Below are 144,041 nucleotides of genomic sequence, written 5' to 3'. Positions count from 1 at the left end.
GAGAGAACTGCTAATGATCAAATGGTCTGACAAACGCACTAACAATAGTGTGTATCAACAAGCTAAGATGTCCAGCCTCGAAAGTATGATCGTTAAGAACAGACTTCGTTGGGCTGGACACTTGGTTAGAATGCCAAACTACAGACTACCAAAACAGATTCTGTATGCCGAACTAGAAAATGGGAAGAGGTCACAGGGGGGACAAAGAAAGCGCTATAAAGACTGTCTCAAAGATAGCTTGAAGCGTTGTCACATCAGATGTGAAACCTGGGAATGGAATGCCACGAGAAGAACTGGATGGAGAACTCTAACTCATAAAGGGGTGAAGATACTTGAAAATGAAAAAATGCGTCACAGAGAAGAGCTCAAAGCAGCACGAAAAGTGCGGCTTAGCTCATCTGATACTTTGATGAATGATGACTACCAATGTCCACATTGCAATCGTCAATGCAGAGCAATGATCGGACTACGGAGCCATCTTAAAACACACCAAACACATCAATAAAGCAAGCAGACATCTTACTTTAAAGAGAGGGATTGCATAGAGAGAGAGAGAGTAGCCTGGTATATTGCCAATAGAAAACTCCACTAAGGTAATTAATAAGGTTAGGCTTCTAATGACGGTAAGCCATGACTTTGAGTCTGCATTGTTGTCCAGCTCAGCTGTTCTAATAATAGCTATAGCCGGAAAACCTACAGACGGACTTTGAGAAATATATATATAGATACACAAATACTGTTTTCTCAAATACATCGAGGTAGGCACTCAGTATCTAGTGGTCTGGTTTTGTTGTTTGGCATAAATATTTTCTCTCACAAGAAAAATCTGTTTTTATTTAATTGAAAGAAAAAACTTTTTATAGCACCATAAATAAATGATGACATTTTGATCCGCTTTGTTTTGTTACCTGCTCTGAAAACAGCAAGCATTAGGTTGTGGCTACAAGATAATTCTATGACATAGTCTTCGAAATTCTGTATCCTTAGCTGCAGTTTTTCAGTAATGCCTGCGCTAATAGTATATAGCCAATGAACTCGCATGTTTGACAGTTTTTTGCATTTTCCCTAGATGTATAGAGCGTCGTTAAGGCAATTAGAATGAAATATTTTTGCAACCTTCATAATGAAAAAAGGAGGCAATCAAAACAATAACGAAGACAAACGAGAGCGTAGGCTTTTAGAATTAGTTATTGATGTGAGAGTCCGTGTTCGATAAGTTGTACGAAACCCACGCCAACCTGCTAGACTTCACAATGGTGTGCATTACAATATCTTTTATGAGCTGGCAACAGAAACATCACTTGTGTTTATTTAAAGCTGATTTTTCTGAGATGCACAGAGCGTTTTTAAAACAACTAGAACAATGTATTTTGCAACCTTCATAATGAAAGGAGGCAATCAGGCTTTCAGAATTAGTTATTGATCTGAGAGTCCGTGTTCGATAAGTTGTACAAAACCAATGCCAACCTGCTAGACTTCACAATGGTGTGCATTACAACATCTTTTATTCCCTGGCATCAGAAACATCACTTGTGTTTATTTAAAGCTGATTTTTCTGAGATGCACAGAGCGTTTTTAAAACAACTAGAACAATGTATTTTGCAACCTTCATAATGAAAGGAGGCCATCAGGCTTTCAGAATTAGTTATTGATCTGAGAGTCTGTGTTCAATAAGTTGTACAAAACCAATGCCAACCTGCTAGACTTCACAATGGTGTGCATTACAATATCTTTGATGCGCTGGCACCAGAAACATCACTTGTGTTTATTTAAAGCTAGGTGTTGCTCTGTGGTCTATAGTTGGTTGGTCAGCAGGTATGGCCTTAGTTTCTTTTGTATAGTAATCAATTTTGTGACGCTCAGATCCCAGACTCAATGAAGCCTTTTATCATTTTATTGACTCCAATTTATTGATTCCAACGCTACCCTCTTATATATAACAGTGTTTTCTGGATTGAGTCGTTATAAGGTAGTTATTACTGAGAGCCAGCCCTTAACATACAAATAACTTCTTGGAGAACTTTGGAGTTGTGCTATTAAAAGTGAGTGTTTCCCTCTATTTGTTGGCTCTTTTAACGTTTGTGCATCAAGAAGCAATCACGATAGCAGTATTAAATATTTATAACATAAAACAAAGTTTTTCTCTCAATTTAGTTACAGTTAATAAATTCTTATAAGGTAGCCTTAGTGGCTAACTGTGAGCTCTTGTAAACAGTCAAAAGTATTTAGGATAACCTAAGAATGAACAAATATTCAGTAGATTTAAGGCTATTTTGGTACTCATGAGCTATACCCTTGTGTCAACGTGGCATTTCTATAGAATACATCACATAGTTATATTCCATTAACAAATAAAAGTAGTGCTACGCCATGTGATCCTTACTATTCATAACATGTTTGTTATTATGAGATGTAATAAACAGAGTAATTCATTATGTAGGGTCAGAAAAGCTAAAGCAGCCATGGCTGGACGAAGATCTTATGTGAGAATTGCAAGGGATGCAGAAAGAGACATGGAAAGGCTGCTGGCTTTTAACGTGCTGCCTCGCGATACATGGACAGAATTGTAAATATCATTGTTTACACAAAAGTTGTTGTTAATAATCATTTTTTATATAAAACTTGAAGATTTCTGAGAGGCAGAGAATGTGAGAAAAATGAGGTAGGATTTAAAAAAAGCAAGAAAAAAGGAGAAGAGAGATGAGTGCCAACTTTTAAGGATTTTATTAAAATAACAGATCATAAAACTACACAAGTTTGAGTTTAATGTAGAGTCATGTGACCTATATTCATTATGTCATGTGACATAATGAGTCATGTGACAGAAGAAACACTCAGCAGTTCAAACAGACTTATAGATGATCCTGTTGAAGTATAAAACTATATATTATAAACTAATATAATATCCCTAATCGTGTTTTAGACAGAATGAACTACATGAGGCCTTGCATAGGGCTGATGAGGAATATGCTGCAAGCATGGAGGATGGTCGACCTTTTCCTCACAAAAATGATGCCGACCGTTTAGCTGATGCAGAATTGATATCGCAAGAGTTAACCCCATATGTGCAGCAATTGGAACGTGATGTTCCGCAGATAGCTGACGAACATAACAGACGACTTCAAAAAAAAGAACTAATGTAAGTACTTGTGTATTAGAGCTCAACTTATCCAAAATATTTTAGTTATTCTCTACGTAAAACCTTTGGTAACATTTAGTTTATTAATGTGAAAACTATTTGTGCTGTAGAAATGCGAGAAAGGAGTTGGCCTATGCAAATGCTCATGTTGCATATTATCAAGGTAGACAAGCTTTAGAGCAGCAGAATGCGGAGAACTGAACCACTGATATACGCTGCCAGTTTCTCATCACTATTTAGCAGTTTGTTGCATTTTAAAATCCACACACACATCTTTTCCTCACATATGTTTGATGTACATATATATAATAAATGTTTTCAAATATATATATATGTCAAATAGTAGCTCACAAATCCATAGATTTTGTATATCACTAATTACCTAAAAATAAATAGTTAAGTGAAGTTGTCTCATCATGATTTATTTCTTTGTTATGTGCATCTGATATTTTATGAACTTGAGTATAACTATTATACTGGATTCTCTGAGCAAGCAACTAGTAAATAGACAAGTAATTAACCATCATGAATTGATTTGTGCAGACTACAGAATATAAAAATATTTTCCTACAAGGAATAACAGTCTTCTCTCTAGTTAAGGTATAGAATAATCTAGTATTCCTATCTGAAAAAGATATGAACATGGCACCAAAATAGCAGTGATAACAGCTATGTGATAACAGTGATAACAGTGAAAACAGCCATTGACAGGTAATATCAGTAGAGTAGAATAGTTTTAGGCATCCGGTTATTAAAATGAATAAATAAATAGATTATTAACTTGCTAATTTCCATCGTGTAATCTGTGTAAAGAACATCTACTGATTGCTTAGCGAAGAATTTAATACCTTCCACTCTAGTTTATCTGGCAGGCGTTATTAACTAAATGTAAAACAACTTCATCAAAGATGGCTGGCCAAGCAGAATTAAAGTCTAAAGGAAGTTGTCTTCAAATGCTCCACAGTGCATACACAATTTACAATGTTTCACGCTACCTCAAGATATGCAATGATGCAACGTTTGTCGTTAATTAGCTGTTGAATGTAATATATAAAGTAACTAGCTGTGCTATCCGAGGTTGCCCGGGTAATAAAAAGTCTGGACAGAAAATCGATTTGTATTTAACATATAACAGCATTTCCCATTCTAACTTTCAAACTACATATCCTGCAGAGAAGTGTTTTGTGTAGTTGAAATAAATTAAGACAAAAATAAAAAACAACTGTAAAGGTTTTAAAACTGTCAAACAACTGTAACTTTCAAACTATTAGCCTGGCACATTGCCAATGGAAAATTCCAGTAAGCTTCTAGGCTTCTAATGACGGTACTCCATGATGTTGTGTCAGCATTGTTGTCCAGCTACAGTTATTCTAATAATAGCAATAGCTGGAATGCAGACAGACATGCGGACATACTTTGAGAAAGGTACAATGTATATATAAAGATGCAGAATATTCTGCTCTGCAGCCTACAAAGGTAAATCGTGACCAATAACTCAATATCTAAGGTTTGTATGAACTTACACAAAATTTTAGTAGACTTTATCAGAAAGTATCTGTTTTTCTATCATTTGCTTTTGATGTTTAAGATGATCTGACTGCCAGGATGTATCAAGATTGGCCAAGATTAAAATAGATAAAACTTGATCACAGTTAAAATGCTCAGAACAAGCGAATGTGCGTATATGATGTCTATAGTTGACAGAATAGTCTATGACTAAGAATAGTTATAACTAATGATGTCTATGACTGACAGAATAGAGACACGTAACGCTGAAACTTGAATGCTATAGCTGCTATCAACTATGGTAACCATAGCAACTATTGATGTTTTTCCGCACATGTTTTCCTTCTGGGCGTTTGAATGACAAAAAAATTTTTTTCCATTTCAATCTTAGAGCATCTTTGCAGTCAGATGTCCTCAAACAAACAACAATCGGCGATGATAGAAAATGGATGATACGTTCTGATAAAATCTAATAAAACTTTGTGCATATTCATCGTTAAAAAAGTCAATTTATAGTCTAATAAAGCTCTCACAGCCTTCAGTTTGTCAAGTGTGATCAGCTAGTACAAGTCCTGCATGATTTTATAAAACTAAATAGTTACCCATACTTATTCTCTGCACTTTGATAAGTATTGTTACAATAACACGAGCCGTGTTTGTGCATCTGAGGCCACAGTTAGGGGTTGAAAAAAGGCTTCCATTTTACAGGATTTGAACTCCCTGCAGTAGGCTTCTACAGCGCACTTGGCCAATCATGTACCTTCTAGCATATCAGAATGATTCTGCGCGTTCTTATTCTCTGCACTTTATGAACACAACTGCTGATCTCTCCCGATGCACTAGTCTGCCAGTGTTATGAGTTATAGGTGGCTGGCAGGCTGCCAGTCCCGTGTGCTGAGTGAGATTATTATGTGTAATCGGTATGAACACTTCTATTCAATTCTTTGGCATGGTGACTGCATGACTTAGTGGTCAGAGTAGAGGTGGAACGAGACACGAGACGTCTCGAGTGTCGACCTGTCTCGTATCGATCTCGTCTCGACTTAACTATTGCCAAACTCGAGACAGGAAATAGAACTAAAGCGCCTGCGCACGGTTGTTAAAACATGGCTTCTTGCGGTAGCAACAACTCCATATATTGTAATGGATTGCGGGCAACTGCTTTTAAAGTTATAACCGGTCCGTTACTACTTGTTGCTATTGATTATGTTGGCCCTTGAGTCTAATCATGTAGTCCGAACAACGGCCCTGTTATATTTTAGTTCGGTTCTGTGTCCTTAAAACAGATATCGGGTCGTATCTAATTACTCTTCGGATAATCCAATTTAATAAATAAGACTTTTGCGGGTAAAATGTCTGTGTTTTATCGTATCGTGTCTAAACACCAACTGCCCTTCATAAAATTCGGGCCTCTTTTACGTATATACTACCAACCGCTGGTAAAACTTGCCCGGACACGGAGAAACGAACGAAAGGCCGTGTCGACCATAGTCCGTGTTCGATTAACAATGACATTTTGTTAGCTCAATATAGGTAAGAATATACATGTGCATGTATACAGTAATTAATATAATTTCATGAGTACAATTTAAATATAATTCACTTACTACAGCTAATACACAAACAACACTTAACATTAATGAAACGATAAGAATTAAAGTATTATCGTGTGTTCTTTTAGTTGCGGTATTTCTTTGTAGAGCAACGGCCATCGGTATCATTACGCATTACATTAAAAAGTAAGACCTATTCAATAGATGGTAAAAATATACACGTACAAAGCAATATGTTTATACTAATTATGATCAATCAAGCTAAAAATTCTTAGAATATATAACTTCGGTATTTTAGAGCTGTTTGTGTCACTTTTGTTTACAAAACTACATGCATATCACTATTAAAATGTTGTATTTAAATCGTTTACACCAGGTGAAAATTCAATTTAAAAATAGTTTTATTAATATTATATATACCAAGTAGCTAGTACTTGTGTAGTGAAATCATCACCAAATGCTCATAATTTTACTGTCTCGTGTCTCGAGTCTCGATTTTTTACAAGACAGTGTCTGGAGTCTCGTCTCGAACTTGAAAAACCTGTCTCGTTCTACCTCTAGGTCAGAGTGCCTGTCTGCACAACTTGTATTTTTGAGTTCAATTCCAGTGTGAAGCGGGTTTTTCCTGATGCTCTTATTATAGTAAAGATGAGATGATCAAGTTCTGCAAGTCATTATGATTCTCAGGCTTCTAATATTTCATGTCAAGAACAAGCAAGTCTTTTGCCCTTTAGAAATAATCAAAGACATTCTAATTCTATTATTGTGCTTCTAGATTTATTATACCACTTATAATATTTATATTAAAATAGTTAAATGGAGAAAAGTTGAGATTGTCAATATAGGCTTACATACGCCATCACACAAAACAACAACATATACAATCGGCCCGTTACTCGCTATAAACACTTTTTATAAAAAACATTAAAATAATAGCAGTTCATTTTTAATAAACAATACAAAATCCATAATATATTGCTAGATATTTTGCTACAATATTGCTATAGATAAAGCACGGACATTAGCATTATCACTGCGTGCGAAGTCCTCCGAACTGGTATATATAAGCATGAACACACATTGCTTAAATAGCGGATGATAAGGAAATCATTCCATCCATATCATCTAAGACAAGTAGGACACACAGAACTGTAGGCTGTTGGGGGTTGAGCAATCAGGAGTCACGATGTGCTTCTTCATCAACAGTTAATATAAAATCAAGCAAGAGTGTGTGGATTTGATTGGTCAGTTTTAGCACCTCTGAACTTAGCTCTTCCGTGAAAATATCTGCGGGAGTCCGTGACCCTGTGTGCACTCCTGGCTGCCTCGTAGACGTCTCGTCAACCTGTTTATGAATGACAAATGGCTATAGTCAACCATGGTAATTAATAAATGAGTCTATTTTGACCAGAATTGCAACATTTGACAAAAACCAGCTGTTATAATTCAGATAAACAGACCCATTTACCTCACTTGCAAATAGTTTGCAGTTCATTCAATGCAAACATGTACTTGCTATGCAGTTAGCCAACTTTCTGCGAATGACTTAAAAACGTTGTCATATACTCTCACAGCTGACAGCACTCGGACTCAGTACTAGATGAACTCACAGAAAACCTTTAAAAATTTGTTCAGAAAGTATCAGTATTTTTCTGTCATTTGCGATTGTTTTTGACATTTGAGGTCATCTGACTGCCAGGATGTTTCAAGTTTAAAATCGACAAAACTGGATTGCGAATAAAAACCTCAACAAGCTTTTATTATAATAAGTTAAGCAACATAATCAAGCTTAATTTACTAGCTTAATTTACTAGCTTAAGTTACTATCATATGTTACTAGCTTAAGTTACTAGTTTGATTTACTAGCTTAATTTACTAGCTTAAGTTACGCAAATTGGCCAATTTGATCATTTTACCATTAGAAAACTAGTCAAACTAGAAAACTACATTAATCATCAACGTTTATAAGCTGTTTTTATTATCCATGCAACACCGAGCATTCAGTAGAAACACTATATAAAATGGTACAGTCCAATAATAAAACTAGCACACCACTACTGAGAGATCAGTGTTTAGGTAATCCTGTATTAATTATGTGGTATCAATATGACTAATTTAGTAATTAAACTAGAGCATCCAATGTGAAACTTTAACACTGGTGCTGGGAGAACACTGCTGGTGCTGCCTTTGAATATATATATACATGTACAAGAACAGCTAAGAATTATGAATTGCCAGTATCTGATAAACCCAACCACGCTGAAGCGGTTGATCCTCAACATTTGGAATAACAAAACAAACAAACTATAAATATATAGCTAACAGTGAAACTAAGATTTAACACTATTTAAATCTTTCATCGGGCATCTGAAAGTGTGGCATTTCAAGCAACAAATACAATGCTTTGACTAAATTAGGCATTAATTTTAACTGAGAACTTAGTAATGACAAGAAGGGGTAGAAGGGAAATGTTGGAATATTGGGTGGATATGTTGAGATGGTGGGAGGGAGATGTTGGAATGGTTTGTGGAGGTGTTGGGTCAATACAAATAGCATTGATCAGTCCACAAGGCAGTCTAACATATAGTGCTTATATCTATTTGGTAGTGAAACTCGGAGGGTACTTAGGCAAGTAGAGGAAGAGTAGAAGGTACCCTGAGTTTATTAAGTTGATAAAGGTGAAGGGCGAGTTCATCCTTTGGTGAGTCAGCTATCCTGCTGATGGCATCGAACAGCTTAGTTGGGAACCTTGTACTTTCCAATTCCATAGTAAGCTCTGATTTAGCTGCAAGTAAAGTTTTGAATCAATTATTGAATATAATTGACAATCGGTGTAATGAAAATCTGACCAACTCGCTGGCGTTTAGCAGCATAATGGGAGGTAAAAATAAAAGTTGAAGTGAAACAAACAGCAGCAAAAAGGAAAATTGTGATGATATACATGTAGACAGGTAGATAAGTTGGGTAGATACGTGAGGTAGATATGTGAGGTATATATGTGAGGTAGATATGTGAGGTGGATATGTGAAGTGGATATGTGAGGTACATTAAATGTGTGGTAGATATGTGAGGTAGATATGTGAGGTAGATGTGTGAGGTAGATGTGTGAGGTAAATATGTGAGGTACATATGTGAAGTAGATATGCGAGGTAAATATGTGAGGTAGATATGTGAGGTAAATATGTGAGGTAGGTATGTGAGGTAGATATGTGAGGTAGATATGTGAGGTAAATATGTGAGGTAAATATGTGAGGTAGATATGTGAGGTAAATATGTGAGGTAGATATGTGAAGTAGATATGCGAGGTAGATATGTGAGGTAAATATGTGAGGTAGATATGTGAGGCCAATATGTGAGGTAGATATGTGAGGTAGATACGGGAGGTAGATCTGTGAGGTAGATATGTGAGGTAGGTGAGGATTGAAAATTAAAACTGTTGCAACACTACATGGCTTAAGCGTTTTGGCACAAAGCATCTTATTATTAAACAAATAATTATTATAATCTTACCTAATATGGTAGCAACTATAATCTTACCTACTATGGTAGCAACTATAATCTTACCTACTATGGTAGCAACTATAATCTTACCTACTATGGTAGCAACTATAATCTTACCTACTATGGTAGAAACTATAATCTTACCTACTATGGTAGCAACTATAATCTTACCTACTATGGTAGCAACTATAATCTTACCTACTATGGTAGCAACTATAATCTTACCTACTATGGTAGCAACTATAATCTTACCTACTATATGGTAGCAACTATAATCTTACTTAATATGGTAGCAACTATAATCTTACCTACTATGGTAGCAACTATAATCTTACCTACTATGGTAGGAACTATAATCTTACCTACTATGGTAGCAACTATAATCTTACCTAATATGGTAGCAACTATAATCTTACCTACTATGGTAGCAACTATAATCTTACCTACTATATGGTAGCAACTATAATCTTACCTACTATGGTAGCAACTATAATCTTACCTACTATATGGTAGCAACTATAATCTTACCTACTATGGTAGCAACTATAATCTTACCTACTATGGTAGCAACTATAATCTTACCTAATATGGTAGCAACTATAATCTTACCTACTATGGTAGCAACTATAATCTTACCTACTATGGTAGCAACTATAATCTTACCTACTATATGGTAGCAACTATAATCTTACCTACTATGGTAGCAACTATAATCTTACCTACTATGGTAGCAACTATAATCTTACCTACTATATGGTAGCAACTATAATCTTACCTACTATGGTAGCAACTATAATCTTACCTACTATATGGTAGCAACTATAATCTTACCTACTATGGTAGCAACTATAATCTTACCTACTATATGGTAGCAACTATAATCTTACCTACTATGGTAGCAACTATAATCTTACCTACTATATGGTAGCAACTATAATCTTACCTAATATGGTAGCAACTATAATCTTAACTACTATGGTAGCAACTATAATCTTACCTACTATGGTAGCAACTATAATCTTACCTACTATGGTAGCAACTATAATCTTACCTACTATATGGTAGCAACTATAATCTTACCTACTATGGTAGCAACTATAATCTTACCTACTATATGGTAGCAACTATAATCTTACCTACTATGGTAGCAACTATAATCTTACCTACTATATGGTAGCAACTATAATCTTACCTAATATGGTAGCAACTATAATCTTACCTACTATGGTAGCAACTATAATCTTACCTACTATGGTAGCAACTATAATCTTACCTACTATGGTAGCAACCATAATCTTACCTACTATGGTAGCAACTATAATCTTACCTACTATGGTAGCAACTATAATCTTACCTACTATGGTAGCAACTATAATCTTACCTACTATGGTAGCAACTATAATCTTACCTACTATGGTAGCAACTATAATCTTACCTACTATGGTAGCAACAATAATCTTACCTACTATGGTAGCAACTATAATCTTACCCACTATGGTAGCAACTATAATCTTACCTACTATGGTAGCAACTATAATCTTACCTACTATGGTAGCAACTATAATCTTACCTACTATGGTAGCAACTATAATCTTACCTAATATGGTAGCAACTATAATCTTAACTACTATGGTAGCAACTATAATCTTACCTACTATGGTAGCAATTATAATCTTACCCACTATGGTAGCAACTATAATTTTACCTACTATGGTAGCAACTATAATCTTACCTACTATGGTAACAACTATAATCTTACCTACTATATGGTAGCAACTATAATCTTACCTACTATGGTAGCAACTATAATCTTACCTACTATGGTAGCAACTATAATCTTACCTACTATATGGTAGCAACTATAATCTTACCTACTATGGTAGCAACTATAATCTTACCTACTATGGTAGCAACCATAATCTTACCTACTATGGTAGCAACTATAATCTTACCTACTATGGTAGCAACTATAATCTTACCTACTATATGGTAGCAACTATAATCTTACCTAATATGGTAGCAACTATAATCTTACCTAATATGGTAGCAACTATAATCTTACCTACTATGGTAGCAACTATAATCTTACCTACTATATGGTAGCAACTATAATCTTACCTACTATGGTAGCAACTATAATCTTACCTACTATATGGTAGCAACTATAATCTTACCTACTATGGTAGCAACTATAATCTTACCTAATATGGTAGCAACTATAATCTTACCTACTATGGTAGCAACTATAATCTTACCTACTATGGTAGCAACTATAATCTTACCTACTATATGGTAGCAACTATAATCTTACCTACTATGGTAGCAACTATAATCTTACCTACTATGGTAGCAACTATAATCTTACCTACTATATGGTAGCAACTATAATCTTACCTACTATGGTAGCAACTATAATCTTACCTACTATATGGTAGCAACTATAATCTTACCTACTATGGTAGCAACTATAATCTTACCTACTATATGGTAGCAACTATAATCTTACCTACTATGGTAGCAACTATAATCTTACCTACTATATGGTAGCAACTATAATCTTACCTAATATGGTAGCAACTATAATCTTAACTACTATGGTAGCAACTATAATCTTACCTACTATGGTAGCAACTATAATCTTACCTACTATGGTAGCAACTATAATCTTACCTACTATATGGTAGCAACTATAATCTTACCTACTATGGTAGCAACTATAATCTTACCTACTATATGGTAGCAACTATAATCTTACCTACTATGGTAGCAACTATAATCTTACCTACTATATGGTAGCAACTATAATCTTACCTAATATGGTAGCAACTATAATCTTACCTACTATGGTAGCAACTATAATCTTACCTACTATGGTAGCAACTATAATCTTACCTACTATGGTAGCAACTATAATCTTACCTACTATGGTAGCAACTATAATCTTACCTACTATGGTAGCAACTATAATCTTACCTACTATGGTAGCAACTATAATCTTACCTACTATGGTAGCAACTATAATCTTACCTACTATGGTAGCAACTATAATCTTACCTACTATGGTAGCAACTATAATCTTACCTACTATGGTAGCAACTATAATCTTACCTACTATGGTAGCAACTATAATCTTACCTACTATGGTAGCAACTATAATCTTACCTACTATGGTAGCAACTATAATCTTACCTACTATGGTAGCAACTATAATCTTACCTACTATGGTAGCAACTATAATCTTACCTACTATGGTAGCAACTATAATCTTACCTACTATGGTAGCAACTATAATCTTACCTACTATGGTAGCAACTATAATCTTACCTACTATGGTAGCAACTATAATCTTACCTACTATGGTAGCAACTATAATCTTACCTAATATGGTAGCAACTATAATCTTAACTACTATGGTAGCAACTATAATCTTACCTACTATGGTAGCAACTATAATCTTACCCACTATGGTAGCAACTATAATTTTACCTACTATGGTAGCAACTATAATCTTACCTACTATGGTAACAACTATAATCTTACCTACTATATGGTAGCAACTATAATCTTACCTACTATGGTAGCAACTATAATCTTACCTACTATGGTAGCAACTATAATCTTACCTACTATGGTAGCAACTATAATCTTACCTAATATGGTAGCAACTATAATCTTACCTACTATGGTAGCAACTATAATCTTACCTACTATATGGTAGCAACTATAATCTTACCTACTATGGTAGCAACTATAATCTTACCTACTATGGTAGCAACTATAATCTTACCTACTATGGTAGCAACTATAATCTTACCTACTATGGTAGCAACTATAATCTTACCTACTATATGGTAGCAACTATAATCTTACCTAATATGGTAGCAACTATAATCTTACCTACTATGGTAGCAACTATAATCTTACCTACTATATGGTAGCAACTATAATCTTACCTAATATGGTAGCAACTATAATCTTACCTACTATGGTAGCAACTATAGTCTTACCTACTATGGTAGCAACTATAATCTTACCTACTATGGTAGCAACCATAATCTTACCTACTATGGTAGCAACTATAATCTTACCTACTATGGTAGCAACTATACTCTTACCTACTATGGTAGCAACTATAATCTTACCTACTATGGTAGCAACCATAATCTTACCTACTATGGTAGCAACTATAATCTTACCTACTATGGTAGCAACTATAATCTTACCTACTATGGTAGCAACTATAATCTTACCCACTATGGTAGCAACTATAATTTTACCTACTATGGTAGCAACTATAATCTTACCTACTATGGTAACAACTATAATCTTAACTACTATGGTAGCAACTATAATCTTACCTACTATGGTAGCAACTATAATCTTACCTACTATGGTAGCAACTATAATCTTACCTACTATGGTAACAAAATATATACCAAGTATATACAAAATATATACCAAATATATGCTAAGTATATGCCAAATATATACCAAATATATATTAAATATATACTAAATTTATACCAAGTATACACAAAATATATACCAAATATATGCTAAATATATACCAAATATATACAAAATATATACCAAATATAGGCCAAATATATACCAAATATATATAAAATATATGCTTAATATATACAACATATATACCAAATATATACCAGATATACAAAACATACAAATCCGGTTTTCTCGCCTCTAACCTTGACACTATCAAGCTCTATTACATTCCAGAATATATATTCTATTATATAACATAAATATCGTGGAACATATATTCTATTCTATTTCTATTCCAGTTATATCCAGTTCTGTTATGGGTATTGAATTATTACCAAAAGTAAGGCAACGGGTAGCACTTTTCAATGCAATGCAATGGGTAGCACTTTTCTATGGTGTTTATTAAAAGGTATCCATTGCAAAGTTGGCTATAGTTGATTGGTCAACAGGTATTGCCTTAGTTTCTTTTGTATAGTAATCATTTTTGTGACGCTCAGATCCCAGACTCAATGAAGACTTTTATCATTTGATTCACTCCAACGCTACCCTCTGATATATAACAGTGTTTTCTGGATTGAGTAGTTATAAGGTAGTTACTACTGAGAGCCAGCCCTTAACATAGTGATAACTTCTTGGAGAACTTTGGAGTTGTGCTATTAAAAGTGAGTGTTTCCCTCTATTTGTTGGCTCTTTTAACGTTTGTGCATCAAGAAGCAATCACGATAGCAGTATTAAATAATTATAACATAAAACAAAGTTTTTCTCTCAATTTAGTTACAGTTAATAAATTCTTATAAGGTAGCCTTAGTGGCTAACTGTGAGCTCTTGTAAACAGTCAAAAGTATTTAGGATAACCTAAGAATGAACAAATATTCAGTAGATTTAAGGCTATTTTGGTACTCATGAGCTATACCCTTGTGTCAACGTGGCATTTCTATAGAATACATCACATAGTTATATTCCATTAACAAATAAAAGTAGTGCTACGCCATGTGATCCTTACTATTCATAACATGTTTGTTATTATGAGATGTAATAAACAGAGTAATTCATTATGTAGGGTCAGAAAAGCTAAAGCAGCCATGCCTGGGCGAAGATCTTATGTGAGAATTGCATTGGATACAGAAAGAGACATGACAAGGCTGCTGGCTTTTAAGGTGCTGCCTCGCGATACATGGACAGAATTGTAAATATCATTGTTTACACAAAAGTTGTTGTTAATAATCATTTTTTATATAAAACTTGAAGATTTCTGAGAGGCAGAGAATGTGAGAAAAATGAGGTAGGATTTAAAAAAAGCGAGAAAAAAGGAGAAGAGAGATGAGTGCCAACTTTTAAGGATTTTATTAAAATAACAGATCATAAAACTACACAAGTTTGAGTTTAATGTAGAGTCATGTGACCTATATTCATTATGTTATGTGACATAATGAGTCATGTCACAGAAGAAACACTCAGCAGTTCAAACAGACTTATAGATGATCCTGTTGAAGTATAAAACTATATATTATAAACTAATATAATATCCCTAATCGTGTTTAGACAGAATGAACTACATGAGGCCTTGCATAGGGCTGATGAGGAATATGCTGCAAGCATGGAGAATGGTCGACCTTTTCCTCACAAAAATGATGCCGACCGTTTAGCTGATGCAGAATTGATATCGCAAGAGTTAACCCCATATGTGGAGCAATTGGAACGTGATGTTCCGCAGATAGCTGTCGAACATAACAGACGACTTCAAGAAAAAGAACTAATGTAAGTACTTGTGTATTAGAGCTCAACTTATCCAAAATATTTTAGTTATTCTCTGCGTAAAACCTTTGGTAACATTTAGTTTATTAATGTGAAAACTATTTGTGCTGTAGAAATGTGAGAAAGCAGTTGGCCTATGAAAACGCTAAGATAATATATTATCATGGTTTACAAGCTCTGGCACCGCAGAATCCGGGGAACTGAACCACTGATATACGATGAATACGCTGACAGTTTCTCATCACTATTCAGCAGTTTGTTGCATTTCAAAATTCACACATACATTTCTTCTTTAAATATATTTCATATATATATAATAAATGTTTTCAAATATATATATATATGTCAAATAGTAGCTCACAAATCCATAGATTTTGTATATCACTAATTACCTAGAAATAAATAGTTAAGTGAAGTTGTCTCATCATGATTTATTTCTTTGTTATGTGCATCTGATATTTTATGAACTTGAGTATAACTATTATACTGGATTCTCTGAGCAAGCAACTAGTAAATAGACAAGTAATTAACCATCATGAATTGATTTGTGCAGACTACAGAATATAAAAATATTTTCCTACAAGGAATAACAGTCTTCTCTCTAGTTAAGGTATAGAATAATCTAGTATTCCTATCTGAAAAAGATATGAACATGGCATCAAAATAGCAGTGATAAGAGCCATTGACAGGTAATATCAGTAGAGTATAATAGTTGTAGGCATACGGTTATTGAAATGAATAAATAAATAGATTATTGACTTGCTAATTTCCATCGTGCAATCTGTGTAAAAAACATCTACTGATTGCTTAGCGAAGAATTTAATGCCTTCCACTCTAGTTAATCTGGCAAGCATTAATAACTAAACATTAAACCATAACTGTCACGAACAACTTTTATTGTATTTACTAGGTAAATCAGACACGCTGATTGCGATTTTGTACTCAAAATAAAGATTAGTCCACTAACCTTCAAAGCCATTTAAGCTTTTTTAAAGCGTTTCAATATCCGTTTCGAAAACAACACAATCGGCATTACAAGCTCCGCCCATAAATATGTGACGAAACCTAGCTTTTTCAGAAACGGAAGTTAGGAAAGTTTAGTCCGATTTAGAATAATAGAGATGGGTGTCTTAAAACCCATTATTATCTAAATCCAGCCTGTAAAATAATTTCAGTCTTTTATGAAAGGGATATAAACTATTTAAAATTGCTCGCAGCTTGTTACATGACGTTTAAATGGGCTGGACGCCGAGAAAAATGAGCTCAAAAAGCGCGGTTTTATCACGAGCTAGCGTTGTTATCGCGCTTTTTAAATATGCAGTGCTAAATAGCTTATCTACCTTTCAGAAAAGACTGATATTATTTTTAAAGCTGGATTTAGATATTAATAGATTTTAAAACACCCATCTCTATTATTCTAAATCGGTCTAAACATCTCTACGTAAATTCTGTTCCTAAAAAGCTAGGTTACGTCAAGTATTTAGGGGCGGAGCTTGTTATGCCGATCGTGTTGTTTTCGAGACCGATATTAAAACGCTATAAAGAATCCTTTATTACTCTGAAAGTTAGTGGCCTAATCTTTATTTTGATTACAAAATCGGAATCAGCATGTCTGATTTACCTAGTAAATACGATAAAAGTTGTTCGTGGCAGTTATGGTTTAAACAACTTCATCAAAGATGGCTGGCCAAGCAGAATTAAAGTCTAAAGGAAGTTGTCTTTACATGCTCCACAGTGCATACACAATTTACAATGTTTCACGCTACCTCAAGATATGCAATGATGCAACGTTTGTCATTAATTAGCTGTTGAATGTAATATATAAAGTAACTAGCTGTGTTACCCGGCGTTGCCCGAGTAATAAAAAAGTCTGGACAGAAAATTGATTTGTATTTAACATATAACAACATTAACCATTCTAACTTTCAAACTACATATCATGAGAGAAGTGTTTTCTGTAGTTGAAATAAATTAGGACAAAAATAAAAACAACTGTAAAAATTTTAAAACTGTCAAAAAACTGTAACTTTCAAACTATTAGCCTGGCACATTGCCAATGAAAAATTCCAGTAAGCTTCTAGGCTTCTAATGACGGTACTCCATGATGTTGAGTCAGCATTGTTATCTAGCTACAGTTATTCTAATGATAGCATAGCCGGAATGCAGACAGACATGCGGACATACTTTGAGAACTATATAGATAAAGATGCAGAATATTCTACTCTGCAGCCTACAGAGGTAAATCGTGACCAATAACTCAATATCTAAGGTTTGTATGATGAACTAGCACAATATGTTAGTAGATTTTATCAGAAAGTATCAGTGTTTTTCTATCATTTGCTTTTGATGTTTGAGATGATCTGACTGCCAGGATGTATCAAGATTGGCCAAGATTAAGAGACAAAACTTGATCACAGTTAAAATGCTCAGAACAAGCGAATGTGCGTATATGATGTCTATAGTTGACAGAATAGTCTATGACTAAGAATAGTTATAACTAATGATGTCTATGACTGACAGAATAAAAGTACGTAACGCTGAAACTTGAATGCTATAGCTGCTATCAACTATGGTAACCATAGCAACTATTGATGTCTTTTTGCATGTATTTTTCTTCTGGGCGTTTAAATGACGAAAATTTTTTTTCCATTTCAATCTTAGAGCATCTTTGCAGTCAGATGTCCTCAAACAAACAACAATCGCCGATGATAGAAAATGGATGATACGTTCTGATAAAATCTAATAAAATTTTGTGCATATTCATCGTTAAAAAAGTCAATTTATAGTCTAATAAAGCTCTCACAGCTTTCAGTTTGGTGTAATCAGCTAGTACAAGTCTTGCATGATTTTCTAAAACTAAATAGTTACCCATTCTTATTCTCTGCACTTTGATAATTATTGTTACAATAACACGAGCCGTGTCTGTGCATCTAAGGCCACAGTTAGGGGTTGAAAAAAGGCTTCCATTTTACAGGATTTGAACTCCCTGCAGTAGGCTTCCACAGCGCACTTGGCCAATCATGTACCTTCTAGCATATCAGAATAATTCTGTGCGTTCTTATTCTCTGCACTTTATGAACACAAGTGCTGATCTCTCCCGATGCACTAGTCTGCCAGTGTTATGAGTTATAGATGGCTAGTATGCTGCCAGTCCCGTGTGCCAAGTGAGATTGTCATGTGTAATAAGTAGGTGCACTACTATTCCATTCTTTGGCATGGTGACTGCATGACTTAGTGGTCAGAGTGCCTGTCTGCATCACTGGTATTTTCGAGTTCAATTCTATTACACAGCAATCTATTTTCCTGATGCATCTAGCATGGGTTCGGACAAATGGGCAGACACGGCTCTCATTATAGTAAAGATGAGATGATCAAGTTCTGCAAGTCATTATTATTCTCAGGCTTTATATTTCTTGTCAAGAACAAGCAAGTCTTTTACCCTTTAGAAATAATCAAAGACATTCTATTTCTATTATTGTGCTTCTAGATTTATTATACCACTTATTATATTTATATTAAAATAGTTAAATGGAGAAAAGTTGAGATTGTCAATATAGGCTTACAAATGCCATCACGCAAAACAACAACATATACAATCGGCATGCCCGTTACTCGCTAAAAACACTTTTTTTTTAAAAACATTAAAATAATAGCAGTTCATTTTTAATAAATAATACAAAATCTATAATATATTGCTTATATAGATAAAGCACGGACAGCATTATGACTGCGTGCGAAGTCCTCCGAACTGGTACATTTAAACATGTACACACATTGTTTAAATAGCGGATGATAAGGAAATCATTCCGTATTATCTAAGACAAGTAGAACACATCAGAACTGTAGGCTGTTGGGAGTTGAGCAATCAGGAGTCATGTTGTGCCTCCTCATCAACAGTTAATATAAAATCAAGCAAGAGTGTGTGGATTTGATTGGTCAGTTTTAGCACCTCTGAACTTAGCTCTTCCGTGAAAATATCTGCGGGAGTCTGTGACCCTGTGTGCACTCCTGGCTGCCTCGTAGACGTCTCGTCAACCTGTTTATGAATGACAAATAGCTATAGTCAACCATGGTAACTAATAAATGAGTTTATTTTGACCAGAATTGCAACATTTGACAACAACCAGCTGTTATAATTCATATAAACAGACCCATTTACCTCACTTGCAAATAGTTTGCAGTTCATCCAATGCAAACATGTACTTGCTATGCAGTTAGCCAACTTCCTGCGAATGACTTAAAAACGTTGTCATATACTCTCACAGCTGACAGCACTCGGACTCAGTACTAGATGAACTCACAGAGAACCTTTAAAGATTCGTTCAGAAAGTACCAGTATTTTTCTGTCATTTGCGATTGTTTTTGACATTTGAGGTCATCTGACTGCCAGGATGTTTCAAGTTTAAAATCGACAAAACTGGATTGCAAATAAAAACCTCAACAAGCTTTTATTATAATAAGTTAAGCAACATAATCAAGCTTAATTTACTCGCCTATTTTACTATCTTAATTTACTAGCTTAAGTTACTAACATATGTTACTAGCTTAAGTTACTAGTTTGATTTACTAGCTTAATTTACTAGCTTAAGTTACGCAAATTGGCCACTTTGATCATTTTACCGTTAGAAAACTAGTCAAACTAGAAAACTACATTAATCATCAGCGTTTATAAGCTGTTTTTATTATCCATGCAACACCGAGCATTCAGTAGAAACACTATATAAAATGGTACAGTCCAATAATAAAACTAGCACACCACTACTGAGAGATCAGTGTTTAGGTAATCCTGTATTACTTATGTGGTATCAACAGAGCTGTGCTCAAGCACTTTTTTTCAGTTCAAGTAGAGTAAGCGAGTACTCAAAACAAAATCGAGTACAAGTATACACATGTTTCTGCCTTCCGAGTACAAGTAGAGTATCACCACTTGATTCCGAGTACAAGTAGAGTATCACAACTTGGTTCCGAGTACAAGTAGAGTTATCTCTCAAATTTCAAGTTCAAGTAGAGTGTTCTTTCTGAATTTCAAGTACAAATGTAGAGTACATTAATCAAATATCAAGTACTTTTTATTAAATTAAAGTAAAACGAACAAACAAGTAAACAGGTAGGCCTATATATATAATATGATAATGATTAGGGTATGATAATAATATGATAAAATAATATGATAATATAAAAGTATAATGTCCAACTATCCCCGGGTTCTAGTTTTCTTCATTTATACTAGACCCTGCAGCCTGTTGCATTTGCAGAAAATGAGGTTCTCCAGAACGGCATCGGCATCGCTCATTGAGGCGCGATGTGGCCTCATCAAGATGCCAGACACTTCTCACAGACACTTAACTATCATACCATGTTACTTGCACAACATTTTAGTAGTCTATGTGACCTTGGATTGACATTTCAATAAGAAAAAGCCCTTGTTCCAACATACATTACACACGTACAGAGTACAAACAGAGGAATTGTGGTGCTGAACAAAGCAGGTAGTACACAATACAAATTGGATCACAGTCTAGGTAGAGTAAAGAGAAATATTATGTGTCAACAGGGAGTTGACAACTCCCTGGTGCAAGTAAGAGTAGAGTATATTTGATGTAGAGTAAAGTAGAGTATTTTGATGTAAAGTAGAGTAGAGTATGTTTGATGTAGAGTAAAGTAGAGTAGAGTATTTAAGTTTGCAAGTAGATTCCGAGTACTTTCTTCCCAAGGGAGTACAAGTAGAGTATATTTATCTCATATTATGGCCCCTTCGAGTAGAGTAGAGAGTAGTTGAAATCGGTACTCGAGTAGTACTTGTACTCAAATTTGTACTCGAGTAGCACAGCTATGGGTATCAATATGACTCATTTAGTAATTAGACTAGAGCATCCAATGTGAAACTTTAACACTGGTGCTGGGAGAACACTGCTGGTGCTGCCTTTGAATATATATATAAATGTACAAGAACAGTTAAGAATTATGAATTGCCAGTATCTGATAAACCCAACCACGCTGAAGCGGTTGATCCTCAACATTTGAAATAACAAAAAAAACAAACTATAAATATATAGCTAACAGTAAAACTAAGATTTAATACTATTTAAATCTTTCATCGGGCATCTGAAAGTGTGGCATTTCAAGCAACAAATACAATGCTTTGACTAAATTAGGCATAAATTTTAACTGAGAACTTAGTAATGACAAGAAGGGGTAGAAGGGAAATGCTGGAATAGTGGGAGGATATGTTGAGATGGTGGGAGGGAGATGTTGGAATGGTTTGTGGAGGTGTTGGGTCAATACAAATAGCATTGATCAGTCCACAAGGCAGTCTAACATATAGTGCTTATATCTATTTGGTAGTGAAACTCGGAGGGTACTTAGGCAAGTAGAGGAAGAGTAGAAGGTACCCTGAGTTTATTAAGTTGATAAAGGTGAAGGGCGAGTTCATCCTTTGGTGAGTCAGCTATCCTGCTGATGGCATCGAACAGCTTAGTTGGGAACCTTGTACTTTCCAATTCCATAGTAAGCTCTGATTTAGCTGCAAGTAAAGTTTTGAATCAATTATTGAATATAATTGACAATCGGTGTAATGAAAATCTGACCAACTCGCTGGCGTTTAGCAGCATAATGGGAGGTAAAAATAAAAGTTGAAGTGAAACAAACAGCAGCAAAAAGGAAAATTGTGATGATATACATGTAGACAGGTAGATAAGTTGGGTAGATACGTGAGGTAGATATGTGAGGTATATATGTGAGGTAGATATGTGAGGTGGATATGTGAAGTGGATATGTGAGGTACATTAAATGTGTGGTAGATATGTGAGGTAGATATGTGAGGTAGATGTGTGAGGTAGATGTGTGAGGTAAATATGTGAGGTACATATGTGAAGTAGATATGCGAGGTAAATATGTGAGGTAGATATGTGAGGTAAATATGTGAGGTAGGTATGTGAGGTAGATATGTGAGGTAGATATGTGAGGTAAATATGTGAGGTAAATATGTGAGGTAGATATGTGAGGTAAATATGTGAGGTAGATATGTGAAGTAGATATGCGAGGTAGATATGTGAGGTAAATATGTGAGGTAGATATGTGAGGCCAATATGTGAGGTAGATATGTGAGGTAGATACGGGAGGTAGATCTGTGAGGTAGATATGTGAGGTAGGTGAGGATTGAAAATTAAAACTGTTGCAACACTACATGGCTTAAGCGTTTTGGCACAAAGCATCTTATTATTAAACAAATAATTATTATAATCTTACCTAATATGGTAGCAACTATAATCTTACCTACTATGGTAGCAACTATAATCTTACCTACTATGGTAGCAACTATAATCTTACCTACTATGGTAGCAACTATAATCTTACCTACTATGGTAGAAACTATAATCTTACCTACTATGGTAGCAACTATAATCTTACCTACTATGGTAGCAACTATAATCTTACCTACTATGGTAGCAACTATAATCTTACCTACTATGGTAGCAACTATAATCTTACCTACTATGGTAGCAACTATAATCTTACCTACTATGGTAGCAACTATAATCTTACCTACTATATGGTAGCAACTATAATCTTACTTAATATGGTAGCAACTATAATCTTACCTACTATGGTAGCAACTATAATCTTACCTACTATGGTAGGAACTATAATCTTACCTACTATGGTAGCAACTATAATCTTACCTAATATGGTAGCAACTATAATCTTACCTACTATGGTAGCAACTATAATCTTACCTACTATATGGTAGCAACTATAATCTTACCTACTATGGTAGCAACTATAATCTTACCTACTATATGGTAGCAACTATAATCTTACCTACTATGGTAGCAACTATAATCTTACCTACTATGGTAGCAACTATAATCTTACCTAATATGGTAGCAACTATAATCTTACCTACTATGGTAGCAACTATAATCTTACCTACTATGGTAGCAACTATAATCTTACCTACTATATGGTAGCAACTATAATCTTACCTACTATGGTAGCAACTATAATCTTACCTACTATGGTAGCAACTATAATCTTACCTACTATATGGTAGCAACTATAATCTTACCTACTATGGTAGCAACTATAATCTTACCTACTATATGGTAGCAACTATAATCTTACCTACTATGGTAGCAACTATAATCTTACCTACTATATGGTAGCAACTATAATCTTACCTACTATGGTAGCAACTATAATCTTACCTACTATGGTAGCAACTATAATCTTACCCACTATGGTAGCAACTATAATTTTACCTACTATGGTAGCAACTATAATCTTACCTACTATGGTAACAACTATAATCTTAACTACTATGGTAGCAACTATAATCTTACCTACTATGGTAGCAACTATAATCTTACCTACTATGGTAGCAACTATAATCTTACCTACTATGGTAACAAAATATATACCAAGTATATACAAAATATATACCAAATATATGCTAAGTATATGCCAAATATATACCAAATATATATTAAATATATACTAAATTTATACCAAGTATACACAAAATATATACCAAATATATGCTAAATATATACCAAATATATACAAAATATATACCAAATATAGGCCAAATATATACCAAATATATATAAAATATATGCTTAATATATACAACATATATACCAAATATATACCAGATATACAAAACATACAAATCCGGTTTTCTCGCCTCTAACCTTGACACTATCAAGCTCTATTACATTCCAGAATATATATTCTATTATATAACATAAATATCGTGGAACATATATTCTATTCTATTTCTATTCCAGTTATATCCAGTTCTGTTATGGGTATTGAATTATTACCAAAAGTAAGGCAACGGGTAGCACTTTTCAATGCAATGCAATGGGTAGCACTTTTCTATGGTGTTTATTAAAAGGTATCCATTGCAAAGTTGGCTATAGTTGATTGGTCAACAGGTATTGCCTTAGTTTCTTTTGTATAGTAATCATTTTTGTGACGCTCAGATCCCAGACTCAATGAAGACTTTTATCATTTGATTCACTCCAACGCTACCCTCTGATATATAACAGTGTTTTCTGGATTGAGTAGTTATAAGGTAGTTACTACTGAGAGCCAGCCCTTAACATAGTGATAACTTCTTGGAGAACTTTGGAGTTGTGCTATTAAAAGTGAGTGTTTCCCTCTATTTGTTGGCTCTTTTAACGTTTGTGCATCAAGAAGCAATCACGATAGCAGTATTAAATAATTATAACATAAAACAAAGTTTTTCTCTCAATTTAGTTACAGTTAATAAATTCTTATAAGGTAGCCTTAGTGGCTAACTGTGAGCTCTTGTAAACAGTCAAAAGTATTTAGGATAACCTAAGAATGAACAAATATTCAGTAGATTTAAGGCTATTTTGGTACTCATGAGCTATACCCTTGTGTCAACGTGGCATTTCTATAGAATACATCACATAGTTATATTCCATTAACAAATAAAAGTAGTGCTACGCCATGTGATCCTTACTATTCATAACATGTTTGTTATTATGAGATGTAATAAACAGAGTAATTCATTATGTAGGGTCAGAAAAGCTAAAGCAGCCATGCCTGGGCGAAGATCTTATGTGAGAATTGCATTGGATACAGAAAGAGACATGACAAGGCTGCTGGCTTTTAAGGTGCTGCCTCGCGATACATGGACAGAATTGTAAATATCATTGTTTACACAAAAGTTGTTGTTAATAATCATTTTTTATATAAAACTTGAAGATTTCTGAGAGGCAGAGAATGTGAGAAAAATGAGGTAGGATTTAAAAAAAGCGAGAAAAAAGGAGAAGAGAGATGAGTGCCAACTTTTAAGGATTTTATTAAAATAACAGATCATAAAACTACACAAGTTTGAGTTTAATGTAGAGTCATGTGACCTATATTCATTATGTTATGTGACATAATGAGTCATGTCACAGAAGAAACACTCAGCAGTTCAAACAGACTTATAGATGATCCTGTTGAAGTATAAAACTATATATTATAAACTAATATAATATCCCTAATCGTGTTTAGACAGAATGAACTACATGAGGCCTTGCATAGGGCTGATGAGGAATATGCTGCAAGCATGGAGAATGGTCGACCTTTTCCTCACAAAAATGATGCCGACCGTTTAGCTGATGCAGAATTGATATCGCAAGAGTTAACCCCATATGTGGAGCAATTGGAACGTGATGTTCCGCAGATAGCTGTCGAACATAACAGACGACTTCAAGAAAAAGAACTAATGTAAGTACTTGTGTATTAGAGCTCAACTTATCCAAAATATTTTAGTTATTCTCTGCGTAAAACCTTTGGTAACATTTAGTTTATTAATGTGAAAACTATTTGTGCTGTAGAAATGTGAGAAAGCAGTTGGCCTATGAAAACGCTAAGATAATATATTATCATGGTTTACAAGCTCTGGCACCGCAGAATCCGGGGAACTGAACCACTGATATACGATGAATACGCTGACAGTTTCTCATCACTATTCAGCAGTTTGTTGCATTTCAAAATTCACACATACATTTCTTCTTTAAATATATTTCATATATATATAATAAATGTTTTCAAATATATATATATATGTCAAATAGTAGCTCACAAATCCATAGATTTTGTATATCACTAATTACCTAGAAATAAATAGTTAAGTGAAGTTGTCTCATCATGATTTATTTCTTTGTTATGTGCATCTGATATTTTATGAACTTGAGTATAACTATTATACTGGATTCTCTGAGCAAGCAACTAGTAAATAGACAAGTAATTAACCATCATGAATTGATTTGTGCAGACTACAGAATATAAAAATATTTTCCTACAAGGAATAACAGTCTTCTCTCTAGTTAAGGTATAGAATAATCTAGTATTCCTATCTGAAAAAGATATGAACATGGCATCAAAATAGCAGTGATAAGAGCCATTGACAGGTAATATCAGTAGAGTATAATAGTTGTAGGCATACGGTTATTGAAATGAATAAATAAATAGATTATTGACTTGCTAATTTCCATCGTGCAATCTGTGTAAAAAACATCTACTGATTGCTTAGCGAAGAATTTAATGCCTTCCACTCTAGTTAATCTGGCAAGCATTAATAACTAAACATTAAACCATAACTGTCACGAACAACTTTTATTGTATTTACTAGGTAAATCAGACACGCTGATTGCGATTTTGTACTCAAAATAAAGATTAGTCCACTAACCTTCAAAGCCATTTAAGCTTTTTTAAAGCGTTTCAATATCCGTTTCGAAAACAACACAATCGGCATTACAAGCTCCGCCCATAAATATGTGACGAAACCTAGCTTTTTCAGAAACGGAAGTTAGGAAAGTTTAGTCCGATTTAGAATAATAGAGATGGGTGTCTTAAAACCCATTATTATCTAAATCCAGCCTGTAAAATAATTTCAGTCTTTTATGAAAGGGATATAAACTATTTAAAATTGCTCGCAGCTTGTTACATGACGTTTAAATGGGCTGGACGCCGAGAAAAATGAGCTCAAAAAGCGCGGTTTTATCACGAGCTAGCGTTGTTATCGCGCTTTTTAAATATGCAGTGCTAAATAGCTTATCTACCTTTCAGAAAAGACTGATATTATTTTTAAAGCTGGATTTAGATATTAATAGATTTTAAAACACCCATCTCTATTATTCTAAATCGGTCTAAACATCTCTACGTAAATTCTGTTCCTAAAAAGCTAGGTTACGTCAAGTATTTAGGGGCGGAGCTTGTTATGCCGATCGTGTTGTTTTCGAGACCGATATTAAAACGCTATAAAGAATCCTTTATTACTCTGAAAGTTAGTGGCCTAATCTTTATTTTGATTACAAAATCGGAATCAGCATGTCTGATTTACCTAGTAAATACGATAAAAGTTGTTCGTGGCAGTTATGGTTTAAACAACTTCATCAAAGATGGCTGGCCAAGCAGAATTAAAGTCTAAAGGAAGTTGTCTTTACATGCTCCACAGTGCATACACAATTTACAATGTTTCACGCTACCTCAAGATATGCAATGATGCAACGTTTGTCATTAATTAGCTGTTGAATGTAATATATAAAGTAACTAGCTGTGTTACCCGGCGTTGCCCGAGTAATAAAAAAGTCTGGACAGAAAATTGATTTGTATTTAACATATAACAACATTAACCATTCTAACTTTCAAACTACATATCATGAGAGAAGTGTTTTCTGTAGTTGAAATAAATTAGGACAAAAATAAAAACAACTGTAAAAATTTTAAAACTGTCAAAAAACTGTAACTTTCAAACTATTAGCCTGGCACATTGCCAATGAAAAATTCCAGTAAGCTTCTAGGCTTCTAATGACGGTACTCCATGATGTTGAGTCAGCATTGTTATCTAGCTACAGTTATTCTAATGATAGCATAGCCGGAATGCAGACAGACATGCGGACATACTTTGAGAACTATATAGATAAAGATGCAGAATATTCTACTCTGCAGCCTACAGAGGTAAATCGTGACCAATAACTCAATATCTAAGGTTTGTATGATGAACTAGCACAATATGTTAGTAGATTTTATCAGAAAGTATCAGTGTTTTTCTATCATTTGCTTTTGATGTTTGAGATGATCTGACTGCCAGGATGTATCAAGATTGGCCAAGATTAAGAGACAAAACTTGATCACAGTTAAAATGCTCAGAACAAGCGAATGTGCGTATATGATGTCTATAGTTGACAGAATAGTCTATGACTAAGAATAGTTATAACTAATGATGTCTATGACTGACAGAATAAAAGTACGTAACGCTGAAACTTGAATGCTATAGCTGCTATCAACTATGGTAACCATAGCAACTATTGATGTCTTTTTGCATGTATTTTTCTTCTGGGCGTTTAAATGACGAAAATTTTTTTTCCATTTCAATCTTAGAGCATCTTTGCAGTCAGATGTCCTCAAACAAACAACAATCGCCGATGATAGAAAATGGATGATACGTTCTGATAAAATCTAATAAAATTTTGTGCATATTCATCGTTAAAAAAGTCAATTTATAGTCTAATAAAGCTCTCACAGCTTTCAGTTTGGTGTAATCAGCTAGTACAAGTCTTGCATGATTTTCTAAAACTAAATAGTTACCCATTCTTATTCTCTGCACTTTGATAATTATTGTTACAATAACACGAGCCGTGTCTGTGCATCTAAGGCCACAGTTAGGGGTTGAAAAAAGGCTTCCATTTTACAGGATTTGAACTCCCTGCAGTAGGCTTCCACAGCGCACTTGGCCAATCATGTACCTTCTAGCATATCAGAATAATTCTGTGCGTTCTTATTCTCTGCACTTTATGAACACAAGTGCTGATCTCTCCCGATGCACTAGTCTGCCAGTGTTATGAGTTATAGATGGCTAGTATGCTGCCAGTCCCGTGTGCCAAGTGAGATTGTCATGTGTAATAAGTAGGTGCACTACTATTCCATTCTTTGGCATGGTGACTGCATGACTTAGTGGTCAGAGTGCCTGTCTGCATCACTGGTATTTTCGAGTTCAATTCTATTACACAGCAATCTATTTTCCTGATGCATCTAGCATGGGTTCGGACAAATGGGCAGACACGGCTCTCATTATAGTAAAGATGAGATGATCAAGTTCTGCAAGTCATTATTATTCTCAGGCTTTATATTTCTTGTCAAGAACAAGCAAGTCTTTTACCCTTTAGAAATAATCAAAGACATTCTATTTCTATTATTGTGCTTCTAGATTTATTATACCACTTATTATATTTATATTAAAATAGTTAAATGGAGAAAAGTTGAGATTGTCAATATAGGCTTACAAATGCCATCACGCAAAACAACAACATATACAATCGGCATGCCCGTTACTCGCTAAAAACACTTTTTTTTTAAAAACATTAAAATAATAGCAGTTCATTTTTAATAAATAATACAAAATCTATAATATATTGCTTATATAGATAAAGCACGGACAGCATTATGACTGCGTGCGAAGTCCTCCGAACTGGTACATTTAAACATGTACACACATTGTTTAAATAGCGGATGATAAGGAAATCATTCCGTATTATCTAAGACAAGTAGAACACATCAGAACTGTAGGCTGTTGGGAGTTGAGCAATCAGGAGTCATGTTGTGCCTCCTCATCAACAGTTAATATAAAATCAAGCAAGAGTGTGTGGATTTGATTGGTCAGTTTTAGCACCTCTGAACTTAGCTCTTCCGTGAAAATATCTGCGGGAGTCTGTGACCCTGTGTGCACTCCTGGCTGCCTCGTAGACGTCTCGTCAACCTGTTTATGAATGACAAATAGCTATAGTCAACCATGGTAACTAATAAATGAGTTTATTTTGACCAGAATTGCAACATTTGACAACAACCAGCTGTTATAATTCATATAAACAGACCCATTTACCTCACTTGCAAATAGTTTGCAGTTCATCCAATGCAAACATGTACTTGCTATGCAGTTAGCCAACTTCCTGCGAATGACTTAAAAACGTTGTCATATACTCTCACAGCTGACAGCACTCGGACTCAGTACTAGATGAACTCACAGAGAACCTTTAAAGATTCGTTCAGAAAGTACCAGTATTTTTCTGTCATTTGCGATTGTTTTTGACATTTGAGGTCATCTGACTGCCAGGATGTTTCAAGTTTAAAATCGACAAAACTGGATTGCAAATAAAAACCTCAACAAGCTTTTATTATAATAAGTTAAGCAACATAATCAAGCTTAATTTACTCGCCTATTTTACTATCTTAATTTACTAGCTTAAGTTACTAACATATGTTACTAGCTTAAGTTACTAGTTTGATTTACTAGCTTAATTTACTAGCTTAAGTTACGCAAATTGGCCACTTTGATCATTTTACCGTTAGAAAACTAGTCAAACTAGAAAACTACATTAATCATCAGCGTTTATAAGCTGTTTTTATTATCCATGCAACACCGAGCATTCAGTAGAAACACTATATAAAATGGTACAGTCCAATAATAAAACTAGCACACCACTACTGAGAGATCAGTGTTTAGGTAATCCTGTATTACTTATGTGGTATCAACAGAGCTGTGCTCAAGCACTTTTTTTCAGTTCAAGTAGAGTAAGCGAGTACTCAAAACAAAATCGAGTACAAGTATACACATGTTTCTGCCTTCCGAGTACAAGTAGAGTATCACCACTTGATTCCGAGTACAAGTAGAGTATCACAACTTGGTTCCGAGTACAAGTAGAGTTATCTCTCAAATTTCAAGTTCAAGTAGAGTGTTCTTTCTGAATTTCAAGTACAAATGTAGAGTACATTAATCAAATATCAAGTACTTTTTATTAAATTAAAGTAAAACGAACAAACAAGTAAACAGGTAGGCCTATATATATAATATGATAATGATTAGGGTATGATAATAATATGATAAAATAATATGATAATATAAAAGTATAATGTCCAACTATCCCCGGGTTCTAGTTTTCTTCATTTATACTAGACCCTGCAGCCTGTTGCATTTGCAGAAAATGAGGTTCTCCAGAACGGCATCGGCATCGCTCATTGAGGCGCGATGTGGCCTCATCAAGATGCCAGACACTTCTCACAGACACTTAACTATCATACCATGTTACTTGCACAACATTTTAGTAGTCTATGTGACCTTGGATTGACATTTCAATAAGAAAAAGCCCTTGTTCCAACATACATTACACACGTACAGAGTACAAACAGAGGAATTGTGGTGCTGAACAAAGCAGGTAGTACACAATACAAATTGGATCACAGTCTAGGTAGAGTAAAGAGAAATATTATGTGTCAACAGGGAGTTGACAACTCCCTGGTGCAAGTAAGAGTAGAGTATATTTGATGTAGAGTAAAGTAGAGTATTTTGATGTAAAGTAGAGTAGAGTATGTTTGATGTAGAGTAAAGTAGAGTAGAGTATTTAAGTTTGCAAGTAGATTCCGAGTACTTTCTTCCCAAGGGAGTACAAGTAGAGTATATTTATCTCATATTATGGCCCCTTCGAGTAGAGTAGAGAGTAGTTGAAATCGGTACTCGAGTAGTACTTGTACTCAAATTTGTACTCGAGTAGCACAGCTATGGGTATCAATATGACTCATTTAGTAATTAGACTAGAGCATCCAATGTGAAACTTTAACACTGGTGCTGAGAGAACACTGCTGGTGCTGCCTTTGAATATATATATAAATGTACAAGAACAGTTAAGAATTATGAATTGCCAGTATCTGATAAACCCAACCACGCTGAAGCGGTTGATCCTCAACATTTGAAATAACAAAAAAAACAAACTATAAATATATAGCTAACAGTAAAACTAAGATTTAATACTATTTAAATCTTTCATCGGGCATCTGAAAGTGTGGCATTTCAAGCAACAAATACAATGCTTTGACTAAATTAGGCATAAATTTTAACTGAGAACTTAGTAATGACAAGAAGGGGTAGAAGGGAAATGCTGGAATAGTGGGAGGATATGTTGAGATGGTGGGAGGGAGATGTTGGAATGGTTTGTGGAGGTGTTGGGTCAATACAAATAGCATTGATCAGTCCACAAGGCAGTCTAACATATAGTGCTTATATCTATTTGGTAGTGAAACTCGGAGGGTACTTAGGCAAGTAGAGGAAGAGTAGAAGGTACCCTGAGTTTATTAAGTTGATAAAGGTGAAGGGCGAGTTCATCCTTTGGTGAGTCAGCTATCCTGCTGATGGCATCGAACAGCTTAGTTGGGAACCTTGTACTTTCCAATTCCATAGTAAGCTCTGATTTAGCTGCAAGTAAAGTTTTGAATCAATTATTGAATATAATTGACAATCGGTGTAATGAAAATCTGACCAACTCGCTGGCGTTTAGCAGCATAATGGGAGGTAAAAATAAAAGTTGAAGTGAAACAAACAGCAGCAAAAAGGAAAATTGTGATGATATACATGTAGACAGGTAGATAAGTTGGGTAGATACGTGAGGTAGATATGTGAGGTATATATGTGAGGTAGATATGTGAGGTGGATATGTGAAGTGGATATGTGAGGTACATTAAATGTGTGGTAGATATGTGAGGTAGATATGTGAGGTAGATGTGTGAGGTAGATGTGTGAGGTAAATATGTGAGGTACATATGTGAAGTAGATATGCGAGGTAAATATGTGAGGTAGATATGTGAGGTAAATATGTGAGGTAGGTATGTGAGGTAGATATGTGAGGTAGATATGTGAGGTAAATATGTGAGGTAAATATGTGAGGTAGATATGTGAGGTAAATATGTGAGGTAGATATGTGAAGTAGATATGCGAGGTAGATATGTGAGGTAAATATGTGAGGTAGATATGTGAGGCCAATATGTGAGGTAGATATGTGAGGTAGATACGGGAGGTAGATCTGTGAGGTAGATATGTGAGGTAGGTGAGGATTGAAAATTAAAACTGTTGCAACACTACATGGCTTAAGCGTTTTGGCACAAAGCATCTTATTATTAAACAAATAATTATTATAATCTTACCTAATATGGTAGCAACTATAATCTTACCTACTATGGTAGCAACTATAATCTTACCTACTATGGTAGCAACTATAATCTTACCTACTATGGTAGCAACTATAATCTTACCTACTATGGTAGAAACTATAATCTTACCTACTATGGTAGCAACTATAATCTTACCTACTATGGTAGCAACTATAATCTTACCTACTATGGTAGCAACTATAATCTTACCTACTATGGTAGCAACTATAATCTTACCTACTATGGTAGCAACTATAATCTTACCTACTATGGTAGCAACTATAATCTTACCTACTATATGGTAGCAACTATAATCTTACTTAATATGGTAGCAACTATAATCTTACCTACTATGGTAGCAACTATAATCTTACCTACTATGGTAGGAACTATAATCTTACCTACTATGGTAGCAACTATAATCTTACCTAATATGGTAGCAACTATAATCTTACCTACTATGGTAGCAACTATAATCTTACCTACTATATGGTAGCAACTATAATCTTACCTACTATGGTAGCAACTATAATCTTACCTACTATATGGTAGCAACTATAATCTTACCTACTATGGTAGCAACTATAATCTTACCTACTATGGTAGCAACTATAATCTTACCTAATATGGTAGCAACTATAATCTTACCTACTATGGTAGCAACTATAATCTTACCTACTATGGTAGCAACTATAATCTTACCTACTATATGGTAGCAACTATAATCTTACCTACTATGGTAGCAACTATAATCTTACCTACTATGGTAGCAACTATAATCTTACCTACTATATGGTAGCAACTATAATCTTACCTACTATGGTAGCAACTATAATCTTACCTACTATATGGTAGCAACTATAATCTTACCTACTATGGTAGCAACTATAATCTTACCTACTATATGGTAGCAACTATAATCTTACCTACTATGGTAGCAACTATAATCTTACCTACTATGGTAGCAACTATAATCTTACCCACTATGGTAGCAACTATAATTTTACCTACTATGGTAGCAACTATAATCTTACCTACTATGGTAACAACTATAATCTTAACTACTATGGTAGCAACTATAATCTTACCTACTATGGTAGCAACTATAATCTTACCTACTATGGTAGCAACTATAATCTTACCTACTATGGTAACAAAATATATACCAAGTATATACAAAATATATACCAAATATATGCTAAGTATATGCCAAATATATACCAAATATATATTAAATATATACTAAATTTATACCAAGTATACACAAAATATATACCAAATATATGCTAAATATATACCAAATATATACAAAATATATACCAAATATAGGCCAAATATATACCAAATATATATAAAATATATGCTTAATATATACAACATATATACCAAATATATACCAGATATACAAAACATACAAATCCGGTTTTCTCGCCTCTAACCTTGACACTATCAAGCTCTATTACATTCCAGAATATATATTCTATTATATAACATAAATATCGTGGAACATATATTCTATTCTATTTCTATTCCAGTTATATCCAGTTCTGTTATGGGTATTGAATTATTACCAAAAGTAAGGCAACGGGTAGCACTTTTCAATGCAATGCAATGGGTAGCACTTTTCTATGGTGTTTATTAAAAGGTATCCATTGCAAAGTTGGCTATAGTTGATTGGTCAACAGGTATTGCCTTAGTTTCTTTTGTATAGTAATCATTTTTGTGACGCTCAGATCCCAGACTCAATGAAGACTTTTATCATTTGATTCACTCCAACGCTACCCTCTGATATATAACAGTGTTTTCTGGATTGAGTAGTTATAAGGTAGTTACTACTGAGAGCCAGCCCTTAACATAGTGATAACTTCTTGGAGAACTTTGGAGTTGTGCTATTAAAAGTGAGTGTTTCCCTCTATTTGTTGGCTCTTTTAACGTTTGTGCATCAAGAAGCAATCACGATAGCAGTATTAAATAATTATAACATAAAACAAAGTTTTTCTCTCAATTTAGTTACAGTTAATAAATTCTTATAAGGTAGCCTTAGTGGCTAACTGTGAGCTCTTGTAAACAGTCAAAAGTATTTAGGATAACCTAAGAATGAACAAATATTCAGTAGATTTAAGGCTATTTTGGTACTCATGAGCTATACCCTTGTGTCAACGTGGCATTTCTATAGAATACATCACATAGTTATATTCCATTAACAAATAAAAGTAGTGCTACGCCATGTGATCCTTACTATTCATAACATGTTTGTTATTATGAGATGTAATAAACAGAGTAATTCATTATGTAGGGTCAGAAAAGCTAAAGCAGCCATGCCTGGGCGAAGATCTTATGTGAGAATTGCATTGGATACAGAAAGAGACATGACAAGGCTGCTGGCTTTTAAGGTGCTGCCTCGCGATACATGGACAGAATTGTAAATATCATTGTTTACACAAAAGTTGTTGTTAATAATCATTTTTTATATAAAACTTGAAGATTTCTGAGAGGCAGAGAATGTGAGAAAAATGAGGTAGGATTTAAAAAAAGCGAGAAAAAAGGAGAAGAGAGATGAGTGCCAACTTTTAAGGATTTTATTAAAATAACAGATCATAAAACTACACAAGTTTGAGTTTAATGTAGAGTCATGTGACCTATATTCATTATGTTATGTGACATAATGAGTCATGTCACAGAAGAAACACTCAGCAGTTCAAACAGACTTATAGATGATCCTGTTGAAGTATAAAACTATATATTATAAACTAATATAATATCCCTAATCGTGTTTAGACAGAATGAACTACATGAGGCCTTGCATAGGGCTGATGAGGAATATGCTGCAAGCATGGAGAATGGTCGACCTTTTCCTCACAAAAATGATGCCGACCGTTTAGCTGATGCAGAATTGATATCGCAAGAGTTAACCCCATATGTGGAGCAATTGGAACGTGATGTTCCGCAGATAGCTGTCGAACATAACAGACGACTTCAAGAAAAAGAACTAATGTAAGTACTTGTGTATTAGAGCTCAACTTATCCAAAATATTTTAGTTATTCTCTGCGTAAAACCTTTGGTAACATTTAGTTTATTAATGTGAAAACTATTTGTGCTGTAGAAATGTGAGAAAGCAGTTGGCCTATGAAAACGCTAAGATAATATATTATCATGGTTTACAAGCTCTGGCACCGCAGAATCCGGGGAACTGAACCACTGATATACGATGAATACGCTGACAGTTTCTCATCACTATTCAGCAGTTTGTTGCATTTCAAAATTCACACATACATTTCTTCTTTAAATATATTTCATATATATATAATAAATGTTTTCAAATATATATATATATGTCAAATAGTAGCTCACAAATCCATAGATTTTGTATATCACTAATTACCTAGAAATAAATAGTTAAGTGAAGTTGTCTCATCATGATTTATTTCTTTGTTATGTGCATCTGATATTTTATGAACTTGAGTATAACTATTATACTGGATTCTCTGAGCAAGCAACTAGTAAATAGACAAGTAATTAACCATCATGAATTGATTTGTGCAGACTACAGAATATAAAAATATTTTCCTACAAGGAATAACAGTCTTCTCTCTAGTTAAGGTATAGAATAATCTAGTATTCCTATCTGAAAAAGATATGAACATGGCATCAAAATAGCAGTGATAAGAGCCATTGACAGGTAATATCAGTAGAGTATAATAGTTGTAGGCATACGGTTATTGAAATGAATAAATAAATAGATTATTGACTTGCTAATTTCCATCGTGCAATCTGTGTAAAAAACATCTACTGATTGCTTAGCGAAGAATTTAATGCCTTCCACTCTAGTTAATCTGGCAAGCATTAATAACTAAACATTAAACCATAACTGTCACGAACAACTTTTATTGTATTTACTAGGTAAATCAGACACGCTGATTGCGATTTTGTACTCAAAATAAAGATTAGTCCACTAACCTTCAAAGCCATTTAAGCTTTTTTAAAGCGTTTCAATATCCGTTTCGAAAACAACACAATCGGCATTACAAGCTCCGCCCATAAATATGTGACGAAACCTAGCTTTTTCAGAAACGGAAGTTAGGAAAGTTTAGTCCGATTTAGAATAATAGAGATGGGTGTCTTAAAACCCATTATTATCTAAATCCAGCCTGTAAAATAATTTCAGTCTTTTATGAAAGGGATATAAACTATTTAAAATTGCTCGCAGCTTGTTACATGACGTTTAAATGGGCTGGACGCCGAGAAAAATGAGCTCAAAAAGCGCGGTTTTATCACGAGCTAGCGTTGTTATCGCGCTTTTTAAATATGCAGTGCTAAATAGCTTATCTACCTTTCAGAAAAGACTGATATTATTTTTAAAGCTGGATTTAGATATTAATAGATTTTAAAACACCCATCTCTATTATTCTAAATCGGTCTAAACATCTCTACGTAAATTCTGTTCCTAAAAAGCTAGGTTACGTCAAGTATTTAGGGGCGGAGCTTGTTATGCCGATCGTGTTGTTTTCGAGACCGATATTAAAACGCTATAAAGAATCCTTTATTACTCTGAAAGTTAGTGGCCTAATCTTTATTTTGATTACAAAATCGGAATCAGCATGTCTGATTTACCTAGTAAATACGATAAAAGTTGTTCGTGGCAGTTATGGTTTAAACAACTTCATCAAAGATGGCTGGCCAAGCAGAATTAAAGTCTAAAGGAAGTTGTCTTTACATGCTCCACAGTGCATACACAATTTACAATGTTTCACGCTACCTCAAGATATGCAATGATGCAACGTTTGTCATTAATTAGCTGTTGAATGTAATATATAAAGTAACTAGCTGTGTTACCCGGCGTTGCCCGAGTAATAAAAAAGTCTGGACAGAAAATTGATTTGTATTTAACATATAACAACATTAACCATTCTAACTTTCAAACTACATATCATGAGAGAAGTGTTTTCTGTAGTTGAAATAAATTAGGACAAAAATAAAAACAACTGTAAAAATTTTAAAACTGTCAAAAAACTGTAACTTTCAAACTATTAGCCTGGCACATTGCCAATGAAAAATTCCAGTAAGCTTCTAGGCTTCTAATGACGGTACTCCATGATGTTGAGTCAGCATTGTTATCTAGCTACAGTTATTCTAATGATAGCATAGCCGGAATGCAGACAGACATGCGGACATACTTTGAGAACTATATAGATAAAGATGCAGAATATTCTACTCTGCAGCCTACAGAGGTAAATCGTGACCAATAACTCAATATCTAAGGTTTGTATGATGAACTAGCACAATATGTTAGTAGATTTTATCAGAAAGTATCAGTGTTTTTCTATCATTTGCTTTTGATGTTTGAGATGATCTGACTGCCAGGATGTATCAAGATTGGCCAAGATTAAGAGACAAAACTTGATCACAGTTAAAATGCTCAGAACAAGCGAATGTGCGTATATGATGTCTATAGTTGACAGAATAGTCTATGACTAAGAATAGTTATAACTAATGATGTCTATGACTGACAGAATAAAAGTACGTAACGCTGAAACTTGAATGCTATAGCTGCTATCAACTATGGTAACCATAGCAACTATTGATGTCTTTTTGCATGTATTTTTCTTCTGGGCGTTTAAATGACGAAAATTTTTTTTCCATTTCAATCTTAGAGCATCTTTGCAGTCAGATGTCCTCAAACAAACAACAATCGCCGATGATAGAAAATGGATGATACGTTCTGATAAAATCTAATAAAATTTTGTGCATATTCATCGTTAAAAAAGTCAATTTATAGTCTAATAAAGCTCTCACAGCTTTCAGTTTGGTGTAATCAGCTAGTACAAGTCTTGCATGATTTTCTAAAACTAAATAGTTACCCATTCTTATTCTCTGCACTTTGATAATTATTGTTACAATAACACGAGCCGTGTCTGTGCATCTAAGGCCACAGTTAGGGGTTGAAAAAAGGCTTCCATTTTACAGGATTTGAACTCCCTGCAGTAGGCTTCCACAGCGCACTTGGCCAATCATGTACCTTCTAGCATATCAGAATAATTCTGTGCGTTCTTATTCTCTGCACTTTATGAACACAAGTGCTGATCTCTCCCGATGCACTAGTCTGCCAGTGTTATGAGTTATAGATGGCTAGTATGCTGCCAGTCCCGTGTGCCAAGTGAGATTGTCATGTGTAATAAGTAGGTGCACTACTATTCCATTCTTTGGCATGGTGACTGCATGACTTAGTGGTCAGAGTGCCTGTCTGCATCACTGGTATTTTCGAGTTCAATTCTATTACACAGCAATCTATTTTCCTGATGCATCTAGCATGGGTTCGGACAAATGGGCAGACACGGCTCTCATTATAGTAAAGATGAGATGATCAAGTTCTGCAAGTCATTATTATTCTCAGGCTTTATATTTCTTGTCAAGAACAAGCAAGTCTTTTACCCTTTAGAAATAATCAAAGACATTCTATTTCTATTATTGTGCTTCTAGATTTATTATACCACTTATTATATTTATATTAAAATAGTTAAATGGAGAAAAGTTGAGATTGTCAATATAGGCTTACAAATGCCATCACGCAAAACAACAACATATACAATCGGCATGCCCGTTACTCGCTAAAAACACTTTTTTTTTAAAAACATTAAAATAATAGCAGTTCATTTTTAATAAATAATACAAAATCTATAATATATTGCTTATATAGATAAAGCACGGACAGCATTATGACTGCGTGCGAAGTCCTCCGAACTGGTACATTTAAACATGTACACACATTGTTTAAATAGCGGATGATAAGGAAATCATTCCGTATTATCTAAGACAAGTAGAACACATCAGAACTGTAGGCTGTTGGGAGTTGAGCAATCAGGAGTCATGTTGTGCCTCCTCATCAACAGTTAATATAAAATCAAGCAAGAGTGTGTGGATTTGATTGGTCAGTTTTAGCACCTCTGAACTTAGCTCTTCCGTGAAAATATCTGCGGGAGTCTGTGACCCTGTGTGCACTCCTGGCTGCCTCGTAGACGTCTCGTCAACCTGTTTATGAATGACAAATAGCTATAGTCAACCATGGTAACTAATAAATGAGTTTATTTTGACCAGAATTGCAACATTTGACAACAACCAGCTGTTATAATTCATATAAACAGACCCATTTACCTCACTTGCAAATAGTTTGCAGTTCATCCAATGCAAACATGTACTTGCTATGCAGTTAGCCAACTTCCTGCGAATGACTTAAAAACGTTGTCATATACTCTCACAGCTGACAGCACTCGGACTCAGTACTAGATGAACTCACAGAGAACCTTTAAAGATTCGTTCAGAAAGTACCAGTATTTTTCTGTCATTTGCGATTGTTTTTGACATTTGAGGTCATCTGACTGCCAGGATGTTTCAAGTTTAAAATCGACAAAACTGGATTGCAAATAAAAACCTCAACAAGCTTTTATTATAATAAGTTAAGCAACATAATCAAGCTTAATTTACTCGCCTATTTTACTATCTTAATTTACTAGCTTAAGTTACTAACATATGTTACTAGCTTAAGTTACTAGTTTGATTTACTAGCTTAATTTACTAGCTTAAGTTACGCAAATTGGCCACTTTGATCATTTTACCGTTAGAAAACTAGTCAAACTAGAAAACTACATTAATCATCAGCGTTTATAAGCTGTTTTTATTATCCATGCAACACCGAGCATTCAGTAGAAACACTATATAAAATGGTACAGTCCAATAATAAAACTAGCACACCACTACTGAGAGATCAGTGTTTAGGTAATCCTGTATTACTTATGTGGTATCAACAGAGCTGTGCTCAAGCACTTTTTTTCAGTTCAAGTAGAGTAAGCGAGTACTCAAAACAAAATCGAGTACAAGTATACACATGTTTCTGCCTTCCGAGTACAAGTAGAGTATCACCACTTGATTCCGAGTACAAGTAGAGTATCACAACTTGGTTCCGAGTACAAGTAGAGTTATCTCTCAAATTTCAAGTTCAAGTAGAGTGTTCTTTCTGAATTTCAAGTACAAATGTAGAGTACATTAATCAAATATCAAGTACTTTTTATTAAATTAAAGTAAAACGAACAAACAAGTAAACAGGTAGGCCTATATATATAATATGATAATGATTAGGGTATGATAATAATATGATAAAATAATATGATAATATAAAAGTATAATGTCCAACTATCCCCGGGTTCTAGTTTTCTTCATTTATACTAGACCCTGCAGCCTGTTGCATTTGCAGAAAATGAGGTTCTCCAGAACGGCATCGGCATCGCTCATTGAGGCGCGATGTGGCCTCATCAAGATGCCAGACACTTCTCACAGACACTTAACTATCATACCATGTTACTTGCACAACATTTTAGTAGTCTATGTGACCTTGGATTGACATTTCAATAAGAAAAAGCCCTTGTTCCAACATACATTACACACGTACAGAGTACAAACAGAGGAATTGTGGTGCTGAACAAAGCAGGTAGTACACAATACAAATTGGATCACAGTCTAGGTAGAGTAAAGAGAAATATTATGTGTCAACAGGGAGTTGACAACTCCCTGGTGCAAGTAAGAGTAGAGTATATTTGATGTAGAGTAAAGTAGAGTATTTTGATGTAAAGTAGAGTAGAGTATGTTTGATGTAGAGTAAAGTAGAGTAGAGTATTTAAGTTTGCAAGTAGATTCCGAGTACTTTCTTCCCAAGGGAGTACAAGTAGAGTATATTTATCTCATATTATGGCCCCTTCGAGTAGAGTAGAGAGTAGTTGAAATCGGTACTCGAGTAGTACTTGTACTCAAATTTGTACTCGAGTAGCACAGCTATGGGTATCAATATGACTCATTTAGTAATTAGACTAGAGCATCCAATGTGAAACTTTAACACTGGTGCTGGGAGAACACTGCTGGTGCTGCCTTTGAATATATATATAAATGTACAAGAACAGTTAAGAATTATGAATTGCCAGTATCTGATAAACCCAACCACGCTGAAGCGGTTGATCCTCAACATTTGAAATAACAAAAAAAACAAACTATAAATATATAGCTAACAGTAAAACTAAGATTTAATACTATTTAAATCTTTCATCGGGCATCTGAAAGTGTGGCATTTCAAGCAACAAATACAATGCTTTGACTAAATTAGGCATAAATTTTAACTGAGAACTTAGTAATGACAAGAAGGGGTAGAAGGGAAATGCTGGAATAGTGGGAGGATATGTTGAGATGGTGGGAGGGAGATGTTGGAATGGTTTGTGGAGGTGTTGGGTCAATACAAATAGCATTGATCAGTCCACAAGGCAGTCTAACATATAGTGCTTATATCTATTTGGTAGTGAAACTCGGAGGGTACTTAGGCAAGTAGAGGAAGAGTAGAAGGTACCCTGAGTTTATTAAGTTGATAAAGGTGAAGGGCGAGTTCATCCTTTGGTGAGTCAGCTATCCTGCTGATGGCATCGAACAGCTTAGTTGGGAACCTTGTACTTTCCAATTCCATAGTAAGCTCTGATTTAGCTGCAAGTAAAGTTTTGAATCAATTATTGAATATAATTGACAATCGGTGTAATGAAAATCTGACCAACTCGCTGGCGTTTAGCAGCATAATGGGAGGTAAAAATAAAAGTTGAAGTGAAACAAACAGCAGCAAAAAGGAAAATTGTGATGATATACATGTAGACAGGTAGATAAGTTGGGTAGATACGTGAGGTAGATATGTGAGGTATATATGTGAGGTAGATATGTGAGGTGGATATGTGAAGTGGATATGTGAGGTACATTAAATGTGTGGTAGATATGTGAGGTAGATATGTGAGGTAGATGTGTGAGGTAGATGTGTGAGGTAAATATGTGAGGTACATATGTGAAGTAGATATGCGAGGTAAATATGTGAGGTAGATATGTGAGGTAAATATGTGAGGTAGGTATGTGAGGTAGATATGTGAGGTAGATATGTGAGGTAAATATGTGAGGTAAATATGTGAGGTAGATATGTGAGGTAAATATGTGAGGTAGATATGTGAAGTAGATATGCGAGGTAGATATGTGAGGTAAATATGTGAGGTAGATATGTGAGGCCAATATGTGAGGTAGATATGTGAGGTAGATACGGGAGGTAGATCTGTGAGGTAGATATGTGAGGTAGGTGAGGATTGAAAATTAAAACTGTTGCAACACTACATGGCTTAAGCGTTTTGGCACAAAGCATCTTATTATTAAACAAATAATTATTATAATCTTACCTAATATGGTAGCAACTATAATCTTACCTACTATGGTAGCAACTATAATCTTACCTACTATGGTAGCAACTATAATCTTACCTACTATGGTAGCAACTATAATCTTACCTACTATGGTAGAAACTATAATCTTACCTACTATGGTAGCAACTATAATCTTACCTACTATGGTAGCAACTATAATCTTACCTACTATGGTAGCAACTATAATCTTACCTACTATGGTAGCAACTATAATCTTACCTACTATGGTAGCAACTATAATCTTACCTACTATGGTAGCAACTATAATCTTACCTACTATATGGTAGCAACTATAATCTTACTTAATATGGTAGCAACTATAATCTTACCTACTATGGTAGCAACTATAATCTTACCTACTATGGTAGGAACTATAATCTTACCTACTATGGTAGCAACTATAATCTTACCTAATATGGTAGCAACTATAATCTTACCTACTATGGTAGCAACTATAATCTTACCTACTATATGGTAGCAACTATAATCTTACCTACTATGGTAGCAACTATAATCTTACCTACTATATGGTAGCAACTATAATCTTACCTACTATGGTAGCAACTATAATCTTACCTACTATGGTAGCAACTATAATCTTACCTAATATGGTAGCAACTATAATCTTACCTACTATGGTAGCAACTATAATCTTACCTACTATGGTAGCAACTATAATCTTACCTACTATATGGTAGCAACTATAATCTTACCTACTATGGTAGCAACTATAATCTTACCTACTATGGTAGCAACTATAATCTTACCTACTATATGGTAGCAACTATAATCTTACCTACTATGGTAGCAACTATAATCTTACCTACTATATGGTAGCAACTATAATCTTACCTACTATGGTAGCAACTATAATCTTACCTACTATATGGTAGCAACTATAATCTTACCTACTATGGTAGCAACTATAATCTTACCTACTATGGTAGCAACTATAATCTTACCCACTATGGTAGCAACTATAATTTTACCTACTATGGTAGCAACTATAATCTTACCTACTATGGTAACAACTATAATCTTAACTACTATGGTAGCAACTATAATCTTACCTACTATGGTAGCAACTATAATCTTACCTACTATGGTAGCAACTATAATCTTACCTACTATGGTAACAAAATATATACCAAGTATATACAAAATATATACCAAATATATGCTAAGTATATGCCAAATATATACCAAATATATATTAAATATATACTAAATTTATACCAAGTATACACAAAATATATACCAAATATATGCTAAATATATACCAAATATATACAAAATATATACCAAATATAGGCCAAATATATACCAAATATATATAAAATATATGCTTAATATATACAACATATATACCAAATATATACCAGATATACAAAACATACAAATCCGGTTTTCTCGCCTCTAACCTTGACACTATCAAGCTCTATTACATTCCAGAATATATATTCTATTATATAACATAAATATCGTGGAACATATATTCTATTCTATTTCTATTCCAGTTATATCCAGTTCTGTTATGGGTATTGAATTATTACCAAAAGTAAGGCAACGGGTAGCACTTTTCAATGCAATGCAATGGGTAGCACTTTTCTATGGTGTTTATTAAAAGGTATCCATTGCAAAGTTGGCTATAGTTGATTGGTCAACAGGTATTGCCTTAGTTTCTTTTGTATAGTAATCATTTTTGTGACGCTCAGATCCCAGACTCAATGAAGACTTTTATCATTTGATTCACTCCAACGCTACCCTCTGATATATAACAGTGTTTTCTGGATTGAGTAGTTATAAGGTAGTTACTACTGAGAGCCAGCCCTTAACATAGTGATAACTTCTTGGAGAACTTTGGAGTTGTGCTATTAAAAGTGAGTGTTTCCCTCTATTTGTTGGCTCTTTTAACGTTTGTGCATCAAGAAGCAATCACGATAGCAGTATTAAATAATTATAACATAAAACAAAGTTTTTCTCTCAATTTAGTTACAGTTAATAAATTCTTATAAGGTAGCCTTAGTGGCTAACTGTGAGCTCTTGTAAACAGTCAAAAGTATTTAGGATAACCTAAGAATGAACAAATATTCAGTAGATTTAAGGCTATTTTGGTACTCATGAGCTATACCCTTGTGTCAACGTGGCATTTCTATAGAATACATCACATAGTTATATTCCATTAACAAATAAAAGTAGTGCTACGCCATGTGATCCTTACTATTCATAACATGTTTGTTATTATGAGATGTAATAAACAGAGTAATTCATTATGTAGGGTCAGAAAAGCTAAAGCAGCCATGCCTGGGCGAAGATCTTATGTGAGAATTGCATTGGATACAGAAAGAGACATGACAAGGCTGCTGGCTTTTAAGGTGCTGCCTCGCGATACATGGACAGAATTGTAAATATCATTGTTTACACAAAAGTTGTTGTTAATAATCATTTTTTATATAAAACTTGAAGATTTCTGAGAGGCAGAGAATGTGAGAAAAATGAGGTAGGATTTAAAAAAAGCGAGAAAAAAGGAGAAGAGAGATGAGTGCCAACTTTTAAGGATTTTATTAAAATAACAGATCATAAAACTACACAAGTTTGAGTTTAATGTAGAGTCATGTGACCTATATTCATTATGTTATGTGACATAATGAGTCATGTCACAGAAGAAACACTCAGCAGTTCAAACAGACTTATAGATGATCCTGTTGAAGTATAAAACTATATATTATAAACTAATATAATATCCCTAATCGTGTTTAGACAGAATGAACTACATGAGGCCTTGCATAGGGCTGATGAGGAATATGCTGCAAGCATGGAGAATGGTCGACCTTTTCCTCACAAAAATGATGCCGACCGTTTAGCTGATGCAGAATTGATATCGCAAGAGTTAACCCCATATGTGGAGCAATTGGAACGTGATGTTCCGCAGATAGCTGTCGAACATAACAGACGACTTCAAGAAAAAGAACTAATGTAAGTACTTGTGTATTAGAGCTCAACTTATCCAAAATATTTTAGTTATTCTCTGCGTAAAACCTTTGGTAACATTTAGTTTATTAATGTGAAAACTATTTGTGCTGTAGAAATGTGAGAAAGCAGTTGGCCTATGAAAACGCTAAGATAATATATTATCATGGTTTACAAGCTCTGGCACCGCAGAATCCGGGGAACTGAACCACTGATATACGATGAATACGCTGACAGTTTCTCATCACTATTCAGCAGTTTGTTGCATTTCAAAATTCACACATACATTTCTTCTTTAAATATATTTCATATATATATAATAAATGTTTTCAAATATATATATATATGTCAAATAGTAGCTCACAAATCCATAGATTTTGTATATCACTAATTACCTAGAAATAAATAGTTAAGTGAAGTTGTCTCATCATGATTTATTTCTTTGTTATGTGCATCTGATATTTTATGAACTTGAGTATAACTATTATACTGGATTCTCTGAGCAAGCAACTAGTAAATAGACAAGTAATTAACCATCATGAATTGATTTGTGCAGACTACAGAATATAAAAATATTTTCCTACAAGGAATAACAGTCTTCTCTCTAGTTAAGGTATAGAATAATCTAGTATTCCTATCTGAAAAAGATATGAACATGGCATCAAAATAGCAGTGATAAGAGCCATTGACAGGTAATATCAGTAGAGTATAATAGTTGTAGGCATACGGTTATTGAAATGAATAAATAAATAGATTATTGACTTGCTAATTTCCATCGTGCAATCTGTGTAAAAAACATCTACTGATTGCTTAGCGAAGAATTTAATGCCTTCCACTCTAGTTAATCTGGCAAGCATTAATAACTAAACATTAAACCATAACTGTCACGAACAACTTTTATTGTATTTACTAGGTAAATCAGACACGCTGATTGCGATTTTGTACTCAAAATAAAGATTAGTCCACTAACCTTCAAAGCCATTTAAGCTTTTTTAAAGCGTTTCAATATCCGTTTCGAAAACAACACAATCGGCATTACAAGCTCCGCCCATAAATATGTGACGAAACCTAGCTTTTTCAGAAACGGAAGTTAGGAAAGTTTAGTCCGATTTAGAATAATAGAGATGGGTGTCTTAAAACCCATTATTATCTAAATCCAGCCTGTAAAATAATTTCAGTCTTTTATGAAAGGGATATAAACTATTTAAAATTGCTCGCAGCTTGTTACATGACGTTTAAATGGGCTGGACGCCGAGAAAAATGAGCTCAAAAAGCGCGGTTTTATCACGAGCTAGCGTTGTTATCGCGCTTTTTAAATATGCAGTGCTAAATAGCTTATCTACCTTTCAGAAAAGACTGATATTATTTTTAAAGCTGGATTTAGATATTAATAGATTTTAAAACACCCATCTCTATTATTCTAAATCGGTCTAAACATCTCTACGTAAATTCTGTTCCTAAAAAGCTAGGTTACGTCAAGTATTTAGGGGCGGAGCTTGTTATGCCGATCGTGTTGTTTTCGAGACCGATATTAAAACGCTATAAAGAATCCTTTATTACTCTGAAAGTTAGTGGCCTAATCTTTATTTTGATTACAAAATCGGAATCAGCATGTCTGATTTACCTAGTAAATACGATAAAAGTTGTTCGTGGCAGTTATGGTTTAAACAACTTCATCAAAGATGGCTGGCCAAGCAGAATTAAAGTCTAAAGGAAGTTGTCTTTACATGCTCCACAGTGCATACACAATTTACAATGTTTCACGCTACCTCAAGATATGCAATGATGCAACGTTTGTCATTAATTAGCTGTTGAATGTAATATATAAAGTAACTAGCTGTGTTACCCGGCGTTGCCCGAGTAATAAAAAAGTCTGGACAGAAAATTGATTTGTATTTAACATATAACAACATTAACCATTCTAACTTTCAAACTACATATCATGAGAGAAGTGTTTTCTGTAGTTGAAATAAATTAGGACAAAAATAAAAACAACTGTAAAAATTTTAAAACTGTCAAAAAACTGTAACTTTCAAACTATTAGCCTGGCACATTGCCAATGAAAAATTCCAGTAAGCTTCTAGGCTTCTAATGACGGTACTCCATGATGTTGAGTCAGCATTGTTATCTAGCTACAGTTATTCTAATGATAGCATAGCCGGAATGCAGACAGACATGCGGACATACTTTGAGAACTATATAGATAAAGATGCAGAATATTCTACTCTGCAGCCTACAGAGGTAAATCGTGACCAATAACTCAATATCTAAGGTTTGTATGATGAACTAGCACAATATGTTAGTAGATTTTATCAGAAAGTATCAGTGTTTTTCTATCATTTGCTTTTGATGTTTGAGATGATCTGACTGCCAGGATGTATCAAGATTGGCCAAGATTAAGAGACAAAACTTGATCACAGTTAAAATGCTCAGAACAAGCGAATGTGCGTATATGATGTCTATAGTTGACAGAATAGTCTATGACTAAGAATAGTTATAACTAATGATGTCTATGACTGACAGAATAAAAGTACGTAACGCTGAAACTTGAATGCTATAGCTGCTATCAACTATGGTAACCATAGCGACTATTGATGTCTTTCCGCACATATTTTTCTTCTGGCGTTTGAATGACGAAAATTTTTTTTCCATTTCAATCTTAGAGCATCTTTGCAGTCAGATGTCCTGAAACAAACAACAATCGCCGATGATAGAAAATGGATGATACGTTCTGATAAAATCTAATAAAACTTTGTGCATATTCATCGTTAAAAAAGTCTATTTATAGTCTAATGTAGCCCTCACAGCTTTCAGTTTGTCAGGTGTGATCAGCTAGTACAAGCTCTGCATGAAGTTCTAAAACTAAATAGTTACCCATTCTTATTCTCTGCACTTTGATAATTATTGTTACAATAACACGAGCCGTGTCTGTGCATCTGAGGCCACAGTTAGGGGTTGAAAAAAGGCTTCCATTTTACAGGATTTGAACTCCCTGCAGTAGGCTTCTACAGCGCACTTGGCCAATCATGTACCTTCTAGCATATCAGAATAATTCTGCGCGTTCTTATTCTCTGCACTTTATGGACACAACTGCTGATCTCTCCCGATGCACTAGTTTGCCAGTGTTATGAGTTATAGGTGGCTGGCAGGCTGCCAGTCCCGTGTGCCAAGTGAGATTATCATGTGTAATCGGTATGAACACTTCTATTCAATTCTTTGGCATGGTGACTGCATGACTTAGTGGTCAGAGTAGAGGTGGAACGAGACACGAGACGTCTCGAGTGTCGACCTGTCTCGTATCGGTCTCGTCTTAACTATTGCCAAACTCGAGACAGGAAATAGAACTAAAGCGCCTGCGCACGGTTGTTAAAACATGGCTTCTTGCGGTAGCAACAACTCCATATATTGTAATGGATTGCGGGCAACTGCTTTTAAAGTTATACCCGGTCCGTTACTACTTGTTGCTATTGATTATGTTGGCCCTTGAGTCTAATCATGTAGTCCGGACAACGGCCCTGTTATATTTTAGTTCGGTTCTGTGTCCTTAAAACAGATATCGGGTCGTATCTAATTACTCTTCGGATAATCCAATTTAATAAATAAGACTTTTGCGGGTAAAATGTCTGTGTTTTATCGTATCGTGTCTAAACACCAACTGCCCTTCATAAAATTTGGGCCTCTTTTACGCATATACTACCAACCGCTGGTAAAACTTGCCCGGACACGGAGAAACGAACGAAAGGCCGTGTCGACCATTGTCCGTGTTCAATTAACAATGACATTTTGTTAGCTCAATATAGGTAAGAATATACATGTGCATGTATACAGTAATTAATATAATTTCATGAGCACAATTTAAATATAATTCACTTACTACAGCTAATACACAAACAACACTTAACATTAATGAAACGATAAGAATTAAAGTATTATCGTGTGTTCTTTTAGTTGCGGTATTTCTTTGTAGAGCAACGGCCATCGGTATCATTACGCATCACATTAAAAAGTAAGACCTATTCAATAGATGGTAAAAATATACACGTACAAAGCAATATGTTTATACTAATTATGATCAATCAAGCTAAAAATTCTTAGAATATATAACTTCGGTATTTTAGAGCTGTTTGTGTCACTTTTGTTTACAAAAACTACATGCATATCACTATTAAAATGTTGTATTTAAATCGTTTACACCAGGTGAAAATTCAATTTAAAAATAGTTTTATTAATATTATATATACCAAGTAGCTAGTACTTGTGTAGTGAAATCATCACCAAATGCTCATAATTTTACTGTCTCGTGTCTCGAGTCTCGATTTTTTACAAGACAGTGTCTGGAGTCTCGTCTCGAACTTGAAAAACCTGTCTCGTTCTACCTCTAGGTCAGAGTGCCTGTCTGCACAACTTGTATTTTTGAGTTCAATTCCAGTGTAAAGCGGGTTTTTCCTGATGCTCTTATTATAGTAAAGATTGGATGATCAAGTTCTGCAAGTCATTATGATTCTCAGGCTTCTAATATTTCATGTCAAGAACAAGCAAGTCTTTTGCCCTTTAGAAATAATCAAAGACATTCTATTTCTATTATTGTGCTTCTAGATTTATTATACCACTTATTATATTTATATTAAAATAGTTAAATGGAGAAAAGTTGAGATTGTCAATATAGGCTTACATATGCCATCACACAAAACAACAACATATACAATCGGCCCGTTACTCGCTATAAACACTTTTTATAAAAAACATTAAAATAATAGCAGTTCATTTTTAATAAATAATACAAAATCCATAATATATTGCTAGATATTTTGCTACTATATTGCTATAGATAAAGCACGGACATTAGCATTATCACTGCGTGCGAAGTCCTCCGAACTGGTACATATAAGCATGCACACACATTGTCTAAATAGCGGATGATAAGGAAATCATTCCATATCATCTAAGACAAGTAGGACACACAGAACTGTAGGCTGTTGGGGGTTGAGCAATCAGGAGTCACGATGTGCTTCTTCATCAACAGTTAATATAAAATCAAGCAAGAGTGTGTGGATTTGATTGGTCAGTTTTAGCACTTCTGAACTTAGCTCTTCCGTGAAAATATCTGCGGGAGTCCGTGACCCTGTGTGCACTCCTGGCTGCCTCGTAGACGTCTCGTCAACCTGTTTATGAATGACAAATGGCTATAGTCAACCATGGTAATTAATAAATGAGTCTATTTTGACCAGAATTGCAACATTTGACAAAAACCAGCTGTTATAATTCATATAAACAGACCCATTTACCTCACTTGCAAATAGTTTGCAGTTCATTCAATGCAAACATGTACTTGCTATGCAGTTAGCCAACTTCCTGCGAATGACTTAAAAACGTTGTCATATACTCTCACAGCTGACAGCACTCGGACTCGGTACTAGATGAACTCACAGAAAACCTTTAAAAATTTGTTCAGAAAGTATCAGTATTTTTCTGTCATTTGCGATTGTTTTTGACATTTGAGGTCATCTGACTGCCAGGATGTTTCAAGTTTAAAATCGACAAAATTGGATTGCGAATAAAAACCTCAACAAGCTTTTATTATAATAAGTTAAGCAACATAATCAAGCTTAATTTACTAGCTTAATTTACTAGCTTAAGTTACTATCATATGTTACTAGCTTACGTTACTAGTTTGATTTACTAGCTTAATTTACTAGCTTAAGTTACGCAAATTGGCCAATTTGATCATTTTACCATTAGAAAACTAGTCAAACTAGAAAACTACATTAATCATCAACGTTTATAAGCTGTTTTTATTATCCATGCAACACCGAGCATTCAGTAGAAACACTATATAAAATGGTACAGTCCAATAATAAAACTAGCACACCACTACTGAGAGATCAGTGTTTAGGTAATCCTGTATTAATTATGTGGTATCAATATGACTCATTTAGTAATTAAACTAGAGCATCCAATGTGAAACTTTAACACTGGGCTGGGAGAACACTGCTGGTGCTGCCTTTGAATATATATATAAATGTACAAGAACAGTTGAGAATTATGAATTGCCAGTATCTGTTAAACCCAACCACGCTGAAGCGGTTGATCCTCAACATTTGGAATAACAAAACAAACAAACTATAAATATATAGCTAACAGTAAAACTAAGATTTAATACTATTTAAATCTTTCATCGGGCATCTGAAAGTGTGGCATTTCAAGCAACAAATACAATGCTTTGACTAAATTAGGCATTAATTTTAACTGAAAACTTAGTAATGACAAGAAGGGGTAGAAGGGAAATGCTGGAATAGTGGGAGGATATGTTGGAATATTGGGTGGATATGTTGAGATGGTGGGAGGGAGATGTTGGAATGGTTTGTGGAGGTGTTGGGTCAATACAAATAGCATTGATCAGTCCACAAGGCAGTCTAACATATAGTGCTTATATCTATTTGGTAGTGAAACTCGGAGGGTATTTAGGCAAGTAGAGGAAGAGTAGAAGGTACCCTGAGTTTATTAAGTTGATAAAGGTGAAGGGCGAGTTCATCCTTTGGTGAGTCAGCTATCCTGCTGATGGCATCGAACAGCTTAGTTGGGAACCTTGTACTTTCCAACTCCATAGTAAGCTCTGATTTAGCTGCAAGTAAAGTTTTGAATCAATTATTGAATATAACTGATAATTGGTGTAATGAAAATCTGACAAACTCGCTGGCGTTTGGCAGCATAATGGGAGGTAAAAATGAAAGTTGAAGTGAAACAAACAGTAACAACAAGGAAAATTGTGATGATATACATGTAGATAGCGGTAGATATGTGAGGTAGATACATGAGGTAGATATGAGAGGTAGATATGTGAGGTAGATATGTGAGGTAATATGTGAGGTGATATGTGAGGTAGATATGCGAGGGAGATATGTGAGGTAATATGTGAGGTAGATATGTGAGGTAGATATGTGAGGTAGATATGTGAGGTGGATATGTGAAGTGGATATGTGAGGTACATTAAATGTGAGGTAGACGTGTGAGGTAGATATGTGAGGTAGATATGTGAGGTAAATATGTGAGGTAGATATGTGAGGTAGATATGTGAGGTAGATATGTGAGGTAGATATGTGAGGTGGATATGTGAAGTGGATATGTGAGGTACATTAAATGTGTGGTAGATATGTGAGGTAGATATGTGAGGTAGATATGTGAGGTAGATATGTGAGGTAGATATGTGAGGTAAATATGTGAGGTAGATATGTGAAGTAGATATGTGAGGTAGATATGTGATACTTTAATCGCGATCAAGTTTTGTCGATTAGAATAATGAAACATTCTGACAGTCAGATTACCTCAAACTTTAAAACTAATTCCAAATAATAGAAAAATACTGACACTTTCTGATAAAATCTACTAAAGCTTTGTGTAAGTTTATATATAAGGCATCTTACCTACTATGGTAGCAACTATAATCTTAACTACTATAGTAGCAACTATAATCTTACCTACTATGGTAGCAACTATAATCTTAACTACTATGGTAGCAACTATAATCTTAACTATTATGGTAGCAACTATAATCTTACCTACTATGGTAGCAACTATAATCTTACCTACTATGGTAGCAACTATAATCTTAACTACTATGGTAGCAACTATAATCTTAACTACTATGGTAGCAACTATAATCCTACCTACTATGGTAGCAACTATAATCTTAACTACTACGGTAGCAACTATAATCTTAACTACTATGGTAGCAACTATAATCTTAACTACTACGGTAGCAACTATAATCTTAACTACTACGGTAGCAACTATAATCTTAACTACTATGGTAGCAACTATAATCTTAACTACTATGGTAGCAACTATAATCTTAACTACTATGGTAGCAACTATAATCTTAACTACTACGGTAGCAACTATAATCTTAACTACTATGGTAGCAACTATAATCTTAACTACTATGGTAGCAACTATAATCCTACCTACTATGGTAGCAACTATAATCTTAACTACTACGGTAGCAACTATAATCTTAACTACTATGGTAGCAACTATAATCTTAACTACTACGGTAGCAACTATAATCTTAACTACTATGGTAGCAACTATAATCTTAACTACTATGGTAGCATCTATAATCTTACCCACTGTGGTAGCAACTATAATCTTACCTACTATGGTAGCAACTATAATCTTACCTACTATGGTAGCAACTATAATCTTACCTACTATGGTAGCAACTATAATCTTAACTACTATGGTAGCAGCTATAATCTTAACTACTATGGTAGCAACTATAATCTTAACTACTATGGTAGCAACTATAATCTTACCTACTATGGTAGCAACCATAATCTTACCTACTATGGTAGCAACTATAATCTTAACTACTATGGTAGCAACTATAATCTTACCTACTATGGTAGCAACTATAATCATACCTACTATGGTAGCAACTATAATCTTACCTACTATGGTAGCAACTATAATCTTAACTACTATGGTAGCAACTATAATCTTAACTACTATGGTAGCAACTATAATCTTACCTACTATGGTAGCAACCATAATCTTACCTACTATGGTAGCAACTATAATCTTAACTACTATGGTAGCAACTATAATCTTACCTACTATGGTAGCAACTATAATCTTACCTACTATGGTAGCAACTATAATCTTACCTACTATGGTAGCAACTATAATCTTACCTACTATGGTAGCAACTATAATCTTACCTACTATGGTAGCAACTATAATCTTACCTACTATGGTAGCAACTATAATCTTAACTACTACGGTAGCAACTGTAATCTTAACTACTATGGTAGCATCTATAATCTTACCTACTATGGTAGCAACTATAATCTTACCTACTATGGTAGCAACTATAATCTTACCTACTATGGTAGCAACTATAATTTTACCTACTATGGTAGCAACTATAATCTTACCTACTATGGTAGCAACTATAATCTTAACTACTATGGTAGCATCTATAATCTTACCTACTATGGTAGCAACTATAATCTTACCTACTATGGTAGCAACTATAATCTTACCTACTATGGTAGCAACTATAATCTTACCTACTATGGTAGCAACTATAATCTTAACTACTATGGTAGCAGCTATAATCTTAACTACTATGGTAGCAACTATAATCTTAACTACTATGGTAGCAACTATAATCTTACCTACTATGGTAGCAGCTATAATCTTAACTACTATGGTAGCAACTATAATCTTAACTACTATGGTAGCAACTATAATCTTAACTACTATGGTAGCAACTATAATCCTACCTACTATGGTAGCAACTATAATCTTAACTACTACGGTAGCAACTATAATCTTAACTACTACGGTAGCAACTATAATCTTAACTACTACGGTAGCAACTATAATCTTAACTACTATGGTAGCAACTATAATCTTAACTATTATGGTAGCAACTATAATCTTACCTACTATGGTAGCAACTATAATCTTACCTACTATGGTAGCAACTATAATCTTAACTACTATGGTAGCAACTATAATCTTAACTACTATGGTAGCAACTATAATCCTACCTACTATGGTAGCAACTATAATCTTAACTACTACGGTAGCAACTATAATCTTAACTACTATGGTAGCAACTATAATCTTAACTACTATGGTAGCAACTATAATCTTAACTATTATGGTAGCAACTATAATCTTACCTACTATGGTAGCAACTATAATCTTACCTACTATGGTAGCAACTATAATCTTAACTACTATGGTAGCAACTATAATCTTAACTACTATGGTAGCAACTATAATCCTACCTACTATGGTAGCAACTATAATCTTAACTATTATGGTAGCAACTATAATCTTACCTACTATGGTAGCAACTATAATCTTACCTACTATGGTAGCAACTATAATCTTAACTACTATGGTAGCATCTATAATCTTACCTACTATGGTAGCAACTATAATCTTACCTACTATGGTAGCAACTATAATCTTACCTACTATGGTAGCAACTATAATTTTACCTACTATGGTAGCAACTATAATCTTACCTACTATGGTAGCAACTATAATCTTAACTACTATGGTAGCATCTATAATCTTACCTACTATGGTAGCAACTATAATCTTACCTACTATGGTAGCAACTATAATCTTACCTACTATGGTAGCAACTATAATCTTACCTACTATGGTAGCAACTATAATCTTAACTACTATGGTAGCAGCTATAATCTTAACTACTACGGTAGCAACTATAATCTTAACTACTATGGTAGCAACTATAATCTTAACTACTACGGTAGCAACTATAATCTTAACTACTACGGTAGCAACTATAATCTTAACTACTATGGTAGCAACTATAATCTTAACTACTATGGTAGCAACTATAATCTTAACTACTATGGTAGCAACTATAATCTTAACTACTATGGTAGCAACTATAATCTTAACTACTATGGTAGCAACTATAATCTTAACTATTATGGTAGCAACTATAATCTTAACTACTATGGTAGCAACTATAATCTTAACTACTACGGTAGCAACTATAATCTTAACTACTATGGTAGCAACTATAATCTTAACTACTATGGTAGCAACTATAATCCTACCTACTATGGTAGCAACTATAATCTTAACTACTACGGTAGCAACTATAATCTTAACTACTATGGTAGCAACTATAATCTTAACTACTACGGTAGCAACTGTAATCTTAACTACTATGGTAGCATCTATAATCTTACCTACTATGGTAGCAACTATAATCTTACCTACTATGGTAGCAACTATAATCTTACCTACTATGGTAGCAACTATAATTTTACCTACTATGGTAGCAACTATAATCTTACCTACTATGGTAGCAACTATAATCTTAACTACTATGGTAGCATCTATAATCTTACCTACTATGGTAGCAACTATAATCTTACCTACTATGGTAGCAACTATAATCTTACCTACTATGGTAGCAACTATAATCTTACCTACTATGGTAGCAACTATAATCTTAACTACTATGGTAGCAGCTATAATCTTAACTACTATGGTAGCAACTATAATCTTAACTACTATGGTAGCAACTATAATCTTACCTACTATGGTAGCAGCTATAATCTTAACTACTATGGTAGCAACTATAATCTTAACTACTATGGTAGCAACTATAATCTTAACTACTATGGTAGCAACTATAATCCTACCTACTATGGTAGCAACTATAATCTTAACTACTACGGTAGCAACTATAATCTTAACTACTACGGTAGCAACTATAATCTTAACTACTACGGTAGCAACTATAATCTTAACTACTATGGTAGCAACTATAATCTTAACTACTATGGTAGCAACTATAATCCTACCTACTATGGTAGCAACTATAACCTTAACTACTACGGTAGCAACTATAATCTTAACTACTATGGTAGCAACTATAATCTTAACTACTACGGTAGCAACTATAATCTTAACTACTATGGTAGCAACTATAATCTTAACTACTATGGTAGCAACTATAATCCTACCTACTATGGTAGCAACTATAATCTTAACTACTACGGTAGCAACTATAATCTTAACTACTATGGTAGCAACTATAATCTTAACTACTACGGTAGCAACTATAATCTTAACTACTATGGTAGCAACTATAATCTTAACTACTATGGTAGCATCTATAATCTTACCCACTGTGGTAGCAACTATAATCTTACCTACTATGGTAGCAACTATAATCTTACCTACTATGGTAGCAACTATAATCTTACCTACTATGGTAGCAACTATAATCTTAACTACTATGGTAGCAGCTATAATCTTAACTACTATGGTAGCAACTATAATCTTAACTACTATGGTAGCAACTATAATCTTACCTACTATGGTAGCAACCATAATCTTACCTACTATGGTAGCAACTATAATCTTAACTACTATGGTAGCAACTATAATCTTACCTACTATGGTAGCAACTATAATCATACCTACTATGGTAGCAACTATAATCTTACCTACTATGGTAGCAACTATAATCTTACCTACTATGGTAGCAACTATAATCTTACCTACTATGGTAGCAACTATAATCTTACCTACTATGGTAGCAACTATAATCTTACCTACTATGGTAGCAACCATAATCTTGCGTATAACTTCACAGGAAATGTAACACGCCCACTCGTAGCCCACAGAGCTGCCTAACAGATGCTGAGCAGTTTGTAGATCAGCTGCTGATTGTCTTAGCCAGACTTGCGCTGCCTCTATGTCTCCCATTTTCTGAAGGATAGATTATATCACAAGCAACATTCATATAAAGCATTCTCAATGAATGCATATAAAAATTTACAATAGATGAAAAAAATGAAAATAATATTTAAAAGATAAAATTGAAGTATAGATTAAGATAAAATTACTAAGACAACATTGAAGTACCCATATAGAATATGTGACAAGCTTGTACAATAGAGGTACTCTACAAAAGTATATAAGACCATAATACAGGTATATAATAGAGGTACTCTACAGAAGTATACAAGAACATAATACAGGTATATAATAGAGGTACTCTACAAAAGTATATAAGACCATAATACAGGTATATAATAGAGGTACTCTACAGAAGTATAAAAGTATATAATACAGGTATATAATAGAGGTACTCTACAAAAGTATATAAGACCATAATACAGGTATATAATAGAGGTACTCTACAAAAGTATATAAGATCATAATACAGGTATATAATAGAGGTACTCTAAAGAAGTATAAAAGTACATAATACAGGTATATAATAGAGGTACTCTACAAAAGTATATAAGATCATAATACAGGTATATAATAGAGGTACTCTACAAAAATATATAAGTACATAATACAGGTATATAATAGAGGTACTCTACAAAAGTATATAAGAACATAATACAGGTATATAATAGAGGTACTCTACAGAAGTATATAAGCACATAATACAGGTATATAATAGAGGTACTCCACAGAAGTATATAAGTACATAATACAGGTATATAATAGAGGTAGTCTATAGAAGTATATAAGTACATAGTACAGGTATATAATAGAGGTACTCTACAAAAGTATATAAGTACATAGTACAGGTACATAATAGAGGTACTCTATAGAAGTATATAAGTACATAATACAGGTATATAATAGAGGTACTCTACAAAAGTATATAAGTACATAATACAGGTATATAATAGAGGTACTCTACAGAAGTATAAAAGTACATAATACAGGTATATAATAGAGGTACTCTACAAAAGTATATAAGTACATAATACAGGTATATAATAGAGGTACTCTACAAAAGTATATAAGATCATAATACAGGTATATAATAGAGGTACTCTACAAAAGTATATAAGTACATAATACAGGTATATAATAGAGGTACTCTACAAAAGTATATAAGAACATAATACAGGTATATAATAGAGGTACTCTACAGAAGTATATAAGCACATAATACAGGTATATAATAAAGGTACTCCACAGAAGTATATAAGTACATAATACAGGTATATAATAGAGGTAGTCTATAGAAGTATATAAGTACATAGTACAGGTATATAATAGAGGTACTCTACAAAAGTATATAAGTACATAGTACAGGTACATAATAGAGGTACTCTATAGAAGTATATAAGTACATAATACAGGTATATAATAGAGGTACTCTACAAAAGTATATAAGTACATAATACAGGTATATAATAGAGGTACTCTACAGAAGTATAAAAGTACATAATACAGGTATATGATAGAGGTACTCTACAAAAGTATATAAGATCATAATACAGGTATATAATAGAGGTACTCTACAAAAGTATATAAGATCATAATACAGGTATATAATAGAGGTACTCTACAAAAGTATATAAGTACATAATACAGGTATATAATAGAGGTACTCTACAAAAGTATATAAGAACATAATACAGGTATATAATAGAGGTACTCTACAGAAGTATATAAGCACATAATACAGGTATATAATAGAGGTACTCCACAGAAGTATATAAGTACATAATACAGGTATATAATAGAGGTAGTCTATAGAAGTATATAAGTACATAGTACAGGTATATAATAGAGGTACTCTACAAAAGTATATAAGTACATAGTACAGGTACATAATAGAGGTACTCTATAGAAGTATATAAGTACATAATACAGGTATATAATAGAGGTACTCTACAAAAGTATATAAGTACATAATACAGGTATATAATAGAGGTACTCTACAGAAGTATAAAAGTACATAATACAGGTATATGATAGAGGTACTCTACAAAAGTATATAAGATCATAATACAGGTATATAATAGAGGTACTCTACAAAAGTATATAAGTACATAATACAGGTATATAATAGAGGTACTCCACAGAAGTATATAAGTACATAATACAGGTATATAATAGAGGTAGTCTATAAAAGTATATAAGTACATAGTACAGGTATATAATAGAGGTACTCTACGGAAAATATATAAGTACATAGTACAGGTATACAATAGAGGTACTCTACGGAAGTATATAAGTACATAGTACAGGTATATAATAGAGGTACTCTACAAAAGTGTATAAGTACATAGTACAGGTACATAATAGAGGTACTCTATAGAAGTATATAAGTACATAATACAGGTATATAATAGAGGTACTCCACAGAAGTACATGTGAATAAACAGTAGAGTTTGACGTACTCTGACAGACTCATGAGGTTTCTCTTGTTTTGTGTTATTCTGAGGGCTCCCTCCTTGCTCTTCTTCCTCCCATTCATAGATTTCCTCTTCCTCACCTTCTTCCTCATCATCGGATAGGCTGTATTTAGACCCCACCCTATCTATCTCACTGCATAAAGTAAAACTTGTTGTAACAAAAATATTTTCCTTACAAAAAACATTTTCAATTAACACTTAAATATTTATATCATTAAATTTGATCAGAAAGTATGTTTTTCTATTGTTAGAGATTTTGTTTGTTAATTTTGGTGATCTGACTGCCAGGATGCTTCAAGATTAAAATCGGCACACTTGATCGCGGTGAAAACACCCAAAAGAGAAAGACCTCTCCAAAACTGACATCAGTCGTCACGCTCTCTGTTTGACCTTCTGATTAAGCTATTGGCTATTACGGTCAAGTTGCAGCGTTACGGGTCTCTATTGACATACATTTGGTTTTCTATTTGCTCATGATTGTTGTAATAAAACTGCAAATTAAGCCTCAGACACATTGCTTTAGAATTCAGGGGTAGGGAACCTATGGCTCTCGAGCCATATGTGGCTCTTTTGATGATTGCATCTGGCTCTGATAAATCAGTAGAGAAATAATCCATAAATTGGCTGTTAATTTAATCAACATAATAATACAAATAATGCTGAAACTACAGTAATAATAAACAAAATGAAAAATAACATCCATTTAATAAAGATATATTTTCGTTTTCAACTTTTGATGTGATGCAGCAGTTTCTAGTTATGAGAGTTTCTAGTGCTCTCCGTACTCCGCTCTGTGCAGGCCGCACAGAGACTGCACTAGTCATTTTTAGATCACAAGGTAAACCCTTCAAACCAAAAGATGGCTAAAAGAAACATTATTGTTTGAACATTTTTGTTCTAATTAAATCCAGTTTTCTTGTACTCTAAAATTGCTCAAACATACTAAATTTGTTGTTCTTCCTTTTCAATTTTGTTTTCGAGATTTGAAATATAAAGCTCTCTAAGAATTAATTTTGAAACATGTGGGTTTTTTTGGCTCTCTCAGTCAAAAAGGTTCCTGACCCCTGCTCTAGATGGTTCAAATGATTTAAAGACACAGTGGTTAAAAATTGTACCTTTGTATTCCTCTAAATGCTGTGTAAACATACAGGTCCCAGACACTGATAAGGTAATATATTTATCACTTATAAACAGTTCACACAACTACTGATATCTTTTCTTAGAGAAGTCTGGAATACGATTTTTCTTTTGCGGATTTTAATCTAAAAAATCCTAGCAGTTGGATCACCAAAGTAACAAGCAAAATGTCAAATAAAAGAAAAATATCTATATTCAGTAATAAAGTTTTTCAAATTTGATGGTGACCTTTTAAGTCTAAAATTGTGAATGGTGCGCAAAACAAAGGTAAACAAGAAAGTGAATCAGGAACAAACGATACTTATAGACTGTGTTTGATACAAAGCCTTACTATTGTTACACATAATGCATATAGAAATGATAACTAGCAGATCTGAGGCCAGTTCTTCTATGTAGAAAAGCCCACATGTTACGGAGCTATACTTGCGCCTTATCTCTTTGCGTAGTGCGGCTCGGCAAAGAGTTTGAGTATGACCAAAAGAGTCGCATGGGGCAGCTTCAGTAGGCTTCATACAAAGCGTGTCTGATTAGTGGGTAGTCAAGTAATCAACTTATCATGTATGCACTTAGACAAAAGGAAACAATCATCTGTCAGCGCTGAGTCAATAAAAGCTAAATTTACAGCCCACCCTGAGTGTAGCTTCACTTTACGAACACTTTTATTATCGCTATTTCTTCTTCGCAATGATGAGCCGCATGCGACACAGATCAACAGACTTTTGATGATTCTTTATTGAGTAATTATTTTTAATATTCATAATTTTATTTTACCATTAATAACAATGCCATAAGCTATAATAATATTGATAACTCGTCCAACTTGGAACATGCAAACGGTAGTAGTAAAATGGCCCAACTTCTGCAACCCAATTGCAGCCTTTTTATAGCAAGAACTGATGTAAAACTTTATGCGGACTAATTTGGTATCAAAGTACTTTTTCAGATGATGTGGTTCAGATGTTACGACAATTTATATGGTGTTAGTTATATATATGTAAATACAGTCAAACATGGATAACTCGTCCACGGATAGCTCGAACACATGGTTAATTCGAACATTTCCTTTGGTCCGTTCCCACGTAATGATAAATTGCTATAGATAACTCGAACTCAACACTGTTAATTCGAACTGTTTTTTTGCCCAACGGCTACCGAAACGGTTGTTATCGCTTTAGAAAATCACTTTATTCAAAGCCATAGAGGTAAACTTCATCTTTTCGTAATTCATAAGCGTCGTTATTACCACCATCGGCAAAATATTTTTGTCAACGACTTTTCTAAAAGTTTGGTGAAAATTGATTTATACTGCGATACGATGAATAGCACGGGCTAGCCGGGTCACGCGCGCAAGGATTTTCGCCACGCACATACAAAACAAAAATCGCATGTTGTTTTGTAGGTGCGTGGCGAAAATCCTTGAGTGCGTGACCCGGCTAGCCCGTGATGAATAGTTTTCCGACGTTGATTCCGTGTTGAATCAACGTCGGAATGTTGAATGTTTAAAACGTCTTAAAATTGGTGTAATTAAACGTATACGTTGTCTGAGCTACAAAAAACTATTCATCGTTTGACCTAAACACAGAATACGTGTGTACATTCAATAAGTATCTATTGAAAAAGCGTGAGTGATATAGACTGTACCGTAAAACCTCGTAAAACTTCTAATTGAACTGCCTCGGAGTGTTGCTCTTAACGAATCCCAGGTAAAGTAAGGTAATCTGCATAAACTTCAAGAAGAAACGGCAAAATTGATCGTGGGTAAAACCCCAAAAGAAAAAAATGTCTTTTCTTTTGAGCATTTAAAAAACGATCAAGTTTTGCCAATGTCAATCTGAAAAACGTCCTGGCAATAACATCACCTCAAACAACAAACCAATCTCAAGTGATAGAAAAATCTCTATACTTTTTCATGAAAACGTTTTAAACTTTACATTAGAAGCATTTAATTTGAAACAAGCCATTTGTGCTTTTGATTTATATTATAGTTTGTATATGTACATGTATCTACTAATAAATAAGTAAATATATGGACTTGTGACAGTGCTCTGATAACTTGAACGCTCTGATAATTCGAACACTTTTGCTCGGTCCCTTGAAGTTCGAGTTATCCATGTTTGACTGTATATATAGTTATATTGTATAGGTGCTCCTGTCAAATATTAAGTCTTCCTGAATTATTATATGCCGCAAGGAGAGTAATTTGGTAGCAATTTCTTAAAACTTAAGAAATTCCTCCAGATATGCAGACTAATGCAAGAAACCGTTCTAATGCCTGCCCTAACACCAAATCTGGAATATGTTTTCAGACCGGAGCGTAGAAGCCTTTGATACACAAAACAAAAATATAGCAATTTTAATGAGAAAACTTTAACAAAAGATTCCAGATGTGAGTACATCTTTACCTCTTGAGGTGCTTGAAGACCTCGGTAGCCAAGGTCAGGTTGGCAGCTTTGTCTGGATGCCATTTGAGCAGCAGCATTTTCTTTATCTTGCTACGCTCCCTCCAGAGAGTCGGCTCTGAGTAGACCTGCAAGAAAAAATATTAACATTGTAAGAACCCAAGGCTAACTCTAATATGGCTCTGTACGTACAACATACCACATTTCTATTAATCGCATTACAAAACCTTTGAACGTTTTGCTTAATCCCAAATTTGCTCATTTCTGCGGTTGTGTTGCAGGTTTCAAAATCCGGCATAAACTATGGCCAGAATATTTATACTTATCCTTCCACGCGTATGACAGATATAGTTATATATTATGTGACACCAACATACTACATCCACTGTCGTCTGCTTCAGTTTATGAACTTTCTATAACTACAATCTACAATTCACCATCCCAACTCCTCCACAATACTTTTGGGTTACCCACATCTAAAACGCGTTTGTTCAACTCGCTCAACTACTAAAAGTCGGAAAGCTGCCCCCAGCGGCTCTCTGACTTTGCAAAGCTCACTTGATTGTCGGATGGCAACAATAGTAGCTAAATAATTTTTTTAGCTGTGTTCTTCACACAATTCTCTACAAAGTACACTCTATTTGAAATCTTATATCAGCAAATCAAGGGGTTTTATTATTTTTCCTAAATTGGCACTAAAACGAAGGCTAAATTGCCAGAGCAAGAGTATTAGGTTTAATTTTTCATATTGCTATGAAATGAGTGAAACAGTCGACATGAATTCTGTTATAGGAAATCTCCAGGAACTTCTAATTGTGCTGCAACCAATCAAAAGTGTTTTAGCAAAGTTTTTAATCAACTGATCTAACTGGTAAGTTACCCTTACCCAACTATCGTTTTATACAGGCGCTTTTGATTTCGAAAGTTTATCAGTAAGTATTCGGTTTAGAAACAAATTTTTTTAAATCGATAAAAAATATCCCAAGACAACACAATTATTCTGTATAAACTGTAAAACTGTGTACGTAAGTAACAAATTAACAAGACCTCTTCAAGGAGCTTGGTGACAGCCCTCTTTGCTTCAGCGATTATCACACTGTCATTTCCAAGATGACTCTGCTGATTCCTTTCGCTGACCACAAGTTGCTGACACTGATCCAAACTCTGTCTCCGGGACTCCTTGAACATATCTGTAGCGCTTGCTTGCACTGGATAACCTCGACCCGTGTCAAGGTCATAAACTCGAAGCAGAGCTTTCATTTCTCGCCCCTCTGTCTGGTCCGTCTCTCTTATTATTTCTGAAAATACATAACCACGTGACATGCAATTTTAACAAAGCCTTAACAAGAGAACATCGTTTATGAGAAGATAACTCTTTATAGGCAATCATCTGCTCGTTATTCAAGAAATTTTAACACAATGTGAGCTCAGAATAGCACTACCATATAGCATACAAATGAATCCAAGGTTTACTTGAGCACAGAAGAAATAAAATCAGAGGAATAACTTACCTTAAAACCTCTATTTAAACACCACCTCTAATAAAACGCCGCTATAAAGGAAAGGTTAACAAAATGCAGCTACATGGCATTCAAATAGAGGTTTTATAGTATATGGACTAAATATCGACACTGACAATAGGCACAGATTGAAAATTTTGATGACATAAGAGGCATTGATTAAAGAAATAGCACAGACAATAGACATAGATGGCTGACTCACTAGCATAGACCATATCATCATTCTTGAGCACAAAGCCAACATATTCTTTAGGCTGGAAGAGTGTATCCGGGTCATAGAGGAAACATTCTCGTGCGCCCTCCGATATCATTGTACCTGGTTTTGGTCTTGACATGTCATCCTCTCGACTGTTCAAACCTGCAAACACATCCCTAAGATTACACTGCTATCAACTGTTTAAACAGTGTCTATACACGTAACCCCCTTACCTTTTAACTTAGTAATCGCAATACGCCTTTTTATATGGTACAACCATAGCACATGTAATAAATTTTAAGCAAGGAAGCAGGTTAATTTGTTCTGATATGGAGAAACAAAAACACAAAAAATCCTGTTACTTATTATCAATACTAAAATGCAATGACACAAAATAGCAGATTAATTCTTTCTGGTACTGAGATGCAGTGCCACAAGAAAACAGGTTAATTCCTTCAGATACTGAGATGCAACGACACAAAAAACAGGTTAATCCCTTCAGATACTGAGATGCAGTAACACAAAAAACAGGTTAATTCCTTCAGATAATGAGATGCAGTGACACAAGAAAACAGGTTAATTCCTTCAGATAATGAGATACAGTGACACAAAAAAACAGGTTAATTCCTTCAAATACTGAGATACAGTGACACAAGAAAACAGGTTAATTCCTTCAGATAATGAGATGCAGTGACACAAGAAAACAGTTTAATTCCTTCACATACTGAGATACAGTGACACAAGAAAACAGGTTAATTCCTTCAGATAATGAGATACAGTGACACAAAAAACACAGGTTAATTCCTTCAAATACTGAGATACAGTGACACAAGAAAACAGGTTAATCCCTTCAGATACTAAGATGCAGTAACACAAAAAACAGGTTAATTCCTTCAGATAATGAGATGCAGTGCCACAAGAAAACAGGTTAATTCTTTCAGATACTGAGATGCAGTGACACAAGAAAACAGGTTAATTCCTTCAGATAATGAGATACAGTGACACAAAAAAACAGGTTAATTCCTTCAAATACTGAGATACAGTGACACAAGAAAACAGGTTAATTCCTTCAGATAATGAGATGCAGTGACACAAGAAAACAGGTTAATTCCTTCAGATACTGAGATGCGTTGACACAAGAAAACAGGTTAATTCCTTCAGATACTGAGATGCGTTGACACAAGAAAACAGGTTAATTCCTTCAGATACTGAGATGCGATGACACAAGAAAACAGTTTAATTCCTTCAGATACTGAGATGCAGTGACACAAGAAAACAGGTTAATTCCTTCAGATACTGAGATACAGTAACACAAGAAAACAGGTTAATTCCTTCAGATACTGAGATACAGTAACACAAGAAAACAGGTTAATTCCTTCAGATACTGAGATGTAGTGACACAAGAAAACAGGTTAATTCCTTCAGATACTGAGATGCAGTGACACAAGAAAACAGGTTAATTCCTTCAGATACTGAGATGTAGTGACACAAGAAAACAGGTTAATTCCTTCAGATACTGAGATGCAGTGACACAAGAAAACAGGTTAATTCCCTCAGATACTGAGATGCAATGACGCAAGAAAACAGGTTAATTCCTTCAGATACTGAGATGTAGTGACACAAGAAAACAGGTTAATTCCTTCAGATACTGAGATGCAGTGACACAAGAAAACAGGTTAATTCCTTCAGATACTGAGATACAGTAACACAAGAAAACAGGTTAATTCCTTCAGATACTGAGATGTAGTGACACAAGAAAACAGGTTAATTCCTTCAGATACTGAGATGCAGTGACACAAGAAAACAGGTTAATTCCTTCAGATACTGAGATGTAGTGACACAAGAAAACAGGTTAATTCCTTCAGATACTGAGATGCAGTGACACAAGAAAACAGGTTAATTCCTTCAGATACTGAGATACAGTAACACAAGAAAACAGGTTAATTCCTTCAGATACTGAGATGTAGTGACACAAGAAAACAGGTTAATTCCTTCAGATACTGAGATGCAGTGACACAAGAAAACAGGTTAATTCCTTCAGATACTGAGATGTAGTGGCACAAGAAAACAGGTTAATTCCTTCAGATACTGAGATGCAGTGACACAAGAAAACAGGTTAATTCCTTCAGATACTGAGATACAGTAACACAAGAAAACAGGTTAATTCCTTCAGATACTGAGATGCAATGACAAAAATGCAATTGCTAAAATGTGTGCAGCTGAAATGTTTATTCTGTAAATATCCTGAAAACCGAATCACTATTTCAATAACTCTGCAGTTGGGCTCTGTTCTGCTGCTGATAGTAGTAAAAAAATCTAGAAAGAAGGCGTTGTGCACCCAGTTAGCGACAATCATGAACGAATGAGTGTGAGATAATCTCTACTAGGTAAATGCCAGGCTTTGTACGTGTAGTAAGTTTTGTAGTAAAAGGTTTTTACATAATTTTTTTTATTTTTAAATGGCTATTTTTAATTTTCTTTACCCAATGAATTTGAGTAACTTAAGCTAGTCTAAATCTTAACCATAAGATTACATCATGATCTCTCATGCAATCATGATATTCAAGCGCATTAGCTGAAACGTGCTATTTCAACCAATCGGCATTAAAGATTGGCAGTTGTAATAAGATTGTGCACAGTTATTCCATAGAATGGGAAGTAGGCCATGTGATGTACTGAATAGACATGCATGCCTGCAAAACCAGAATTACTAGTTGAATATTAATATGAATCAGTCAAACATTCTTAAAAATTTATAACTGGACATGCAAACGATAGATACTCACATTTATATATATACTAAGTGTGCAACCCGGCATTGCCCGGGTAATAATAAAGTATTTGAACAGAAAATTGATTTGTATTCAACATATAACAACATTTGCCATTTTAACTTTCAAACTACATATCATGAGAAAAGTGTTTTGTGTAAGTGAAATAAATTAAGAGATAAAATAAAAACAACAGTAAAGGTTTTCAAACTTTGTCAAACAACTTTTAAACTTCATATCACGAGAAAGATGTTTCATTCAGGTCAAATAAATTAAAAAAAATAGCGCGACTATAAAAAGGTTTAGATGTAAATGTGAAATAATTAGCAAGTAATAGCTAAATTAAGTTGGTTTTGCTACGATTACAATAAAAGATCATTCGATAATGATACAATTAATACGAAATGAGAAAACAAAATAAAAATCCTGAATATGTGGAATTAATAATAATAAATCTTGCATAGAAGTGCGTGGGTATAAAAAAGTTACTGTTCCACCGGAAGCTATCCATCAAAACTTTGAATACGACGATGCTGGTGCCTCTCGATACCGGTACAAATGTAAAAATGAGATATCGTACTGTCTTTGTCTGACCGAACGGAGAGATAATGTCGAGGCTCTTCCCACGGAGACAAAATAATTGTCTGCGTGAGAAGAATAGGCATTAACCCCAGATATAGTAATTGAACCTTATGAAAAATATTTCTTAACAGGGGCATCGTAACGCGTGGCAGCATCGGTAAAATAACCAGCGTGCGCTATTATAGCTATAGCCGGAATGACACACATATCCACACATATACTTTGAGAAATATATATCTAAACTGCGAAATTAAAAATCAGCTTATAAACAATGAGAGGTAATGTAGGTGCCTGCCGCTTGCTATTAGCCTGGCAGATTGTCAAGGGCTAACTTGAGTAAGCTTACTAATAAGAGCTAACTGCTTGCTCTCACGATTGAGCACGCATAAAATTACGCTACCACTCTCCATGATGTTGCACCATCAGGTTGCCCCGTAACAGAGAGCGGTAGCATACTTGCACCCATATAACGACATGGGCTGTCATTATGTGGGTGCGTTATATATGTCATTACATGGACGACGTGTGGCTTAATTGGATTGGGATTGGATAGGCAAACAGGAGGGTCTGAGATCAAATCTTCTGTGATACGGATTCTTTATTCCAAATTTTTTAAATAGCTAGAGCTGGACATACGCCCAAACTTTGAACAATATATATATATATAGATAGACTTGCCAAATTTCCGGGGTCACAAGGGTATTACAAAACAGCTTATAAACAGTGGCAGGTAAGGTCGTTGCTAGCCATTAGCCTGGTGCATTGCCAATGACTAATTTGAGTAAGTTTCTACTACCTGTATTGCTAAAGTTACTAATAAGAGCCATGAGAGCAAGCTTTAGTGACGTTGTTGCGTAACGAAGAGTGCCAAGCTTATTTTAACCAACATAATGACTCATATCCTTTAATGAATTCATTTCATCTTGCGTAGCTTAATTGGTTAAGTTATCACCTGATAAACGGGAGGTTCCGCGATCAAATTCAAGACAAAGCGTTTTTTTCCTAGATTTTAATAGCTATAGCTGAACACACTGATGTATAAAGATATAGCTTGAAATATTTATTTTTATACCAGAGTTTTGGCGTCAACTTTATCTGAATTCCACCATTTGGAGAACTAATCCTAGATAGTCAATAAATCTGCAGATGACAGACAAACAAAAGTGTTCGTACTTTCTATTTTATAAACACAAAAATCAAGCAGAGCTATTCACCTTTCTCAATGAGATATTGATCTATGTCAGCTTCAGTCTCACACTGTAGAATATCAACAATGGCTCCCGTGTCTATGAAGTAGTTTTCATTGTAGCATATCACAGACCTCACTGCTGCAGCAACCTCATTCACAAGAGCTAGAAAAAAGAAATCCTGAACACCTGTGCCAGCATTACTGGCCTCAACATGGCAGCAGACATTATCAACAACTCTGGTGCTTTCAGACTCTTTATGTGTAAAACTTGATTAGATTCCAGCCTCTTATAATCACAGAATTATGTTAGTTTTTTGTGTGTTTATTTTTTTCCCGTGTATGCCTTTATAGGCTGGTTCACAGTATATCCCCGTTTGTCAGCGTTTTCCTTTCGGCATTCATCGTCGATTATGTGAACCATGAATGGATGGCATCGACGAAGCAATGCAGCCATGTCAGGAAAGTTTGCAGCTGTCAAACTTCCCCCATATTTTGTGAGCATTGATGATTGCCCTTCAGATGTGAACCATTTCCACAATGGTAACTCGCAGTCACAGATAGCGTGATTTATTTACCGTACCTTTCGGACTATTAGCCGCTACTTTTTTCTGATGATTTGAGCCATGCGGCTTATATAAGGATGCGGCTAATCTGTGGCTTTTCTTTCCCCGCTAGGGCGCATTAACGGGAATCTCCTATTAGTGCTCTTCTAACGGTGAAAGAAAATACGAAACAATGCCTCACGGTACTGTTCTGTTAGGCACAAAGTTAAAAAGCGTCGGATAATACGAAACTGCCGTTCGGCACTGTTTCGTTTTAAACAGCAAAGTTGCTGCCGCGTGTTGAAAAGCACAGTCCTGAGTTCTGCGGCCTATACAAAGGTGCGGCTTATGTATTGTTTTATTATCGTTTTTTGGAAAATAAAGCAGATGCGGCTTATATAAGGTTGCGGTTTATAGTCCGGAAAGTACGGTATATCCGTTAATGATAGTCACTGCGGGACTAGTATTTGATTCCAGCCAGCGAAAACAAAGAGGTTTCTTCACGGAAATTTAAAACGAGAAATGGGAACACTAAGTCACCGAGTATTTACTGATGCAAATGGAATAGACTTGTGATAGTGTGAACATCGTTATCATCGACGATCACCAAAATATTGTCGCATCGACACCAAGATACGGCGAAATAGTGTGAACCAGCCTTATGGAACGTTACGGAAAATACAGCCTAAGGTCCTTATCAATAGTTAACAGCTAAGCTAGACAAAGTTTTCTCTGCAGGGGTTACTGAGCGTGACACAGCAGCTGCGTGGGAGTTTTACGCAAGAGATAAAGTGTTTATAATGAGCAGAAAACCTTTAGGCATTAGAATCTACTCTGGTTATCGTGATAAAGTGATTAATTATAAAATATGTTAGTGTGAGGACCAGAGACTAATAACATGCTATTGCTGAAATCATTGATAACAATTCAACTTTATGATCATCTCACTTTAGAGAGTATGCCATAGCTATAGTAAAATATGGCAATAGTTCAATATGGCAATAGTTCACTATGGTTAATAGTTCACTATAGCCATAGTGAACTATAGCTATAGTGAACTATGGCTATAGTGAACTATAGCTATAGTGAACTATGGCTATAGTGAGCTATAGCTCGAAATAGCCATGACCCAAAATATAGTATAACTATATTTTGGGTCATGAATTAAACAAGTTTCAGTGTATTCTTATAGGAGTATTTACTCCTACATACGACAGTTTTAACTTAAAAAGCAAATATTGGAAAGAATTAATTTCATTCAAAGAGGTATGACTTGACCAGCACCAGTTAAACAGACTAACTGTAGCTAAGAGAGGCAAAGCCAAGAATTTTGTTCTTTTTCCATACAAACTCATTCATGGTTCAGAATACGAACTGCTCTGATGTGTTAAGAGTTCACGGTGTGAAAATAGGAGACAATTACCTGCGGACCCAGGATATATTGTCTCATGTTGTATGTAGAGGCGAGCTGAGGCTATCGTACTATCTAAGTGACAAATTCTCTCTACTCTGCTGTCCTCGAGGGTCCTCCCGTTCTCACTTAGATAACCATAAAGCACATGAAAACAAATAACCTCTATAAGCTTGAGACGTCCAAGGTCATTCGAAAATTGTGAACGATTCTCCTCAGGAACACGGGCTATCAGCCAAACTGCCTGAAAGAAGAAGTATAACTTTCCTCAACAACAATTCATAAATACCAGTTATATTTGAGAAGGAGAGTAGACATAGAAACCAGCCTGCAATCAATCCTATGACTCTTAGGCTATAGAAACCAAGTACTATAAGTAACTAGTGATACAAGTACTATAAACTAACTAGTGACATAAGTACTATAACTAACTAGTGATACAAGTACTATAACCAGCTAGTGATACAAGTACTATAACTAACTAGTGATACAAGTACTATAACTAACTAATGATACAAGTACTATAACTAACTAGTAATACAAGCACTATAACTAACTAGTGATACAAGTACTATAACTAACTAGTGATACAAGTACTATAACTAACTAGTAATACAAGTACTATAACTAACTAGTGACATAAGTACTATAACTAACTAGTGATACAAGTACTATAACTAACTAGTGATACAAGTACTATAACTAACTAGTGACATAAGTACTATAACTAATTAGAGACATAAGTACTATAACTAACTAGTAATGCAAGTACTATAACTAACTGGTGAAACATTTTCTGACTCGTGTATTAAAAGGCGACTTGCTTTGTTCCCCTGCTCTAAGATCTCCAGCGGCCAACTCACCTGATGGAACCTTTCACTACGCAATCTCGTGCAGTAGGCATCATAAAACGGGCAGTCTAAGTTGAGTGAACAGGGAGTGTCCACGATAACTTTCTCTGTGACAAGCTGAGAGAGAAGCCTCGGGCGAACGGACTCTGGGAGATAACAGATGAGCTCCTTTGCAGGCTTAGAGATATTACAGCTGGAGAGTGAGCACATGTAATGGTATCCTCTATCTACGCAATACAGCATTACAAATAAATTACAAATAAATTACAGTTGTCTTACCATGCAGAAGAAATTAAAACTTGAAACATTCTTGAATGAAATACTAAAAATATTTATGTATTGAACTTTCTCGTGAACAGGTACAGATAAACTTCTACTTACAAATTTTGAAATAAAAATTAATTTCCAAAATTTTGTGGAACTGGTTGGCTAGTACAATAGCTGGTAGAATTAACAAACCAGGAAAATAATAATTGTATAAATTAATTTCATTTACATTCTTTCTAGTGTAAGTGAGAATAAGTTTAATTAAATTTATCTAGTGTAAGTCACAGTAGGTTCACTTACATTGTATGTAATGTAGGTTGGAGTAAGTTCATTTACGCTCTATTTATTGTAGGTCAGAGTGAGTCCACTTACACTCTATCTAGTGTAGATCACTGTATGTTATGACACAGATGTCTATCACTTATCTACTATTGAACCTAAGCTAGCAGTATACACTATGTTCTTGTGTCTTGTGGGTAGAATAATAATAAAAAAACGATAATACTATTTATTACTTTATTGATTTAGTTCAAGTAGATAATTTAAGTTATTAAATTGAGCTTCTTACATAGTTTTATATAATGCATTTGTGTAAAAGAAACTCGTGACACGAAATTTATTGAACTTGAACTTTTCATTGCCTTTTTTGCGCTGAAATAAATTATACAAAAATGTTACGTATTCTCATGAGAATATTTTCCCCAATATATTATATTAAGGTACATATTCTCCTCAATAATTAAGGTGAATATTTTCGTCAATATATTATATTTAGATAAATATTCTAATATTCTCTCAGATTTAATCCTTAGTCATACATTATATGTTTAAGTATTAACTATGGTACGCCAAGGTTTTGATTATATCACCAAATAAATCCGTTTTGCTGTTAGAAGCATCAATTTAAGGCGAGCGAGATAAGCTGTATGCAATCGTTTCTACAGGCAAACATGTTTTGAGAAAAAGGGGTGCAAAACTGAACATATTAAGGCTTCAAGTCGAGCCTTACACACGCAAGTACCCTAAGCCTAGACCGTATTACCAACTTTCAATCTACTGTGGAAACACTTGGGAGAGCACAACTCCTGTTGAACTGAATATCATATTGAAGCTCAAAATGATATATGATATCATTTTGAGCTTCAATATGATGTTAAAGAGGTAACTAAAGAAGCCTACTGATTGCAATACAATAAATCAGACAGAATCTGTATATTTGTTATGAATATTCAAAACAAATAACTTTAGTGTAAAGATCTTGTTGCTGAAGAGAAGAAGCTTTCTAGCTTTGTCTATTTCTGAATCTTAAGAATTTCAATCAGTATGTCATTAGAAACTACTGTTCTGTCTGTAGCCATTTTTCATTTGTTGGTCAGTTAGAAATGCGCATGGTATTCCGACGATATCTCAAGAACTAATAGGTCAACCGGCTTGAAACCTCTGGGTTATATTGAAAATAAATACCGCACAAAGGGACCAATACTTCGTAATCCTACTTAAACCGAAAGTGTGAAAAATGAAGCGAAACTACAAACTGAGTTTACTCGGGATGTAGGATCAAGTGGGGAAAAATTTCCCCGAATTGTCTTAGACCTAAGCTTCAGTGTTAACTAATATGTTCATATGGGTGTCACCTCTATGAGTGTTACCTCTATGGGTGTTACCTCTATGAGTGTTACCTCTATGGGTGTTACTTCTATGAGTGTTACCTCTATGGGTGTTACCTCTATAGGTGTTACCTCTATGGGTGTCACCTCTATGAGTGTTACCTCTATGGGTGTCACCTTTAAAGGTGTTTTCAATAATAGTGCAACTGTTAGCTTTTTCTTGGAATTGCGTTTTCTCACATCATTTTAAAACACGATGATTGGGGTGTATAATCGGTCTCATTTTATCTCCTGTTCAGTATGTGACAATGAGAGATAGCAACTATATTACTGGCGGAAGTTTAAATTAGAGCAGTTGAGAAACCATCACTGTCACGTCTTAATTGCAGTATCATTTGCTTTTTGATAAACCACTAAACTAAGAACCATGGCAGTAGCCCAGATCCTCGCTATCAATGAGGAGGTAATGAACAGCCTCCCTGATAACAATAACGATGGGCTAATATTAGAAAGGCTGCTACTTTTGGATCGCAATGTGCTAAACCTTTTCATTTTTGACCCCACACAAATGTGGCCCATCCTTTCCTTTTCCCTTACGTGATTACCATTGGACGATGTGCAAAGTGAAATTAACATACAAGGGCAAACAACGCCTGAGAAATGCCTATACAAACAAGATGAATAGGTTTCTATACCTCTTTAGTTTAATGATTTTGAAAACTTTCACGGTTTCTCAAAATTTAGTCAAAGCTTCCCAAACAAAAAATTCAAAAATGCAATAAATATTTGGATTTAGCAACCAATAAAAGACCGAACGAAAAGTGACATACACGGACATGTATATAAAATCAGAATTAGCAATCACAGGAACAAACGGTGCATTTACTAGAAGCTATCTAGAAGCTTCCACCGAGACATGAACTTCGACCAATAAAGCCAACCTTTTATAGTTTTAGCTAGAGATTCGCTGTCCGCTACAACCAGTTCTGTCGAGAGAGACATCAATGCTTTGTCTGTCGGTAGACAGAGAGGTCGAGTTGTCAACCTTTGACCTGTTGAGACGTAACATGATAAATAGTTAACCAAGATGGTAGTGCTACAGACAGAGTAATAACTATGTGCAAGATGTGGATGGCCATGGCATACAGTGTAAGCATACAACCATACCTTGACATACGAGTGCCCGAACATACGAGCAATTTGAGATTCGAACATTGAGCCAGTTTGTGACACGAGAGACATATATTGTGATACGAGCAGATGAGACGGCTCTCGATGCAACCGGTAGGTAAACGAGTAAACGAAAAGCAGCTTACAAGAACAGCAAAGCTCGGTTGTTCTCGTCAGATCAGTTCAGAATTATTTTAAAAGGCTGGCTAATTGTGAGAGTGAGACAAAAAGAGCCAAACCAGAAGATAATAAAAAAATTAAAACGAAGACAAAATTAGAATTATTTGGTGTAGGATTAAAATTTATTTTTTCAAGTGTGCGTTTAGTGAACTAAATTCATTAAAATTTAAATTTAAAGTTTATGTTCTGTTACGTAGTGTCACAAAACGTGTTGCCATCAAATCACACCGTTAGCCACTACCGCTGTCTTGAAGGTAAGAACTTCAAACAGTAATGTACTTAATAATGTTACATTTTATTGCAGATCATAACCACTAAATAGGTATTTGTTACTTTGTGAGTGTAGGTGGTGCTTTAGAACCATGAAAACACATTTTTCCAGCATAATATCCTGTTTTTAAGTACTTTTTTCAGGGAGGAAACAGATTAATCTGTATTTAGTTATTTAATATAAGAAATATCGCTTTAAGATACGACAGATTTGACATACGAACTCAGTCTCAGAAAACATTAGTCATATGCCGAAGTATTAATATTCAAGTATTCAAGTATTTAAGTAGTCAGCACTCATCAGAACAGAGCAACTGTGAACTCAGAGACAGCCGATGCCATGTCAGCGCGAGTTCCTAAAATAATGCAGACAGGAAAAAACTCACTGTATATTGCTTGTTGAAATATGATGAGAAAGAAACAGAAATACAAAAAAAACACTTTCGAATTGTAACAAAATACGAGTTTCTATAAGCATCCAAATTACTATACTAAAACGCGATGGCTAGTCAACAAATTTTCAAATCTTTTGTGACAATAACAAAATTAGTTTACGTTATATTTGCAAATGAAAACACTGCTTTTCCCCAAGAATATATATGCTATAGATATAGCAAGTATTACTCGAGGAGAACATGATTACCTTGAAGTGAGAGAGTGAAGCAGAGTAATAAGTAGGGGAGGTGAACCTTAACCCTTAACCTTTAACCCTTTAACCTCTCTCACTCTGCTGGGTGAGGGAGGTACAGAGACCAGTACTACAGGGTGAGAGTGGGAAAGTAAAATACCTTGCTGTGTCAGCGAGGTGAAGAGGCCATAAACAGCGAGGCTAGCAGTTTGTTTATCGTTCGTCTGCAGAGGTAAAGCGCTACCAAAGTCTAGCCACAGGGAGTGAAGAATCTCAGCGTATAAGTCGGGGCCCGCAGTGGCCGCTGCTCCTATATGCCGCAGCAGGTCGTCGTACTTGGCCATGTCACTGGGTCGTCCAAAGACATATGGATATAACACATCGGCATCCACATCACTCGGCATTTGGAGTACGACCTGAATACAAAATTGTGAGAATTTGATGAAACCTTTTGAGATAGAATCAGAACAAGGATAAACGAAGTAATTCGTTTGACCGACAACTAAGCGCTTGTTTTCAAAAGGGCATCAGGTCGAAAAGAGTCCCTAAGCAGCGTGCCTAAGAACCTAAAATAGAACAAGGCTATAAGAGAGCCCTTTTAGTGTATATCTATGTTAGCCGAACATGCAAAAAGTAGATGTACCTGTTATATGCATCACCAGTGATTCGATCTCAAAACCTATCTAAAAATTATCTTTGGTATTTCTGGGTATTCTGACACTGAGAGGTGTTTCATCAAACGTAATCAATGCTTAGCAAATTCTACCGAACTACTTGGAAAATTTTGAGACTTCCGTAACATCTGAGAATATTTACTACAATAAAAGTAGCGTCTGTCTGCATGTAGCCGCAGTTGGTGGTTGAAAAAAGATTGCATCATATAGGATTCGAACTCACAACATTAAGCTTGCTAGACCGACACTAACAACTGCGCTAATTTGATGGATTCCAGCTTTTTGGCATAATTGTACAGATATTCATTCGCTGTGCTTAACCAGCGCACCTGCTGATCTCTCAAAGCAAACTGGACCCCCAGCATCCCAGTACATGTATCTATAAAATGTAGTTTGCCTTTCCTTTAAAAACGATAGTGACAGTAGCCTACAATGAGAAGGATAGCCAAACCAGGCCTAGAAATATCACACTAGTATCATATTGTATATGAGAAGCGAAACCATCAGTAATTTAGAAAAATGCCATAAACTCTCGAAAGGCCATAAACGCTCGTTTATGGCTTTTCGTAAGCCATAAACGCTCCCCATCTGATAATAATTACATTTATCATAACACTGCAAGAGTGCTAACACAGCTGTTTCCCTTGAAATGCTGGGAAATATAGTAATAATTGGAGAAATAACAGAAAACCAGAGCTACGCGACAGATCTGATGTTCTGAACAATAAATAATTTGTAGCACACTAACTAATCTTTTGTTAAGGTACGGCCACACGTGACGATTTTAGCGTTAGTTCTGACCAAAATCTCGAAATGAATGAAAAACAGAATTATTTGGCCGAAATTCTCAGAATTGTCAGAGCTGTGCATGCACACCGAAATCGTCGGTAAAACGCTTTTAATTGGCTAAACAAATTATTAGCGTGCACGATTCTTGAAACTTTCGCATTTTATATAGTCCAAGACACATAACGTGACATGCAAGAAAAATACTAACCCGATTTGCGATAATAAATACGATGCAACTGATTTGATTGGGCTAAAGATGGCAACTCAATTTACAATGGCACTTTTGCCGCTAAAAAGAAATTGTTATTATTAAAAAAGAAACGATTTGTAGTCATGCTGTCCAAACGATAAAAAACCAACAATAGCGCAATTTAGGCAGTTGCATCGTATGTACTATGTTAAGTTGCGCTGGTACTTTTATTGTGTGTCGTAATAAATGTCTTGGACTATATAAATCGCGAAAGCTGCTAGAATCATGCTCGCTAATAATTTGTTTAGCCAATTAAAAGCGTTTCGATGACGATTTCAGTGTGCATGCACAGTTCTGACAATTCCTTGAATTTCGACCGAGTAATTCTGTGTTTTTCGTTCATTTTGTGATTCCGGTCAGAACCGATAATAAAATTGTCAAACCCTAAATACATTTAGAAAATCACAGGCTAAATCAAAATCTAGTACCTCAATTAAATATAACCCAACATATTGGCATATCAAGACACTGCTTGAGGATTTACCATGGAACACAATAAGGCGATGGTTACATGAGATAGTGCAGTATCGACTAACCCCAAGATGATCTGCTGACCTTTTGACTTATTAACAGAGAGCAGCAAGGTCATAGGCAACAAGTCAGCTATACATGTTACCTGGGTTGGTTTCACCCGTATCTGCCTCCCCTTTACACAGATGAATGGTACGTCTCTCATAGACCTCAGGACAGCACAATCCTCACACTTTCTCTTTAAGCATTTACATGGGTTCTGCATGAAGTCGAGGCAGTAGGATATCACCTGCCAAACATGTCAAAACAGTTTCAATGTTTTGACACTGTAAAACTTTTGCCACTGACACCTTTGACAGAGACAAGTGTCGAAAATGTCAGTTCTTGAAATCGTAAATTGCATTTCAAAACCGGCGGGGACACTAACATAGTAATATGAGGGAGTTTTATATAACATCCTTGAACTCGTAACGTCGTTCAGTTCTCTTTTTTCTGCAGACATCAAGCATCTTGCCAAATGAGCATCAAGTGTTACATGCTTGATACATACACTAGTGTTACATGCTACGAAGTTTGTCTTATTTTTCATCTTCGTAGCATGTAAATGATTCAAAATGTATAACCTTTAAATCTTTGAAACGATTCAAACCTTCATTTCAAGGGGAGCAGTTTTGAAAACATCGTATCAACAAAGAAGTACTGCGTATCATGTAAACATCAATATTTGTATTATTGCACAAATCATTGCGATCGGAGGTTGGATTTCATCGTTTTCTTTAGTGACGTCCTTACAGCATCTCTGGTTTTAATACACGTTTTTAAAAATATTATCTTTGAAATAAAAAATATTAATTTCTAAATTTACAGAAAAATTTCTTACACGCTTTGACATTGACGTTTGACCTTAGACGCATTTTAAGAGTGCCAGCCGAGACATAAATTATGCGCCCCGTTGTAGACAAAAGCGCAACAGACTAATATAGAAAACGCGGAGTTGTATGACAATTTCTTAGTAGCTCGTAAACTCATCAGCTACGAATAATTGCGAGTTGTGCGACCACTCCTGCGTATCATGTAAATTCGTCCTCCTCATTCCTATGATCAAAGCCACAACTTTGAAGCTCAAAAATCCGTAGCATGTAAAACTGGATGAGATACGTGATACTGATTAATTGAAAACTGAGCTTATGATACTCTTAATTTAAGTAAAAACAATATGAACTAGTGATGGCTCTTTGAGATAAGGGATCACTAGCCATAGACTTAAATCACAAACCTAGTGAAATGCCAAAACTTCTGCTAACAAAATACTCAATGACCTTGTACCTTTAAAGCAGCACAAAACTGTGTGTTTCCTTTACAAGTATGAGCAAGATGACTTAATTGGACCCATTATCTTTAAACCATTAACTGTAACGTACAGCTTTTATCTAAGTATATATTCTAAGTATGTACATTGTAAGTAAATCAGACACGCTGATTCTGATTTTGTACTCAAAATAAAGATTGGTCCACTAACTTTCAGAGTAATGAAGGCTTTTTACAGCGTTTTAATATCGGTCTCGAAAACAACACAATCGGCACAACAAGCTCCGCCCATAAATATGTGACGTAACCTAGCTTTTTCAGGGATGGAAGTTATGGATGTTTAGTCCGATTTAGAATAATAGAGATGAGTGTCTTAAAACCCATTATTAACTAAATCCAGCCTGTAAAATAATCTGTCTTTTCTGAGAGGTAAATAAGCTATTTAACATTGCATATTTAAAACTGAGCTCAAAAAAGCGCGATAACAATGCTAGCTTGTGATAAAATCGCGCCTTTTTGAGCTAAATTTTCTCGGTGTTCAGCCCGTTTAAACATCATGTAACAAGCTACAAGCAATTTTAAATAGTTTATATACCTTTCATAGAAGACCGAGATTATTTTACAGGCTGGATTTAGATAACAATGGGTTTTAAGAAACTCATTTCTATTATTCTAAATCGGACTAAACATCCTTAACTTCCGTTCTTGAAAAAGCTAGGTTTCGTCACATATTTATGGGCGGAGCTTGTTATGCCGATTGTGTTGTTTTCGAGACCGATATTAAAATGCTGTAAAAAAGCCTTCAATACTGTGAAAGTTAGTGGACCAATCTTTATTTTGAGTACAAAATCGGAATCAGCGTGTCTGATTTACTTAAAAATTACGATAAAAGTTGTACGTGACAGTTATGGTTTAAATAGACAGGAGGGATAGGAGATCAACTTGAGGTCAACTCATAGTACCCTAGGACACTTATGTATTCGCGGCATCTAACATTCGCGTTTTCGCGGTGTCATCCTCTCACGAAAATTTAATGAGCGAAACTAAACTATCATAACGAACGAGCGAAAACGCAAAGTTAAATAGCTTTGTTCATTGATATCCACAATAAAATCGTAATATTAGAAATGCAGGCAATTTTCGTCTGTGGTTGGGATAAATGGGAAATTTCTGGCAAACTCATTATAGCTAATACACAGACTGAGCAGCATGGCAAAGCAAATTAAGATTATATCAGTTTAGTCAACGAATTTGTAACTGATGAGGATGAAAGTCTGGTAGGTGAAGTCATAAAATTGAAGAATAATTATTGTAGTGATGAATTTTATTACCATCCAAAAACAATATCAATCCTCATCAGGTCCAACCGCATTATCTCTTTCACTGCCAACCATGAACAAATTCGTTACCGGCCTAGTGCCAGCCATTTTACCGAAATTGCCGATATTGCTTCATGATATGTATACAGTATTTTTTCAAGTTCTACTTTAATTATCTGTATAATCACGAAAATCTAAATTGGCTATTATGTCATCAACAACAAATTACCTCTTTTATGACTCGCGCGGGGTAGTTAATGAACTCACAGAAAAATGTTCGTTTTTAGATTAGAAATTCTCAAACAAAAGTTTAAAATTGCTTCGTTGTTTTATGCTGATTTTATAGAGAAATCTTCGGACAACACAGTCAATTTCATAAAACTCTTAAAGACCGTGGGTTATGTGGTCAACAAATAATAAAATCAGGTTACCACACAATTGCTGAGAAAGTCCAAAAATGCGTCTATGGCAGTGGCCCCTAAAAAACGCATAAATGCGTTTATGGCAGCGTAAGGGTTATACAGTTTTGGTTGTGAAGTTGGTTGTTACCTATCTATTTTTTTCTTCTTGGGATTCGAGTGTGAAAGTCACGGCGGGAGGGACCTAGACGTCATTGATAGTCTAAGAAACAAATGGCAGCAAGTGATCAAATTGAATTGTCGATCTCACCCACACATTTCAACCTGTGGTTTACAAATACGAACTATTCCCAAATTGAATTTTTTTCTTATTAGTGAACTGGACCTGAGGAATGTAATGTTTTTTCCACTGCATTTATTTTCACATCACTATATTTTCGCACTCATCAGAGCCGCGAAATTAAGTTGCAGCAAAATTTTACTCTGTGTGCTACTCACGAAACTAAATACTAGCGAAATATAAGTGTCCTAGGATATAGGAGATAAACTAAATGCATTACGTGAGAACTCACCATGTTGACTAGGTACAAACAAACAAATGGATAATGAACAAGGGACTGTAATTAATTTATGGTTGCTTAACAACCACTAAGTGTGGTTGTTAAGCAACCACTCTTATCTAACCATAGTGATACGGCGAGCCCGCCGTATATATATATATATATATATATATATATATATATATATATATATGTGAAATGACATCACTAGTTGCTAGCATTGCTATAGGAAATTGCTTTCAAGTTGTAGTACTATGCATCTCTATTCTGTCAGTGTCTTTGCAACTATAGACGTTATAATCGCACTTTCACTTGATCTGTGCGGTTTAATCGCGATCAAGTTTTATCAATTTCAATCTTGAAACATCCTGGCAGTCAAATCACCACAAACATCAGAAAACGATCGCAAATAATATAAAATACAGATACTTTTTGATAAAATCTACTAAAATTTTGTGTAAGTTCATCTTCAAGTGGTTGTTGGTGATTGGGCACTTAAGAATATTGTCTAGCTGTATGTTTGTGAAGTCTGGAGTCCTTCTGCAGAATGAGCGTGGTGTCCGAAAAGGACAAAGAAAGTGTACCGTGAGCTACAATGCCGACTGTTCAATCTCTGCCAAGATAGAATTCATGGACATAAAACAATTTCACAATTCTTACGAGGTGTTAGCCACAACTTACGAGGTGGGCAACCAAACATTTAATATCTGTATTAATATTAACGCTCGATAATATTTTATATATCTTACACTTGTTAAAATTTTTCATACATTTGAACTTACGCAAATAAAAAAAATTTGCTTGAAAAAGTGTTTTTATTGTCATATTGAAAAAATTATTTATATCAGCTGAAACGTCCTAGGTATAAAAAATATGTAGCTGAAACATCCGCAGCCGAAATGACCAGGCCGAAACGTCCACAGCCGAAACATCCGGCTACCGTTTGTGATTAGGTACTTAGAAACTGCAAAGAAAAACCACTATAATGAGTTCCAAGATTCACCCAATGCACTACAGCAAGAAACTAGGACAATTCAGGGCCCCAACACCTTACAAAACATTTCATTGCATCTTCTTAGACTGGGTTTTCAATTTAACGGAGCTCGAGTTCGCCTGAGGAAATTCGTGCAACGATTCCTCAAACACTTAATATATCAACTTTTAGAACATTAATTTAAACAAGATAGAAAACAATAAAATGCAACTGAAGTTGTCTGCACTTTTTCTATTTGCAATAATCAAAGAGACGACAATTCTAAGTCTCCATTTTCGTAAGCCATAACCTCCTAGCCTGTTAGTTACACTGTAGTTGGCATACCTTGCGGAATGACTTGAGGGTGGCGATTGACACTTTATCTGGTAGATTTGAGCAAAGGCTCTTCACATGTTGACAAACATCAGTCACTGAAGGACTCCCACGTATCCCTGCAAGCTATAGAAATCTCTTACAATATCACGTTATCTGTTTTAGAAAAAAGACTTGGAATAAATTATTGTGCAATCTGTACCATATACATGTAGTTGAATCATCAAAAGATAATTTTAAGGTTAATTAATTAAGATAAAATCAACTGCTTATTCAACTCGATAATATGTAAAAGAACAACTTGAACAAACAACACTCATTTTAAGATTTCCTTATTATTTAAATTATTTGAAAATTAAAATTATTTATTCGAAAAATTTATACCATATAAATTTATATAATATATATAGAATTATATTTTAATTATATAATTAATTATATATAATTATTTAATTGATCTCAAACAATTATTTTTATAAACTCATTATATATTAATTATATAATTAATATATTAATGAATTTATAAAAATAATTATTTAAGATCAATAAAACAGTCAACAGAATGAGTAGTTCAATCACTTGATGGTTATGCATAATTTATGTCAGCTCACAGCGCCTCCTAAATGTACAAACAAAAAGGCTCTTGACGCGGTTAAGGAAGTAATTGTTAAGTTTTAAAATACAAAACGTATAATGATAATAAAGTAAAATAGTTCAAAGCGTTTCATGAAAGTGTCACAGAGGAACTTCATTCCTTCTGCATGACATCACTTATAGAAACACTGATTTACCTCTTATTGAGGATACATAGTGATATACCATCTGTTGTGACATGACCCTGCAGTTGCTCAAATTAAGTAGGTGAGCCCGTGAAACGATCTTACCCGCCATAGCTAAGGAATGAAAGAATGAAATGTCTTTTCAAGAAGGAAAGAGACCTCTTAGTTTGCGCAAAACCAAATTTGATGTTACTACTAAGGACTAGTATCATGTTAATAAACAGCGAAAGTTATGTGATAAAGACGAGTCAGGAAGACAACTCCAAAAACCAAGCATAAATAAAGCATGATTTGCATTTGACATTATCAGGAAAGGGAAAGGTACAACCCAATACAAGTTTGTATGGTAACCAAACCTATGTCGTACATATACATGTGTCAAGCATGTACACATTTGCTTTGATATTTTAATGGGACAAACACTAGTTTTTTCTCCAAATTACAAAAATAGCTCCAAATCTATAAATACTTCTTGATAGTCTGTTCAATATTCTACTAACAACGACTAGTTTTACAAGCGCTGCCATAACGCTGACCCCTTCACAACTCTGTCAGCAACATTGATAACAAAAAACTAACTACTATGTAAAAGCATTTTCAAATTTGGGCAGGTGAAATCGAATGAATACCTTTGCATTACCCGTTTAACTAAGCATCTGGGAAAATAATCTTCGTTAATAAACAGGCTTCTCAAATATGCGAAGCACCACTACCCAGAATTCAATAACTATTACAGTAGTATTTTACTATATTACAGTAATCTCTCACTTTTCGTGGTTAATAAGTGGCAGCCAACCTAATGAACCAACCTATGTGGAAACTAATGAACTCATCTATTTATATATATCTCAGTGTTTGCCAGTCATCTCCAGTTATAGCAATAAAGCTTTAGGAACAAAAAAAACTGCTTCATACAGTATTTGAACTCAGAATGTACAGGTCTGCAAACAGATGTGCTAAACCAGTTGGCCAGGCAGTCACATTGCCATGCAACAAAATAGCACGTCATACTTATTACACCTGCCAGTCCTTAATGCCGATTGGTTAAAATACTCACGCTTCATCTAGAGCCCTTAAAGAACATGAAGCTATCTTTTTCCTAATGCTGGCTTAAGTTATAATAACGAATCTTATTAAGAGTTTCGGTTACACAAAGTTAAACTTAGCCAATTAAAAACAAAGTTTCTATCCATAAACCGATTTTATTACTTGTACAACGGCAGGCATTCGTCTAGCATCTAATAAAGTCACCCCATTACTTGTAAGCATTTTCCTATTTTTCTAAGGTTCATTCATTAAACACTTTCAAGGGTTGAGAGGGTTTAAGAGGCATGATGAAGGGTGTCACAAGTACTTTGCAGTTTATACCATAGAAAGCAACAGGAGAAACAGCGAACCACGACAAGTGCTATCACAGGGATTTACCAGACAAGAGTATGAGAGAGATCTATTTATTCTAGTTTATACTTTCATCTATTTTTAACTATTCAATAAATATTTTATACTCGGTGAAGTACTGAAGCTGCTAAAGCTGCATCATGGAACAGCAAAAGAGTACAAGTCTGAAGAAAAAATTGTAGACATACTTGTACCTTTTCAACAAAAAAATGAAACACTGAAAATCTGGGTCTTGTATGTTTACATAGTGTACACTCATTGCAACCATCCGCTTAGCTCCAGCATCTGTTATACTTCTTTAAGTACTGTAAAACCTCTATTTGAATGGCTACGTGAGGCTATATTTGAGGTGGCGTTCAATAAGAGGGTGGCGCTGTATCTTTCAACTAGCTCGTCAGAATTTTGGAAAGGAAAATTGAACTCCTTTATGGGCGAAGCGATGCTAATGTCACCAACATTTTGCACTCTCCTTTGGGCAGAGCAATGATGTCGTCACTCAAAATGCAATGCAGTCAGTCTCAGCAGTTTGCTAATCAGTTTTCGATATACGTCGAGGTATTAAACCAAGTTAAACAAGAAGCTACTTTGAGTTGTTACTAAAAGCAGCTACTTTGAGTAACAACACAACCTTTCGACACAACCTGTTTCTTATGTCAAATTAGGGACTAAACACACCCTTTTCCAGAAGGAACGTACAAAGATTTCTACACTTTCAACTCAGCACAACATAAAAAAAACAGACAAAAATGGCTTTAGAAATGCTTTCGAGCTTACCTCGCGGAGACCTTGAGAAACCTCGACCCACTTAGGAAGAACTGGGCGTGTAGTCCAGCAGAGAATACAATGCCTGAATATGTGCCTGTCCTTGTCATTCTCATAAACTAGAGATCCTTCGAGACTCATGTACTCGGAAGAGGGAATGATCGGAGGAGACGATTTCAAAAGACACTCATTGACAGGCACAGAATCTTGAGGAAGAAATCTACAGAATAAAATAATACACTCAAAAATAGGGAAATAAAATTTGTTTTTAAATCAGGATAGAGATTGGTCTATAGGAGAACAAGAAATAGCCTGCTGTACCTAATCTTTGTGAGTTGCACTAGGGTATCCTCTTGAAAGTTGCCACTAGATGCTGCATCGAGAACTAACTTAGCCTTCTTCTCCGAAAATTGCGCGGTTGTGAGAGAGGTGACGACCCGTGCACACTCCAATAGTTCTTCATCTGTGACATCAGTTTTTAGTCCAGCCTGAAAAGATTGTAAACAGCTTAGCTTTGGCAGAAACGATATGAACCAGGGAGGCTCCTTGAGATAAGGGAGCACAAACCATCGACTTGAATCACAAACTTTATGAAAAGCCAAAACTTCTGCTAACAAAATACTTAATGACAACCATGAAAGCAGTACAAAACTGTGCGTTTCCTTTATTAGCATGAGCAAGATGACTCAGTTGAACTGTTATATCTCTAAATAGACGGAAGGGATGAGGTCACCTCAAGGTCATCTCAAGATTAATCATTCCAAGAAACAAAATTTATCACTTTATTAAAACTGCTCAGCAGTGAGCTTCAGAGTTATTTTTGCTTAAACCTGAGGCTATTGACTCTGAGGCTATTGACTTTCAAGCTACCGAACCGAAGGCTTCTGACTTGGAAACTGCTGACCCTGAGGCTATTGAGGCTGAGGCTACTGACCTGAAGGCAACTCGCTGAAACCACTGTCAATAAGAATGCGCATGTATTGACTCTATCTTTAAGCGCTGATGGTTATTTAGAGCAGTTCCGCGTCACTATTTGCTGTGAATAACGCTTCCATATTGAAACTATTGAAAAAGTCTCTTGTGTTGATCAGTGATATTTACTATAAATATATTGTTACTAGATTATCAGCCTCCATTTAAATTAAAGCACATTCATTTTCTATGATTCAGGATTTCAGAACGACGAAACATGGATTCAAGTCATTGATGGCATTCTGCCAACTAGGACCCTTGATAGTCCCTCGCACCATGAAGGATCGTAATAAGTAATCAGTATATGCATAATTAATTCACACAGTGGCAAGGTAGTTGAGTGGTGGAGTGGTTAGTGTACTGGTCTGTAATTCGGGATATGCGAGTTCAATTCCTAGGTGAGGCAATTATTTTAATGTTGTCCGCGTGGCTGCGGACAGAAAGGCAGACACTGCTCTTATTCATCATTTTTTTTGGATGCTATCAAGTCGTTTGCAAATGCGCTCGTTCACGAAAAAGCCGCCATATTTGTAAAAAACGATTGTTTTTCTTTTATTTAATAATACTTTTAGGTGTTGTTTTGATACTATAATAAAAGAAATTGCAAACAAAAGCATCATTTTTAAAAATTCATTGCAAAAGCTTCATGTTTTAACGATAAAATTGTCTATAAAGATGGCCGACAACGATAAAACGACGTCACGAAAAACGAAGTACACTAAACAAACAGCATATGATCAAAGATTGCCTAGACAAATCAGTGTTATTTGGATAATGTGAAGTGTCCTTGACCTATTATGAGAGAACAATCTTCCCGCAGACTTGTCTAAGATTCATTTGTAAAAATATAAAGTTAATATAAACCTCTGACATTAACCATATGTTGAAATACATGACAGGGGACAAGGACGATTCCAAAAACAACTGCATTGTATTTGCTTTTACAATTTATTGTGACAAGTTTTTTGCAAATTACAACAATAGCCCCAAATCTAAATACTTCTTATATGTATATCTATATACAGAGCCGTATAGTTTCACAGAGTCCCGTGACCAAAAGCCGGAAACAAAAACGCTTGATTCCAAACAAACCCGATCGACATACTGATCTCTAATGGAATATTCTTACCTCGCTCTCAACATCTCACTCTTTTGCATTTACTTTATTTTATTACAAAAAATCATTTGTCGTTTCTTGTAGGAAAATTTGTCTTCTTTCAAATGGTGTATAATACAATAATCAATTTCAGAGTGACTGCCAATGGAAGTAATTTTTGTTGGTTAGTGTTGCGGCATCTCCATTTTAACTTATATAAAACAATAGTGGGCGCGACTTGTTGGTTTGGAGCCGTGCGAGCTCCGATATACGCATCCGTTAGCAGCGAAACTCTGTGAAATTATACAGCTCTGTACTGTCAGAGTCATATAGCTTTAAAAAGCCTTGCGACCAAAACCGGAAACAAAAACGTCCGATTCCAAACAAACCTGATCGACATACTGATCTCTAATGGAATATTCATACCTCGCTGTCAATAACGCTCTTTTTTGCATTTACTTTACGTTTTTACAAAAACGTTATTAGCAGCTTTTTGTAGGAAACTTTGTTTTCTTTCAAGTGGTTCATAATACAACAATCAATTTTAAAGTGACTGCTAATGGGAGTAGTTTTTGTTGATTAATGTTGCGGCTTCTCCATTATAACTTATATAAAAATAGTAGGCGTGGCCTGTTTGTTTGGAATCGAGCGAGCTCCCGTATACGCTTCTGTTGGTCGCGGGACTCTGTGAAACTATACGACACTGTTTATATATATAAATTTCACAGTTTGTCATCTGTATGTATGTGAGTGGTTCGGTAAATCCGGTTATATCTATTAAAATCTTTGAATTAAAATTTCACATAAGGCTGGATTTGAACTCACTAAAATTGCAACCACAAGTTTGAATTCCAATTGTCTAACCACGAGTCTACAAAGGCTCTTACCTTTTTCAGCTCTTTTACTATATACTGTATACATCCTTTTTCGATTGCACACGCTAAATGACGTATTAATTGAAACTCTATGAACTTTAATAACTCTATGAAACACGATAGAGTTTCTTGAGTTATTTTCATCCTCGCCTTACTAGGGCTAATTTGGCTAATTAAAATTTGGCGATTGTATCTCAGTTCAGCATCATCTGTTATGGTAAAAATGGGTTCTCAAACAGATAAGTGATAAAACTTTGGTTAAAAGTTTACTAAAATGCATACTAAATCTTCCTTCAAGTATGTTTTTGGTAAGCTAAATTCATATGTTAGATTCAGCGTTCATGTTACGTGTCTGTCTCAAAGGTAAGAACTCTTTACACTGTAATGTTACATTTTCTTGCAGATCATAACCACAAGATGCACTAAAGTTATTGTAGGTACCTATAGTTACTAAGGTTAACATATTGTTTTGTTACTATTTTTTAATGATGATGATTTTGATGATTTTTACCAAAATGTGTTTGCATTAGACAATTACTATGGGTTTCTATACCACTCAATGCGTCTATATGTCTATTCAATATTTTTGCCTCATGATGTCAACGCTGAAACGAACTAAAATCATATAATCGTATACGCAATAATTTTTCATTGTAATCGTAGCAAAACATACTATATTGAGCCATTACTCACTATGATTTCACATTTACATTTAAACACCTTTACTGTTTTATGTTTTCTCCGAATTTGTTTCAACAACACTTCTCTCATGATATGAAGTTTAAAAGTTAGAATGGGAAATGTTATATGTTAAATAAGAATTAATTTTCTGTCCAAAGACTTTTTTATTACCCGGGTATACCCTTAGTATATCTATATAATCCTTTTTGTTAAAAGTCTGTGTAATATCCTACTAACAACAAATAGTTTTATAAGCACTGCCATGATGCTGACCACCACACAACCCTGTCAGCAAACTTGATAATGCTAATAATCGGCATCCACAAGAGGCTAATGTCGCTAGAAACCTGGCATACCTGCCGCAGAAAAGGCAGCCAGTCGTCATCTGTGAAAGCAAGCGGAAGTGACTGCAGTCCTGGCAGCAGAGTGAGAAGCTCTACCTCAGGATCCCGGAAGGAGCTGATTTGCCAGAGTTTTGAGCCAAGAGAAATACATGGTAGCGTTCTGAGACGAGCCCAGAAGCTCTCCTACATCAGATAATAATGTTAGATTAACAACACCTCTATACAGATCATCTATTGGTGGTCAGCGTAAACTTATGAGGGATTGCAACTCCAAAAAGTGCACCACATGTGTTCACCACCAGTGATCTCCAGCACAGTCTGCATCAGGGCAATCTGTTCTGTTTTATCCAGTGTATTCATAGAGGGCATGAATACACTGGATAAAACCAGTAATCCTATCTATTGATGGGATTACTGGTTGTCTGGATTACTACAGACAAACAGTAATCTTATCAATAGATTATCACGTCTGCCAGTAGGCAGTCTCTACACAGACTAGTTACCACTACCAATAGAATATCACATCTGCCAGTAGTCAGTGTCTATAACTGACCCAAAATTCCTATCAATAGAATATCATGTCTGCCAGTAGTCAGTGTCTATAACTGAACAGTTACCACTATCCATAGAGTGTCACCTTTGCTAGTAGTCGGTGTGTATATAACTGACCCACTAATGCCCATCAATAGCATATGTTATTACAGCGATATTGAATTTCAATGAATGAATGCAAATCTACAACAAAAACAAAGTTTTAGTAATAGTTGTCCTCCCTTTAGTAGACACAACTCACAACAACATCGCCTATTCAACATCTTAAATCATGACAAGTTTTATTGCATCTTTGGTATAACCATAGGTACACAGGACAGGTTTTAAAGGAATCGGAGAAGATGGGGTTTGCTCAAACCGTTTCAGCCTTGGTTACCTCCCATTGGCTAATGCATTAGTTGAATTTTCAACATTTTAGAAGTAATAAAATTGTAACTAAGAGAACCACTCAGGCAACTAAATATGAAGATCAGTAACAATAGCCTTAGACCTTGATCTCACTAGATTATGTAACACCAGTAGAGGCTTATTAGAAAAATATTGAATCCATTTAAACTATTTCACACAAAAAACCTCTATGTTCATGATTGAAGCACCTAACTCAAGGTCAACGCCATAAAACACCGACTTGTGCGGCCATGGCTAAGATCTAGTGTATTTTTGCCAGCATCAGGCAACCTTTTTCAAGAGTTCATGGAAGGTTGGTAGCAAGAACACTCAAGGTCAATGCCATAAAACACCGACTTGTGCGGCCATGGCTAAGATCTAGTGTATTGTTGCCAGCAACATGCAGCCTTTTTCAAGAGTTCATGGGAGGTTAGTAGCAAGAACACCAAAACCTTAAAAACTGGATTTTAAGCACTGAACATGAGACAGATACACTGGGCACTGACTGATATGTGACATCTCACCTGCACATTGCTGTCAGCATACGCCTTGAGCAAAGGTATGACAGATGTTCGGATGCCAGAGAGATGTGACATGCGTAGATCAGAATCGAATGTTGCAAAATTAGGGAATATATCATCAAGATAGACGTCTATGGCGTTCTTTTTCTCCTGCAAAAAATGAGTGGTCATCCTTGAACTTGGTGTGACATAAATGTGCTAAAACTTGAATAGTTAAGACGTTTACATTAAAAACCTGCATTAAAAAGGAATTCAACATAAAATTTTACACACTTTATACAACAATCATAACCTTTTCCTAATTGTAGTTACTTTAAAACAAAATTTTTATGTATATTTGATGAGATTGTTCGTTGGAATGCTGCCAACAATGAATTTTCTGCTGCCTCGTCAACACTCTGCATAAGTGTAGAAAGCAAAATTGATAGTTTTAATAGTTTTATCAGAAGATAGCATGTGCTTCTGATGAAAATGAAACGAAATCTAAAAGGTAAAATATTTTGCTGACCTTTGAACTATTACAATAGCCATTTATTAGTATCGAAATACAACAAGCAAAAGTTGTCCTACTCTGTGTATGATATACGACAACTCCAAAACATAAAACAAGCGCTTGTCATTTATTGATTTTCGCTAACAAAAGAAACAGAGTCAGGCGTGTTGTACATCGTATCCGTAAGAATCAAACGGGCAAAAATACAAAACTTGCAGCAAAGTAAAAAATGAATTTTGAATGAACCAAAAGACATTTCATAACTTTAAAATGTCGTATTTAGTCTTTGGCAAGTAGAGGCTCCACTGTTTCACGATTGTTCATAATGATCGCCAACAGCAATTACTACTATAAATTATTAATCCTAATTTCTAATTTAATTCTCATCCAATTCTAACATAATCAACTAATTTTATACTTCCGTAATAATATAATAATTCCATAATACCATAAACTCAACTAATTCAGACTTGGAAGATTAGGTTAAATAACAATGTACTGACCCTTATTAAAATACAAGTAGAACTTTTTGGGGTCCCTATTTGGTTTCCTTGAACAAAGAGCTACCAAACCAAGAAAAATAAAGCAGTAATACACTGCCATAGCGCCATGGCGTTCGAATAAAAGTTCTACGGTAGTTTTCCATTTAGCTGGGCAGAAAATCAGTCAGCTACAACGTTATAACAGCATAAATTAGGTTTGGTAAACCTCTATTTGAATGCCACTTCTAATAGAACACCATTATAGGATAAAAATTAAAAAATAGAACGCCACCCTTCAATTAAACGCCACCACTTATTTGACCACCACTTTCACATTGTTTGATCTTTATAAACCCATAATAGAAAGTGATCAGTAGAAAAATGTCCAAGAAATGGTACTGATAATGACTCGATTACATTATTAAAGGTTGACTTGCAACAAAATTCACATTACAGTTATTTGGTATCAAAAGATTCGCCATGTCTTACTCTGTTGTGTGGTAGGTGCCAAATATGTGGAAATGTGATTAAAAGCTCTTAAAAGCTCAAAAACAAAAAGCCGCCGTAGATTGGAATCTCTTTATTTCGATGACGTATCCGCGCTGTATGGTTATTGTCTTGTCACGTGATGTTCTCGCGTGAATTGAAAGGCCAATAAAAAACTCAATATCAAACTTATCGTAGCAATAGTTTATGATAAACACTTCGGGTTTTACCTAAGACCCCGTATCAAATATAGATGCTCGCTACTTTACAGTTTCGGCTTGGCCATTCCGTTCGACTATTCATGTCCGAGTTGCGATCATAAAAAATGTCAAATTCTGAAAAGTTAAGACCCTGGCGTTTCGAGCCTGACGCTCTATCTGAAGAAGATCCTCAACAGAATCAAACCTCCCAGCAAGTAAGCATCGACACTAGCCAGCTCTTATGTGCCAAGCTAGCTAGTAGTAATAGTTTTAGCTTGAGAGTGATAGAACGAATATTATTATATATGATTTTAATGATGATAATTATCGCTTCAATATTGCGAAAAAATAATTACAGATTTTTCTCGAATGACAACATTAACAATTTTAATATTTAAATCTAGCGCTGCACTGATATACTGTTGGATAACATCGACCTGATGTATTAGCTATGGTTGCATAGACATATCTGTTCATTTCTTTAGGAGCTAATACCAACGGCTACAGAGTGGTGTGCCTGCAAGCGTTGTCAAGACATGCCATCTCTTCCTGAATGTTTGTGCTGCCATTATGCTGAGTTTGCGCATTGTCTCCTTGACCGAGGGGAGCATGAATGCCTGTGTATGCATCCTGGTGTAAACGAATTTGTGGCATCGGCACCCCTTGAGTTGAGGTGGAATAATTACCTACGATATCATAGTGAGTTGGGTATTCATTTAATGCCAACAACACCAAGGCTATGCTAATGTGTCAAGCATTATCTAAAATTCTTGTGTTACACATTTAATGCATCAGTTGAACACACACATATTCTGAACTCGTGGAACACAAGGAGAACTGGTATATTTGGCTTGTACACTTACTACAGTAGAGAGTGTATTAGTTTTATGATTTTATTATATAAAGATTGAGATTATTTTGATGATCAGCAATTATTGTTTTTCAATAATTGTTTTGGTAGATAATCTATTCCCATTTGGAGAGCCATAGCCAAATGCTCGGAAAAGGTTGTGCGCATACCGCAATCTTGTGTTTTGGTTTATGCTGCAAATCTTGTTTGCAAGTCTGCAAACTCTTCTTCATCATCCGTTGGTGGGAAAAGAGCCCGAATCTTAGACACCAAGCAGGCAGGTAGAGGCCGTCGCTCACGGCGACAAATTTGCGGCATAAGCCAAAACACAAGCTTGCAGTATGCACACAACCTTCGTAACAACATCCGTTGTAATGGACCTCACTCTCAGGCCGTGGGAAATTAGATCGGACTGGCATCGCTTGAAGCCTTCCAGCTCCATGGTGTTAGAGCTGGTGGTCTCTGTTGACTGCAAAGTAAAGAAAGTTACGACCAACAATTACTTTCACATTATTTGAATGAACTATTTAGCTAGATGAGCAACTTCATGTTTATGTATTGATAACTACTAAAAAATTTGGGTTTTTGTCAGGCTGTGAAGTAAAAACTGTCAAAGTTTTACCTTGACAAGATGGCTGCTGACTATTAAACCGCAGCTGTGATCCATCATAGTGTAGGCTCTGTATAGTGCGCAATGCCCCGGACTATCGCATCTACCGTCACCTGCCAAATCAAGCTCCCAATCGATTGCTGCCATCAATCCCTCGTTATGCAGGGTGTACTGCTCAGCAATACACTGTAAAATATTGTAAAACTTCATTATACAAGATTAATTTGTATCATTATCATTAGTCTAAGAATGTAGAATCCTCTTCCCCCTTTTTGTGCTATATTATGATGAAGAATCAGAATTTTGAATTATAATATATTTTGCTTGAAGGATGACATATTTTCATTTCAAGAAAAAAATTGTTTCTAAATGTCGTTATTCAATTAGTGTGCTAAGCTTTTACTCACATTTTCCAAGTTTATGAGTAAATATTAACACTCACACCATGTAAGTATTCTCTTTGTTGGTAGAGGCAAACGCTGTGGCTTGGTATTGCGATGTTCAGGAGCGACAGAAAATGGAGGTTCTGCGTAAGGCATCCGCCAGAAAAGAGTGATGTAGCTGCCAGCAGGGGGTTGATGACGTGAGCTCTGTTCACCCTGGCAGTTGTTTCCCAAGTGTACGATCGGTGACAGGAGGCACATGTAACCTCGAACTCTACCCATCCGCCTTCTCGCACCATCGTGAATGAGCAGGGGAGGGCGCAGGTGTGACAGTGAAATAGTCGCTGGAGTGCTGTCACACTTACTATTATTTTCTCCTCTTTGAAGGAGGATTCGGGTCTGAAATCACAACACGATAGTTGACTTGCAATAAGATTTGTACAACATCATTTCCTGTTATTATATCATATTTGCTTGATCAGAAAAAGAATAAATATATAGCCATGCAATCATGACACAGATTTTACAAAACCCTATCAGAATCCATGATATTGTAAACATAAAATGTGAGTAATAACTCTATGGATATTTTTTATATTTTGTCAAGTTTGGTTTAGTTCAGCTCTATCTTACATGTAATTGGAGAGCGTTTGACGCTGGCCAACATAGCGCTCAAACTCTTCCCAGTCTTCAGTGGTTGGCACAAATTCTTCATCTAATACTAATAATAATCAACTAATAATATTAATATGCTATTAACGATGATACCAGAAAGTGACAATAACTATTTTATATAACATATCTATAAGTGAGTGGGGTTAAGAAATTTGGCAAAATTAATCGTGAAACAACATTATTTTATCAATTATATATTAATATATTACGTTTTACAGATAGATATGCAGTATGAATTAGTTTTGTTATTATAATAAGAATAACACACGTAATTGAAAAGATAAAATACTAATAATATAATATTACAATTAAATGACATTAATATTGTTATATTAAATATAGATTAATACAGTACTATTAGGAGAATACTAGAAAATAACCCGAGTTACAACTACTAATACAAGTAGTTCATAAATTAAATTACTCACGTGCTTTGGTGACATGTGGAGTATGCAAACAGGTTAGAAAACATGTCGTCTTTGAACTGGCGAAAACAAAGGTAAGAGTAAGCAGGCGAATAAATAACGTGTGTCACATCCAGCTTCACCCAGTTGCTCCACGCCCGGTGGAGGTCTGGTCTTTTCTCAGCTCTTGGCCAAAAAAAAGGTGCTTCTCAGCTTGGCAGCTGCACAAACACTATGTGGCGCGTTAGACATTATGACGAATTGAAATAAACAAGTTGAATATGAGAAAGCGTGTTTGCTATTTGCGATAGATCAAACTTGAACTGAAACTAACATTATCTGGTCACGTGACTTACAATTCCCGCTATATGGCGCGAAAAGTTTCTACAGCATTTTTCAACCATCATAGCGGACCAAAAGGCTCATCATTTTTATCAGAGGATGATATGCAATCGTTCAAACTAAGCTTAAAAAATTAAACATATTTTTATGCTATGTTTTGAGATATCAGTGCTCAAAGTTGCAGCATTACGATGCCGATAAAATAGACGCGTAAGAACAATAGACATGGTTTTTATCGCAAGCGTGAAGTATATTTGTGAAAATAGTTCGACGAATAAGGATGCATGAAAGTGTAAACATAAACTATCTCGCACACATTTTAGCCGTTTTAGCACACATACGTCACATTTTAGCCGTTTTGGAAAACGAATCCAAACTAGGGCGGTCTCGTGTGGCTGCGATTTTTTGTTCGTTTTTTAGCTTTTACGAGCTTTTAATCACATTCCCACATATTTGGCACCTACAACACAATAGAGTAAAACATGGCGAATCTTTTGATACCAAATAACTGTAATGTGAATTTTGTTGCAAGTCAACCTTTAACAGTTAATTCTTTCGTTATTGTTATAGTGGTTGCCATGGTTTTAGTGATGTGTACCTGAGAAGATAAATCATCACAATCATCAAAACTACATTCTGATTCAAAGTTACTACGGTCTAAATCCGTTTGTCTTCAGATTCGTCCATGTGGTTTACAATCTGACCTGAAGCCTTTAAAGTGTTTTTGATAAACAATAAAAATACTCTTTAGGAACACAGTACGACGCAGTCATTGTTAAGGCATATCGAAGTCCATTTTCTAACTCCAAACCTTTATGTTTTTTCTTTAAAACTTTAAAAGCGACACTATCAAAATAGTTAGTAATCATATCAGGCTATAATATGTTTTACTCAAAGTAGTTCCTTGCTTAATTCTAAAAAGCACAAATGCTGAGACTGATGGCATTAATGTCGATCCGCCCGAAAGAGAGTGCAAAATATAGGCAACATTAGCATCGCTTCACCAGTAAAAAAGATTATTTTTATTAGAGGTGGTGTTCAAATAGAGGGTAGCGCTCTATTTTTCAACTACCTCGTCAAAATTTTTCTTTCCAAAATTCTGATGAGCTAGTTAAAAATTAATACAGCGCCACTCTCTATTTGAACACCACCTCTAATGATATACATGGGCCGCCATAAAGGATCGAAAATACAGCGCCATGGCATTCAAATAAAGGTTTTACAGTAAATAAACAAGTATAACAGATATTGCAGCTAAGCAGATGATTGCAATGAGTATACATTGTATACAAACATACAAGACCTAGTGCCGAGTACAACGCGTTGTAAGCAGACTTTTCCTTAAGTAGTAGACAGTTGCTTTTCTCCATCCAATGGGTGACACCTCGGGTCGGTATACAACTATCCAACACCACCCCGTGTACTTCATTGATAGCCTGAAATTCATAACAGTTGTAGGAGTTGTCCTAACAAAGAACCTGGTGCCATGTTCTGCTTCTAGATCCTGTGTTCTGCCTTAATTAATAATAGAGATATCAACAATAGAGATATCTAACCCAACAAACTTCAACTAGTTAATGATTGACTTAATGGCACAACTTCATTTGTAACCCTTAAAACATATATAATATATGCATTTCAAATATATACTATATATATACACAAACATATATAATTTAAAAGAAGATAAGAATTTTGACTATTATATTTACACTACTAATAGTGTCATGTGAAAAAACACTCATCAGGTGACATTCATTTATGCTCAAAAGCTTATATATATGTAGGAACATACATGCTAGGTAGTGATTTTATAATGAGGCATGCAAGCACTGTAAATTCACAAATTGATGGCAGTAGTAAAAGTGCGAAAGATGAGTATTAATAATCTAAACAATAAAAAAGGGGTGAGAAAAGCTAATCTATTAACTGTTTATTAGCAAAAATTTACTTGAGTGTCTACACTCAGATACCACTTTGGATTTCTTGTTCAGTGTCGCCATATGTGGCTTGTACATAATGTAGAATTTTTCTCACAGGTACAGTTCGCACTTATTGGCAGCATTATTGTAAGCTGCTGATCTGTGGATAATATTCCATTTGATGGTATGCATGATGTTCTTCTCTTTGAGGTAGTGTAAATATAATAGTCAAAATTCTTATCTTCTTTTAAATTACCCTAGGACACTTTAATTTCGCTAGTATTTAGTTTCGTGAGTAGCATACATAGTAAAATTTCACTGCAACTTAATTTCGCAGCTCTGATGAGTGCGAAAATATAGTGATGTGAAAATAAATACAGTGGAACAAACATAATTATATTCCTCAGGTTCAGATCAAAACTTCACCGATAAGAAAAAGATTTCAATTTGGGACTAGTTTGTAATTGTGAACCGTAGGTAGAATGGTGTGGGCGAGGTCGATAATGCAATTTGATCGCTTGCTGCCATTTGTTTCTTGGACTATCAATGAACAAAGCTATTTAATTTCGCGTTTTCAATCGTTCGTTATGATAGTTTGGTTTCGCACATGAACTTTTCTCGAGAGGATGACTCCGCGAAAACGCGAAAGTTAGATGAGGCGAATACATAAGTGTCCTAGGGTATTCTATATGCACTGCCTTCACAGCATTGAGCACTTTTTTAGTCAGAAGATTTTCACTAGATCATATATATATATATATATATTTTTTTTTTTTGGAAGACTCATTGGAGAAAACCAAATCATTCCTAGTAGCTTGTAGCATAGGTTATGAAGTCTATGGACTCTGACAAAACTTTGATGAGTTCTGTAAGAGATGACAACTCCATGTACACTAATCAATGAGCAACAATTTTGAGCATAAGTACACTGGGAAGAAGAACAGAGCGCACCCTTGACCAACCGCTCAAATCAGTAACGACTGTTACCTTGTAAGCCCCGTCTACATCCTCAAATATAGGAAGAGACTTGGCAGTAGACTGAAGGTCAGCACTCGACTCAATGCCGGCAGCATCAAAGCTCAAGTACTGCAGGAGCATCTCTGCGTGTTCAATCTATCCATGAAAAGATAAGAATATCTGATGTGTGTCAGCAAGAAGTCTGAGGAGATCAGCAGCATCTTTAGCTTTGACAAGCAAATGCTTTAGTCATATCAGCAGATATATGCTTGGCAAGTACTACCTATAGTGATTGGATTTGCTGTACAAACATCACTAGTAATCACACATCTTCTATACTGACATCACTAGTAACCACACATCTTCTATACTGACATCACTAGTAACCACACACCTTCTTTAGTGACATCACTAGTAATCACACATCTTCTATAGTGACATCACTAGTAATCACACATCTTCTATACTGACATCACTAGTAATCACACATCTTCTATACTGACGTCACTAGTAATCACACACCTTCTATACTGACGTCACTAGTAATCACACACCTTCTATACTGACATCACTAGTAATCACACGCCTTCTATACTGACATCTCTAGTAACCACACACCTTCTTTAGTGACATCACTAGTAATCACACATCTTCTATACTGACATCACTAGTAATCACACATCTTCTATACTGACGTCACTAGTAATCACACACCTTCTATACTGACATTGCTAGTAACCACACACCTTCTTTAGTGACATCACTAGTAATCACACATCTTCTATACTGACATCACTAGTAACCATACACCTTCTTTACTGACGTCACTAGTAACCACACACCTTCTATACTGACATCACTAGTAATCACACATCTTCTATACTGACATCACTAGTAACCACACATCTTCTATACTGACATCACTAGTAACCACACATCTTCTATACTGACATCACTAGTAACCACACATCTTCTATACTGACATCACTAGTAACCACACATCTTCTATACTGACATCACTAGTAACCACACACCTTCTATACTGACATCACTAGTAACCACACATCTTCTATACTGACATCACTAGTAACCACACATCTTCTATACTGACATCACTAGTAACCACACATCTTCTATACTGACATCACTAGTAATCACACACCTTCTATACTGACATCACTAGTAACAACACATCTTCTATACTGACATCACTAGTAATCACACATCTTCTATACTGACATCACTAGTAACCACACATCTTCTATACTGACATCACTAGTAACCACACATCTTCTATACTGACATCACTAGTAATCACACACCTTCTATACTGACATCACTAGTAACCACACATCTTCTATACTGACATCACTAGTAACCACACATCTTCTATACTGACATCACTAGTAATCACACACCTTCTATACTGACATCACTAGTAACCACACATCTTCTATACTGACATCACTAGTAACCACACATCTTCTATACTGACATCACTAGTAACCACACATCTTCTATACTGACCTCACTAGTAATCACACACCTTCTATAATGACATCACTAGTAACCACACATCTTCTATACTGACATCATTAGTAATCACACACCTTCTATACTGACATCACTAGTAATCACACGCCTTCTATACTGACATCTCTAGTAACCACACACCTTCTTTAGTGACATCACCAGTAATCACACATCTTCTATACTGACATCACTAGTAATCACACACCTTCTATACTGACATCACTAGTAACCACACACCTTCTTTAGTGACATCACTAGTAATCACACATCTTCTATACTGACATCACTAGTAACCATACACCTTCTTTACTGACGTCACTAGTAACCACACACCTTCTATACTGACATCACTAGTAATCACACATCTTCTATACTGACATCACTAGTAATCACACACCTTCTATACTGACATCACTAGTAACCACACATCTTCTATACTGACATCACTAGTAATCACACATCTTCTATACTGACATCACTAGTAACCACACATCTTCTATACTGACATCACTAGTAACCACACATCTTCTATACTGACATCACTAGTAATCACACACCTTCTATACTGACATCACTAGTAACCACACATCTTCTATACTGACATCACTAGTAACCACACATCTTCTATACTGACATCACTAGTAATCACACACCTTCTATACTGACATCACTAGTAACCACACATCTTCTATACTGACATCACTAGTAACCACACACCTTGTATACTGACATCACTAGTAATCACACACCTTCTCTACTGACATCACTAGTAATCACACACCTTCTCTACTGACATCACTAGTAACCACACACCTTCTATACTGACATCACTAGTAATCACACACCTTCTATACTGACATCACTAGTAACCACACATCTTCTATACTGACATCACTAGTAACCACACATCTTCTATACTGACATCACTAGTAACCACACACCTTCTATACTGACATCACTAGTAACCACACACCTTCTATACTGACATCACTAGTAATCACACACCTTCTATAATGACATCACTAGTAACCACACATCTTCTATACTGACCTCACTAGTAATCACACACCTTCTATAATGACATCACTAGTAACCACACATCTTCTATACTGACATCATTAGTAATCACACACCTTCTATACTGACATCACTAGTAATCACACGCCTTCTATACTGACATCTCTAGTAACCACACACCTTCTTTAGTGACATCACCAGTAATCACACATCTTCTATACTGACATCACTAGTAATCACACACCTTCTATACTGACATCACTAGTAACCACACACCTTCTATACTGACATCACTAGTAATCACACACCTTGTATACTGACATCACTAGTAACCACACGCCTTCTATACTGACATCACTAGTAACCACACGCCTTCTATACTGACATATCTAGTACTAATGAGCTCATAGGCTGATCACACTGAGATGCACAAACATGTACAGTATACAGCTGCAGCCTCCTAGCACTACCATAAACTAAAAAAGCTTAAAATAAGTTCCCACTCGGGTTAACTTAGGCTGAGATCAATCATTCAGCAGTAACCATGGACAAAACATGAAAAATATTAGACCCATGGAAACAGAATGCCTAAACTTTATGGATAACACAATATTAGTATCAATACAAGTGACTGACAAGATCAGCTACAGCACCAAATACGGTAATTCCTCGCTGCTTCACGGCTTCAATACTTCGAAAATAATCGTTAAAAAATACAAATAATATGTAAACAATGAAATACATTAAATACATAAATCTCTCTCATACTTCGACCCACCAAGACATAACATATAGGTGTATGTGTGGTAAAATTTTGAAAAATCTATCTATTATGGAACAGCATTTGTGGTAAAGAGTAGTTTAGTCCTACACATACTCATAAACTTGAAGTTATCTTCTACATGCTCATCTCAGCATTCATGACGGACACGACAATTACTCTATTGACGACCCACAAACAAAACCATGAAAATTATAATTAATAATTTTATTAATAATTAATATTAATAATACTATACTTTTAATAATTTTTATAATAATTAATAATATTTAACAACTTATAATAATTTTAATTTAAAATAATTTTATATCTTGAAAAGCTTTTTTCATAAACTTGGAGTTATCTTTTATATGCTCTTTTCAGTGTTACTTAGCTGACACAGTAATTACTCTATGGATGACCAACAAACAAAATCAATAAAAATTTAGCTGGTTATTGTAGCCTAAAATCATGAAAATAATTCAAAGACTATGACTTTTGCTGATGCATCAACACCCACGCAAGTCCTTATACACTCTCAACAGACCACACCCGATTTAGTTCTTGTGAATTATTGTGTCCCTAGTCAAAACAAAAACTACTGTATTTCTCCTAAAACTGCAATTAATACGCAATCGAAACCTGAACACCTTGCATGTGACCAATAGAAATAACCTTTATGAATAGAACATCTGAAAGCACCCAAATTTGATGCTCTATTTTCAGTAAGCCACTCAATGTGCAGCAAATGCATCTTTAGTTGGCTATTCTCCACGCATAGACTACAGAGAACATAACAAACCTTGACATGCTGTATTTTTTTTAGCCCGCTGTTCCTAATTGCCTGCAGGAATGCACACGGTAGGGCTGCGTTCAGCATGAAAGGAGTGCAAATCTGGCTAATATCTTTACTCGTAACTTGCTCGGATGCCAGCTGGCTCGAGTCAAGCCGAAGCAGTCCAAGCTCGGCTATAATCTAAAAATGACAAAAAGAGCACAACTCCAATTGTGTAATTTGCTTATACAATAATTGTCAAAGACTCGGTATTCAGAAATGGGAAAGAATGCATTCCACCAGTACATACAAATGTGGGAGGCTATATGCTCTTTCAATTTTTAAATTTTTTTGTATTTTGAAAGAAATTTGAGCAACAAAGAAAAACACACAATTATTAGAAAACTTACTGTTTGTCAACAATTCAAAAGTTGCTCGTAAAACTAAGCAGGCTAAGAACAACCCTGAACCTTATAGTCCTGGTTGGTCACTTAATGAAAATGATAATTTAATGACTTAATAAAGTGTCATAAGCATCACACGTTGTCATTGTTGGTGTCTATCTGTTGGTCTGTGTAAATAACATGTGTTTCCACATTTGCTTGCTGATTTCACTAAAAATTCCCATGCATATGCTCAATACCTTCTGCCTGACAAAATGCTAAAACAAAAAAATTGGGTTTAGCATTTTGTCTGGTTCCTGAAAACCAGCCTCTTATACACACCCTCCTCCATGTCATCTCATTGAAATAAATCTCAGGCAACAGCAAACTTACTACCAGCGAGCAATAAACACTCCACTACTGAACAAGTGCTTCCTGACTCCACCGGCTGGTACCAAGGCTTTAAGCCAAAGATTCAAGGCTGTCATACCTAAGACCTGCCTTAAGTTTAAAACTGTCCCTAATAACTACGTCTGCTAGTAAGCGTGAGTGTTGAAAATAAAAAGCTTTTATGATCTCCCATTGGCCATTATACACGTTCTTACATAATATATGAAAATCATTATAAGAATAGTGTGCAAAACAATTATAATTGTAAAGTCCTATCATGTTTAAATATATATATGCGCAGTTAATTTCAATAGAAGACAAATCCATAAAAGTGAAAAATCTAAATGACGGAATATACAAAATGATTTATTAGGCAACAAAGCATTAAATAAGAATTCAAACTAAACTATAAAGGTATGGTAATAATTAATAACAAATTTTATAAAACGTAAAATCAAACTTCATTTCATTTATCATTTTTCATAAACTTGCACAAGATGAAAAGTTTAAACTAAACAGAATAAGTTTAGACAGAGGAGTTGTGGTAACTAGTCGATCTTAGAACTTTTCACCAAGTTTTAATCCACAACTTGTCTAGCATTGGTCAACAAAATGTTATTGAACCGCTAATGGTAATGAAAACTTCAATTCCAACATATCTGTATTTCCTAAAGAATAGGTTACCAACAACTAACCGATATATGAACAGAAATGGACACAAAGCCAACTCATTGGCTAACATTGATAAAAAGGGAAAAGTGTAATCATTACGAGACATAATTAATGATACATTATACTTCATCATAATGGCATTGGGTGCTGTTTATGATTTACTGCTTACAGTTAGATGTGAGTAGAAGGCAATTAGAGATGCTAAGGTCACACATGTAATCACCTAAATCACGAGTGGCTATTGTACTGGCTAGTATGCCACCAGTCTAATGTGCTTTGGTGGTGGAGTGGTTAGTGAGTCAGTGCATCAAACTTAATAATCAAGTTCGATTCCGGATGGGTGTTTTGTTTCAAATATGGCTATGAACAGACACACCTCTTATTATAGTAGATTTCTGGTTTTCTTTATCCAACTAAATCTTATTCAAGGCCTGTTTCAGGAAAACAACATTTACGAAGGTTGTAGACGAAAACTACACAACAAAAAGTTTAAAAAAAATACAAATAAAAAGCTGAAACAAAATTATTCTGCTGAAGCAAAATGAGACAAAGATATAATACAATGAATATTTGAAAAATGTGCCTTTTAATCGTGATCAAGTTCTATCGATTTTAATCTAGAAACATCCTGGCAGTCAGATCACCTCAAACATCCAAAAAAACCGCAAATGATAGGAAAATACCGATACCTTCTGACAAAATTTACTAAAAAGTTGTAGAAGTTCATTTGTAACAACAGAAATAATAACAAACGACAAGCAGTACAAGAGTTGAGAGGAAACTCATGTGCCCGCCTCGTTTGCATCTTCTGTTGCAAGAGTCAACTATCGTTCAAAGATGTTATTCTTCAGATAAAGATGGCTGCATCTGAGAATTGTTCGGAGCCCGAATGTAGTCTGGACAATTGAAAATCCCAAAACGTGAAGTCCGAAGAAATGGAGGTCAAATGTATACACGCTGACAGTAAAACTTTGTATTACATAGTTGAATAGCTAGCCAAATAACATAATTGCGGGTGCCCCCTTATTAAACCCTTTACATGTTACTAAGGATTTGAGACTATTCTCTCTTACTTTTTTTAATCTCGAGTCGTGATATATTATATTTTAAGAAAACTTTATTTTGTAATCAAAAAATACTAAAAAGCTATCATTACTCGATGCAATTTAAACACAAAAACTAATTTTTTTTTGGTTTTTGATGCATTAGGCTTCTGCAAACTATTCCCTTGCAAATAAATTGGTGAAAACGTGGAATGTTAATTTCAAGCAAGATTTTAATTTGTTGCAAGCTAAAAGGTTGCCGACGGGAGATAGAATCCATATTTATTTTGTCAGAAAACAAGCTATGACCATACAGGTGCTTTTTTGAGGTTCTAGAACTCTTGTAGCGCCATACTTAAGATGGAAGGTTTACGACTCCAAGCTAATTGCCTCTCCTTAACAGACTCTTTGTCAATGTGACGTCAAGGGCACCACAGCTGATCAATGTAAAACCTTTGCTATCTGTGAGCAGCTGATATTCAAACTCCAATAAATCACTTATTGAAATTGTAACATAATAGCCTTATTTGCTCGACGCAAACTCCCTTATCTAAAAGATTTTGGAAACTAAAATTATCAGCCGAGGCGAGCCGGTCAGTGCTAATTCTAACCATGCCAAGCGATAGGTCAGAAAACCGTGATTTAGGAATTTGTGTACATGATCATCAAGCAGAATTCAGACGAATACTAGCCTGAGATCAAAAGAGCAGAAAAGAAGTTTTTGCAACAACAACAAAAATCGAATCAGAGTCAGAATCGTAAAAATATGTTTTTGTTTACAATTCTTTTGTTTGTGATACTGACGTTAGGTCGGTTGTCCGACTCGGAGATAATAAGTACCACATATACCGATAATCTGAGGAAAGGAGCTATAATCCAGTCATACAACGAACGATTTCACGTCAGCAATGTCACCTTCGCCTGCGATCAGGTTAATTCCAACAGCACCAAGGCTATCATAAGAAATGTACTCAACCAAGAGGTATGTGATAACTTTGCTAGAGCCTGCATGTTTCTAGCAAACAGTTCGACGGCTATCACTAGGACAAAGGAGTACGGACATTGACATTTTAATCAATTTAGCAATGACTTGGGGAAAGTTTTTGATCAGTGATTTAAATATACAAAAACAGAAGTTACAGCAAACCCTGACTTTTCACGGTTAACTTCCCGCAATAACTGAAAATGGTGCCATAGAAACTAGTGGCCTCATATCGAAGCAAGTCTTTTTTTCAAGTTGATCAGACAATTGTGAGGGTTGAGGCATGATGAAGGGTTCAAAGAGGACTTCGCACTTTCACACGGCACAAATCGTAATAGTAACATAGCCAACTGCAACTTCACCTCAATGCGCAAGAGTATGAGAGAGATCTGTATTTTATTTTATTATTCAGTCTTTTAATGAATATCTTTTACCTCCCCCCCCCAAAGTATTAAAGCATGAAAGGTGAAATGCGTAGTAGCGGGAGATCACAGTAGTTTATTCTGTTTGCTTCATGTGTTGAGTCAAAATCATCGTATTTTGGAGCCCATATTCCTAGAGGAGTCGACAGCGAACCGCTAAATTATTTTCACAAGCCAAAAACTATGCAAGAACTCTTTAATAAGTATCCCTGTAAAAAAAACACAATATTTTACAAAACTATATAAATGTAAAAAGCTAAATTATATATTTATATAGTTTAAGATATATATAAATATATAAAAAGAAATAGATATCTATATATTTGTTACAAAATAATTTAAAAAAAATGTTACTATAACATGAGCCCTGTCAGTTGACCCGTAGCCACCTTTGATGTTAAAAAAATATTGCTTTCAACAGGATTCAAACTCCTCGCATTCGGCATGGTAGACCCACACTCTACCTCCTGCACTAATCAACTACCTTGCTTCATTGCAGAACAATTATGCAGTTAGTTATTACTCATGATGATCTCTCACAACGCGAGACAGCGAGGGTACTAGTAATCAATAACAAGAGGTTATTATTGATTATTTTACCTTAAAGCTAGAGTCATAAGAATGAGAGTGTAAGTTCAGCAATGCGTATGCTCAAAGGTAGAGTGGGCAACAGATATACTCCTCTTAACTTACTCTAACTTACACTAGGTGAATTCCAAACTAACTTATATTATAAATTTTTTGTTAAGTCTTTTATATTTCGTACATTTTAATTTTCAACAGCCTTTTTACTTCCACTTGAAAAAACTGAATTGCTTCGCAAAACTTTAACAATAGCTTCTGTTGTGGAGCCTAAAATTGATCTAAATTTTACACCGTAGAGGTTTGACTTTACTGATAATCATACTTGCCAAGTAGTTGAGAAAAAAAAGCGTGAGATTGACGGTAAATGTAGTAGTTGAATCTGAAGCCTAGATTTATTTGTGAAGTTTTTTTCTTCATTTGTACCTACATAGGAGGCCCTTCTACGATTTTATTCAATGTCCAGGTACTCTACTATCAATGTAAGGTCATGGTCGTTTGCCAACGATATGTCACAGCTCCATGTATAATCTTTGTTTATTGATGAAAAACTAGAGCAAATCATTAGACATCAATGTTGCTAAATCTAAATAGCCCAGGTTTTATGGCAAACATACAGTTTAACAGCGATCTGTTTCATTGTCACTAACTTTGTATGATGATGAGGGCTCACAACTAGTAAACAAAGAGAAAACGACAAGTAAAAAAATTGAACCACTACTTTTGTTGAAAAAGCTGGAGGAAAACGGGAGATTTTGTGCAAAAGGGAGACTGACTTGAAAAACTGGAGGGTCCCGGCCAAACCGGGAGACTTGGCAAGTATGCTGACAATGGATCTAATTTTTGCCAGCAGGACAATAAAATCTATTAAATATCTATTTTATCAATATAGATAACATATCTATATATAAAATAATATTATCGTAAAACCTTTATTTCAGCGCCATGACACTGTATTCTTCAACCCTTATAATGGCGTTGTATTTAGAGGTGACATTCAAATAGAGAGTAGCGCTTTATTTTTCAGCTAACTGGTAAGAATTTTGAGAAGACAAACTAAACTGTTTAGAGTTGAAGAGATGCTAACGTTGCCTATATTTTGCACTCTCCTTCAGGCAGAGCAACATTAATGCCAACAGCCTCAGAATTTTTGGTAAACTATTTTTCACATCTGTCGAAGTATCAAACCGAGTTAAACAAGGAACTACTCTGAATAAAACATTAAATGGATACAGCTACTAATTACTTTGGTGGTGTCACTTTGAAGTTTTAAGGAAAAAACCGAAAAGCTTTGGATTTACACATCATACTTCGATACGCCGTAACGATGGCAGCTATTACGTAGTATGATGTTCCAAAGAGTAATCTCATCGTTCATCAAAACGCCCTAGTCTCCGGATCAGATTGTAAACTACATTTTGGACCAATCTGAAAACAATGGATCAACTTTAGACCTTAGAGACTTCAAATCAAAGTCTAGTTTTGATGATTGTGATGATTGATCTTCTCAGATACACTGTCACTAAAACCATGGTAACCACAACAGCAATGACAAAATAATGAATTGTTATTTATGTAAATAAGCCGTTATTATTAGTACCATTTTGTGGACAATTTTCTACTGATCATTTTCTATTATTGAGTTTGCAAAAAGCAAACATAATGAATGTAAAAGTGGTGGACAAATAGAGGTAGCGTTCAATTAAAGGGTGGCACTGTATTTCTCAACTCTTTCCCTATAGAGGCGTTCCATTAAAAGTGAAGTTCAAACAAAGGCGGCGTTCAAATAGAGGTTTTACGGTGTATGGCATGAAAAATTCGAGCATAAAAATTCACCAGCCGTTGTGAAAAGCAACAGGGAAAATGAGCAATCTGCTTCAGATAACCACATGATGCGAAATATACATTTTTAATCCATATAAATATAGCAAACAATCTTACAAATGAAGCATTTTTGTAAAAAAAAAGCCACGGCATTGGAACTTCAACAGAAAATAATTAAGTCAGCCTTGACTTATTGTTGTTCAAGAAGTCATGAGTTGCTGAAGGAAAGGACGCTGACCCTACCTCGTAGCTGATTGGCTCAGTCAATAAGTAAATATGCTGATAAATGACTAAAGTATTTATAAAGTTGATACAAAACAATTAAAATGGATATCGACTTGTCTATAACTACGGTTTATAACAGAGTTTTTAAAGTCTATTATTGCCTCAGTATAACGCCTAAGGAATGATCATAGTAATCTCCCAATACCCTACTACATCTTGATTTCAAAAGTTAGCATTCTTAAATGTTAGATCTCTGCATATGAACCACATTGAGTCAAAGCTTGTTTCAGGTTCCCTATGCAGAGGTGGTACGCAAGGGTTCACAGGTTCCCTATGCAGAGGTGGTACGCAAGGGTTCACAGGTTCCCTATGCAGAGGTGGTACGCAAGGGTTCACAGGTTCCCTATGCAGAGGTGGTACGCAAGGGTTCACAGGTTCCCTATGCAGAGGTGGTACGCAAGGGTTCACAAGTTCCCTATGCAGAGGTGGTACGCAATTGGGGTATCCGTGAGGCATCTAGATTCCAAGGGAGTGTCTTTTACAATTTCAAGAAAATATGGTTGTTTTTTGCCTCGACTGTGATATGTGAGGGCATTTTACAACAGAGTCTATTGACTGTCGGTAAGGGCATGTGTAACAATCGCTCGTCAAAAGCCTTAGTCTGAGATCTTCACAAATATTTTAATGTTGTGAAGATTACAACATTCCCCCCTACCCTTTTCCTTAGCAACTATCATTAGACATAATTTACAGCAAGCATCAGATAATAACATTTCACCTCAGCTTAATTCTTGCCCTAAAATTTAGTCATAACAACTCAAATAGTAAAGGATTTATATGTTAATTGTCATTAAATGGTCACTAATTGACACCCGAGGAAGCAGAGTTTTATTCCTTAATGCTCTTAAGATGGCCTCAGACATACAGACAGACACAGCTCTTATTATAGTAAATATTACAAACTATTAATACGTAATGTATCCTTTTCATTACATTTTATTTACAATAGACATCGATTAAGAATGAAACATATTTTGTTACCGTTACTACAAATGCGAAATGCTTACAAGTGGCATAATTTTACCTTTCATAAAGGAAAATTAGATTTATTTACTGTTTATAAATACATTAGGATGCTGCAAAATAAATTTAAACTAAATATAAAATAATTAAATCTAAAAAAGATTTGTCTGTCGTTCAGTTTTTACGAACTTATCAAGACTTCAAGACAACCCAATGTGGCACAAAAGTACACAGCGCAGGCTGCCACCTGATAGCAAGAGAGTTAATTGCAGTCAAGCCTCTACATATGACGATGCATATGCATATGTATTTTTCAACAATATGATCGGAAGATTGTTTCAACATTCTACAGACAATAGCCTGCTGACGAACATTCAAGTTACAAATGACGGTAGATATGAACGGTGTTGTGCGTAAGTCAAAAATAATTTTACAGAGACGCTGTAAACTAAATTTTGTATTTACTCCGCTTCTTTTTCCGCCTAGTGCGGCTTTCCACTGCTGATACCAATATTTCGAAGTAATTACACAGCTAACATATTCGCGATATGCAGTAACACTTTTGAAAAAATGCAGTAGCATTTATTTTACAGTTGTACACACCTTTATGGAGTATATCGTTTTATCATTATTTAGTGTTCTTTAAATGCAGTGCAAACCAATAAAGGTTAATTATACAAGCCTTAAACAGACGTATAACTATAATCCTTAAAAAGATTTGCTTAATGAACAGCCGTTCAGAACGTATCTCCTTTGTAAGTTGGGGAGCATCTGCCAATACTTTCCAACATATAGTGTCAAAGATTTCGCAAACATTTCAGTTTTATAAAAAAACATAGCAAAACAGGTGAAGGTCAAAAACAAACATTGTAAGTTATATCATGTATTTTTACCACCGAACTTGTACTTCTGTTCCCATGCCCAAATGTGATAAAAACTTTTTTACTGATTATAATATAGATTAATTAAGTATTTCCATGTATATATAATTAAGGATTTTACATCTAGTTGTCACACTTTGATATAATAAATTTGTTTGATTGTTACATTCAAACAAATTAAATATAATGACATATAATCTTATAACAATATTCATTTCAACGGTCTTGATATGCAACACAAACTTCCTAATGAATTAACTTCTTGCGTTGAAGTTTAGCTATATACAGGTTTTACATTTTACACAGTAGTCTCTCTCTCTCTCACTTCTCAAGGATGGCTGCCCCCCTCACGGGAGATGCGAAAATGCGCGAAACACAAGCTATTTTTTAAAAACACTTTCTCATTAATCAAAAGAATTTTTTTTAAAGGTTTAATAGATGATTTTAAGAGTTGAGGGTATGTATGAGGCATGATGAAGGGCGTCAAAGCACATTGAAATTTTGATCTTCACAAGACATGACAGAAAGACTGTGATGGCACAATGATGCTTGCGGAGGGATCTCACCAGGATATGAGAGATCTTCATGTGTTTTATTTATTTATGTCTTTTTTTTAAATCTTTAATGAATATTTGTTACCCCGAAAAGTACTAGAGCCACAAAAACGGAACTGCAAAATAGTGAGACATTACAGCTCATAGAATTCTCTGAACTTTAATTTCATAAAGTAATTTTCTTTTGAGGAACCGGATACTGATGTTGTTCGGTACAAAGGTTAATAATCCTACCCCTGTTGACACTAGATTGCACAATATGTACACACTTCATATCAAATTTATGAAATTGTATCCAAATGGTCTTGTTTGGGTGTACACAAACTCTATGCTTGTCATATGCAAACATATTTATGAAATCAAAGTCCAACTAATGAATCGGAAGCTAATACATGTACATGTATATACAAACAAGCATCACATAACCAGCCTTCAGAAAGGCATATAGAAGAGGAAGAAGCCATTTCAGCTAAAATAAAAAGATGATTCAGAATACCAATATGCATCAAGGGACATCCTGTCAAATCTTCATTGGTTAGCAAGGTCAAGGATGCAAGCCAGAGTTTTTATCATAATGCTCTAAGTGAAACCAATACTCTCCAAGTACTTTGACCTGTTTGTTTATTAGCCAATGAGGTTGAGAGTTGAAGGTTATTTTTAACATCCATTTTTTACTTTTAAACTGCAAAAAGAAAGACTGCAAGTTGTTCCAGGAAACTATAAAACGGCACAAATAGAGCTTATTGATAGCAGAATTAGCAAATAAGAACCCAAGTAATGCAAAATAGGTCGGAACAACCACCAATAAGCTGCACCAAGGCAACCGCTAATAAAAGCATGTGCCAGCCAGCAATTTTATGATACCCTTTACTATAAGGTTGAGATTTTTTTAAACAGGCCAGGTGGAGATGAATCTTTCTAATAAAATATAATAGTCCGAATGCTATTCCATGAAAAGCTTTTTGATACGAGTCTAACCCCTAATCATTATATTTTACGAGAAACACTGGCAAATTAAACCAACAAGATGCCAGTATATTCTACCATATATTCTACCTTTAGAGCAAGATAAATAATTATTAAAACCTGCTGACAGTCTCGCTCCGTGAGAGGTCATCATGTGTAATAACTATGCGCACAATTATTCCTAGCTGTGAAAAAGTGATTAAATGGCACAGTAGTAGCACGCTTGGCTTTGAATTCCAAATAACTGAGTTTGACTCCCGCAAAAGGCAATTTTTTTATAAAGCTCTTAACATGGCTCTGGACAGACACGGCTCTTATCATAGTAAAGATTAAAAAAATTAATACGTAATTTAAACTTTTCATTACAATTTATTTAAAATAGACATTGCTACATTTCTTCTACACAAATAGTGTAATGACCCAAATACTCTGTACCCAGAATCCCTTGAAATAAGTTTTTGACAACAATTTTTCAAATCCTTAACTTATTATGTTGGCATTGGCTGTCTTTGTCACTCTACCTGCGACAGACAGGTGGATGCAGACACCATTCAGCTGTGCAACAACAGACATGAAGAAAACTTATGTTACGAAAATTTCACATTTCATTCATAGTCATAAATGTATATGACTTGAAAGAAGAAAATAAAATATATGCGCTGTGATCATATCTGTACAGATTGTTATCTTCAACTATTAACATTATGAAATGTTTAGAATTTAGTACATAATCACTCAAAAACATACATTTACAACTGTTTGGTTTACATATTTGCTATCAATACAAAATAAGGATTAATTTAATATATAATTTATGACTATTTAAACTCACAATGAGCAACGATGTGGCAAATGAGATTTTAGTTTACCAACATAAAAGTCCTGTTCATTTCACCCACCACTGTAGCCTATACAGTAAAACCCCCACAATGCCTAGGTAATGTAATACCAGCCTTTGCTGTAATAGAACAGGATTAAATATAGAAGTTTGAAAAATTCAGCCAAAAAATTTTATACCGACAAAAGATAACCATAAAACCATTTCCGGTAAGTAACGCAGCGAGAGATCATTTTAGATAGACCCTCCTTATACAATCTCTAGGGGGCTCTGGCCCTACGGCAGCGCAGAGCATCAGAGCTAGCATTTGTCTGACAGCCCACAAAAGGAATGCTTTGTTTGAAGAAGCAACCAATAGACAACAATTTGAGCACCGAAACAAACACAACGATTACCTAATATCTTTATAAGCCAGATTTATAGACCTTAAGCCCTCCGATACCCTAGAAACCTAAAGTGGGGTGATCTTTCAACCAATAGAAAAGGTGCAAAAACCTTACTAATCTATAAGTGGGAGCAAGATTTATGTGAAGGCTCTCTAAATGCTATTTCTAGCGATGTAAACACTAGTGCAAATATGGAATTTTACCAAACTTAGTATTTTGGGAGGACCTATGCAGAAAATAACATGTTATAAAAATATGTGCAAAACTATTCAGCATGTTAAAAAAAGTAACCACCATTCAGTTGATCAACTATGGCACTTGCTGCGGTCAGCATGCTGCTACAATGCCCTCAGATTACTAATTGATCTTTACTATAATAAGAGCCATGTCAGTCTGAAGTCACGCTAAGAGTGTTGAAAAAAAAGATCCCATCGCACAGGAATCCAACCCAGATATTCTGCTTTGCAGCCTGGAGCTTTACCAACTGCACCACCTAGACCAAAGCTTCCAGCTTTGTGTTATAATTGTGCACCAGTGATTACACACGATGATCTATCATGGCACACACGACCGCCAGCATATAAGTATCATACATATTTATTACTTCACCGTTGGCTTTTTTTTCTTTGAGATTTTTTTTGTACACAAATTTATCTAATATGCTTCAAAATGGGATGAATCGGCTAACTCAGCAACGCTTGTCAAGAGAAACTACAAAAATGTGAAAACTTCCTGCATGACAAAAAATTTTGAATGGTCATTGCAAAAATCTTAAATGCATGATGATAACATGATATATAAAATACTAGCGGAATGCCCGGTGTTGCACGAGTACTAAAAACGGCTTATATAACAGTAGTTTATTTGCGTTTTTTTTGTACACTGCTTTTTAGTTAGTTTACTTGCTGTGGTACCTTGTGGAAAACATATTGTAAAATATGACTATTGATTACCACAATAAAGATTGCTCATATATATATAGTACCGAAGGACACACAAACTTTGATATACGGTATATAGATTAAGACCCAGAACTCAGCAACGAAGCCATAAACAATTGCCATTTAAAGACATTGTAAAAGAGACTAAAAAAATGCAGCCCTTGTGCTGGTGTCCACTTCATGTCACCCCAAGTTTTTTCACATGTTTGTATCTGCATTGCAGTGACTTTGTAATGTGCACCTTGAGATAATTACACAACCAAACAAAATGGCAAAATTGAAAATGGAAAACACCTAGACGTGACTATCAAAGTTTCCTTTCATTTATCATATACACGTATGTGAAACTGAGACACCAGTATGTCACAGAGTCATAACTTTGTGGTGCATAACCATAGCCAGGAAAAATGCAAGTGAAATACTCTCTGTTGCGACTGACATTTATTTGCAGGTAGAGGTTTAGACAAAAAATTTCCGGGTAGACGTTAAAATACAAACATACATTTGCAGGTGGATGTTAAGCGGGTTTTTCGGTTGGAGGAAGAGGATATGAACCATCTGTTGGACTACAAGGGAGGCACTTACATACCTGAATACCTCGCCACTGACACTATCAGCGCACGCAATCATTTCCCTGACGCAAGCAAAATGAGATTTCGTTGGACTTCTCTAGGTACATCCAAACAACACCTCTGAGTCTTCCTTAGTTGTGTTTGTATATCGGTATCAAAGCAACAAGTGCTATTAATTTTTTATTGTTTTTGTAAGAAGTTGTCTACACCAAAAAAAATGTAATTGCTGTATTTGTGGGCAGAGTTTCTAACAGATGTCAGAGTAACATATTACCAATGTATTTCAACTAAACCCTAGTTTCATGCACTGAACTTTTTTTATAAAAACAAACATTTGAAAGAGACTGCTTGCATATTAATCTTTTCGGAAGCCTTATTGGACAGAGAGCTTAGACCTACTTTTCCATGCTGGTCAATGCAAATTGGAAGTCATTTTAACTAACACCATTAAATTTGAGGTACATATGTTCTTTTTAATAATTATACAACACGAGATTTATAGCTATTATTCAAAATAAGCGTTTCTATACTAATTATATTCACACTAATAGTGTGTTACTCTATAGATCAAACAACGTAACAAAATTCAACAAATTGTGGCGAAAGAACGCTACAACTGCAATTAAGTTACATTCTCTAATTAGAGTCAACTTTCAGTCATGTTCGCCAAAATGATGCTACGCTGAAAACGAAATGGGGTCAATGAGTCATGATGATTAGTACCAGCTGAATTGCTTTATCTGTATATATATGTATAACTAAATAATTCAGTACTCAGTTCAATTGTCTTTTCATGAGGAAATCTGTTTTCAATGTTTTCCAAAATCAAACGTACAACTTATGAAGCTTCTTCAACAAAATTTTTAAATACATTGTAAACTAATAAAAAATATAATTTTCCATTTTCGGTAGATCTAACAATTTAAAAATCTGTCATATTCTAAATCTTTCGTATATCAATAGTTGCAGAAAATTGCAGCGAGTAGCATTTGAATGCAGTACTGAACAAAAAAAAGCAGGCGAAAGTTGGCACAACATATGCTTTTTTGGTCAAAAACTTTGTGCTTTTAGAACAATCTGCACCTGCACATTTCCACTGCAGTTTGACATGACAGCGGAGACAAACAGAACAGGTGCTCCCTCTATGGAGAGTACTTACCGGTAACTCAAATATGAACACTGCACACAACAAGTTGACAAGCAACCGAAGCTAAATGCACCTGCAAGTTGCGTATATTGCAAACAAACTGGGTGCAGGATTTATATTTGCTATTGCAGAAAACATAGACAAACTCGGAAAAAAGTGGAGACAACTCGCCAATTACGCTGCGGATGATCAGAGCGACATGAAGACTATGCATAAGGTTAGAGTTTTGTTTACTAGCGATTCATCTCCGCTCAGAGCGCTACACTTCTAAACTTTGCTACTGCTTGGTAACACGAGTAGAATGCTTTCTTTCGGTAGCAGCAGCGTAAACAAGCTACTGAAAGGTTACATTAACGTAAGATCATGTCACATACCTTCACACATACGACTGAATGAATATATCTCTATTCTAGTTTTCATAAGCGGAAATTTCACAGCTACACAACAGGTTTGTCATTTCCTGAATAAAGATAAACTTCCACAAAATTTTAGTACATTTTATCAGAAAGTATCAGTATTTTTCTATCATTTGTCATGTTTCTAGTGTTTGAAGGTTGACTTGCAACAAACGTTTTTGAGCTTTTAAGAGCTTGTAATCACATTTCCACATATTTGGCACCTACAACACAACAGAGTAAGACATGGTGAATCTTTTGATACCAAATAACTGTAATGTGAATTTTGTTGCAAGTCAACCTTTAAGGTGATCTGACTGCCAGGACTTTTCAAGAATAAAATCAACAAAACTTGATCGAGGTTGAAACACTCAGATTCAAGCAAAGGTGTGATTATAACATCTGTAATTGCAAAAAGACCACCAGATTACAGACGCAGAGCGCTGCAACTTGAACGCAATAGCTGATATCAACGAGAGAGACAGACAGCCTCGCGACTAGTGAAGTCATTTTGACATAATATATATGTTTCTTCCGAGCATTTTAACTATAATCAAGCCGGGTCGATTTCAATCTTAAAACATCCTGCGATCAGATGACCTCAAACATCAAAAATATTAGCAAATAAAAAATACCGATACTTTCGAATAAAATTTACTAAAATTTTGTGTGAGTTCATTTTTAAAAATATGATAAGCCAGATTGCTTCTAGCAGCCTTGTACGAGTGTGTGAAACACATCTCGTGGAGTATCTAGTACATGAGCGACCTTGAATGAGCGTGTGAGACACATCTCTTGGAGTATCTAGTACATCAGCGACCGCGAACAACAACGACAGGACAATTTAATCTATTTTTTGTAATATGTTTTTTAAAAATTGTTTGTCTATGGTTGTGAACACATGTCCAAAGCAAGTGCATTTAAATAAAACCTTCAGTTTGCAGACTAATGCTATGTATTGGACTGAATTAGTAGTAACTGAAAGGTTTCACCAGAAATAAGAGTTGCAAGTCTACTCAAAAGCTGTTGATGAAGATGTCCCATTACACCAATTACAGATGTCAACTTCAATTATGAGAAGCAAGTGTTCCAGCTACCTGTCTGCATCAGATTCTAAAGAATGATTAACGCTTTTAGAATTTAAGTTGATAGCAAGTCAGATAGATACGTGTTTCCGTTGGGCAGAGAATGGAATTCCGATGGATATGCATGAGCTTTAGATATGGCATAAGCTTGGAGATAAGATAATAACCAAACTTAAAATATAGAACAGAAAATTTATGTAGAAAAAACCGTTATAACCTCAAATTCATCACTATCTGTTTTATCAATTAACAATTAACTTACACAAAATGTCAGTAGATTTTATTAAAAAGTATGTGTATTTTATATCTTTTGTAATGCTGTTGATGTTTGAGGTGATCTGACTGCCAGGGAAGTTCAAGATTAAAATCGCTTAAAAGAAAAGTGTGTGACATGACATCACTAGTTACTACCATTGCTATAGGTGATATCGGAAATTGCTTTCAAGTTGAAGTACCATGCATCTCTATTCTGTCAGTCTCTTTGCAGCTATAGAAGTCATAATCACACTTTCGCTTGATCTGAACTTTTTAACTGCAATCAAATTTTGTTGATTTCAATCTTGAAACATCCAGGCAGTCAAATCACCTCAAGCATCAAGAACTATCGCAAATGAGAGAAAAATGCCGATACTTTCTGACAAAATGTACTAAGGTTTTGCGGAACTTCATTTGTAAAGAAGTGGCATATGGATATACCCTATAGCCTATTAGTAAAACCCTTTGCTGCTACTTCCAGATGGTTGGCCGACGCAGAAGACGACAGCTGAGAAGTCTGATAATGCAAGACGATGGAAACGAGAGATTCGATGTGAGCTGTTCTGACGCAGGAGAGGCGAGTGTTTTTGACCCCAACTATCTGCACCTGTGTGCCATTTGCTCATCTAAACGCAGTTTACCCCCAGACCGCTACCCTTCCGTTCTGAATGAAGTGTTTTGCAAGCCTTCAAATGGCGGATGCCTTGGCAATGGTCAAGGAAAATGTGTGGAAACGATATTTAACGTGAGGATATTAAAAAGGAGAGACGATATTTGTCGACTTTGTGTCAAGGACACGGAAGCTTTGGCTGTGAACGAGTGGGAGACGTATGTGGAGCAAGTGAGTGTGGGCTGTGAATGTTTGTTGCACAAGAACTCTGCATACCAAAGCCTATGGTTTAGCAAAGGATCTAGTAATGGTGGCATTGGCTGATATCAATTAGCTTTTCGTATCTTATATACACGTGATTTAAATCTCATTAGGCAGCAATATCTGCTACATCACTTGCATTTAAAATTATTATTTGTCAAAAACTTATATTAAAGTTTCAGATAAAACAATGTTATTTAAATATTACATTATATACAATTAGTAGAGCTTAAAAAGAAAGCAGTAGTAAATGCCAGATGCTCTTCTTATATGTAAGGGATTTTAACTGGAGTTGTCTTTCTAAACATAGAGAGAGCACAACTCATGAACAAATTTTAAATGATCAAACAATGGCGCAGTAGTTTTTTAGGCTATTAAAAAGTAACTTGTGTACAAATTGTATTTTTAAATTTCACAATTAATTAAATTCTCTTAAATTAAATTCTCTGAGTGTACTTATGAGAATTACTTATCGACTGTCAGACTGAACTATGGCATATAATCATCAACAAAAAGCATTAATACGTTACCTTGAACTTTAAATTTTGGATAGAACATATAATAGAAAGGGAAAATAGCAATATTGGTAAATGTTGATGATCTAATAGACATTAAATTTTCAAAGGATGTGATAGAATGATTTCTAACCAAACAAAAATATCTTGGTCAAAAATTGTCAAGTGCAACCACAAAATTTCCAGTAAATTAATAAATATGCTATCTATCAAGTTCAAATGAGCACCTCTAACAAATAAAGTAGTTTTCCAAAAAAACTAGACTTTTTATCTGATAAGTGTCCTACGAAAAGCAGCCTCATATTCAGAGACAGCTAGCAGTGCATGAATAAATGTTTAAGTTTATTACAGTTTGTTAGTATTGCCCATCGCTGTACTTGACCTTGCAATGACCTTTATTACTTTTTATTCCATTCCATCCGCTTTCGGATTCTCTACTCATACCCTAATGGGAGGAGTGTGAGAAAACGTCAAAACAATATCTGTTGCAGGATGTGATACCATAAAAGGAATTTTAGAGGCCTGCAAGCATCTATAAACTAAGAGTTATCATCTATATGACATCTCACCGTAATTATTTGATCAATGATCTGCTAGCAAATCCAATAAAACATTTTAACATACATCAAGCGCCTTTACCATAAGACAAGTGTTTATTTATCGTAGCATTAAAATGTTTTAATGTGTGTTTATTAAAATCAAAATAAAATCAAACCATTTTTAATTTTAAAAAACATTAAAATACTTTTATAAAGATTTTAAGCTATGGCTTGTACTCAGACCAAACTAAAAACTATCATGTCCACTGAAACTGTGAGGTACTCCTCATGGTACTCTAGCCAAAAGCCACGTGAATAGCAAGTGGTCAGGTCACCTTTAACCTTTATGACCACGGCAGCGTTAACTAAAGATGCACATTCCTCAGTTATTCTTATCAAGAGAGCTAATCAAGTAGTCGTCTGCCTTGATAGATTAATAAACTCACTCTCCAGTCATTAGTTGAGATACCGTCACAATGCCTACAGATAGTAGAAAATCACTCAAAAACAGATGCTCTCACATTTTTTAATCTGGCCCATCGTATGTACATGAACCCATGTACTTTTCATTTTTGGGCTAATGAGCATCTTCTACAGCCAATGAAACCACTCGAAATTGCTGTCATATGGAATATTTTATAATAAAACACACCAGTTGCATAGCAATGGTACGAGGGATACAATCAAATCCACATTTTTAAATGGAAATCAACCAAACACGAAATGCTCAAATACAGTGTTTAACAAATGTTGGAAGGCTCTGAGACTCGGAATACTCCAAGTTAACATTCAGCAATAACATGTGACTCTGAGACTACAAGCTTTTAGTGACCTTTGAGTGACCTTCTGACTATAAAATTTTTTTGCATATAGTAAAATAGCTTCTAGTGATTTCCTGGCAAATTTTACAATGCAGTTCCTTCTTATCAAAAATATCACATGACTAATGACTTATTGTGACACAATCTAAGAACTTTTTGGTTAAAAGAGCTTTCAACTGAACAGATGGACTTTGTAAAAAAAATTATTTATAAAATAATCAAAATGGATACCAAAATAAATAAAAAAATTACTATTGACACACAGTAGGAGGCAATTGGTGACACTCATGTGTAACGCTACAATATCCAGTCTAAGAAGACTAGCACACATTAAAAGGCTCATATAACCTTGAAACGCTAGCTTGTTTGACATAAGGCTCATATAACCTTGACACGCTGGCTTGTTTGACATAAGGCTCATATAACCTTGAAACGCTAGCTTGTTTGACATAAGGCTCATATAACCAGAGGATTGTAATGAGACATAGGCCTTACGGGTGGTATGCTTATAACAGCTCAGTGAAAGCGGCAAACCAACTTGGGTTAAAACTGTCTGAAACTGTCTTAATTTTATTTCTCATAAGGCTCATATAACCTTGAAACGCTAGCTTGTTTGACATGAGGCCCATATAACCTTGACACGTTAGCTTGTTTGTCACAAGGCTCATATAACCTTGACACTCTCGCATGTATGTGATTATCGTAAGGCTCATATAACCTTGAAACGCTAGCTTGTTTGACATAAGGCTCATATAACCTTGACACGCTAACTTGTTTGACATAAGGCTCATATAACCCTGAAACTGTCTGAATTTTATATCTCATTTATTAAAATCTAACAGTGCTGATTTACTCACATTTCATGCCATAAGAACTGCAAAACAGATACAATGATCTGAGTTAAAATTACAATTGAAAGCTAGTATATACTTACCGTCTGCATGTTCTTGCTGGCTTCGCCTGTACTTAAGACGTCTCGAGCTTCATCGAGGGAGACAATTCTACCATCAGAGAGTGAGGCAAGCGGCAGATGCGCTACTGGAGCTAGTTGTGTCAGGGCATCTGATTTGTCCACTTTGCTCTATACAGAGAGAAGATACATTGTGTTGAGGCTGCAATGACTATCCCTATGTGCTTGGATATGAGCAACAATTTTTGACTATTTACATACTTAGCGATGGAACCTGATCAATGTTTAACTGAATAGCCAGGGCACTGACCAATAGGACCCCAAAACCTGAACACATCAGGATATCATTGAGTAGTCATTATCCATATTTTAAACAAACGATAAAATGAGTAGATTTGTGCCAAGACATGAGTGGGTTTACGTTACGACGATTCGCAACTTTTGTCAAGAAAAAGAGCACTTTTTAAAATTCTGGATAGGCATCTGCTGTAAACAACAAGATGTAGAAAACAACATAAAACTGTCCAGAACTCAGCACTGATTGCTGAAGTCACTAAATATCATGCGGGCCAGCAATCGTACATTCTAGGATTGCTCTCCGATTCCCCATGTGTAGCCGGAGGGATACAGGTGACAAAAACTTGAAAAAGTAACTTAATAAATATTCATTAAATATAACATATAATATAATATATAATCTTAACCTGGCTTCAATCGAACCCTAGGGGTTTTCAGTATCAGGGTTTTGATGGAGGTCTCTAAAAGGCAACAGCAGAAGTCATATTGATTTCTAAGGTCATTTCTTAATGAGAAGATATATAATTTGTTGTGAGTTCGAGCATTGTATCGGTGTTGTTCTTTGAACACAGAGATGTTAATGCACAGTTCATTTTGTGCACTAATAAAACATATACCTATCTTCAGTGTGAAAAAGTAACATTTTATTTTTCAAGAAAGAAAGGGTTTGGTTTAAGCGCATATGTTCTGGTAGGGTTCAGTTCGTCCAACAAGGTTAAGAACCACTCATTATGCCTATGTAAATCCATTCATAGACTAGAAGTTATCTTCTATATGCGGCTTTTAGTGACAAGTCATCAACGGGTAATTATTAATGACCTTCGAATGAAACATTTTAGCGTAAACCAAACGTATTCGTTAGAAAGCAAGAATTTGATTGTCATTGCCTAAACATTGCCTAAAAACCATTAAAATAAAGATCCTCGGCTATGACTTTATAATGTTTACCTGATGTCAATGAACCTCACCTAACAGCCATATGCATAGGCAGTTGCTATAACTACAAACAATGCATGGTGTCAAACACCCCCATATATACTAAGTTTTCACAGAGAGAGTGTAGTGACACACCCCCATCTGGCAATGCAGTGCCATCATGGAAACAGCGTGTCATCTCATTCGGTCATGGTTCAGCGACGCTGTCTGGAAGCAAACGCAGAACATGCGAAACATGGAAACGGGCTTAGCAGCCAACGACATTGCACTTGTGCGGCATAGTTCTTGCTTTCCTGTTACTTGATATGCAGACATATGCATCGCACAACCATCGTTCTCCTATAGTGCCTAATGGAAACATGGTCTGCTTGTCAGCTTAGCGTAGGCTTTGGCACGGGCAGAGCCATGCTTACGCTTCAGGCATTCCAATCAAATGCCAAAAGGCATTTGATTGGCACAGTGCTAGAGCAATGGTTTTCTAAGCTGAATGTTGCAGGTTCAATTCCCCTACGGAACATTATTTTATCCCAACCATCCAATGAATGAATGGAGACAGGTCTTACTGTAGTGAAGATTATACTATACATACGGTAAATTCTTTCCCATTCGCCAACTACGAAGGCTTACCAAAGAAGAGTGTTGTAGATATCATTCAGCTTGCGCAGTATTACAGTAAACCATACTAAACTTACAACATTAACCATGTCATTATAGAATTAGAAGCATTAGAGAAATATTCGTGTAAATATTCATAAACTTCTTTGATTGGTCAACATGTAACTGGAGATAGCGAATAAGATGCTGAACACAATTTCAAAGTTTGGTTTTCTGTAGACAACAAACATTGGCACAAAAGATGCTTCCATATGCCGCAGAAGAAAACAACTCCAAAATAATTCAACTAAAGATATTCCACATCTAGACCATCCATAAAGGCTTTTACTCATAGTGATCTAACAAATACTTTTTAGGGGTGTTTTGAACCTCCTGATTTTTATAGATAGAGGCAAGAATGAAATCAGTATGACACCAAGCTTTGACATACAACTTGTATGATACAAGTGTAGCTATTCACTCTTGAGACTAAATCTCACCTTGATAAATCTCCACATATGCTTGGACCACACGCTATTCAAGGATGAGTCAGAAACTGGCACAAGATGACCAATGTCAGTGCACCTCAGGTACTTGATAGGGGAGTTCAGAGGAAGAGTATTGGGCATTGCTAGACAGGAGTTAATAGCGGGGTGTAAGAACAACGCCTCCTTCTCAGGACAAAGAGGACCAAACTCCGAGTCTACAAATACTGGAGATTGCGCACTGAATAGCCTGAGTTGATTGTCTAGAGTTAGTGACAGCGGAACATCTACTAGAAGACTATAGTTTTTAGAAACAGGACCCTGCAGCACAAAAGAAAGAACTTGTGTCACTGTTTCCTGATCAGCGAACGGTGTTTCTTTTACAGCTAACGGAAGCTTGAGAGAGGCACCTTTCAAACATTCCAAGGTGACTGCAGGTGTCACGTACTTAAGACTAGCGATAGAGGCCATTTTGAATCTCAGCCCAACTTCAGGAATGCTGCAAACATTCTGTCCTAGTTTAAGCAATACATTTTCCACGACAGCATTTCGGGTGGTTGTAGCGAACAAACAATCTACAGGAGGTTTAAACGTTAACTCTTTTCCATGTGTAATGGGAATAACATTGAGCTTTGAAGAAATCATATAACTATACAACTTTTGAACTAAACACAGAAAAAACTCATCCTTTGCCCGTGAAGCTTCCGGAAGAAATCTAGTCCATTGCTTGATGTCGGAATGCGATGTGATCGTTTTGCCAAAGTCCACTAAAAGGTGACAATAGGCTGGGGCGATGATGTGGTCACGTAAAATTCTGTTCCACTGGCCAAAGGAAGTGTGCTCCCAAATACTTCTACGCGATGAGTGAATAGCGAAGTGTCCATTCACATGAACAGGAAGTCCTGTATTTATGGGTAGAGGTAGAAAAGAATAAGCGTGGCCTATGATCATATTGCTCGTATTCCTCTTAATCGCAACACCTCCAACCGGCAAAAACTTTTGACTTTCTTCGCCATAAAACTTTTCGAGAAACTTCCTGTCGGAATCGCTGACAGTTCCATGAAATCCAAATGACTGATTCACAAACCAATCATTTCTGAGGAAATCATCTTCAGTCTGCAGGTGATAGGAGATGGCGAGGTGAGAGACTTGGTGAGACTTTAATTTGCCGGATATAAGCATCCGTAACTCCTCTGATAGTCGACGTTGTGCTGCTTCAAGCTGACGCTTGCTCTCCGCAATAACCCTCTTGACTTGCACCTTTTCCTGTAGCTTTCCATCATCTTCAATCACAGATACCTAAAATAAAGCCATGCAAAGGAATATTATTGTCAACACAGTATATATGCCAAAAGCTGAAAGACATTGCAGAAATATCGAGCAAATTTCCTGGAGAACCCGAAAGCATCGATTGATTGGATATTAATAATGCTTGATATTTGCGTCTGCAGTTTTGTCATGATTGGCTAAGTGACCATCAGCAAGCAAGTTTTAAAAATTCGAACATATAACCTAAAACCGACAAAAAAACTTTTTTTTGGACTTATAATAAAAGCTCAGTATGTCTAAAATAAAACATAATGCCATTCCGAGTTATTTTTTAAATCAAAGTAATAAAAATGGTCTTCTATGAACATTCTATGGTTCTATAAAGGTCAAGGATAAAGGATCGTGTTCATAATTCATGTCTCCATTGTGTACTAGGTTATTAACTGCAAGACTGATCAGTAATATTAGCGTGTCACAAGGTCTCTATTTTGTCTTCATTGTGGTTCAGACTGAGACAAAGGATGGCGTGTAGTGTAAGCAATTAGGCAGGCAGAGATAACTGTTTTTAGGAATTATCTTCTTTTACATAAAAGTTAGTCTGAGCCAAGGCTAAATATACTAAAGAGTTTTGACCATATCAAGGCAATAACAATGTAGCTATAGTTGACAAGAGAACAATAACCAAAATACAGATTTGAGCAATTATTTATCTACATATAAAAATTCGTCTTAGTGTTGAACACCTGATTACACTAATATATTGTACTTTGCGCATCACCATGACGACAATGGTCAACAAGCAAACTTTTCAACTTCTCAACTTTTACCCAATTTTGCAGTGTTATCACAATACCTTGCAAGCCTGTGCATGCATGTTAAATTTGTCATGGCTTTACAGCTTTACAATTTAATTCATTTCAATTATTTTATTTTTTAATTATTTTATTGATTTAATTATAAAAACAACATTTTAATCAACAGAATGTTTAGTTTATATTACTATTGACACTTCATCACAAATCTTTAAGAGATGTTTAATGTTACGCTCATATGCATGGCACAAGAATGATATTTTACCAGCTTTTAAATGATTTACACCGCTCGCTGTTTCATTTGACGATTAAATTGGCTTCAGAGTTGTCCCACTATGTTGTACACAAGTGGCAAACTAGTTCTACATGTATTTACCAAAGACAAACGATTCTTTTTTAAATGGTAGGATATATAGTGAAATACAACCTATTTTCAACTTTTTATCTTAAAAATTGGAATTTAAAAACTGCTTCTTTGAAGAAAACATGAAAGCAAGCAGCAGAAGTAGTCAAACATGTGATTTCTTAGTCGTCATGTTTAGGCTGTTCCACATGACATCTATAACAATGAAGATTTTATGAAGCTAAAACCTCTAAATCATTTTAATTATGCTACATATTGTAATTATGATATGACGAACATGGTGAATAGCTAGGTTTCCCTCTAAAGAGAGGATAACTCTCTACTACTAGCAAACTAATGATATGAGTATAAAAATGAGCCACAAAGATTACCTTGACTTGACTAAGAGACTTTGTGAAAAGAATAGTTGAGTGCAGAAACATTCGGAACTCTACAGACTGGAACACAGACTCCATGGCATCAACATCTGGAGGAGCGAAGGACATATCACATATTTTTGAGTTGGTATCTGGCTGGCGCAAAGGAAATCTGAATATCGTGCAGCCTGCATGACTGACTTGTCCCCCTGTAAATAGCATTGGAACATATTTGGACTTTTTGCTTGTTTAATTAAAGATAATCTTATATACAATTTTAGTAGATTTTATCAGAAAGTATCAATATTTTTCTATCATTTGCGGTTGTCTTTGATGTCTTTGATCTGACTGCCAGGATGTTTCAAGATTAAAATCGACAAAATTTGATCACGGTCGAAAAACTCAGAAGCAAAATATGTGCCAAAATGATGTCACTAGTCGAGCGGCTGCCAGTCTCTCTCCTTATTGATTTCAGACAGCATTACGTGTCTCTATTTTGTCAGTCTCTTTGACAAAGCGCACCTACAGAAGCCATAATCACACTTTCGCTTGAATATGAGCGTTTTAACTGTGATCAAGTTTTGTCAATTTTAATCTGCCATCAAAATATTAAACATCAAAAACATGTCAAAACCTGTCAAACATCAAAAACAATCACAAAAGGTAAAAAACTCTGATACTTTGTGATAAATTCTACTAAAATTTTGAATCCTTCGTTTTTTTGTGACGCAATTTTATCATTGTCGGCCATCTTTATAGACAATTTTATCGTTACAAACACAAAGCTTTTGCAATAAATGTTTGAAAACGATGCTTTTGTTTGCAATTTTTTTATTATAGTATCAAAACAACACCTAAAAAATAGGCCCTATATAGGAAATAGTGCTTTGAGATGCGAGTAAATTGACATACGAGCTCAGTTTCAGAACGTATTAAACCCGTATGTCGAGGTATGACTAGACTTCATAATAGAAGGCAATCCACAGATGTGATAAATAATACAATAAACAAGACCAAATTTGTCACTACCTGTCACTACTTGTCAAAAGCTGTCACTGCCACTTTGAATGGACAAGAATAGATAAACCTGGTTTTCTTTGCTGTTAGACAAACTCAAACTCACTCAGAAAACCTGACATAAAATCAGGGAAGAGTTTGGCAAAGCTGCCATCTTGTTGCAGATCTACGTGGCCACCAGGTCGCTCGTCGCACGCACCAGGCACATATTTGAGGTGAGGATCAAACATGCAGATGTCTTTGTGGTCGGAGAGCAGAATGGGACAGTCGGTCAGCTGGTAGACAACATTGAAGCCAATACCTGCGAGTACAAAAAAAAATCAAAGACAAAATACAAAACCTGAACCTGACTTTAGGTGTTCAAAACTTGCAGTGATTTCGACAACTAACTTGCCATGTAACTTCTTCTAACTCTAAACAGCGCAAATAAATCTTTCTAAAAACATTTCATACAACTAAATATGCATTGATCTTTGCCAGCAGATAATGTAAAACCTCTAATTGAACGATACCTTTATTTAATAGAGGGTTTACGATAGACAATAGTAGGAAAGTAATAATAATAACAAAAGAACAATAAGAATATGATAGCGCAATACTTTAAAAATCAGAAATTACTGACTCAGAATAAAGACTTGAGACAATATTGAAGCCAGCCGAAACAAAACTGTCAAAACCACATAGTACTGACTCACTATGACTCACTAGTCAATGACTCACTATGCAACTTAAAAAGCTAATCAGGTGTTATACAATCTTTCCTATAACCTTTAAAATGATAAGAGCTGTGTTAAGAACGTTATGAAAAAAGATTGCACCGCATAAGTCATGAACCCACATATTCGCAGCCAAGTGCGCTACCACTCCATCACTCAACCACCTTTCAACAACTAAGATTAACTGTGCACATAATTATTACACATGACGATCTCTCACGACTGAAACTCGTTTGGGTTGCTATAGCGATTTTGGCCATAAAGCAATTGTAAATAACTAAAACTGCCAAATTAGGTACTTGGTAAAATTCCATATACAATACAAAAGCAAGGGCAATAGATGTATTAACATTGGCCAATACATCTATTGCTATAGTTATCCCATGTTAAGTTGCACCATGGTACAATGTAGCAGTGTTACACGTACTAGCTGTACTAACATGAGGAAACACAGTGATACTTCCTTAGTAAGTCAGGTTGTACAGGCGTTGAAAACCATATTGAAAACCTATATTGAAAACCACCCATATTGAAAACCTATTCTTTCACCAGCTGTATTCAATACACATACTGGTGGAATTCCTGGTGTTGCACAGGTATTAAAAACAGCTTATAAACAGTGGCAAGTAATGTAGTTGCCTGTCATTTGCCTTTAGCCTGGCACATTGCCAATGGCTAATTTGAACAAGCTAGCATCCGTATTGCTAAACTTACTAGTAAAAGCTGTGAGAGCAAGCATGAAATGATGTTGCGCCATAATGCACAGCGGTATGAATATTTTCACCCATCCATCAATCTCACGTAGCTCAACGGTTTAGCATATCGTCTGGGGAACGGGAGATTTCGAGATCCGAGTTATGCGATATGGATTCTCCACTCCAATATTTTAATAGCTATAACTGAAGTGATTTCAGAAAGAAGTGATTTCAATTTAAGTGGTTGGAATGTCGCGAGCAAAAGCCGTTGACCATAATAGTGTGTTAGTTAGAAAGGCCTCATTTCCTCCTTTTTAAATTTTTACTTTTTGGTTCAACATTAAATAGTGGCATGAGCAAGTAATTGTTGATATAAGCCAACTGTGTCAACACTATGCATCAGTCCATCATTTACACCTGACAGCATTCCATATAGGTGCTGCCGCATGATTGGATAAAATAGTTTGCTGCATGGAGTCATCCTCCCCTTGTAGCAAAAGCATGCAGCAAAAGAAGCCATACAGTCACAGGCCTGTTTCCACCAAACCACAGCAAACTGAATATGTTAGTACAAGTTGTTTACATACTGCAATACAATAAAACCTTAAATATATATATATATTATGCATATTAATTTATTAGCAATAATTAATTTCATTTCAAATAAAAATGTTTGTCAAATTATGCATCAATAAAACAAAAAAGAAAAGACCTTGACAAAATTAACTCAAATATGTTTCTTTGTGTTAAAACAAACTTTCTTAAAAGCAACGTGAAGGCAGTTTGCTTACGATGAAAACTATTCACTAACCCCCAACTAGCACATTTACGAGTGATGCAATAGCTGAGGCTATAATCAAGGCAAACCTACCAAACTGGCCAGTTTTATCAGGGTCTTGTGACTTGCTTCCTACTCCCAGCTTTTGAATACTTTCTATGTCTTTGTCCGAGAAGACGCTGTTGTTGTGCACACACAAGGCCGGCCCTTGCATACTCTTCCACTCTTCCCAGACCCTCTCATTGGACAGTTTCCTTTTGTCCAAAATGAAATGCATCTGGAAGAAAAAACTTCAGAGTTATCCAATTGTTATGTTGTAATGGTAAATTTTATGATAAAAGTGGCTGACATTAGCGAAAATCTAGCCTTTCCACGACCTTTTTCTCTGATATATTTTATAATTGAAAGACATCTGTAGAAGGAAACTGGTGTTACAAAGTTATTCGTCGAGCTATTCTCTTGTGTTCAGAGTCATGAAACACCAAGCTTGCTGATGGGACAAATTCCTAGAATAATCTAATGATGACAAAGTTATACTTTGACTAACTCGTTCTATTCAAATACAAAACAAAAAGTTAATAACTAACAAAAGGTTTATGTGCTATATATATTTAGGTTTATCTCAGAAATATGATTTAAAGATTCTCTTTGTTGGCAGGTCTAGCTGCGTTCAGGTCCAGCTGATTTGTAAACAGAGTTTTTGTGGCTGATATTTGAGTGATTTTATGGGAGTTATCGGCTCAATTTTTTTTTGTTTCACACTAGGTATGAGTATGGACCGAGAGTGAGTGATTTTGCCATTTTTTATATGCACGATCAGATAACTTTAGCAGATGTATTTTTAGTGAGTCACGATTTACGTTTTGTTGACTGTTTCCTACAAAGTTTTTCGTGAACGTTTTTAGCGAGTTTACCAATCATTTCGCAATGCCAAGTTCACCACTAATAATGGACAACTATAGGGAGGACAATCTTTTGCTAACAACATCTGCTTCGATTATTCTAGCAACGGCATAATAACTGAAGCAAATGTTTCAGTTATTATGCCGTTGCTATAATGATTGAGCTTGAGCAATAATTCCATTGACTCCCATTAGAGGTGCTATCAATGGAAAGCATTACCGCCACAAAGCATTATTTTAGTTTGAAAATGATAATTATGGTTTAATGGGAGAAATTTTCAAAATGGCAGTTTTGTAAATTTACGCGCGAACAAACATATTTCCCATATACATGTATGTTAGTTAGGTTCGCTTGGTTATATTTATTAAATATCTTCCTGTACAGGGTGAATGCCGGTTACCTGTACTAGTAATGCATAAATCCAATCACTGTCCTAAAACCTTAATTCAATCAATAACTGTATCGATTGATCACATGTGCATTACTTGGAGTTGTCCACCCTATTTTCTTTGATCGAAGGATACACAACCCTAAGATGACTTGAAACGAACTTTACATTATTTGTAAGTTTTACGCATTTAATATACATGTGGTAACATTAAATATAAAAGGAATGTAAAATATAATCACAGAGACCATACATTAAAATGCAGAGCTTCCAAGTTTAATCGATAATTCTATGATCAAACGGGCTCATTTGTCTTAATATCAGAACTTACTTCTGTAGCCTGAGCATCATCCGAGTTCTGTACGAGCTCCTTAACGAGCTCCTCAATGCCACACCCATCTCGATCTCCCACATATTGGGCTATGATGTTCTTTATCCTCACCTGAACAGAGGCATGCATAGAGTTTACCTACTTATAACAACTAAGGGAATAGCTCCATCATGCTCTCATCTAGGTTCAGTTTGCCTCAGGCTAACGACTAGATACAGACACTGCAAACATTTTAGTGAATTTTATAAAAAACCAACAAATGAAAGAAGTTTGAAGGAATTGATTTCTTGATAGATTTTAGCTTTATTTACACCGATCGTTAAAAACAAATTAGACCGTAACAAAAAAGTAAAGTAAATTATGTGCATTGAAAGAAAAAGCTCTTTTTGCATAACGCTGTTCTATAATATAAATTGGCAAAGTGTTGGTGTTTGGTATAAGGTGTAGTAGATTTGTCAGTATACTTTATGTTCACGATGTTTATGGTGATAGAAGACTGCATATGGTTTTCCTAAAGGTAAAATTGATAATCTGTGACTTAAAAGTATTTAGAGACATGGAGTTCTGTTTACACTAAAGTGCATATTCTGCTGAATGCAGTAGTGAGCTTTGACAAGTAAATGATATTGTTCACTTGGTCTTGGTTGGTTCAATGACCAACACTCCATATCGTTTCACAGTGTCATACAAGGTAGTGTAATCATTGCGGAATAGTAATGCAAAAAAACTTTAGATTAAAAAACACATTAAAAAATATCTTAATGCTGATACTGATGGTAGCTGGGAAAATATAATTAACTAGGTGAATGCCGGCATTGCACGGGTATTAAAGCAGCTTGTAAACAGGAGCAGGTAATATAATTATGGGCCAGCTTAAAGAATAGAGAAAGCATAATATTATTATGCTTTATTATTCATCTTGAGGTGTTGACTGATGTTCTAAAAAAAGAATCAAGGAGATTGACCAACCAGAAGCTGAGATATAGCCAGCCAAACACAGGTCTACCAAAAAACAAAAGTGTTTTGGTAATCATCAATATATGACGTATGAAATCGACTTGTGTGTCATTGGTCAATTAAGCCAACTAATGCGCTCTCCTATAACAATCACGGCGTTTTAATTGGTTTAATCCCTGGAAGTATAGAACAATCAAATTGGGCCTAACAATCATCGCTCCTAGAATTCCGAACCAGTCCCTCTGACGTGTAGATTAGTTTTAGCATAAAATAATTACACGCATCTATTATTTCGCAACATTTCGCTATCTTGCTAGTTCAGCTCAGTTTTGTTGTTCTCCTACTTAGCTTCCCTATTCAGACTCATCTTTAGCGTTGTTCAGATTTTTTAACTATAGCTAATAAATAGAATCAATTAAATCAATCTCGGTTATCATTTGGAATTTTCTACAAATTATATTAGTTACGTCATTTATTCTATACGCAGTTATATTATTATTTTGTATAATATGCATTATGAATATTATATAAATCATAAAAAATAATCATAGATAAGATAATAGATCAATAGAAAAATCAAAGCAAAAGTTATCGTTTTCTTTTCTTATAGCAAGAGCAGCACGGTCAAGTTAGTCTTTTTAAGATTATGGCTGTAGTGAACTTCCAGTCTGTTAATAGTGACGATAATCATGAAAATCAACTGAATGCTGCAGTAGATACACAGTAGAAAAATGATGAAGGAACAAAAAGTCCCATTCCTATTTCGTAATCTAAAAAAACTGCAATCGCGGATATCGCATATAGACTATACACGCGCCGTTCGTTGAACAGATGATCTTCGGAGCATATCCGTGGAGATCGAGTTAAAATTTGAAGCACAATAGTCAAAATCTGCTCTTCTGCTTTAAAAAATCATGACGAGGGGTTGTGGGCAAATGCCTTTACCACACAATGTTTGGATGATTTTCCTGAGAAACCAGAGCTAGTATGTAAATTATTTACTATCGCGAGAAGCGTTTCACATCTCGTAGCCAAAACAATCATTATAAGTAACGGCGGTAAGGGTGCGCAACTCCGGCACATGACCATTAAGTCGATTTTATACGTCATAGTTTTCGGGATTTTCGAAGGGTTTTCCTCTGATTCTTTATTAGGTAGACCTGTGTTTGGCTGTCTATATCTCAGCTTCTAGGGGGTCAATCTCCTTGATTCTTTTTTCAGAACATCAGTCAACACCTCAAGATAACTAATAAATCATAATAATATTATGCTTTCTCTATTCTTTAACAAACATTACGTAACGGTCAACAGTGCTAGTTATTAACCCCAAGCAAGCTCTTTAAGCATGAGTAACTTAATCAATGTAATGACTATTTGCCTAATGACTCCATTGTATTCTTTGTAGCTTAATGGTTAAGTTTGCTGCCTTTAAATCTGGAAATCCTAAGATCAAATCCAGTGCCGTGCGGATTTTTTATTGCTAGACTTTAATCTGCTATAGCTGAACTCAAGATTTAACAATAAAGTAAGCGCTGAGATTTATATAGATTGAAGGTTAATCGAATGCAAAGCCCTGGCATGTGACACTTATTTCAAAACTTACCAATGAGGGAGAATTATGTTGTTATCAATGATAAAACAACAAAATCATAGCTTGCTACTAGCAAATATATTGCTGAGACACTCCATGCAGCTCATATCAACGATCAGAATAGAGTTTGAGTCAAAGTCTTGTGTTTAGCGTTTCCACCATAAAAACAGAGAACTTGATGGAGATAATAAAACTATCATTAAATTCTTTTAACTTGGAAATAGAATTCACTATAATATATGATTTCTTGAACGCATAAACATTCAAAAATGTAGGCCTATTTGCTAAGTTACTTTTCATTGTCAGCGATGTCATTCGCTGGCAGCGGTCAGGCATCTACATGCATTTAATGTTATTTTACATTTTGTTGAAGTTGTTAAAAACAGGGATCAATTTTCAGACCAGCTTATGATATGCAAGCGACGACAATCAAAAAGGCAGAAAAAGCCATAACAAAAGGACAAGAGGCAGGCTCACTGTTGCTGGCTCATGCTGCCCGAATCGGTTAAACGTGGGTCGAATAGACTTCATGTGGGTAGAGAAATCAACCAACTCTCCATGACCTAGAGCCACTTCTGCAGGCTTGGGAGTTATTTTGTCCTCGTAGACTTTCCTCGGATTAGCCTTTTCATTCGTCGGAGCTGTGGCATTGCTCTGAAAGCATACCAACAAATGAGAGCTGCCAATCATCACACAGTATATAGTGCTGACTGCTACAACAATTAGTGAAAACTATGGAAATTAACAGCAATGAAATGAAATGCAACTTGTAAGGACGGATTTTGTTGATACCCTCTTCGTTTCTAAAGCAAACGATTTTTCATGCTTGCTACAAAATTACCTATTTTTCAATAATAAGGGTGCGAGTTTTACGGTTATCAATGTATGAAGCTAGACAGGCCGGGCTATCTTTAGCAAACAAAAATTTTTTAATAGTTAGCGGACATTTGTAATTAGCCAATGAGGGATGAGCTATACAAAAGTGCTCCAATCATATACTGAGCCTGTTGTAGACACGTTTAGAGCTGAGTGCTCGGTTTTTCGTGCAATAATTGTATTTGAAGGATTTGCTTGAAGGAAACCTGGTTATTATTATATAAAATGTAATCTGCATTGTATGAGAATCCATGACTTCTCATTGGCTATTCATGTGTTTGCTCTGAAAAATGTAGCTCAAGTTTTAAAGGAATGTGAGTTTGTTACTCTATGAAAATGCGGGTTTGTTACTACAATGTATATGGAAATATTGGCTCATTACTCTATGAAAATGTGAGATTTTTCTCTATAGAAATGTGGGTTTGGCACTCTATGGAAATGTTGGTTCATTATTCTATGAAGATGTTGGTTTGTTAATCTATGCAAATGTGGGTTTTGGCATTTGTGCACAATATCTTTGCACTGCGTAACTATTATCTTAAAGGTTGACTTGCAACAAAATTCACATTACAGTTATTTGGTACCAAAAGATTCACCATGTCTTACTCTGTTGTGTTGTAGGTGCCAAATATGTGGAAATGTGATTACAAGCTCTTAAAAGCTAAAAAACGAACAGAAAATCGCAGCCACACGAGACCACCGTAGTTTGAATTCCCTTTCCAAAACGGCTCAAATGTGATGTAGTTGTTACAGGATGGTTTCTGTTTACACTCTCATGCAACCTCATTCGTCGAAATATTATCACAAATATACTTCACGCATTCACTAAAACTATTGTTCTCACGCGTCTATTTTATCATCATTGTAATGCTGTCACTTTTAGCACTGATATCTTATAACTTACCGCAAAAAAATCGTTAAACTTTTTAACCTTAGCTCGAAGGAGTACATATCATTGTCTGATAATCATGATGAGCCTGTTGGTTACCTGTGATAATCGAAAAGTGCTGCAAAAATTATTTGCGAAGTATTGGGTCACATGATCAGATTACGACTTGACGATTGAATAATGCCGAAACAAAACTGTAAGGTAGCGAGCATCTATATTTGATACGGGGTCTTCGGTAAAACTCGAAGTGTTTGTCATAAACTAGTACTACGAAAAGTTTTATATTGAGCTTCATATTGGCCTTTCAATTCATGTGAGAACATACGTGACAAGACGATAACCAAATTTAGTGGTTACGTCATCGAAATAAAGAGATTCCAATCTACGACGGCTTTTCGTTTTTGAGCTTTTAAGAGCTTGTAATCACATTTCCACATATTTGGCACTTACAACACAGCAGAGTAAGACATGGTGAATCTTTTGATACCAAATAACTGTAATGGGAATTTTGTTGCAAGTCAACCTTTAAACTATATAAAAATGTAGTCTATCCTAACTGTACCCAAAAAGAAAATTTTACACATATAACCGAGTGTAAAAAATTGTTTGCTTCACTATTAGCAAAGAATGAACCCATATGTGGAAATATTATCCAATCCGGAAAATATGTACAAAACTCAACAAAATAAAGCTAACAGAAAAGGCAAGACAAAACAGATAGAATGTTCTAGAATCACTACACACTCCAAATATGAAGCTAATAGCAATAGGATATTTAGGCCTACTGTAGTTTACCAAGTAAAAGGCTGACATTCATTCTCTAAGGTCAAAAGGTCATTAATTTTTTATTTGAAAGGTCAAGATATGCTGTCAGTGATGTAAGATATCGCTGTGAAACAGTTAGGAATTAGTGATACCTTAAAGCTCCAGTTTGGACTTTTAGTAGCCACTGACTTACTAGCAGGCTACATACATGTTACTAGTAACGTTAGTTCCCTTTGGGTCAATCTAAACCTTGTTGGTGGGTGAAACACAAACATTGATGTGTGTCTGTGGACAGTATTTTTAAGCAGCATTTGCTGCAGTAGAAACATAGAGCAAAGCCAGTCTATATATATGTATATAAAATCAAGTGTTTGTCTGTCGCCGTTCGTATGTCCAGTTAATAGTGATTGGTTAAAATACACACGTTTGCAGTCCAGTGCATCGTGAGAGATCATAAGGCGTAATGATTATATGCACAATTTTTACAAAGCGTGAGAAGGTGGCTGCATGGTTTAGTGGTAGTGGGCTTGGCTTCACATCGGTGCATCTGAATGTATGGGTTCAACTCCTGTGAGAGAGATATTTTTCTCCAACACTCTTAGCTTATAGACATGGCTCCGATGATAGTAAAGATTAAAATATTGGCTCAAGTTACCATCTTAAGTTAATCAAAATTATTGGATGAAGAAACTTAGCCAATGGCAACTGTATCACCTGCCACTGTTTACAAGCTATTTTAGATCTTGAGCGAATGGGTAGCATAAGAAGTAAAAATGTTTTTTCAATAAAGTTTTAAATATGCCTCGAGCTGTCAAATATTTGAATTATGCAATGGCTGGGCACACACAGAAATAAACACCTTCAATTAAAAGTTAGAATGGAAAATGCTGTACATATTGATTAAAAATAAATTTTCTATGCCAAACCTTTTTATATTACTTGTGCAACACCAGGACATTCATCTCGTAAGCTTATACTCAGGGCTGGCATGACGAGGAAGCTGCTGTCTCAGTGTAACGACCAGCACAATAAGCCATCTAATTAAAGATTACTCGACATATATCGAGAAAGTAGCCCAAAATCCTTGAGAGCTCAGCCTATGGCTTACGTTAGAAACTCAGACTAATAACATAAATATTTATCATTTCCAGCATGACGTTAGCCTTGTACCTACAGCTGGCAGAAGTCTGTCAGAATGATTCAATATCAGTACATGTAAATACAATTACGGGATAAAAACCTTTGCTTATGCACGAAAATATGCATCGAATGAGTTCTTTTCATACAATCAGTTTTTGAATATAGAAAAAGCAATTTTATACATCCTGGCCTACATCCTAGCATCCTAGCCTAAATCAAAGTTTGGACAGCTCTGTCCTTGCCCACTAACTTTGTCAAACTAAAGTAGGTTCACATACTAACTAACTACTTTTAAGCACATTTTAACCTGGTTGTCATCCAACTAAGGACAAGTATAACTATTAAGTTGATCCGACAGTGTTTCTGTTATTACAGTTATTTATAATCAGCTTGTTGGAATTTTTCTAAAACTAAAACCCTTTAAAATTACTGCAAATTTATACTTTTTATAAGTAAATTCGCAAACTAGTTAACAGCAGAGCACATTTTAACCTACTGAGGTCATTTATCACTATGTAATTTACTCTGATAGTGTTTCTTTTTGAGGTGATTTTTATTTTAAAAGTTTTGTGTCAGCTCATTTTTAAATTGTGATTTCAAACTAAAATAATATTAAAATTGATCTGTTATGACAAAAAAGTGATGTGAATGGTCATTAACATGAATAAAAATAGAATATGGCTCTTGGCAAATAAAATAGCCTATTTAAAGATTATCTCTTCCACGCATTGAAAGATAAACATCAGTTTTCTTTGAAGAGTCAAGCTTTGTGGTTCTACATATTTTTGTACAACTTGGCTGAATCTTCACAAGATGAAATAAGATTACCTCCTGTAGCCTACAAACTAATAAAATTATTGTAATAAAAGAGCTCACTCCATTGAAATTGCGATAATCCTGTCAAAACGGTACTGATTGAAAAATGGAGTTGCATCACCATGCCAAATAACCTATGTATGCGCCTCAATCTTTACTATAATAAGAGTTGTGTCCCCCCGCCTGTACGAAGCCATTCATAGAGGTTAGGAAAAAATATTGCTTTCAACGGTATTCGAACTCACAACTTTTGCTTTGGTAAACCTGTGTATATCGACTGCCTTGCCATACTTAGTAATAGCTGTGCAGTTAGTTATTACACCTGACAATATTTCACAGCTCACTATCATGGACAGCCTATGACTATCATGGACAGCCTATGACTCATATAGTCAGCACCCATGATATCAACCCTGGTGATTAGCTGACTCCTCTGACCTAATGCCTGGCAGCGCTGCCGTGATAAGTGAAAAATGATTGTATCGCCTAACTTCCTCTAGACACCTTCACACCCTCACATCATGTGATGCACACAATTAGAGATACGAGTAGGCTATATAACGAATAGAGACAAGTTTCCATTAATTTTAATTCCTTTCAATTTAATTCATTTTAATGCGTTTTAATTCATTCAATTGTTTTTGGGTCATAAGGGTTGAAACTCAATACACAACTTGACAGCAAAATAGAAAAGATATGTTTCCATTATTTAGGTACAAATGAAGAAAAAATCTTCAGACTTGAAACATTTTTTAAAATAAAGAAACCAGCACCAGTAAAGGCTAAACCAATCAACACTCGGGGGGGGTGAAAAAATAGACTGCACCGTGCTGGAACTCCTCGCACCAAACAACCCGCGTTATTCTACCAAAAATGCAGGGAGTTTGATATATTTGATGATTTAAATCTTAAGCTGCAGACAGCGTACATCACTGGCAGCACTTGTATAATCAGCTGTGCAATCAATCTGACAAATAGGCTGGTTTACTAGACACTACACCCATCACAGTGCATTCCTTGACAACTAGAAAAGGTGCTTCAATTACATCCGAAGCCTAACCTTTCATACTCAAGTCCCCTGATCCTAGACCATATTAACAACATTTAATCTACTGTGGAAACACTTGGGAGAGCACAACTCCTTTTGAACTGAATATCATTTTTAAGCTCCAAGTTTTTAGAACTCAATAAAAAAAAAAATATAGTAAATATTTTTCTTTTATCAATTTATTAAAGATGTAATGTTTCAGACCTAACTGAAGAAACATAATGGTGGATGTACACTGAGTCCACTAGAATGTCTATTTTTATGAATAGAAAAAGAAATAGTTTTGTCGCTGAGGAGAAGCTTTCTAGTTTTGTTTATTTTTGATCCTCATCACTTAGAATTTCAGTCAGTGCGTCATTAGAAACTATTGAAGTGACGGCATCCATTTTTATTTTTCAATAGGTTAGAAGTGGTTTTGATATTTTGGAACTATCTCAAGAGCTAATAGACCAATCAACCTCAAACTTTGGCATTCTACCAGGAACCTATACCACACAAATCAACTGAAATTTTATGATAATTCGTAATCCGCAAGTGCGGAAAGCAAAGCGAAACTATGAAACCGAGCCGACTCGGGCATTGGACCATGATTTTCTCTCCATTCCATATTTATTTGGATAAGAAGACAAAATACTCACTATAAGTCTCCGCAAATCTGTTTCCTGCTACCGCACTCTCCAGGTAAAGTATTATTTTATGCCACAAATTTCTTTTTCAATTTAGAGCGACAAATACCTGCCAGTATTTGTCAAACATTAAAAATGATGCATTTGTTTGCAATTTTTTTATTATAGTATCAAAACAACACCAAAAAATACTATTAAATAGAAGAAAAACGATAGTTTTCTACAAATATGGTGGCTTTTTCGTGATACGAGCGCATGCGCAAACGGTTTGTTGACGTAAAAAATGATGGATTATTGGGATAGCTAAGGCTAATAATGATGCTCACCTTTGGTTGCGGAGAAATGACCATATTTCCTTGACCTTTAGGGCAGCTTCCTCCTTCTTTGCTCTTTTGCAAAGGTTTCACGGTAGCCGTGGTTTTTCCCTTTGGCTTTGCTGGCTAAAACGAGAAAGTAAGTCAATTCTCCACGAGCATATCTTACGAATCTGTCATGTAAACATGAAGCCAGTAAGAGTATTATCATAAGTACATACATTAGTGTATGTACATGCATATTCATGTGTTTATATTAGTGTATTTATATTAGTGTATTTCTATTTACATTAGTATATTTATATGCTAGAATTATACAAGCAAATTGGATATTCAATTACTAGCTTTCATCCAATAACAGTATTTGCAGACGCCGAAGAAATCCATAACTACTGCTATGAGTGCAGCAGAGTG

At 35.1% G+C, this 144,041-nt stretch overlaps 2 protein-coding genes across 2 annotated transcripts; one reads left to right on the top strand and one right to left on the bottom strand.

Moving 5' to 3' along the window:
- Positions 1-51,675: 51,675 nt before the first annotated feature.
- LOC137403981 (sacsin-like) lies at positions 51,676-143,750 on the bottom strand. The gene is made up of 29 exons (XM_068090132.1): positions 143,640-143,750; positions 137,631-137,807; positions 134,606-134,716; positions 133,077-133,260; positions 130,901-131,095; positions 129,793-129,986; positions 126,992-128,275; positions 124,685-124,835; positions 105,470-105,636; positions 101,388-101,513; positions 99,777-99,914; positions 93,557-93,703; positions 92,106-92,276; positions 88,447-88,613; positions 88,138-88,345; positions 85,199-85,312; positions 80,480-80,623; positions 78,311-78,566; positions 76,844-76,954; positions 74,041-74,255; positions 73,190-73,421; positions 71,250-71,387; positions 66,689-66,844; positions 66,014-66,264; positions 64,970-65,094; positions 61,416-61,563; positions 58,812-58,968; positions 53,184-53,314; positions 51,676-51,854 (listed from the first exon to the last, which is right to left on the bottom strand). The coding sequence occupies exons 1-29, from the start codon at positions 143,661-143,663 to the stop codon at positions 51,684-51,686; spliced, it is 5,793 nt and encodes a 1,930-aa protein (XP_067946233.1). The 5' UTR covers positions 143,664-143,750; the 3' UTR covers positions 51,676-51,683.
- On the top strand, positions 118,104-121,942 carry LOC137404060 (uncharacterized). Its single transcript, XM_068090217.1, has 3 exons — positions 118,104-118,227; positions 119,405-119,490; positions 121,490-121,942. The coding sequence occupies exons 1-3, from the start codon at positions 118,104-118,106 to the stop codon at positions 121,940-121,942; spliced, it is 663 nt and encodes a 220-aa protein (XP_067946318.1).
- Positions 143,751-144,041: the final 291 nt, after the last annotated feature.

This window comes from Watersipora subatra, chromosome 9 (genome assembly GCF_963576615.1).
Source record: "Watersipora subatra chromosome 9, tzWatSuba1.1, whole genome shotgun sequence".
In the NCBI taxonomy this organism is placed as follows: domain Eukaryota; kingdom Metazoa; phylum Bryozoa; class Gymnolaemata; order Cheilostomatida; family Watersiporidae; genus Watersipora; species Watersipora subatra.
Note: the sequence above shows the minus strand (reverse complement) of the source record. Positions and strands in the feature narration are given on the sequence as shown.

Coding starts and splice junctions, on each gene's coding strand:
- LOC137404060 (XM_068090217.1), top strand. CDS start 118,104: ATGAACCATCTGTTGGACTACAAGGGAGGCACTTACATACCTGAATAC. Junction 118,228..119,404: donor ATTTCGTTGGACTTCTCTAG/GTACATCCAAAC, acceptor TTGCTATTGCAG/AAAACATAGACAAACTCGGA. Junction 119,491..121,489: donor ACATGAAGACTATGCATAAG/GTTAGAGTTTTG, acceptor TGCTACTTCCAG/ATGGTTGGCCGACGCAGAAG.
- LOC137403981 (XM_068090132.1), bottom strand. CDS start 143,663: ATGGTCATTTCTCCGCAACCAAAG. Junction 78,567..80,479: donor TACGGGTGAAACCAACCCAG/GTAACATGTATA, acceptor TTTTGTATTCAG/GTCGTACTCCAAATGCCGAG. Junction 61,564..64,969: donor GTCTTCAAGCACCTCAAGAG/GTAAAGATGTAC, acceptor TACTTTATGCAG/TGAGATAGATAGGGTGGGGT.